We start from the raw sequence: 144,179 nt of genomic DNA, 5'->3' as shown, positions 1-144,179 counted from the left end.
TAAAAATTCAACTTCAACCATTCGCCATCTAAAACCTGCCGAATTGCTGTTTTAGCCCATGGGGGACCTCCTAGAACCAATTTGGGAGTCAATTGGTGGACTTTGAAAAATCAAAGTTTTTTTTAATCAAATGCGCTATTACTTTGATTCATAAGATTCAAATTTGAAAACGAACCTATTCGATCGAAAACGCGGCCAAAAAAACTTTGATTTTTAAATTAGAATTCCAAAGTTTTTCAAATTCGACCCTTGATAAATCTGCCCCTTGATATCTGTGTGTCAACCAACTGTGATTCAATCTCAGAGAGTAAAAGCTCCAAAGGGAGTTTGTGCATCCTAGCTCAGGTTTCAGAATTCAGTTCAGTATACATTATAGCTGTATTTCAAAATATGTTCTATATGCCCATGCTGGCTTGTCTGTATTGACTACACAGATGGTAAATCATGTATCTCCCAACATAAACATTCAATTAATATGGGAAATAAGGATTTGCTGGTAACGAATCCTTTATTGATGGCTTATAATGCAGACCAACTGAAATGTATCGTTTTAGAAGGAATCCCACCTTTTAAATCTGGAGGAGATTGAGAAGTAAAGCTACAAAAAACAAAGGGTTAAACTGAAATCACTTGTTCCAAACGCATTTAACAGGGATTATGTCCTATATTGGTCATTTGTACGAATTTCAATATACAATAAATATTTATGCTCTGATTTTTCTGCACATAAAATGATTATCACACAAACACAATGAGGAAAGGCTAGCAGAGAAGAGCCTAAAAGCTGGGTACAGGGGTGTAAATACAAAGGAAGCAGACCCTGTGGCTGCAGGGGGTCCCAGGAAGTATAGGGGCCCCATGAGGCCCTAAATCATGTACAATTTGAATAAGTATTTGTAAAACAGGTCAACCTCTAGACATTTTGCGGGCCTGAAATATGATTTGCTGTGGGGCCCAGTAGTATTTAGTTACGCCACTGGCTGTGTCCAAACACCATATTAAAGGGGATCTAAAGTTTAAAATGCATATAAAGTTTCCTATCACTAAATAATAAAATGTTGTACCTGCTTTGAGATCCATGTGATTGTTTCTGCGGCTTTCTCTTCTGACTTGTTTGTGATCTCCTTCAAAGTTCAGCAGCCACTGGCCGTCCTACTCGCTAGTGGTTGATGGACTGCCTCTCCTATGCTTAACTGCTAGATAAGGCTCAAGAGTGGTTTAACCCTTTTTTGACTGCAACTTCAGCATCAGCATCAGGGAGTAAGATGGCCAGTGGCCGCTGAACTTCAAAGGGGATTGCAAACAAGACTGAGAAGTGAAAGCTGCAGAAAAAATCTGAATCACATGTACCTCAAAACAGGTACAAGATTTTAACAGACATACATTACAAATTTGTTTTATTTAGTGATGGGAACCTATATATGCTTTTTAAAAAACATGACTTTAGATCCCCTTTAAAATGAATATGAAGTTTATTAAAATAAGTAAGGCACAAAACAGGACAAATATGTATTTAAAGGCAACTTTGAAAAGCAGCAAGCAGAGGCGGTGTTACAGGAACAGTAAAAACACCAAAAATTAAAAGTGTTTTAATGGAATGACAATATAACGTAGTGTTGCCCTGCCCTGGTAAAACTTGGGTGTTTGCTTCAGAAAGACTACGATAGTTTAAATAAACAAGCTGCTGTGTATTCATGGGGGCAGCCCTTCAAGCACAGGATACACATTAGATAACAGATACGTTCTGAAGTATCCAGTTGGATACAACAGAGTTTATCTGTTATCTGCTGTTTATCTTGTGCATTTTCTCCTTATTCAGCTTTGAATGGCTGGGCTCATGGCTACACAGCAGCTTGTTTATGTAAACTATAGTAAAGTATATAAAGCATATAGAGTATCTAAAGCAAATACACGGGTTGTTCCAGTGTTGTGCAACTTTACATTATGTTTTTTATACTTCAAAACACTTTCATTTTTTGGTGTTAATGTTCCTTTAAGTAACAGGCCAAAAGTCAGGGGCAGGCAGCAAACAACGTAAGTCCATTTATCAAGCCGAGGGCAGTACCAGGAGAGAGCAACATGAAGCAGGCAAGGAACAGGACAAGGGTTCAGGAGCAAGGCAAGGGTTCAGAAACATTGCAGAATTGAGAACAGTTAGAACCCCTTGGTAGGGGGAAATCAAAATGTTATTCTGCTTATGTACGTCTCTAACTCTTGCCTAATTAGTTATCTCCTTTCAGGTTATCCCACCCCTGTTGTATTCTTGGTTGCACATTCTTTTATCTTCAGGACTGCACAGCATGTGGAGATCCGGCCAGAGGGAAAAACCAAAATTTTTCCATCTGTACTGTATACACTGGAGAGTTATTGTTAAAACATACTGAAAGTTTTATTCTAGCAACATCAAAGCACCCTATAGCTGAAGCCATTTTGGTTCCCATTTCTTTTTCCACTGCTGAATATTTTGTGATCAAGCTTCTGAATGCTGCAGTTAGGAATAGTTCTTTGCTAACACATTTATAGATTTAATTCATCAAAGTCTGTTGATAGTATCAACTACTTTTTAAAATAGGTTGAAATTTCCCAGAAGGTGAGAATTCTCTCACGACTACCAGTGCTATTAAATAGCAGTGACGTAACAGGGGAATTTAATATCCACAAGAAATTATTGCCGAAATGAACATGCTCAAGGTGTGAAATTAAAGATTTTAGCATTTGTCAAGCTACTGAAATGGTTCCTGAAGGACTACATATGAGACTAACACCTTCAGCCTAACATGACAACCAACAAGTTTCTTAAAAAATGATATAAGGCATGATATTTTGACCAAATACCCAGTGGAGATATTGTTTTCCTTTTATTAATGCAGACATTAATAATGTTTTTTCCCACAAATCTCGAAACATTTCTTATAGCCTCTGCCTCAGCTCACCTTCTGATTCTGGCAGCACCACACCTCCTTCCAGCACATGAAGGTGTCCACAGGCTTCTTACCATACTTCAACACAAGGAGGTCTCCCATGAGCTCACACGCTCCTCCTCACACCCACCCTCCTCCTCACACCCTCCTCCAACACAAGGATTGCTTACTTGCTGCAGCAACATATATTTTCTCTGGAGTTTTCTATTTACCAAGTTCAACTCGATGAAATATACACATAACCAGGGTAATTTCAAACATATCTCTTACATGTTGGGGGGGGGCATAGTTTTCCATTAAGAACTGTTTCTCCTATCAATACGCACTAATGATTCTTCAAATCCTTATTTTACATGGTGTATAGATGCAGTCAAATGGTTCTTATTTGTTTTATACTGTTTCAGTTGCACTAGAAACTGACATATCTCCCATTCAGTGTTAGGAATAGTGCAGCCCATCAAAAGCCCCAATGTTGAAGATAATATAAGATATGTGGAAACTAGAAGATGCCATAAGTTGAGACAAAGGTTGGCAGTCTGTGCTGGAGAGAAGATCTGAATGGGTATGTAGGTCTAATGCTGACCCAACTTCATATTTAATCCTGGAGTCTGTCTGGCTATTTTATGGATATTTCTTAACTTTTTCTGGAAACCTGAGGGGAGTCAGTGGTTGAATTAAATGGGGGCTGGCTACCACTTTCAGTAATATGAAAAACAATACTAGATTTTGGTAGACATATTAATGAAGGTGGTTTAGAGACTGGGAATTTGGAGTACATTTATACATTAGTTAGGAAACAACATAATTTTTTCATGTGGAAAAGTTCTCATTTCTGAGATTGAAAGTGTTGCCTTTCACTAAAACAATTGTTTGAAATATTAGCCTTGACACTTTTGCACTAAAACATATGTATTTGCAGAGGAAAAGACATTTGGAAGTACTACAATTCCAGCTACACCCAATATTTTGAATGTGGAGTTGAAACAAATGTCTGAAATTATTTACAAATTCTGAAATCCTGTAAAATGATCCGGTTTTATGTTGGCCAAATCCTTCTGCTCATCTCACTTGTATATATGAAAATAAAAGGCAAATAGCGATGAGTGAATCACATTGAAGTCAATGGGAGTCAACAATTTTTTATGTGCATGACATTTTTCTCACTCCAAATGCATTAAATGGGCTTTTTTGTTGTGGTGAGTTTTGTCTCAGCAACTTTTTTGTCTTGGCGACTTTTTGGTCCAAATGCATTATAGTCAAAAAGATTTATCTTAAGGCAACTTTTTGTCTCTATGACAATTTTGTCTGTGCAACTTCTTCATCCGAAATTTTTGCCGCATTTTCTTAAAAAAATTAGCAGATGGCGAAAATGCAGAAATTCGCTGCAAATCCATGCCTGCCGAAAAATTCACTCATCACTAAAGGTGAATGTTTGTGGTACAAAATAACTTTGATTCACAGAGAACACAGTTCTGTGTTTGCCAATGCTTTCACTAGATGTGGTACATTTCTCAAACTATCAGTTATCTGAAAGTACTGTACATCAAATAGCATGTATCATATGAGAAATACATTCAGTAATCATTTGCTTATTAATGACTCCAGGATGAACCATAGGCACAGGCAGAATATAATTGAAGCTATTCATTTTCATTGTTGATAAATTGAAATTTCATCTAACCTCACTTGATAGGAAAGCCCTGGAGCTATAAACGCAGGGGCTGCATGACAAGGGATCCGAGTGACCAGCAGCCAAATTACAGTGGTTTTATGTTTAAAGAATGGCAGAAGCATATGTAGCTGTATTTGGGTGAGAAGGAATGAATTAAAGCAGGAGATGGCCAGGCCCAGGTGCGGATTAAGAGAGGGATGTGATGTCAGGGGAAGAAGCAGTTCACTTCCTTATTTTCTGAGCAGGTAGAAACATCATCACCATGTGTTGGCTTGAAACGTGTATGTGTCCAGATTCTAAAGCCATGAAGTAACAAATAAAGGCTTTTTAAACATTTCCTTGTATAGTGCTGTCTGCTACATTTTAGATATTTTAACACAGGTGAAGTGGACACCATTTGAAGTGCATCTGAATTATTTCTAAAAGCGAGAAAAAACTAGGTGAGTGCTGGCTGATTGTTTGCCTAAGAAACAACCCACCCGCCATCCTTTTTTGCATATTTTGTGAAATGCCAGGAGTTTCTCTTCTTTATATTATCAATTAATAACCGAATGTGGATGTTTTCTTGCATGCAGTGTTATATTGAGGTTTCCATACTGTTATACAGTATGTGAGAGTCTGCATGGTATTATTCATGTTAAATGAATGTCAAATGCTTGATCCAGGGAATATTTCCAATAGCCATTGGGGTCAGGAAGGAATTTTTTCCCTCTTGAGGCATAATTGGCACTGGCTTCAGGCTGGGTTTTGTACCTTCCTCTGGATATATAAACAGTGGATATATGATAAGGTATTTTAAGTTTTGTCGCAACAGTGGTAGGACCTTGCCAGAGTACTTCACAGGTAAATTTAGAAGAGGGAGAAAGGAGGTTCTCTCCTGTGACTGCACAGTGGATTTATTGATACAGAAACTACTACTGCTTGTGCTAGGTGACAGCTTGGATTTCCTTTCATCGACACACTGCAGATTCAGGACTGACAGCAGGGCTGCTGAACTTCTCTCGTGATGGTAGACGCAGCTTCTGCTGGTAGCAGGTTTGGGGGCCATCCTCTCTGTAGGTAGAGGCAGCCTAATACTCAGTGGTGGATATAAAGATATAGCACTGATCTCAAGTGAGGAATGGCAGAGCATAGTAGCAATTTCTTATGGAATTCTGGCTTTAGAATATTGCCTTGGGGTGAGGCTGGCAAGGTCCTATTTATTTGATAAAATGTCAATAAATACTGTGGCCATTTTACTCCATTTCAGGCTCCTGGTGTTTCATTAAGGTATGTAACAATGGATTTCAGTGGGATGGCTATAAGCGAAGAGTCAATTGAGGAGTCCTCTTTGTCATATAGTTACTGCTCTTACAAAATATTAAACCACTATTAAAAATAAAGCATCAGGAATAGGGAAGGCGCATTCCAAGCATCGCTGGATCATAATGCAGAGTAAGCTTGCACAGATAGTGCTAGTTAAAAATCCATATGTATTTGGTATACATTAAAAACATCAAGTATTACAAAAAATGGATGGACTTGGCAGAGGAGTGCATGGCTCAACGTGTTTCGAGACTGCATAGGTCACTTCATCAGAAGCCAAAAGCGCCCCCTGCTGGCATAATATTTATAAACACTAAAAAACACACACACCAAGTGATTATTAACAATCTGATTAAAAACACAGCAGTCAGTATAACGCCAGTCAATTAATGAAGAGATGTATGTATGTAAAATAATATAAATATGATTATAACCTAATATATTCAAGTTATGAATGTTATTTTTAATCAGATTGTTATTGTGTGTTTGCTATTAAATAAAATAATTTTATAAAAATAAAGGCAAGCTTTCTTGTCAAAGCTAAACCGAACTGATAGAACACATTGAAACAACCCCCTTTTCACCACGAAGTACAGTTTTTCAGGTGTAAAGTATATTCAGTTATGTAGGGTGACCTAGTACCTGCTAGTGTAATGTGCAATCAGGTGTCCTAAAGGAATAAACAATGCACAGGCTGTGCAATATTCTTTGGCATGCAATCAAAGAGTGGTAAAGAGTATTCAGTTAACTCAACATCCAAGGCAGACTCAGTGATTAAAATTTGCTATATATCACAGGGAAATGAATCTTTTCATTTTGATAAATACTTTATAAATGTGTTAATCGGTTTTTGTGTGCCTGCCATTTGAACATATCCCAATACAGCTTAATGGGATGCTTTCTATTCAGTTATATAACCCGATCACTGTTAGTGTACAGCTGCAACATTCTTTCAAAGAGATTTGTGTGAACATTAAACATTTATCATCTTTCCAGTTAATGTGACTGAAATTAAATGTAGGCGTAAAGGCCTATTGCTTATCAAACAATGACATCTCCCCTGCAGCAATAGTAACCACTCACAAACCAGGCAAACATAATCAAACATAATCATGCATTTTTCAAAATACCTCTAACAGTAAAAAAAACAGATAATGCCTCCTTTCAGGCTACATAAAGCTTGTTTTCTGCTGATTAAAGACCACTTATATAAAAAATAAAATTGAAGCAAGAAATATTTCACTGTTTACTTGTTTGCATTATAACTGTATTGATCTTACTTACCATAGTCCACTGATCATGTTCATTATCATTTATGAGATTCCATAGTCCCCTGATCACGTTCATTATCATGTATGAGGTTCTCTTTATGTACATTCTTTTCCCAATGACTGCCCTTTTCATATACATTTCTTCTGATTATATAACCATGTAGCTATTATTTTGAATAAATTGCTATACTGTAGCTAGTACTTTACACAGAACACATTATCATTATTTTTATAGATCTGACATGTTCTGCAGTGCTATACAAAGAGTATACAACAGTCCCTGCCCCAGTGGACCTTACAAACTATGGTCTCTTTCACATTCACTCACATTTTGTTTACTTTTATCAGGAACCATATAACCTACCAGTATGTTTATGGACAGGGGAGATCCTGAGGCTGCTGCCGCCTGAGGCAGCAACCCAGATTCTGCCCCCCCTCCCACTCCGCGCTTAAAAATCAGCATTGGAGTGGGTCAAAGGGGGGCAGCATTGCTAGTGCATTGAGTGCAATAGTGCTCCCATCTGGGACCCCTTGCTAGAGAAAACCATACAACACCAATTTCACTATTATACCTCAGTTTGAGGCATAGGCCCCAAACCTATGACAAGCATGCCACCAAGCTGTGATAATTAAAAGAGCCCAAAACAAACCTCCATTCAGTGCTGACCAATAAAATAATGTGGCCCCCTCTCTTCCTGCGCTAAGCAGTACCCTCTGCAAGCCCCAGTTGAACCCTGTACACCAGTTCCTCTACCTGCTTTGTAGTCTGCCCCCATTAGAACTTTCTTCTTTAACCAATTCCTTGCCTTCTTTCCCTTACCAACCCATATTTGCCTAATATTTGCCTTCATGTTGTCAATTTCAAGTTAACTTTAACATGATATACAATGGCTAATTTTAAGCAATTTTTCAATTTGGCATTATTATTTCTTTTTTTATAGTTTTATAATTATTTATCTTCTTCTTCTTCTGACTCTTTCCAGCTTTCACCCTGTCTAAAAACAAATGCTCTATAAGGCTACAAATGTATGGTTATTGCTACTTTTGGTTACTCATCTTTCTATCCAGCCCTTCTCCTATTCATATTCCAGTCTCGTATTTAAAGAAATGCATGGTTGCTAGGATAATTTGAACCCTAGCAACCAGATTGCTGAATTTGCAGACTGGAGAGCTGAAAAATAAAAAGCTAAATAACTCAAAAACACAAATAATAAAAAAAATTAAAGCTAACTGCAAATAGTCTTGGAATCTCTCATACTAAAAGTTAATTTAAAGGTGAACAACCCCTTTAAGGGATTTCATTCTTAACACCTCTAACTTACTCATTAAAATAATTATATTATTATGGTAAAGTATCTCTTCTTCTCATATGTTATTCAAATATATTTACATCTGGCAGAACATCTCTTAATTTTACTGCCGACACATTTTTCTTGTAATGCGCTACAAAGAACTGTTCTACTTTATGCTAAGCTGCTTTATGGCTACTCTGTCCTTCATCTTTAGAATCCAGATTCATGCACTGCTTTACTCTTGCACCTCATGCGCCCTCAGTTCTTCAAACCCCTATAAATAAATGTTTTAATAACAATATTGGATAAAGAGCGATGCAAATATAAGCTGCATTATTATACTTAATTTCCACTAAAATCCACTTTCGGTATCTAGAAATGAACACTACTTTGTGCTATTCTACTTTTTGTTAAGCTGCTTTATGGCTTCTCTGTTAGTCCTTCATCTTTAGAATACAGATTCACGCACTGCTTTACTCTTGCACCTCATATGTGCCCTCAGTTCCTCAATGGTTTAATAGCAATATCAAGTAAAAAACAATGCAAAAATAAGCTGCATTATTATACTTAATTTCCACTAAAATCTATTTTTGGTATCTAGAATTGAACGATATAGCCCCACATTTTAAAGTAATCAGGAAAGTTATTTTTTTCTTAAATACTCAGCACTTCTATGACCTGGAGAAAAGAAAGTCAAAGCAAAAATGCCTAGCCTCTCAAAGTAATAACTTATGTTTGACTGTCAAAATACATGAAGCTTTCACTCATATAATGTTTCTGTAGATTTAATATAGTTATGTAGCGGGTCAAAATATCTACTCCAGCATTTTAAACACGCTGGATCAATGTGAAAAACAGCACAATGAAATGAACCACAAATGCCTTGCAGTGAGGGAGATGTAGAATATATATTTCTTTACAAAATATATATCTGAAATCATAATGCTTATATTGATTTGTTTTTTATTACTGTTGTAGTTAAAAATATATAAAATACTGCACATATCAATATAGCTTTCAAAGCCCTTATGCCGCCTGTTGTTCCTGTTAGCACATTTCTCATTATGCCATACAACCCCAGAAAGAAACAAGCCTCAATGGAACGTGCCAAAAATTCAGATTCAGATGATGTTGCACTAAACCATGCTTATGCATACTACAGATACTGGGATCAATATGTATACTACAGAGACTGGGATCATTGGATATGGCGTATATGGCATTGTAATATATTCAGAACTTATTTAATCTCATACACTGAATTAGTTCTATACTGTATACACATGTGCCTATTATTATAACCTACCTGCTAGTGATGTCCTGGTTGACCTGAAACGCACAGTGACCGTGGGCTGACCACTGGTTGGGTTGGTTTGGGTTGAAATTTGGGTGACCATTGTGGATGAGGGTTGGGTGCAGGTCAGGCAAACAAAGGAGAGCACTAACCAACACCTCGCGGTATACTGACCTTGCCGTCTGTGTCCGGAAGACAAGCTAGGAAGCTGTATCCAATAGGTATCTAAATCATGGAGCACCAGGCCACAATGCTTTTCGTGGCCTCACACCACTTCCTCAGAAGCTTTTGAGGAAGTGGTGTGAGTCCACGAAACGTGTCGAGAGTGGGGCTAGATTTACTGTTGCTTAACATTGTTAAAATAAATTGGATTTTTTAAAAGGATCCTAATCCTGCCTGGTGCTCTGTGATTTAGATACCTATTGGGTGCAGGTCAGACTGGGGAAGCACACCCCTCCACTGCTAGGAACACAGATAAAACATAATTATGAAGATCTTCTAATATCTTTAAAACTAGATGTCAAATGAGAATGTAAAGTCTCCGATGTGGTGTTTAACACAAGCATCCGCCAGAAGGAGATCTTGCAGTGTTTAATCCCAATAATTTGGCCTTCTCCTTCAACTTAAAAGAGATTTTGGAAAAACATATTAATTGCCAGAACAGTATTTTAAATAAATGGCTCAGGACTGACTGAAACATGGAGGCTTATATATTAAAAATCGGATTTAAGTGGTTTTAGAGGTTTTTCAAACCACATCTAAATTTATACACTTTTAAACCATGAATGTCATTGAATTTATTAAAAGATCAAAATGTAAAAATTAAGAACAAAAATGTTGAACAATGTGCTTAAAAATGCAAATACCTCGGAAACCTCTAAAATTTTCTAGCAGAGAAAAAAATCCGAAAACCTCTAAAAGTCCGAATTGATTTAAAGCAGTTCAACAGGATCAGGGAGGTGCAAAAAGGCATGGAAAGTCAAGAAACCTGCTGAAATCTGTCAGTATTTAGAAAGCAATTCTGCCCCCCAATGAGTGCAAATTAATCAACTGTTTTAGTCCTAATTGATGGCCTATAAAAGTTCTCATTACCAAGGTGTCACATAAGAAGCATCTCATGATGGATAAAAGCAAAGAGCTCTCTCAAGACCTTCGCAAACTTGTTGTTGCAAAACATACTAATGGCATTGGTTACAGATGTATTTCTAAGCTTCTGAATGTTCCAGCGAGCACTGTTGGGGCCATAATCTGGAAGTGGAAAAAACTTAATTTCACCCTAGACTGGCCACAACCAGGTGCTCCACACAAGATTTCTGAGAGGCGTCAAAATAATAATCAGAAGAGTTGTCCAAGAGCCAAGGATCACTCGTGGAAAACTTCAGAAAGACTTAGCAGGTACAGTTGTTTCAAAGAAGCCATTAGGTAATACAGGCAACCAACATTTGCTGCACAACATTTGGACAAGCCAAATAAATTCTGGGAGAATATAGTCTGGTCAGATGAGACCAAAATTTAATTTGGATGTCATTGCACACACCATGTTTGGATTAGAAATGGCACATTGCACATCACCCAAAAAACATCATACTAACAGTGAAGTTTGGAGGTGGAACATCAGGGTGTGGGGCTGTTTTTCAGCATATGGTACTGGCAGATTTCATATAATTTAAGGAAGGATGAATGGATAAATATACCGGGACATTCTTGATAAGAATCTGCAGCCATCCACCAGGATGCTGAAAATGAAACGAGGGGAGACATTTCAGCAAGACAATAATCCCAAACACACAGCCAAGGAAACTCTCAGTTGGTTTCAGAGAAAGAAACTAAAGCTGCAACAATGGCCCAGTCAATCACCCAACTTGAATCCAATGGAAATCAATACAAAGAACTGAAGATCAGAGTTCATAGAAGAGGCCCCTGGAATCTTCAAGATTTGAAGACAATTTATGTGCAATAATGGGCCAAAATCACACCTGATTAATGCATTAGACTAGTTTCTACATAGAGGAGGTGTCTTGAAGCTGCCATTACCAACAAAGGCTTTTCTACTAAGTATTGAATAAATTTCAGTAATTGTGCTCAAAACTTTTTCCCTGTGTCATTCCACTTAATATTTGTTTGTTTTGAGTTCTTTGTATGTGTGGATTACTTGGGTTGTTAACAACATCAGTATCCCCATTAAATAAATATATTTATTGAGAAAAACATTAACAATGTCCTTATCCTATCTTCACAAAATATGTTATAACTTTTTAGTTATATATAACAGATATGACACATATTCAGCCATTATTCTACCACAAATGTTGTTTCTGTGCCACATTTATTATGAGTTTTTTTTTTTTCTAAACACATTGTATGAGAATCCTGTGTAGCTCTATGCTATACTTGCTGAAGTCTGCCTAGGCATCCTACTCTGCTCCATGCTGTTCTTTTATTATTTTGTGCCAGATATTTCTTCAATAATAAACGAATATACTCCATAAATGTTTAACAATCATCAGTGCAGTGAAGCCAGTGTTGGACTGGCCTGGTGGGACACCGGGGAAAAACCCAGTGGGCCCAGCCCTCATGGGCCCCCGCCGGGCCAGACCCCCCTCTTCCGATACTCAGTTTTGTAAAAAAAAATGTATTTTGGCTACGTGCACGCCGAGAGGGCTCCATTTGCATATGCGCAGGGGGGACGAGGGGGCCCTGGTCAGCAGTCCCAGTGGGCCCAGGGCCCCCCAGTCCAACGCTTGTTAACATTATGTCCCATTAATGGTAAATGCATTCTTTTATTTTTCTTAGGGGAAATAACCAACACTATAGTGAACAACATACAATATTACCCAGAAGGTTTCAACTTGAATAATAATTGATAAATGAGAAGCATTTTTCTCTTTCATTTATTAAATTATCAGGATTGTTGCAACAGGAATATTTTAAGTAGCCTGAAACTGTAGATTCAGAATACAGGGTGAATGTAGTTGAAGGAAACATTTCTAAATTGTGACTCATCCCTAATGCAGAGTAAAATATACCAGTAGGCAATGATTACTGTATTTTGAAAAGGGAGAATAGCTTTTTAAATTGACAGTACGGTATACTGTATAACAGGAGCAGAGGTGGTTCAAATAGACCATCAGGCACCTGTTGCAAATGTCATAGATTGGTAGAGAGTAGAGAAACTCCTGTGTTACCTCCTGTGCTGACAACACTGTCAAAAATTAGATTGCTTACATAGAATACAGTGTGAGTCACTTATAAAAGTCCATTATTTTGCATCAAAGATCAGAGCAGTAACCTCAGTAAGAGATTCAATGGTTGATAAATTCCTCAGAAATAATTGGATATATGACAGGGCCAAATTCATAAATTTTCACATATTCATATATTTTATCAGGGAGCAGTCTGGAAAAAATCACTACTTTTCTTTTTTAAGTGTATGCTTCACATATAGGAAGATTACTAATAGGAAAATGAAATAGCATTACTGTAGGAAAACAAGCAACTGTAAACCATCATTTCAGACCCATTCAAGATGGTCATTTAAACAGATTTTTACAGAAACGTTGCAAATATTTTCTATATAAATTGGGCACTAGAACGAACAGTATGCAATAATTTAAAAAACAAGATCTAATTAGCTATGAAATTTATACAGATGTTCCCCTAATGGTTTTAGTCCTTCCCTTATATCAAGGAGTTAACTAAAGTAATTGGACTAGGCTTAGAGCAGTGGCAGGTGTGGGCTTAGCGTGACTGGTAGTAAGGTAAGATTTGAAGAAAATACCTATTTTTATTCCAAGATACACCTGAAGAGTTTTGGTGAGATTTGGGGTGAAAACTTACTTTCCATCCTAGATATTCCCGAAATTATAACTGAATGACCGACAAACTTGTGTGCATATATTGGTTAGTGTTTTATAACTTGAAACAAAGACTGTGCATTTAAGAGGAACTTGAAGTAAAAAGTTTCATAAACCACTGTTCTAATCCATAAAAGGGAGAGAAACCCAAGGCTTATTGTCTTTTGGTACCACATGGCAGATAGTGCTAAAAAGCCTGAAGCAGGAAGTCTAAGTAGGAGGAAGACAGTAGGTAGAACTTGCTAGTGGCTGGGGTGCTAGTGTAATAGGGTAAAATATTAATGGTTATATATAAATGTTTAATTAATGCTTAATATATATTTTCAGGTTTGTCGCTTGGGGGAGCTAGGGGATAACACTTGTAACGGAAAGGCCCTAGTGGGTGGAGAATAATAAGTTATAAAAGGGAAGGTTTCAAGAAGTGATGTTTAGAGATGCATCATGGGAAGCAAGATGAGCAGAAGGCACTGCAGCAGTAGAGTCATCTCCTGGAAGAGGCACTGAACCTAGATATTGAGAGGGCTAGTAGTGTAAAAGTACACTATAGGAACTGTAAGAGAGGAAGGTAACTACCATGGGCAGCTATGGCCCCAACTAGGAGTCCCCAATGGTAATCCTGCCAGCCAGAATTTAAGAGGAAAGACTGGATCCAGATTGAGTCAGCCAGGGCCCAAGTTGGGTGCCTGTGATTGTGTCCCCACTGGCAGTGTGCTTTTACACCGTTCTTCAAAAGGCTGAGAGATTGAGCCCTGTGAATGTGCTGCTGTTCTACTGAGGGCCGTGACAAATAAAGAATTTGATTAAACTGCAGCTCTTTGCATTGTGTATTTTACTGGAGGTTATACCCCACATGGAAGGTCAGTTATCACTTTTACACTAGTAATAGCCTTTATGAGAAGGACTGTAATAATTTACTCTAGAAATGGAATGATAGAGAGGATTAGGTTAGTTAGTTAAGCAAAAAGGCTACTAAAGTACAAATAGCCCAAAGAGGAAGGCCTTGTACTTGCGGGTTATTCTCATGCTGAGAGGTACTACCCCCAGCTGTAGCTATTACTGAGCACAAGCTCATGTAATCGGGGAGGATAGTCTATGAAAGGAGTCTGGTTATATTGGATACAATCTTGAAGTAAGAGTTATGAAATCTTCTGAGATAACCCTGAGTCTGTTATAGAAAATAAAGCTGTTCACTGTGTCTGAGGAATAGGGATGAGCAATTATTTCGCTATGTTTTGCCCATGACACACATAGACTTCAATAGGAGAACAAAATGTTGCGGGACAAAAAAAATTCGATGTGCGTCATTGACTTTAATGCATTTCGGGGGACAAATTTTTGGCAAAGTGAAACGGGTTAAATTTGCCCATCCCTACTGAGGAATTAAAAATCTCTGAAGTTTATGTGTGAGAAATCAGTGTAGAAGCAAAGGTTAATAACCTATAAATAACCTAATAAATGTAGGCTGCCGCATGAGAAATTTAGACTGTATGGGAATTATTTAGGAGATTGGGCTAAATATGGTGAGCTCTATGTTTTATTAAGCACTGCCCTGTGCATTATTTTAAAATTTCATTTTGAACACTCCTTGAGATTTTGGATTTTAATGCATGTGAAATACTGGAAACCTAAACTAATGCTTTCCTTTAATATGATGGTTATTACCATTACCCTACTCTGGTATTGTGTGTTTGGTTTGTTTAAAGCAGTCGGTACAGTAAACCAATTCTTTTATGAAAGCTTTTTCCCTTTATACAGTAATTTAGCTACTGTCTGGTATATTGTGTAGGAGATTTCAATGTGGCCTAAGATCATTAGTACTATAGATTTGCCTTCCATATAGATTTGCCTTCCATTACTTGAAACAGATGCCATTTCATTTGCATATTGCATTTCTAATTTCATCGCTTTGTGAAAAATCTGACGTGATCTCAGTATAGCCTGAAATGCACTTGACCCGGCAGAGAATTGCGATTACAAATGTTTACAAATTACACCAATTTAAGTAGATTACATCAAAGTCGACTTATAAAGGTCAAATTCATGCAGCAGTTTCCGCTTCAAATGAAAGGGCAGACCAGGCTAGAAGAAAAGTCTCAGCTTTTTATTTACAGTATTTGGACACTGTAATCACAGTCAATGCTGATACATGTACTGTCAGGTGATTAATACAATGTTTTAGAGGTTATTAAAAAACATTTAAAAAATGAACAATGAACCATGAAGGCTGCTTTGTAGGCTGTTATATTATCTGATGTTTTTTTTGTTCTGCTAATTTTTATATGTTTTCAGATTAGCATTATTTTTTAAAAGTATGTATCTGCCATATTTCACATATTTGACATTTTATTACATAGATTTACCAAACTGATGCTACTGGCATACTACACCATGGCAGCATAAAGCTGTTGATAATATGTAAGGTAAGGCATCTGTTATCTGGAAACCCGTTATTCAGAAAGATCCAAATTATAGGAAGACCTTCTCACATAGACACCCTTTTTATCAAATAAATCTTATTTTTAAAAATGATTTATTTTCTCTCTAATAAAACAGTACCTTGTACTTGATACCAACCAAGATATAATTAATTCTTATTGGAGGCAAAATAATCCTATTGGGTTTATTTAGGGGCCTATTTATTAAAACTCAAATTTTTCTAGTCAATTTTAAAAGGGGAAAAAACTTCATTTTTTTAGAAAGAAAACTATTTAATATATTTATTATAACCAGAAGCTGATAACAATTCGAATCTGAAAATACTCCAGCTAAAACCTGTCAAAATAATGTAAAAGTCCATGGCAGATGGTCCCTATAACCTTTAGAACATGTTTTTTGCCTTCATGATTCTCAAAAGTTTCGGGCTTTTAGTGAAGGTTTTCTATCAATAATAATTTGAGTTTTTCGGGCAACAACTTGAAAAAGTTGTACAATTTGAGCATCGAATCGAAAAAGTTGCACAATTCAAATTCAAGATTCAAGCCATTTTTTTCGAGATTCGAGTTTGTGAACTCACAAATTCGAGTTTTTTTATTTCAATGTTTTTTATTGGGCAATTTTTAAATTTTACAACACAGACTTTGCATAAAAGTCAATATATATATAATGTACATAGCCTTGTTTACTTAAATGCTTAATAACATATACGGCATTTTAACATAACATAGTTAAAGATACAGTATTTCTTGTATAAAGAAAGAAACTAGGCCTAGGTTTATATAAAGCAAATTGTCTCCTTGCAGGCCTTTTCGAACCATAAAAACTAAGAAGTCCAAGTAGAATATAATAATCAAAAATAAAACATTGTAATAGTCTTTAAGCTAAAGTATCATCTCAGAATACATTTTACTCTATTTCCGGTATCACCTTCTTTGTATCAATCCTTATATAAAGTATTCCAGAGAAATAAATTTAAGTTTTAAGTGAACCAGAGCTTTTTCTTATACTTATTTTGTGAATTACCCAAAGTGACATACAATACAAAAAAAAAAAAAAAAAAGGACTACATCTACAACTAAACTACACTAAAACTACACTTAATTTGCTGTAAACCATATTTGTTGCATTAGTAACTTATAACACAACCATTGTGAGAAAGTATCTTCTTCTTTCTAGCAGTATCATCCAGAGTCGGCGAATATACATGCATACATATGTAAGAGGATAGTAGATAGAACAACTAACCAATTAAATCTATGAATAATTTTGTTTCAGGATAAACCAATGACCACATTCTAATTTTAGCCATAAATGAATCTAGAGATCCAATTTTTGTTGCCCACGCCTTTTCTGCAGAAAGATTAAATTCTACCCTTTTTATTATCTCCTCAATTTTTGGGATATAATTCAGTTTCCAATTTTCTGCTAATAGGATTCTAGTGGAGACATAAACATGGTTATGAATAAATCTTTCTCTTGGTGGTAAGTCAATGACTTTCAGGTGTAACAAAGCCATGTGAGGAGGAATATGAGATAGGTTAACTGGAAGTCTTTTTAGTATGTTCTCCACTTCCTTCCACATGTCCTGAATCTTAGGACACTCCCAAAACACATGTTCCAGTGTTCCTTCCATACCACAGTCTCTCCAGCATAGTGGGGAAGCACTGGGGTCAAACCTGGTGATCTTGTCTGGGGTCATATACCACCTCCATAACATTTTAAGCAGATTCTCATGGTGAGAGACACAGTTTTTAAGCCTATAAACTCAAAAATATATAAATAATAAGCAAACATTCAAGTTTTTTAAATTGTGAGTTTATTTGAAGTAGAAAAAAACCTCACAAATTTGAGTGGTAGGAGTTATACATTAAAATATGAGAAAAAAACACTTTACCTTTAAGGGGCAGATTTATCAAAGGTCAAGGTGAATTTTCAAATGAAAAAAATTTGAATTGCGAGCTATTTTTTGTGTACTTCGACTAGGGAATAGTCCAATATTGAATTGTATCTCTGGAGAGTGTGCTGGCTGATGCACTAAATACTGTGTAAAAGAGTGATTGAATTAGTTGTTGGATAAGCAGGAATTCACCTTAGACACGCTCTCTCAGCTTTAGTTTGTTGTTTATTGCAACAGTACTGATATGCTCTGATGTGGATTCTGTTGGGCATTATCCAGGATGTTATCCAGCCTAGTTGTTCTATCAATAGTGTTATCCGGAAACCAATTATCCAGAAAGCTCCGAATTACAGAAAGTCCATTTCCTATAGACTCCATTTTATCCAAATAATCGAAATTTTAAAAAATGATTTCCTTTTTCTCTGTAATAATAAAACAGCACCTTGTACTTGATCCAAATTGAAATATACTTATTCCTTTTTGGAAGCAAAAGCAGTCTGTTGGGTTTATTTAATGTTTTACATATTTTTTTAGTAGACTTAAAGTATTAAGAGCCTAATTCCGGAAAGAACGGTTATCCGGAAAACCCCAGGTCCTGGGCATTCTGGATAACAGGTCCCATACCTGTACACTATTTGTATCAGACACTACCCCAATGGAGAATACAGTCTAATCTCACAACTGTCCACTTACAATAGTGGTCAGTTTCATCAGAAGCTAGTTAAACTCCCTGTATGTTTTGGGGGTACTGGGGAGCACAGGAGAATATAGAGGAAACCCACACAAACATGCCTCGTTGAAATAAAACAAGACAGCAATTCTGACAACTGCACACTTTCTTGTCCATATATTAATTCCATACTATACAAATGAGTCTTTGAACTCTTCATATTGTCAGGTGATTTCAACAATATAAGGGACTCCAAAGTACCAGAATACTTCTTTACACAGTATCATAAATTGTGGAACCGACAGTGGAACTGATACCTGATAATCAGGCCTTCAGAATTCTGATATCACATTATTTTTAGATTATAGATGATTTACAGACTCCCAGATATTAAAAAGCACATACAATAGATAATATGAAGCATTATATCCTTTATTTTAATGTAATAAACTTGCCGTGGTTCTATGAAAACCATGTTTGAACTCCTAAATAAAGGAAGTCCCTAGCAGTGATATATTACATTCAAAAATGGAAAGAAATATTGATAGTCTACCTTAAAGGTCAGAGAGAAATATTGTAGGCAGTGTTTGGTGGAAAATAAATCACTGTGAGCTGTAGATAACAGTACAAACATCATTTAGGGACCGATTCACTAACTTCGAGTGAAGGATTCGAAGTAAAAAAATTCTAATTTCGAAGTGTTTTTTGGGCTACTTCGACCATCGAATGGGCTACTACGACCTTCGACTACGACTACGACTTTGAATCGAAGGATTCCTACTAAAAATCGTTCGACTATTCGACCATTCGAAGGTCCCCATAGGCTTTCCTAAGTTTTTTTGATTGAAGGATATTCCCTCGATCGTTGGATTTAAATCCTTCGAATCGTTCGATTCGAAGGATTTAATCGTTAGATCGAAGGAATAATCCTTTGATCGTTCGATCGCACTATTTGCGCTAGTCGATATTCGAAGTCGAAGGATTTTAATTCCCAGTCGAATATCGAGGGTTAATTAACCCTCGATATTCGACCCTTTGTGAATCGGCCCCTAAATATTGGACTTAAATCACTTGCTTTAAATTTTATTCACCGCATTTTATCATATAAAACATTAACGTTTCGGCTCATGTCAAAATGCATTAATCCGCAATTAGTACAGCGTTTCGTGATGGTAGTACGAATAAACCTGTGGCAAATCATTTTCTTCAAGTTGGGCACAGGTTACCTACTTTACGCTATATTGCCATTGACCATGTTCCTCCCCCTAGAAGAGGGGGAGATAGATCCAAAATGCTTCTCCAGAGAGAAGTGTTTTGGATTAAAAAGCTCGATACTATGGTACCGACAGGGTTAAATGAGCACTGCTCCTTCTTGTGCTTTCTGAAACAAAGATAACACAAAATAAGATGTACATTAATATTTGATAAGGTAACTGTGTTTATTTTGCAACATTCCTGTTTGCACAATATTTGTTACATTTGTTGCAACTATGTAAATACTAATGAAAGTGTCTCCTCATGTTCTCTTCCTCATGGTTCAGGTGTTGTTTGGTTTAACCCCCGGCTGGGGTGGAGCCTGCATCACATGTCCCATTTGGCTGCACAGGATTGGGTGAGTGTTAATTGGTTTTACTTATTTATGGATACAATGTTTTTAAGTGTGTTATTGGTCTTGATAAAGGTCTTAGGAACAGACCGAAATATATATATATATAGCAAGTCCAATATTTAATGATGTTTGTACTGTTATCTACAGCTCACAGTGATTTCAGTCTGCATGTGCAGACTGAAAGGTTAAGGTATATATATATATATATATATATATATATATATATATATATATATATATATATATATATATATATATATACCTGTATATATATACATATATACACTTTTTTTGTACTTCAAAAGATTACAGCCTTTCCACTATATACCTTAAAAAACATAAACAAGGAGCATTTAATTCGTAGAGTAACACTTGATACACTCATGGTCCTATCTACCATTTATAAAGTATATAAAACATGAAAAACTCTTAATACAAAAATTCAACAGGAAAAGGTTGTTGAGGTCCTTTAGAAGTCAATGGTTGCTGATACTATTATACATTCTTTAATCAATTTGAGGAGAGATGATTAAAAGGGGAAATTAATTAAAATTTCTTGTTTTTGCAAGTGTCATACATGGAAAAAGCTAACTATCCTATAAGATTGTGTCATTCACAGATAAGTCATTCATCTATTTTATTATAACTCCTATAAAAGGATTACTCAGTGCTAAAATTGCCTGGCGGGATGCAGAGATTGAGAATACTGGAGCTTTTTTTTGAGAATTCTGGAGCTTTTTTTTTCATTTGGAGTGGCAGATCTGAGGGAGGAATAAACATAATAAAACAAGCCCTAACCTTGCCACTGGTGCCATAAATCTCTTTACATAGCCAGCAACAATATGATCTTCTCATGCCTTAGTCCCCTGAAACAGTTAATGATAGCTGGAGCTGGTAAGAGTGCGCAGCTTGTGGGAGGATTGGACTGCATGAGCGATGTGGTTCTTGTTATGTGTGCGCTGTAATTGAGAGAATTGCACACTCTTATCGGCTGCTGTTTAAAAGAAGTAAACTGTGACAGGAGATGATGGTATTGTTGCTGGAATGTGAAAAGTTTTATGGTGCCAGAGGCAAGGTTAGGGCTTGCTTTTGCAGTCATTATTTATTTTTTGGATCTCAAAATAAATGTGAAAAGAAAATTTTCAAATGATTGAAAAAGGGCAAGCGGAGTCACATTCCAAAGAAAAAATAGGAGATAAAAAGAAAAGGGGGTGCTAGCAGAAAACTGGATGAGGCAAAGTTCTATATAAAAAAGTAGAAATAAAGAAATGCTAGAAGAAAGAAAGAAGACAAAAGTGGAAAGCAAGTCAGAGATTTATAAGAAAATAAAAGGGAAAGGCAAGCAGAACAGATACCGTATTTATACATTGCCACTGTGTCATCCTGCTATGAGTTCTGGGGTATGTATACATAAAATTGCCACTGTGACATTCTTCTATGAGTTCTAGTGTATTTGTACATGAAATTGTCACTGTGTCATCCTGCTATGAGTTCTGGGGGTATTTATACATAAATCAATATAGAGAGCAGTAGGAGCCAGATTCAATTGAGAACGAGTTGGAGTACTAAGCATAGAGCAAAAAGAAAGAAAATGTTGTCATGTGGGGTGTTGCAGTTCCACAGTGGTCGGACAGCAATACCCCACCCACCAGCAAACCAGTTCAGGCTCCAACTCACTAGTACAGACGTGGGGGTAAATTTATCAAAGAGCGAAGTTCCGCCACTAGAGTGAAATTCCGCAGCTCACAATTCATTTCTATGGGATTTTGAAAGGCATATTTATCAATGGGTGAAAGTGAAAGTACGCCCTTTGATAAATACACCTTTAAAAATCCCATAGAAATGAATGGAAAGTGGCGGAATTTCACTCTAGTAGCGGAACTTCACTATTAACTTCACTCTTTGATAAATATACCCCTATGAGTCAATTGCAAATAAATATTAAAAAATAACTTTTAATAGGACCATTAAAAAGACTAGAATCAAAAAATACACTGGGCAAGTGCCCACACAGCACACCAACAAACTCACTCCTCCTTACATCAGGAGGATGTGTGGGACCAATGTCCCTAAAAAACATATAATAAAATAGAATAAAAAGCCAAAGCATAGGTGGACCAATGGTAGTTTTTTAAAGCAGTTACTCTATGCAGTTAGAGGGTCACCACCTAACCACACATAGTTAAGGTTAGAGACGGACCCCAGAGCCCTCCCTTCCAAGTAATGCCCCACAAAACACAAGTTTCTACCTGTCTACGTGGGGAGCAAATGGGAGCTAGTCCCCCACTGTCCACCTATGCCACCTGCCCTACGCGTTTTGCCAAAACGATGGCTTCCTCAGGGGCATAAGTGCAATTGTATTAATTGTATAATTAATTTGTAAGGATGTGCGTCTATTCCAGGATTCATTTTGGTATTCGGCAAAGATTCAGCCTTTTTCAGCAGGACTCGGATTCGGTTCCAAAAAAATTGACTTTTCTTCACTAAAACAAGTAAAACGTTTTTTGTAACCGAGTGCGGAGCTTTTTCTCCCTTGCTTTCAGATTTAGTAGAATAACATTAACTCCACCCACTGTGATTAAAGAAACATCATAATAACTAATGACATGCAACATACCCATAATACAAATAGTGTACATGTTCATTCAAAGTAATACAATCCATCATTCTTAAAGGATACGTAATACTTAAGTATTACGTATTAGTGTAAGTCCATTAGAATAGTGCTGTGAAAGTTGGAGGGTGGAGTTAAGGTTAGCCTCCCCTTTAAATAAGCTTAAGCTTTACACACTTTGTAAGAGTACTTGATGAAGGGGTATGGTCCCCAAAATGTTGCTTTCACCTAAGTGAATAAAAAGATGTGACGTTTTTGTGCAAGAAGCATAACGTGGAGAGTTTCTATTTTTCTATTTATTAGGTAATTATGCTAATTTTTTTCATCTGAGCTAACACTTTGCACCTCTGATGTAAAAGAAAGGCTGGCAATCTTCAAATTTGCTCTGGAAGGAATCAGACAACTCCTTAGTCTTGAATGTCACTGGCAGTTTTTACATTTTACCTTCACCATATAGAAATAAACAATAGCATTATTGACATAATGGTAAATTACTCATGCTGCTCTTCAAGCAGAGCCTGCTAAATGCAGTTCTCTCTCTCCTTGATTAAAACTAAAATGTCCTGATTGAATAGGGTCAAAAATACAGTTTGCATTTATGAGGTTCTGATGATGGATTAAGTATGTTTTTTTCTTGCGCAGTTGACAAGAAACGAAAACTGAAATAGTTATGTAGTGATTCTGGAAATTATATCAGAGTATCCAGCAGTTACTAGGGTGTGCTTGAATTACTACATTAGTAAATAAATACAATTTGTAATGATCCACTCATTATGCAATAGTTACTACTACTACTACTACTGCAAAAAAATGTTAATAAAATTAGGCAGAACATTGGGAAAAAGAAATAAAAAGAAAATGATAATAATGTAAATAACAAGCTCACATTTCTGAAACTGTATATCATCTATATTTAAGCCCATGTTAAGCAATCCTTTAAAAAGTAAATTATGTAATATCAATAGTCTCTATAAAGTAAAATAACTTTAAAAAACATCTTGCATAGTCATTCTCATATTATTAGAATAAATAGCAAGAACATGCTTTTTTGTTTTTGCTTCGTCCTTTATTCTTTGCTATGGTGTGCTCCGTTACCTGGCATAACTTGTAGCTATTACCATCAACATCAACACTGACACACTATGACATATTATTCCATGCAACATATAAACAGATGAAACAGAGATTTCCATTCTGTTCCAGTTCATTCTTTTTCATATCAAATTTTGTATTTGTATGTTTATGTCTCCAAATCTCTAGATTAAATTATTCATAGCATTGAAAATTGAACTAAATATTTATGGCTCATGGAAAGAAAAACTTAAAATCATTTGGGATAGCCAGGGCTCCATCTGAATTTCAGATTTTATGTCTCTAAACCAATGTTTAATGCAAGGATTAAACTTTTGTCTGGTCGGTGAATTAGGGTATGCCATGTCTATCACATTCATATGTTACCTGATTCTTTCTTTAAGAGGAGACAGGGTACATACATCCTATATACAGTTTTAATTTCCAAATATTCTTTATTATTTTCCAAGAAGAAAAGTAAAGCAGGTTGGGTATACAGCATATTTTCATTCAGCATACATATTTCTCTAGGCATTACCGGGTATACCGTTGGGGAAGGGAAAGGGAGGATTGTTAGTGAGGATAAGGGTATGGGTAGAGGGGTATAGAGAAAAAAAAAAAAGGTGGTGAAATAGGCACTTCCTGCATTTAAACCAAAATCATAGTGCTATATACAGTTTTAAGCAGGTCTTATGTTGCTGTGCAATTTCAGTAAAATGTATTTTTATATCGTTTGCTTATACCATTGGATTGTAAATTAGAACTAACACTACTTACACTCAATATCGTATATAAATTAACACCACACTTGTATGTACCTCAACTGAAAGCCATTTATAAGCAAAATCTGGTTTGGTGGATGACAACAAACTAGAGGCCAGCTGTTTTTTTTTTATGGTTAGAGCTATTGGGATCATTATGCAATACAGGAAGCAACTTCTGGATTATGTTGCATAGTTCCTAAGTACTATATCATTAACAAAAGATTGGGCTGAATGCTGAAGTCAATCCGAATTTCCTATTTAAATTTAAGAAATATTAAAATATGTATAATCTGTGAGCTGCATCCAGTTATTCAGAGTTAAAAGAACCTGCAAATCCCAATCTTAGATTTGGTGCATGCCTGCATCTAGCCTGCATCTAGCCTATTCCTAAAATGTGCTTCACAGCTTGTATTGCAATAAAGACAACCACCTGATATTAAAAGAACAATCATAAAAAAAAGGAAAACAATACAGTATATAATACTTGTTATCTTTGTTTTAATAGACAATAACTGAGCTTAATTTGCACAAAAATTGTTTCAGAAGATCAAAAACTGTAATAAAATACAGGCATGTTGTCATGTCGGCTTATTAGACATCCAGTTCAGAGTTGTCATTTGTTTGTTAAATATCATTTGCACCTATACCAAAGAATTTGATTCTCTGAGCTAGTATACAAATTCCAACATTCTTTTCAATGTGAAGAGATTCCAGCTTATTAAATTTAAGAGGAACATGGAGAGACAGAAACAAGCACTTTATACAGAACAGATGGCACTTGACGTTTTTTTATCCCCTTTTCATTTAGCTTATCAAAGGAATTTAGAATCCAGGTTTGCTACAGAATAATATACTTTCATCATGGGCTTTCTACAGATTTACTGTACATATGCATCAAACAAAAAAAAAATTCCAAGTGGCATTAAGATGTTTAAGATGAAACTAAAGAACAGCTGCATTTCATATTATCCTTTTTATAAAGAATGCATCAGATATTGGCCACAAAATTCTGCCATTGTAATGTAGAAATGTGGAGTGAGTACAGGTGGTTAACATTCATACAGTAGTCACTAATATGTATTTATTCAGCTATTCTATAAAGCAATGGAATATGTTAGCTGACATTTAATAGAACTTTTGTCCCCAGGAATATCATGTTATTATATAACATTATTATGTTCTTGGCATTTTAACTCTTTAGTGTGGACAGAAAGGCAGTTTGAAAAGATAATTATTTATGTTTCCTTGATAGTGGAGGTATTGTTAGAGTGACTTCACCAGTTATTTATTAATATGAGTTTATTGGAAAATCTCTTAAAAACATGTGGGGCCCATGGGTTGCAGATGCCTCTTCAGGTGCTTCTATGACCCCAGGCTTCTCGAGGATACCATTGCCTTATTAAGATGCCAGTATTCGTTTTATAATCCATCTAAAGAACATGTGATATGTGAAATTGTTGTGGCAATAGATATTAAAGTTGAATGGAGCTACCTTAATAGGACAATCATATTAAAACAAAAGCTGCTGATTTATGAAAACCTCTGTGATGTATATTTAGGGACCCATATGGTTAAGTCCCCTATGGTCTGAAAATCCCACATGGTTGGAAATCCCCTGCTGTGGCCAGCTAAGTGTTGCACATAAATTGGATAAGGGAGGGGGATGAGCCCTTTGTCCTTGTGTAGTGTGCAGTGGCAGATACTGGATTTGGCCAGAAGGTGTCACTGTTGTGCAAGGAGTATAAAAAGCTGAGCTGCCATGCGATTAGTCTCTTTTCCTATCTGAATGAATTGAGAAAAGATGTTAAGGGGTCTAAGGAATCTGAGAGGCCCTGGAGGGCTTGGGGTACGGATACCAAAGTCTGATGAACTCAGCTATGGAGGGTTTAGAGCTTGGAGGTAGTGGAGAGATCATTCATGTGCCTGCTACAGTATGTGGGAGCAACTACCTCTGTTCAACAGGAAAGGTATTTGGGCAAGTAGCGCTACCAGGGGAAAGTTAAGAGCTCTTGGGGGAAAAGGGACTGTGACTCTCTTTATCCACCAGGAGTGGAGTGTGGGACTTTGCCTGGTGAGTATTATGCCAGGATTGGACTACCACACAGGGTCCCTGTGGAAGGTATATTATTGATGTTTAACCTTTTATATAAAGTTATATTTGTTGCAGCACATGTGTGGTTAAATACTTTGTTTCCTAGTGGGGCCACCAGTAGGTTTATCCCTGGATACAACTAGGTGGAGGAACTGCCATGGTTATAAATTCCCAGTATCCTTTCATTTAGGAAAGGGGATACAGGACCTGTATATGGTAAGATATTGGAAATGTACATCCTATATTGAATGAAGGGGTTAAAATAGGGTTACATATACATAAACGAGAAGACCACTGCTATTGTCCCCTGAAACTGATCTCACATATGGAGTTTAAAACTGCATGTCTGTATTAGATTTGTATGGAGAGTTAGGGAGAAATGAACATTCCTGTCTTATTGATATGCTTTAAGACAGGAAAAACTTCCCATATAATTAAGTAAATAGATTTTGGTTCTGTTCCCCACTGGTCTGTTTCTCAAGCCTAATGCATGTTTGCATTCTAGCTAAATATAGAAAGACTATATATAAAAAATAAAACAGGTTAAGGGCAAAATTAATACATGTAATTATTATTAGTAATTATATTATTCATATTTAAATATATTGGTTGTTGATCACAGAAATTATCCACTATAAAGAGCTAATGGATGTACAGCATTTATAAAGGTAAGCATTTGCACCAAACTAACACCTAAAATAAAGTCATTATTTTACTCCCCTTAAGAACAGTCTTATAAATATATGTGATTTTACACTACATACTGTGTTGTTAAAATTACAATGTAAGTTGTTTTTCTATCCCAGAGGATGATGTGAGTATAAAGCCCCAATGGAATATATCAAAGACTTATATAAATGTCAGACTTACTGAACTGGGGGAAACCACTGAAGTTGAGGAGGACAACCCTTACAGCCCCCCCACAAGTACACCCTCAATTAGGTACAGAGGGAGGCTAGTGAAGGCGAATTATGGGAGCGTGGCTGCAAATGAGTACAGGGAAATGCAAAATTTGAAGTGGAAACAGCTGAGAGAAGGGAAACTGGAGTCACAGAATGAAGGTTAGCATCAGCACTGGTAGTAAGGGTTGGCCACGTATCTCTGCAACACAGAAAGGTCAGGCAGGTGTCCAAGTTGAGAACGGAAAATTACGGAAGCAGGATACCAAGGATTAATCCGGGGCGTAGAAAATTAGGCAAGTGGAGTCGGCAATAGTAAATCAAAGTTAATGCAAGGTACCAGAGGTTAATGCGAAAGAGTAGTCAGTGGCTAGCAGAGTCAGCAACAATGAATCAAGTGCAAGCAAAGTTCCAAGGGTTAATGCAAGAGAGTAGTCAAATAACAAGCAGGATTGGAAACAGTGAATCAAGTCCAAGCAAGGTTCCAAGGGTAAATGCAAGAGAGTAGTGAAATGACAATAGCAGAGTCAAAACCAGGTTTAAATAGAATCAGAATGTCACTTACTCAAAGTGTAGCCAGGAAAACTATATCCGAGCACTGGGAGAACCTCTGCACCAAATTAAGTAGTGTTGCCTGTGTCATCACGCTGTGCCACCCGAATCCTTGGAACTGGCGTCATGACGCATACGTCGTGACATCACTGGAACGCACTGTGCCATCGCCCTGTGCTGAACCCACTGATGGACACCGGATCACCGGTAAGCTCCTGACACAGGCACAGTAGGAAAAAAATCACAGCTCAACTTGGTCAACTTTTTATCCCCTTGTTCATTAGCATATGGGCAATTTTGCAGGTCGTAGAGCCTTCTTCACATATATTTGTAAAGAAGCCTACATTAGTTTGCGGTTTTACCCTTTAGATCATCAGATAATGTATTGTGAATTTTAATATGTTGCCCTTTATTGTATGTATATGTATGCATATATGTTTAATTACATGCATAATAGATGATTCACAATAAGATTTACAATATAAATTAGGTTCTGTAACTTTTACAGTTTTTTATTGTGCTTTTATGGTTATGCTCATATTCTGTACTCATGCAGCTATATCTATTATCTTATCAGTAGTCAAGGCTTTTTATTAGTCTCACAAGACAATGATCAAGGATGGTTCAACTACTCTTTATCTAAAATATTAATTGCATTTAAGGTGGCCATACACAGGCCAGTATATACTGCCTGTGGTTTATTGGCCTGCGCATGTGTCCTTTATTTTAGAGGAATATGAATCTGAATATCTTGGTCAACTGATATCTGTCTGATTATCAGAACAGGTAAAAAAATCCAGTCAGATTAGGACCAAATCAGTGGATGTGCAGGTCAGAAAAAACTCAACCAGCACCCAACCCTAACCCACAAAATGTTGCCATTGTAAAAACTGTGTCCAACCTTGCGTCTTCTAGAACTTTATGCTACTTCTGTGCACAACTCTGTTTCCAAGACAGGTAATCTTCACAAGCAATTGAAGAGTGTACTTTCCCAGTCTGACCTGCACCCAACCCTAACCCACAATTGTTGGCCAATTTTCATCCCCAACTCATCCAAAAGGCAATCAAATATGCAGGTTACCACAGGTCAATCCACACATTACTATTCTCCATATACTTGTAGCATGATTTGAACATTTATTGGATCAGTCCACTTTGGCCCAGCATACAGGTGGAAAATTCTGTTTGCTCATTTGGTGGTCATGCCATGTCTTGGGAGGGCCTTTAATAAATTAATTCATAAAGGAAGAGGCAGCAAGAGTTGTGCTTAAGGCAGAACCCTCCCCAAAATATTACTTTTAAGGAACATAAATATATAAATTCTGAACCAAGAATGTTACAGAAAAAGCACATTTTATGCAACAAATATATTTATGCAAATAAATTGATCTTTAGAAAAACCGTCAGTTTCCCTTTGTATATTATTATGGTCCTATATTTCAGTGCTGTCCAACTTCTGTGGTACCAAGGTGCCGGAATTTTTCTGGCCTATGTGGTGGAGAAGCGATAATGAAGGCCAGTGTTGACCACTCCCTGTTTTTAAACCATGTCCACATTAATGGTAGTAGCACACCCAAAAAAATGAATGCTTGGTGCTCACTGCAGGGATATAACTGATATGTGAAAAATGTAAGTCATATTAAATCCATATGCCTTATCCTACCCTTTAGATAACACAGCAACCCCCAACACATGATTAAACACTGCAAATTGCAAATGCTAACAAACCCCTAGAACAAACCCTACCAGGCTCACATCTCACTAGTATCATAGGACATGCAGAGTAGGGCACACACAAGGAGCATAGGGCAGGCAGAGTATGTCACACACAGGGGGCATAGGGTAGGCAGAGTATGGCACACACAGGGAGAATAAGGCAGACAGGGAATATAGGACAGGCAGAGTATGGCACACACGGTAAGCATAGGGCAGGTAGAGTATGGCACACACAGGGAGCATAGGGAAGGTATTGTATGGCTCACACAGGGAGCATAGGGAAGGTATTGTATGGCTCACACAGGGAGCATAGAGATGACAGAGTATGGACTCTAAAATGAACAGGTCACACTGTGCAATATACAGTGGCACAATGCTTTTGCCCCTCCAGCAGTTTATCTGAGGTGCGAAATGGTGAACAATGTAGGGTGCTTTCAGTCTGGATCTGAGATGTGAACAGCGCAGGGCTTTAGGGTTGTGAACAATAGAGGTGTTACAAGTGTGAACAATGTGGGGGGTTGATTATTATGTACAATGTACTAAGAAATGTATTAGTAGGTACAGTACCTTGCTCTCTACTGAATAACAAATCCTATCTGAAATGTGATATTGTTTTGATGAATGGTAGCATCATGCTAAGGGTGCTGTAATACAGCAGAAGGAACAACGAACAAGCCCATTACCTACATAATATTCACCATGATAAGTTTAATGGCTATCATTTTTTTTATATTTTTCATATTTTGGTAGGATCCTTGTGCACCCATTCAGTAGTAAGTAATTGCAGGTGTGCTGTGGCTAAAAGAATAACATAAAACTCATTGGTTCTTGTGGGGTACAAGACCTGGAGCAAAAATTGCTCTATTGTTTCATGCCCAATTATGTTTGATTTGAGCCCACTACATTGGAATTCAGAAGCATCAAAACCTGATGATTCTGCATGTATTGGGGGGGGGGGGGTTGTCCTATTTTCCAAGGTAAAAGTGGTGCCACCTGCCTAACAGGCAATAAATGAAATGAAGAATTTATCATCATTCTGGGAAATGTATTGGATATAGGCGTCCTTTATTAGAGAGCAGAACTTGCTTGAGGTGCATGTATATTCAATTTGTTTTCACGCCACAGCTCTTGTATTTGCCTGTTAAAATATGTAACTATTTTCTTATGTTAAATAATGAAAGTCAGGGGCCCATGACCAAGTTATTTATTCCAAGGAAAATGACACTCAGGAGGCAGGTGACTGCAGATTAAAATATGAGCAAGAAACAATTTTGACCTTTTCCCGGGAAATTGCTCTCAAGCCTCAGAAATGACGTTTTTGTGATATGACTTTGAAAAGCCAGGGTTTCAAATGATAACTGTTGTTCATTAATTTATATATTTCTTTCAAATGAAAAATACCCCCTGTGATTCTTTTCAAAACGGTCTCTGTGACATTTCATGGGCAGGAAAGCAGACTTTGCAGCGCTCTTTGGTCTTCTTATCCCCTGTGGTTAGCCGTACATTTTCTCACTGTCACAAGTTTTCATTTGTTTGCTGTGGATTTGTTTCTATACTATAAATGCCTAAACTGACTTTTTTTTAGCCGTCATGGAATTTGTCTATGGTTCAGCTAACAACATATGGAGGGAAAATATCTTGCAGTAAAGTATCTGAGTGTACGTGCAGTGCTTTCAGAACATATATGCTGCTAATAACCAGTGATGAGCACATTTTTTCACCAGGCATGGATTCTCAGCAAAATTCAGCATTTCACCATCTGCAAAGTTTTTCACAAAACTGCAGCAACAATTTGCCACAAAAAAATTTGCCTCAACAAAAAAGTCGCCAAGACAATAAAGTAACCATAAGGAAAAACTCCAGTTGACTTTAATGCGTTTGTAGTGAGAAAAGCTGTCACGTATCGTGCATAAAAAAAATTGTTGCCTATTAACTTTAATGTTTTGATAAACTTTGCAAATTTCTTAACAGTTTAGCAAATTTTTTGGTGAAGCAAAGCGGGACAGATTTGCTTAGCGCTACTAGATTTGCCACCTTTTCTGGAAAAAAATACCGGCCTTCCTATTTATTTATCTTTTTTTCCCTATTAATAACATTGGGCTCAACCATCATTTTTACCGGCCAGGTAAAATACCGGGCAGGTGGCAACCCTAATCGCTACTAATAACTCATTACAGGTTGCTATTCATTACCACTCCCCATTCTGTTTAATAGCACAATAAAAACAATGTATCTGGGTTTCAGTCAGCAGTTATTCATAAGTATGCAAATGCAGAAAGCCACAAATCACTGTTACAATATGTTCTTCTAAACAGAAACGCCTTAAGAAATCTAGTGCCCCATAGAAATTAATGGTCAGACTCTAGGTACCAGACCAAAAGGTTGCTGTCTAGGGCCCCATTAAAGGTACTGTATGTCCAAATATGCTCTTTGCACTTCCACCAGTACCTCTGTACCTGCCTCCTCCACTAAATTGTGTGTAAGTGTACCTATCAATGCCAGGGGATCCCCGGACCTACCACAATCCTGAATGTAGTGATAATTACAGGGTTAACACAGCAGTTTGAGTCATTATAGCTGGCTCCCATTAATGGCCACATCTACACTAGAATTCTGGAAATCAACAATGCATTTTGGATAAAACACATTTCATTTTGGGTCCAAAAATTTAACTTTGTACTGTGTTTGTAAATGAGCCTTATAATATCTTGTATAATTGGATTTACATTATTGCCGGTTTATTATTCAGATCATATCTGATTACAAAAATACAATTTATAATACTATTTCCACACATTGTTTTGCATTTGTGACAATCTGTGTATAGACCCTGACCCTGCATTGCTGGAAGCACTTGATTTTAACATGTCATATCTAGTCATTGAAAATGCAGTTGGACAAGGATCACTTTGGCATGTATGATTCCATTGTTCATCTTGGGACAACCTTGCCAAACATGCAGATCTTACAGTGCATAACCAGGTTAAGCCTTGTAGACTATGGGCCAGATTTTATTCAGTGAGGAAAAGGGTTATTCATGTGAAAAGTCAATAATCAAGAACCAATTTGAGATTCAAAAAATCTAATCTCACAATTTATCATGTGAAAACTCTGTTGAAGTTTATAGGGGGAAAAAACCTGAAGTGAATTTGGAGAAAGGTAATTTCTCCTCAAATTGAATCTCCTCCATGACTTTTCACTTGATTCAATTCAGTGAGAAAATGTTATCGCATGGTTTATCAAGTGAAAACTCATGTGCGAGATTCAATTTGAGGAGAAAAAACTTTTCTCCAAATTCAGTTCCAGTTTTTTCCCATGGACTTCAACAGAGTATTCACGTATCTCACTGTTTATCACACAAAAACTCTATTGAATTTGGAGAAACTTTTTTTTGAATCTCATAGATGAGTTTTCACTTGATCAACCATGAAATAACTTTTCCCACTGAATTGAATCTGGCCTAATATCTGCAAAAGGTCTGTCCTCCAGTTTGAAATCTGTATTAGTAATTGTAACAGTTAGGGGGGTTGTCTACTAAAACTCTTTATTCCAACTTTGTTAAAAATAATTTTGACCAAACTCCCAAACCCGAAATCCTCTTAATTTATCAATAACACTTCTTAAAAAAAACAGTGTGACAAAAAGTCAAAATTGCGTATCAATTCGTATCGTGTGACTATATGAATTGTCGCTGAAAACTCATATTTATTGGATTATTGAACAAAACACAGCGCAAACAACCTGAAACTACTGAGAATCCCATAGATAAAAAACTTCTTCCAATTGTTTAAGAGACCATCTGCCATTCTACATGATTTTGACAGGTTTTAGCTGGAGAATTAGACTTTTTAGCAGCTTCACAGCATAATAAATCTCAATAAATTCAAGGATTCTTTCCTTCTAAATCTTTTTTTTTAATTTTTCCCCTTTAAAAACTCCCTCAGAAAAATGTGAGGTTCAATAAATAGGCCCCTTAATGTTAAAGCATAATGTTAGCGACATGATTGTTACAGTAGTACTGAGTTAAAGCAATTAATAACTAATATCAATGAATTCTGATGCTTCCAAATATACCTTGCATTTATTGCGCTGGCATTATGCTTGCTGCATAACAGCTCCTGGTGCATAGTTAATAGTAAAGTGGTGGGTCAATGCCCACATTTCTTTAGCTGATGTTTATTGTCTCATTTTATTCTTTATAGACAATGCAATTTATATAGCATATAAACCATATAACGTTTTTTGCTGCATTCTATTTATAGTTGAGCGCTTTTTACTTCCTTTGAGCCAACATTACTATAACCTTTTGGTTTATTTACACTCCAAGTCCTACACTAGAGAAGGCTTGTTCCACTACTTTTCACTGACATCTAGTATACTCTGGTTTTGTGGCTACATCAGTGCTATTAAACCAGTAGTTCTGGATGTGTAGTTTTTAGTCAGGACAGAAATCCATTTTTTATATTGCTACACTTATTCTTTTTTCCCCTTTTTTTAGGCAATGCTACATGTTTAACAGAGGGTACATAAATACCTTTTGGATTTTCCATTATTTTACAGTAAAGGGCTTTCAACAGTTTTTAAACATCTCACCATAACATTACACATAATACAGGTATGGGATCTGTTGTACAGAATGCTTGTGTCCTGGGGTTAAACAGATACTGTAAGAGATATTTTTGTAACATGGATCACGTAAGTCTACTTTTAAAACATTAATAAAACTTGATAAGATTGTTTTGCCTCCAATAAGGATTAATTAAAGCTTAGATGGGATAGTTGGATAAATGAAAGGATTTTTTATCATACTAATATACTCATTTAGCCAAAAATGTAATCTATAAATGCTGGAGTGAGCAGATGTCGAACATAATATTCAGAACACTTTCTGCTTTTCAGCTCTCTAGTCAGCGACTTGAAGGGAGACCACATGGGACATAACTGTTCAGTCAGTTTGCAATTGATCCTTAGCATGCAGCTCAGATTTAAAAGCAACAGTTATGACCAATGTGCCTCCCTCTCAAGTCACTGATTGGTTACTGCCTGGTAACCAATTATTGGAAACCAAGAGAGCTGCAAAGCAGGAAGAAGTGTTCTAGCTATTATGTTAAACATCCAGTCACTCCAGCCTTTATACATTACATGTTTGGCTAACTAACTATAGTTATTTCGCAAATCCTATCTATTTACCCAGTTTTTATTTTTAAACTGAACAATTCCTTTAAGACATGAATACAGTGCTTCAGCAATGTATATTTAGTGCCAGATCTCTGCAGTGAGGCAATGAAGGAAGGAAGGCAGTGTGCCAAGTGTAAAGAAAGGGAACTGTTTAAATAATGTTCAAGTTAGGTGACTGGTTGAAGCCCGGGGGTGGCTTTGTGCCTCTCTTCCCCTACCCCTTACAAATACAGTGTTGCCTAACTCAGGCAGCATTGAAATCATGGGGAAACCCAAAGGTTTCTGCATTTCCAAACAGAGACCTTTGCACCAATTATACATGAATGGAAGGCAGTGTGTTTGTCGCATTGTGTTTTTTTGCACTTTGCAAACTGTCTCTCTTAGAGTAAATGACCCCTTTCATGACCCCTTTTATTTTGCATTGTCCAGAGTATTTGTTTGTTAACATTATCTGATATGTATTTCATTTTAATTTCACCTGTAACTAGTGATGGGCGAATCTGCCCCGAAATATTCACAAATTTAACGAGTGAATGGGCGTCAAAATAATTTTCACGCACGTAAATTTCGATGCCCACGACAGTTTTTATACACGTGCCTATTTTGTCCAAATGCATTGAAGTCAATAGGCATCCGAATAATTTGATGCGTGACAATTTTTATGCAAGTGACTATTCTGATGCACGTCAAAATTTTGCACGTCATCGGATTTTTTGCTGGCAAATTTTCATTGCAGTTTCACGCATTTATTTGTTGGTGGCGAAATGCGGAAATTCGCGCCTGCCAAATTTATTCAGCAATCACTACCTGTAACATGTGCATTTTCATGAATGGAAATTAAAGATTAACAAGTAAATGATTCTATATTCTGAGGCATACTTATGCTAGAACTGAGATCCATCTGTAAATTTAATACTATGCATCCTTTTTTTCTTAAGCAGTATTAACCCATAGGGGGTGCATCTTATCAGGAAGGAGCTGAATTAGATCTGTGCTTTTCCTCAGCCCACCGAGGCCATATGGCAAGCAGCAAGCACCTCTGCAGTCCAACTGTCTATAGCTGTCTATATTAATGCGATAGCTACTAAACCTCTGCCCATGATGAAAAGGCAAAGGAGGTACAAGGGCTTGGCACATTATAAAAATGATTGCAAGCATAAGTGACTTAAACACATTAAATATGCTGAAAGCAATTAAACACATACAATCTCCTTTTAAATGACATGCTCTTTTTTCACTGAAAACCCTACAATTGAGTAAGGTACAATATTTAACCTATTTTTCTTTAGTGTGTGTTCAGCTTTTATTTTTATCCGTACTTCCCCTCTAGCAGATTTGAGCAGAAAACGAGGGATCTAGCTTTTCATGTGACTTTCACAAAAGATAAACTATTTGATTTATCAAATCCTGGGCTGCAGATTTGGTTTATTGCTCTGCACAGCACAGTAGGAAAGACATTATTTTTTCTGGGGCTGGAAGGTCACATAATGTGTCATGTTTGCTGGTTTTATGAAATTTTCTTGTCACAGCACATGACCGCTGTTCCCTAGCCAGAATACATCAGTAATGTCAAAAAAAGAACAGATAAACATAAATTTTCCCAATAAGAACATTATTTTATACATCACAATGAAAACAGACCTTTTTAACACATATCATTTCCAGTAAGTAAAAATAAAACAGTAAATAATGTAGGTAGATGTGAAAAATAAACTAAAACATAAAAGCATAAAAAAGATTTTATCACATAAAAACTCACGGACCAGATTAAATTTGTGATTAGTGATGGGCGAATTTATTCGCCAGGCGTGAATTTGCGGCAAATTCGCGCGATTCGCCGCCAGCGAATAAACTCTCGAAACGCCCACGAAAATTCGCTGCAAAAACGGGCGCCGGCGGCGAAAAAATGGGTGCCGGCGTCAAAAACGGCCGTTTCGCGAATTTCGCGCGAAATTCGCAAATTTTTCGGCGAAATGAAACAGCGCAAATTCGCCCATCACTATTTGAGATGCAATTCAATTCAGAAAAGCTCATATCATGGTTTGTCACGTAAAAAGTGTATGGAAAAAACAGAATTTGGTGAAAAGTTTTTTTCTTCCACTTGAATCTCAAACATGACGATAAACCATGAGATAACTTTATTTAACTGAATTAAATCTGGCACTATGTTAAGGGGTTTTAAGGCTTACCAGTATTTTGATTACCATGGCAAGGAGAAAAGACATGTGATGGTTTGATTGCAAGATTAAATGGAAAACTTTGATGAGATTTCCTAAAAAGCAAAGAATTATGAAATTAGCCAGGACAAACAATATCCATTAGGGCTGGGGTGTAAGACCTTTTAATTTTAAGCCCCACTTGCAAGTTTCGGTCACAGCCCCTTTTAGCTAAAAACAAGATTATAGTCATAGAAAATGTTGATGTATAGTGTAAGTGATTCAGAGAAAGATATAGGATACTTCTAAAGTGCAGAAATAAAGTATGGGAGGCTTGGCTCCTTTACCAGAACTTTGCTCTATTATCTCAACAGCGGATACACCCTTTGGGGCTCCACTCTGTCTATTGCTCAGGCAGTTTTTCTTGTAACCTGTTCTGACCCTGCTCCAGAGTAGTTTCTTTTACTGATTCTAACACTGCCAGAATGGCTGCCTCTCCCCTATCACTTCCTTCTACCACCTAACTTTATTAACAACTCAAAGATTTAATTTAAACAAAATGCATTATAAAACCTTACATACTGAATACATTTTCACCCATAATGGGAATCTTCACCCAGTTATCCTAATTGTGTTGTTATTCTAAGACAAAAAATCCTCATTAACCGTGTAGGAGTCTTATGAATGGTTTAGGGATACCAATATAAGCAGCTTTTGGCTCCACCAAGGAGTATTAAAAGGATTAGATGGCCCATGGGAATCCAATCAGCTTGCAGGTCAAAGGGATTAGATAGATTCCCATATGGGTTGCACTTATAGGACCAGTAACAAGAAAGAAAATTGAGCGCAGCACGATGGATCATCGCCCTGACGATGTTTCTGAAAAGGAGTGCATGCAGAGAATCGGTAAGTAATTTCTTAATAAAAGCTTTGCGAATTAAAAGTTTAAACTGTGTTGGTGGTTTTTTTTCATTAAAAAGAAACTAATTTTTTTTTTTTAAAAATTATGTTACTGGTCCTTTAAGAGATGTCCCCCGAGGAAGAAGAGATGATCTGGTTGACTGTATGATACCCCTCTATCGAGCTCTATTGGAGGGATTTTGCAGCTAATGGTCTTGATTGTGAGTATGTGCTGATTACTCAATAGATTTGTTCTTATAAATCAGTTCTGGTTAATGTTCCAAGAACCACTGGTGCCCATTCTTTGAATATATCACTGCTTACAGTTATATTGTACCCTGCCTCCACACACACATTACAGAGCTTTAATGTAACATATTCTTATAACTGTTTATTATACATAAGTATATGCTGGTGCCATTTTCTATATTTATATGTAGAGAGCAAAAAGACAGTTGCTGATTGGATAGGAAAAAACCATGCTAAACTAACCCAGGTACCACAAAGTTATGCTTTTTCTGTGAATAAAAGATTTTTGGGGGGAAGGGGGTTAGAGTCTTCATATAATACAGTGGTAAGAGAACAAAATCCCATGATGTTTTATAAATCAGGCTCCTCTTGAATGAACTTTACCTGAAAAACATAGGTGACCTCTAAATGGTCCCAACTGGGATTTAGTGGCATTAATATAAAATAAAGGAAATATAACTGTATGGATGATGGTTCCTAATGTTTTGCTATTGTTCTTCTATTTTCCCCATCATTTTATTTGTAGCATATTTGGAGAAACAACAATGACCTACATTTAATGCAATGCTCATAGTAAATTTAAGAGGACAAATTAAATGTGTTAGCTTCACTTTAAAGTATTGTCTCTTAAGTCCTTCATTCCTTATTCTTTTTGATAAGTCTCAGTAGACTGTTATTGCCTGTGGCTTAAGCATCTTGAGAGAAGCAGGAGAGAGTTGAAGGAGACAGAGAAAGATATTGATAAACAGTCAGCCCTCAAAGTTTAATAGCTGACAGACGCAGGGAATGAATTTGTTACTTCAGGGTAAAAAGATGATTCATTTCTTCTATGAACCTGGATGTATGCTCAGTATATTACATTTCACCTTTTTGAAAAGATATATGACCCAATTTACCTAAAAGTCTTAGAATTGCAAAGTAACGTTTTTATAGTTTTAAAGAGAGTCCCTATTATACATTAAATTCAATATACTGTAGGTATACTTTAAGTACAAACCTAATAAAATATATTTTTTAGCAGTGCATTTTATTTTTAGGAAGTTTTCATGTAATATGTTTTTATGAATTGGAAAATTGTTTTATTTCCCCTGATGATTCTGATTTGTTAAATAACAAATTTTCCAATTAAATGACAGTTATCGTCAATAAAACCATATTGTAGGGACGCTGATAGTGATGACAACTGAAGCAATGTATGGGATAATAATGACCTGGTATTTCCCTACATTATTGACATATACACACATTTAAGAACATAATAGTTCAATATTTTAAGCCCCTAGTTGAAGGACTCAGTTCTACAGTTTTCCAGTCTTCATCAGACAAGTGCAATTTCAGCAACATTGCCTTGCATTGCATTGCTAGATAAACTGGCCCTACAAAGACCAGGATTGTTGGCTAAAATGGTTTTTTCTATGAGACCAAATGGCAACCAACATAACTAGGTACACAATGTTGTACTTAAAGGGGCAAATTCACTAAGATTCGTAGTTGAGCCAGGCGTAACTTCGTCGCACTTCGCCGCACTTCGCCAGGCGCAGTTTCGCCAGTGCTCCGCAAATTCACTAAAATCCGAAGTTGCGCACAGGGGTAGCGTAAGGTTGCGAAGTTGCGCTAGCGTTGATTCGCTAAGTGAAGCGAAGTTACGCTAGCGATGGTTAATTTGCATACGGCGCCAAATTCAAATTTCAATAGAGGAATACGTAGAATCACTACAAATGCCTGGGAAACCTTCAAAACATCAAATAAAATTTTTTTTTTGCCCTACACATGTGCCCACTGTATAGTTAAGTTGCCATGAGTTAGGAAATGTAGGGGGAAGGAGGGGAGCCCCAAAAATTTTTTCGATCTTTTTCAGCCTATCACCCATAATATAGAAAAAACGCCAGCGTTTTCCCTATCTACTCTATTGCGCTTCGCCTGGTCTGAGGTGGCGAAGGAAGTCTAGCGTAAAAGGTAGCGTTCAGTAGAATGCGCACGTTAGTGAATTTGCGTAGTTACGTCCGTAGCGAAAATTCGCCAGGCGTAAGGGTGCGAAGTAACACTAGCAAATTTACACCAGCGTTCGTTAGTGAATTTGCGAAGTAACGAAAATGCCCAACGCTAGCGAATTGACGCTAGCATTAGGCGCTTCGGCGCTTAGTGAATTTGCCCCAAAGAGTATCAGAATTACCATACAGTAAGAGGTATATATATATTAACATTGGAGACAAACATCACTGGTGATGTTGCCCATAGCAACCAATCAGATTTTTGCTTTGGTTTCCTTGCTTGCAGATTGACAAAGAGTTTACAGTAGCTATAGTCACTGGGAGGGTCTACAGTATAATAAAAGTGTGTTTTTTTCCCGGCAACGTTTCTACACAGAATACATTGGATTCTATTGCTGTTTTTCTGTTTTTTTTCTCTTAAAATACAGTGGGGTCTATGAGCATTTTGTCGCAGTGTCTTTTCTCAGTTAATTTTTCAGCAGTTTCGCTAAAATGTTCACCAATTTTTTTTCCAGTCTGCATTGCTGTATTTATGTTATTATGTATAACTGTACTGTACAGTGGTAAAGTATTCAATTGATGTGTGAATTTCTTTCACCCTGTATACGCTCTGTCTTGCTTTTTTTTTTTTTTGTCTGTTTCCTAAAAGAATATCATTTATGGGAGGGACACGCCACTGTTTTCAGAAACTAATTTGATCATTCTTCTATCTACTCTTTCCATCAGTATTCTTACACTTTGAGGCTTTGTAGTTGTTTAGCTAATGCAATGTCACTTTACAAAACATATGACAGACAGCGAAATCAATACTAGAAAAAAGTGTAGTTCATTCATTCCTAAGGGAACGGAGAGACCTTGGCAATATGCATGAGATTGGTGTGAGTGTGAAAATACAGGACACTTTGCATACAGCAGTTAATAACAAATTTGCTACAACAAATTGTGATGTGGAAACTCAATATTGCATTCTCTGTATACCAAACAATTCCCAGAATTTGTTCTCATTTTGTAGAGATTTCTGCGTGAATAGATTTTCTCTTTCACCTTCATTTCTCCCCCAGCTTTTGTGTTTGTCTGGCTATCTATCATTTTAATGCTTGCCTGGACTGCAGGGTATCCATGTTCAGCCTACAAACAGCATTATTACAGATGTTGCTACAAAGTGCAATTCAGCCAAATACAGTTGCTTCTTTTATTTATTTATTTGTTTGTTTGTTTATTTATTTTCCATTTTCCTTGGATGGTTCTTGTAATATACATTACATTCAGTACTTAGCTTCAATAAATGGTGAGAATAACTTTAAATAAAAACAGTGCAACGTTCTGATACTCTTCAAGTCCAGAAAGGCTAAGCTTTTGTCACTTTCTACAACAGGCCTGCTAAAAGCAACAAAATGCTTTCACTGACTTGGCTGCTAATGGATAGTGATGGGTGAATTTATTCGGCAGGCATGGATTCACGTCAAATATCTAGCGCAAAAATTTGCAGTGGCAAGATTCTCTCCTGCAAAAAAATTGTTGCTTGTCAAAATTGTCGCATGTCGGAATTATTCAGACGCCCATTGACTTTAATGCATTTTGACAAAAGAGCCGCTCGTGTAAAAATTGTCACTAGCTTCAAAATTGTTGCACATCAAAATAATTTTGATTCCCATTGACTTCAATGCGTTTCAGCAATTTTTCACCATTTTTTCAGAGTTTCGTAAATTTTTCGGTGAAGTAAAATGGGACAGATTCGCCCATCACTAATTATGACCAAACCTTACACTATATGCCAGCTGCTGAAAGAAATCATCAGGCACAAAGTGACAACACGATAAACAGGAGTCTCCTGCCACCAAAGGGGGGCAAGCTGTAGGCTACTGCCCTCCTTGTGGCTTAACTCACCAGAGCCGGGCCAACCCGGCCAGGCGCCCTAGGCAGCCTGGCGGGCCAAGGCGCCGGCTCTGCGCACGCGCGACTGCGCATGCGCGAAAGTGCAATCCAGTGCGCATGCGCTCCAGTGCACATGCACGAAATGTGCGCGCAGAAGCGCATTTACGCCAGCGCCAGTCGAGGAGAGACGGGACCGGACACGGGGTAGGCGACAGAGCAGGTACGTGCCTGGCGCCCCCTCAGCTTTGCACCCTAGGCACGTGCCTACTCTGCCTACCCCTAGTTCTGGCCCTGTAACTCACAAAATTTGAATTCAGAAATATCCGTTGGCAGTGCAAAGCCCCTAAAGCTGTGACACAAGAGAATAGTAAAACACAATAACAAATGAAAATGGTACATTGCGTTAAACTAAAGGGTGGGTGGGATCTGCCTTCACTAGGCTCTTCTGTGCCCAAGTGATTTGGCAGATATAGTGAAAAGGGACTTACCGGCTGCCTGCCAAAAGCCAACCAATGGGGTTAGCCCGTACGCCCCCAGCAGCCATGACCCACCCCCAATCACGTTGTTATGGGTGTTGGGCAAGCTTTCCATGGATTTATGAAACACACACACATATTTTTTTTATTTATTATATTAAATTAAATTATAATTGTACTTAATTTTGTAAATATGGAGACAGACAGAGAAATCAATACTAGAAAAAAGTGTAGTTCATTCATTCCTAAGGGAACGGAGAGACCTTGGCAATATGCATGAGATTGGTGTTAAAAGTTAAAACCTTGAGACATTGGTCAGGTAATTTAGATTATGTTCCAATAAATTATAACTTTTTAGCTTGCCGTGTATATATTTTGCATATTTTCCAACATTTTAAGGAGTAATGCCCAGCTTCATGCCCAAAAGACCTTTATAAAGACCTTGGCTTTCAGGGTTATGTAGGAAAAGCAAATAGGCATTATTCAAGAATTAATTCCAACTGCTTATAGTTGGCAGTATAGTCTATTCCAACGAACTGGAATAATGGAAGAAATAAAAACATGCTTTGTAAAATGTAATCATGGAGTCATTTAATACAATGATATATATAATGCAGTTTTGGCAGAGCTTGCAGATCTCTTTTTTTCTTGAAAGTACTATAACTTAATGATTTATTAGAATTCTAATGTCACATTAGTTAATAGTCACAGCCATCATACCACTTGCTGGCATTTAGGCTGCCTGTTTATCTTCTTTTGAAATTGAATGTATTTATGAAAAACAGAAAAAAAATGACAATTAGAGGACTTTGTTTTCATAAGAGATGTGGAATGCACAAACTTTTACTGTGAAATATTCACAACACTATTCACTTATTTTAAGTATGATGTAAACATCTCTAGACATCTCTAAGACAAGAGATATTCTGAGACAATTTGCTATTTTTTATTAATAACTGAGAAACTGGAAGATGAATAGAAGAGAGCATGAACAGAAAAATATGTAGGCAATAGAATTTTTTCATAGAAGAGGAAGGCAAATAATTTAAAAATTATAAAAAGTCCAAGTGAAACATTGCTGAGAGAAGGGCATTTTATAACATACAAAAGTAAACTAATACATAGTTAAAAGCTATTATTTGCATTTATAAACCATGCATGCCAATTCATTACCAAAGATTCCCTTTTCCTTTTTTATTGTCTGTAAAATATAGCTTCTCAGTAGGTCCAGGAGAGTTGAAAATAGACTGGTGTCCTGCCACTATTCTAGCTTCCCTTATCTCCAGGCTAGGTAATGAGGGGCATACAAACATCAGAAAAGGTTCTAGTTCAACCCTTAATAGAATTCAGAACTGATAATAACTTTCACTATAGATTCACATGGTACCTTCTGCAAGCCATCTTACATCAAACTTACATTTGACTGTCAGCGCCTACACACAACCATAGTGACACTTTCCTATTAAATCAGCTGCAAAAAGTAGCGCAATACTTGTCAAATTATTCCATCCATCCGTCTTGCTATAAGAGTATATGAGAGAGAGAAAATGTATGACCATTCATATTAGTATGAATGCCAAAGGCTATAAACAATAAGACAAATGGGGATACAGTATACAGTACCTGCAGAAATATCAAATAATAGCAGCTTTATTCACAACACATATTAAAAGAGCGAATTTCCACTGATTATTATTTTATAATAAAGTGCAATTTTACACACAAGGCCAAACAAAGATTATAATAACATTTTAAACATATATATAAATAAATATTGCCTGGGTAAACACCCTTCATGCTAGCTGTTCACCAAGTACGAACACGATCATGTAAATGTACAGTATTATATAGTTACACAGTTAAGTTGGGATGAAAATGTCCAAGCTCAAACGCTCCTGATGAATCCAATTGAACATTAGAATCAGACACACTCATACCAAACTTTCTATACACTCTATACACACATATATTAGAGTATATATTATTATATGTATGGGACCTGTTATCCAGAATTCTTGGGACCTGGGGTTTTCCAGATAACAGATCTTGCTGTAATTTGGATCTTCATACCTTAAGTCTACTAGAAAATCATGTAAACATTAAGGGGCCGATGCATCAAGGGTCGAATATCGAGGGTTAATTAACCCTCGATATTCGACTGGGGAATGAAAATCCTTCGACTTCGAATATATCGAAGTCGAAGGATTTTGCGCAAAAAGTTCGATCGAACGATCGAAGGAATAATCCATCGATCGAACAATTAAATCCTTCGAATCGAACGATTCGAAGGATTTTAATCCAACAATCGAAGGATTATCCTTCAACCAAAAAAATTTAGCCAAGCCTATGGGGACCTTCCCCATAGGCTAACATTGGGTTCGGTAGCTTTTAAGTGGCGAACTAGGGGGTCGAAGTTTATTCTTAACTTCGACTATCGAATGGTCGAATAGTCGAACAATTTTTAGTTCGAATCCTTCGATTCGAAGTCGATGTCGTAGTCGAACTAGCCCATTCAATGGTCGAAGTAGCCCAAAAAACACTTCGAAATTCAAAGTTTTTTTACTTCGAATCCTTCACTTGAGCTTGGTGAATTGGCCCCTAAATAAACCTAATAAGCTGGTTTTGTTTCCAATAAGTATTAATTATATCTTAGTTGGGATCAAGTACAAAATACAGAGAAAAGGGAAGTTGTTTATTCAAAATTTGGATTATTTTGGTAAAATAGAGCCTATGAGAGACGGCCTTTCTGTAATTTGTAGCTTTTTGGACAAGCGGTTCTGGATAACGGATTCCATACTTATTATTACTATTATTAGAACTGGATGTATTAGAAATGAAGCCTCATTAGCTGATCTTTCAGTTGTGTAGATAGATGAGAAATAATAATTTTGAATTTCTGCTATTTCCCTACTCTCCATTATAGCAGCCATTCAATCATGTGGCAGCCGCTCATGCTCTGAACATTAGATATTTGGTAATAATAAATCTGGTTGTATGTGTTTGGGAAGGCTTCTTTCTTTACTTTTCTGTTGAGGAAAAAATAAATTTCAGACTGTCATAACTGTTTTTAAAAGAGTTATCTGGATGTGAAATTACCTTAAATCACAAGGCTTATAATTGCAACCCCAGCATTCCAATGAGGCATATCTCTTTTTTTTTTTCTTTTTTTTTTAAATAAATAAAACTAAAATAGGATTAGGATTAGAATAATAAAATCTGTATATACATTTATGGATTTGAAATTCAATCATATATTATTTGTTGTTTTAAAAGTTTTTTCTAATTGCAGGGAAGAAACAGTACTGTGTGTGGGGAGCGGGGGGGGGGGTAAAAGGTATCAAAGCTAACATTTGTAGGCAGTGAAAGCAAGGCAATCAAAAAAAAAATATGATATCTTAAATTATGGACCACAGATCAGCTGTAACAAGGCCCAGAGTTGCACAAGAGCTGCGCAAGCTTTTTGACTGTATCAGAACTGACAACTCCTTAAGAAAACCCCACAGGCAAGTTCACCTAAATGATGGGAAGGGACAGGGAGCTTGACAACATCTTTCTTAATATAGTTGTATTTGCTAAGTATGGATTTTGATGCAATGCATTTTTGTGTCTAGAGCCGCTGGGACCAAACAGGAAAAGCACATCTGTATTCCTTGTGATTAAACTGCAAGTCAGAAAAAAATGTCCAGACATATCTAATGTTAGTTGGCATCAAACCATTTCATAAACTAAAAGGTAAATCAGTTTTACACTAGTCTACAGTATTTCAAGCAGCCGTTGTAGATGGAAATATTAAACAAGGAAAGGAAACAAGTCCCTATTGACTCTCACCTGGGGCATCCTTAATAAAAGGGAAGTTAACCTTCAAGTAAAATTTACTTTCATCCATACAAATTATTATTCACAAATTTAAGAAAAATGTTGGCTTTGTTTTTTAAACAATTGAAAAAAAAATGTCTCCCCTTATAAGTTTGGCCACATTTGCATTCCATTGTATAGCTTACTCTGGATGCTGTGCACAGTTTTCATTGAAACATATTCTTGCAAGTGTATTTGTTTACTTTAGCTACACATCAATCCAGTAACTGCTCTCATTCAACAGGATTTAATTGAATTGATCTCCCTGTTCATTTTTGAAACACTTGGCACAAGAGCCCAGTTTAGTGTCCGTCATTTAATTAACATTTCAAAGGATTTACAGCCTTTGTGCATCACTGATTCCTGAAAGGTAAGTCAGCAACTCTGCATAAAATTGCCTTCCTTATAGCTCTTAGCTCACATTTCCATCTGACACTTATAAATGTTATGGTATGTTTAATTTCCATGAGCAAACAAAGCAATTGATGTCTAATTAATTTCCACATAAAGGGTGCTAAAAAACGATTTGAAACCAAAAAAGGAGGTGCATTTGGCAACAGAGCAATAATTCTGTAGTCCCAATTTACAATATATGAAAAGTATTCTCACTTCAAGCAAGTGTGTACATCTGCTTTGGCAACAGTTCAAACTGGGCATGTCTGGTTTTAATGTGATCAATTTATAGATGAAAAGACGATAGAAAATTGAGTGAGTGGAGACGAGTGGATAGGGGAAAATTCTATGCTGACAATCAACAATAAAAGAGTAGTGATGGGCAAATGTGGGGCGTTTCGTTTCGCCCCCATAAATTCTTGAATTTCCCACGAAATTCGCGAAAATGTGAAAAATTCACAAAACGTCGATGGCGTCTAGTCTTGCCAGCGAATTTTCGCCCATCACTATAAAAGAGATGAAAGCTTAGAAAATAAATATTCACTCATATCATAAAAAAACAGATAGTATCGAAAATCACAGCAGGAAAGAAGATGAAATGCAATAACCTTTGGGCAATTAAAACAACTTCACAAAAAACCCTAAAAGTTTCACCACAATTGAAAGAGTTTGTAACCAGAGAAAGGAAGGTTCAGTTACAGCGACACTGTTATTGAGATATGAATGCCTCCTACTTTTTATATCGAAAGCTTTATTTTCTTAAACCCTGACAAATTAAAATTCAGCTGCAAAAAAAAAGACTGATTTTTAATTAGAAGTGGTGTAAAAAGCATAAAACACAGGCTCAGGCTTTTCTGGTGTACCTACTTATATTCCAGAAAATTATAGGGAATTTAAATGAAGTATAATTTGTCTGGGGTTTACTGCAGATTGTCTCTAAAAGAGAAATAACATGCTATTATTACTACTGCTGCTAAATGAGAAACTAGAGGCATTTGTTACCAGTATACCACAATAATGTTTATACAATGTATATAATGTAATGTATTTTAATACATATAAATTCTCAGTTTAAAATCTGTGCTTTATAATTTATGCAGGTTTATTTCATATCGGGTCAATTTGCACAAAAAAGAATAAAAATTCACATTTCACAATGTAATATTCTTCCTTAGACTGTTATTGCATTGCAAATTTGAATTGCACTTTGCACACTTTTAAGAAGTGCTTGAAGGTGTCATAATTATTTGGAGCAAACGTAACTGTTTCAGTAAGAAGTTTTATTACATACACTGCACACTGGAGCAAACTATAAAATTCACAATCGTTCTTTCACTGTCGGAAATGGTGACTAAACAGTTTCCAAGTTAGCAAAAAGCTATATTCAATTTTCGTAAAGGAAAATGTGTTCACGCAAAAGCATAAATTTCCACATTGCAAATAGATTTTCCATTACCAACATTTATTATATTCCCCCATAACGCTTAGTTAGTTGCCAACTTGAGGGAGCGCAACATGAGACGTAACTGTTCAGTAAATTTTAGATTTCCATGCAGCTCTGATTTAAAAGCAAACAGTTACAACTTATATGTCCGCCCCTTAAGTCACTTATTGGTTATTGCTTAATAATAAAAAGGAGAGCTGGAAGTAGTGTTCTGGCTATTATGTTAGACATCCAATGTAAGATTAAAAAATGGTATCAGCTAAATCATATTGGGAACTGAGTCTCCCAGAATAACTGGGTGTTTTTATCTCATATCGCACATTCTCCTGACATAGACATAGCTCATTGACATGGACTTCTGTAACTTGATTCCATTGTCACTCAGGACTCACTGCATTGTTAAACTTAACATTTACATAGTCTCTATCATTCACAAATGTACAAAGTTGGCCAGGAGCAGTAACCCAATGTAACCAATAAGATGTTTGTATTTAAACAGGCGATGTAACCAGTAGATACTATCTGATGATTGGTTGTATAGGTGACTAGAACTCTAGCAAACTTTACATCTTTTATTATCTGACCTAAAAAGTAGTTTCACACTCTATATTTATCTAACTTTCTATATTTTTATTTTGGGCTCCAAAGTGCAACCCTCTAGCTGTTTCCCCTGTACCATAATGAGCACAGTCATATTTTATACAATTTCTATACTAAATTGCAGGGGAACCTATTGTTTTATTTTACAGTGCCATATACTTTTCTGTTGTGTTCTCAGTGTAAAGATTGCATCAATTCCACCCTGCCAATTCTTGTGGTATTAATAATGGCATTAGCATGTGATTTGCTTGGAACAAGTAAATAGCATCTATTGATGCTAGAGGAAATTTGGATTGTCATTTACTACCACAAGTACAAGTGTAGAAGTGCTAAAAAAGGATGCAAATGTTGCACATATTGTCAGCATTCATTAAAGGTACTTGTGTCCAGTGGGTTTAGTTCTTACACAGATAAATAAGCAGAAGTCAGATGCCATTTTTGACTGTCTACAGAACTATAGAATAACCCTATCTTATATAAAGTAGTTTGTTTGTAGCCAAGAAATAGTTTATTACCTACACACGCAATTGACAGAATAAATAACAGGTAAAGGAGTACTAAACCCAAAAATGTAATATGGCTAGAAATGCCATATTTTATATAATAAACTAATTGACCCAGCCTAAAGGTTCAGCAACTCTATAATAGTAATGAGCCAGGCCTTCAAAGTTGTCACTGGAGCTTCCCATCTTGGATTTCTTTTTAGGACTGTCTGTGACACGCACATGCTCAGTGGCAGCTGTTGAGAATTTAAGTTTAAGGGGTGGTCATAAATTATCAAGCAGAAAATTAGGTTATTTGTCAAATAAGCTGATCATTAATTGTACTCGTTTTGAGCTGCCATGTACAAAGAGCATGTGCAGTGAATCAGCAGAAAAGAAGATGGGGAACAATTGGGGGAATCGTTGAAGGCCCGTGGCTTTACTGCTAATGGTCTGTGATTGCCTTGGGCTGGAACAGAAGCTCAAAACATAATGTACAACATTTTTGCTCTATTTCTTTAGTTAAGCTCTAGTTCTCTTTAATGACAAGCTGATTTTATCTCTGTGCATTCGGAAAAAATGCTTGATATTGCCCTGTTCAATCCACACTAATCAAAACTCCCATTTTCAGTAGGTCACACCCACTCTCTGCCATGACTAAATTTGAGATTGGAGACAAGAATCAGTTGGTGATTTTGTTGCAATCTGTTTATCTGCTGTGCCCTTTAACTGTTTCTCTCTTGAATCAGGAGCTCCAGTGCATTATATCATATAATGCGACTTCCCCAGACATCCAAAACTTGTGAAACTCTTCTAGTGAATGATTATAATTTCTGCAAAACCAGTGGCTATGAGAAAGATAACATGAGTTATGGCTGTTCTTGTGTTACTTACTATTCCAAAACTTCTTCAGAAACATAAGGAGCGGTATGAAGACACCATCTATAATGCAGTGTTGTGCTGTTTAGCCTATTGTGCCATTATTGATTTCTATTACCAGCGTTACTGTATTCTTGCACAGCCATCTCATTATCTTTCCCTGGAAATCAATTGTTCAAGTACAGGTAAAAGCTTTTATTGTGTTCTATATAACAAACCGAACTTAGTCAAACAAGAACATCTTTGAAATGTGGAATAAACCGTTTTTTCTGTCTATGCTTTCTGATAATGGGTTAGTGGTGATCTTAGAACATACGCTATTGTAAAAGCTGAGAGTATGAAAAACTCTTCTGAAGTGCTTTCATCAAAGTATGCATACTTTTTGCACTAAAGACTGGCAGAAGTATTAACTGATAGTAGTCCATTAGCACTACTTTGCTCACACAAAAAAATAAAGATATTCACCTTCTTCTCCTTTATCCTATTTTTGTGACATAGGGCAAGACTTTTCTGAAATACTTTTTACACAGCAGCTTGAAATGGGTTTCGATGAGCACAAGTTCTATAATGAGAGCAATGCTACTGTAGCAGTTCTACCAACTGATTTACACAACTCTAAAATATTTTTATTGTGACAAAGCAATACTGTCAGAAGCACTCCATTGAAGAGCACTATGTTACGCGATCAAGATGGTGGCGCCCAGAACACCACATTGACATCATTGAGCAAAAAATCAAATAAATGGAAAGCCAAGATGCAGGTTTCATTCCCAAAATTAGCTTACACTTCATGGAGGCAAATTGACTAAAGAGAAAATTGTAACCAGCAAAGGCTCCGTCACATTTTGCGCCACTTTGCCAGGCATAAATTTGGTAACACTACGCTAATTCACTAAAATGCGAAGTTGCGTCTCTGTAGCCAAACGTTGGTGAAGTGTCGCTAGCATTATTTTGTCAGCGCAAGCCTTTCATAGCGAACTTTCACTATCGTTCATTTCTGCCTAGCGAAACTTTGTTAGTACTCTTACGCTTAGGTCAATTTGAGTGGGTACATACATGTCATATTTACATCTTTATTAGAGATGTTGGTGCAAATGCTTGAAGTGGGCACTTGTTATTATAAATGTCAAAGGAAGCAAAATAAAGACAAAAGAGATCCTCTAATGCCCTAGACATGAGCCCACCGTAAAACAAATGTGGCATGTCCCTTAAATTGGAAAAAAATTAACACAAAAATTTTTAAGGCAATCCCGCTTTAAAATATGAAAAAACACCTTTTTTTTTTTTTTAGCATTTTATGACTTTCTGGTATACATAGTTACATAGTTAAATTGGATTAAAAAAAGACAAAGTCCATCAAGTTCAACCCCTCTAAATGAAAACCCAGAATTCATACCCACACCTCTCCCTACTTTCATATAAATTATATATACCCATATCTATACTAACTTTAGAATTTAGTATCACTATAGCCTTTGATATTATGTCTAACCAAGAAATCATCCAAGCCACTCTTAAAGGCATCCAAGCCACTCAAGTTTAAGACAGGATATGATGTCACTGACAGAAGATTGAGGAGGATGTAGTTTCATCTTATCAGATTGCCAGGTCTAAGGTGGCGGAGGAAACTCTGGTGAGAGGCAATTTGTGGAGTAATGATTATTTGCCTGAGCAGAAATTTGCTTTGTGATAGGGCACGAAACTGCTATTATAATCATATCCTTAGTTCTCAATCAATTTGGCACCAACATACAATTAATGGTATTTCAATCGATTGTGTTATATATAGATAATTAAAATGATTAAAGTGCTCAAGTGCTACAAATCAGGTGATGTGACCCGCAATAAATTCTATCTACACACAATTGATGAATATTCTAAAAGTTCATGGTTCTTATATGAATTAAATAAGGTGCTAGTGCTGTAGTTATAATTTTAAAGTGAGTTCATGGTATCAAACAATTAAAAAATAAAGCATCAGCAATTCATGCATAAAAGTTAGAAATTAGAAAATAGTATAGTGGTAGAGTTGTCCTGAAGACACTAGCTGCGTTGTTCTAAGCCCTGGGACACCACACGTGGGAGAAAGGCAGAACACTGAGGACTGTGGTCTTGTAAGGAGAGCTAACATTGCTATAAAACCAACAAATCCTCAGTGCCTTAGAGATAAAAGAGAATAAAAGGAATGAATGCTGCGCTAGTAGCGCTACAATTCCATTAAATTTCTCTAGATCCAAGATTCAATTAAAGTTTAAAAAAGTAAGATTTCAATAATAAGCTTTTTTTTTAAAGCACTAAGCACTTATATAATTAGATCTCAATTAATTTTAGTAAGGTAGTGTGGGGTTTTACTACAAGTGAGTTAACATTAATTACAAGTGAACTATATTTTTGTTTGAGGGCACGAAACTGCACAAGCGATTGTCTCTTTCGCTAGCGAATTGTCCTCTACGCCTGTTAGTTACGCTGTTAGGCCCTTACAAATATTTACATTTATTGAGTCCACACTTGCATCTTTGGCTCCAATTACAGCTACAAGACTTTCAAGGTAGGTTTACAATATTTTGTACACTGTTCAGCAGTGATTTTTTGCCTGTTCTTCCAAGCAGATTTTTTTGTTATTCAGGTTAGTTGGGTGAGACAAGTTCATCTCATTTTTAAAATAGGTTCTTAGTTGGATTAAGATCAGGGCTTGGGCTGGTTTATTGTAGGACCTTCACATTTTTGTTCCGTATCTTACTCCAGTATTACTCTAGCCTTCAGTATTGTAGCAAACCAAAATAGGACCTTTGGCAGATATTTTTACCTGTGTTTTGCACCATCCATTGTTACTTCTGTTTAGCAACATACCTAACCCCTGCTTATTGAAAGCAGCCCCACAGCAAGATGCTATCACCACCTTACTTCACTGTAGGTATGATATGCGGGCAGTGCTAGATATGCACCATATACAGAATATTGCTTTGACAAAAAGATCTTTGACTTTTTTGATCATAAAATATTTTTTAACATTGCAGCGTAGTTGATTTGATGATTTTCATAATCCCTTAGATTGTTCTTGCTATCTTCAGTCACTCAAGTTTCGCACTGTATTCTGTCTGAGAACCACTGTCCATTTTCTGTTTGTATATCTCTTAGTCAAATTTTTATATACTGTTCATGTCATAGTAAGAGTCTGAATGAGCCAAAGATTTGATTGATATGGATATATATTTGTTATGCCATGTGACTCTTGGTGCACTGTTTATTCAATCTGCATGGGAAGTGCATTGTGTTGGTTGAATATTTGTATGTATTCTGTATGTGCAGTGTAGACACCCATTTATTCAACAGTGCTGCGGAACATAGAGCCTATGACTAAGGGGCAGATTCACTAACTTCGAGTGAAGGATTCGAATGAAAAAAATTCGAATTTCGAAGTATTTTTTGGGTACTTCGACCATCGAATTGGTTAAATTCGTTCGAATTCGAACGAAATCGAACGATTCGAAGTAAAAATCGTTCAACTATTCGACCATTCGATAGTCGAAGTACTTTCCCTTTAAAAAAAACTTCGACCCCCTACTTCGGCAGATAAAACCTACCGAAGTCAATGTTAGCCTATGGGGAAGGTCCCCATAGGTTTGCTAACCTTTTTTTGATCGATGGATTTTCCTTCGATCGTTGGATTAAAATCGTTCGAATCGTTCGATTCGAAGGATTTAATCGTTCGATCGAACGAAAAATTGTTCGATCGATCGATCGCAGGATTAGCGCTAAATCCTTCGACTTCGATATTCGAAGTCGAAGGATTTCAATTCGAGGGTCGAATTTCGAAGTATTTTTAACTTCGAAATTCGACCCTTAGTGAATCTGCCCCCAAGTGTTGTGAGAACACAAAACACGTAAGGCTGTTTTTGCTTTCTGTACTTCAATAAACACCTGTTTTATACAAGTCTGCCTCGAGGATTGCTCTTTGAGTGCCTGCTCTACAAACAAATACAGTAATTTCCGCTCCCTCAAGCTGAAGGCACATGTGGTGAGCCTCTGGAAACAAAAAATATCTTAGTGATTATAGTGCTGCTGAAGCCTGCCCGCCAACTTACACTTCCAGCTTCCGACTTCCGAAATCTTGAAAATTGATGCCCACGTCCAAGCTGATGCTGGCGTTAAAGTTGATGGGTGTCCGAATCGTGTTGATGCGCGACAATTTTGATGCGAGTGACTTTTCGGACGCGCGTCTAAATTTTCACGGGAGATTCGCGCATTTATTCGCCGGGAGTGAACCGCGGAAATTTGCCGTGAATTTGTGCCAGGCAAATTTATTCGCCCATCACTATTTATTGGTCACCTGTTTAAAAGCATGCATCTTATTCGTTGCTATGAGTTACTGCTCCTGAGCAAACTAAGTGCCTTTTATTACATAAGGAGGTTAGCTTTTTATTCAGCAGCTCTCCAGTTTGCAATTTTAGCAAATTATTTCAAATGGAGAGGCATTTTTGGGACATTTGTCGTCCCGTCTGCCACTGCCCTTATTCAGCTTGAATTGCTATATATACATAATTTTAAACTGTAAAATTGTAGGTACAGTAAGATATATATATTATATATGTATAAGTGCGTAATTATTGTAATAAAATTTGCGCCTTTAAGCTGATTCACTACATGCCACTAATGATGTCAGTAAAGTGACCTTAATTTTCCCCCTATAGGCAGGCGTTCTCCACTCATGCCTTCAACTAAGCATAAGCATCCACAAAGACTGTGATTTAAAGGTTGAATAAAACTACTGATTGTTTTGTCACAGGTCTCTGCTATTTGCTCTCAGAAGAACATGTTTGGCTCTGATTACTTGAGCCCCATGCATTACAGCTTGTTTACACTGACGTTTAAATCTGTCTGATTCAGTAGGATGAACTACTCCTAATATAGCTGTAATGATGATTTATCAGTAAGTACATTATATAGCGTTCTTCTTTTACATGTTAATAATGAATGCGTTTTAATGCAACAAATATGATGAAATAACACTGCCGTCAGGATAGTATAGTACAGTTGCTGAAGCAAACAAACCAGTTTTACCAGTGCAGGCCAACAGTGCATTATATTTTAATTCATTTAATAAACTTTCATTTGTTGGTCTTACTGTTCCTTTAAGGACAGCCAACAATTCTCCAGCAGGCGGTCCTACCCAAGAAGGGCCCTTTTAGCTTGTATAATCCATGGATTGAATGTAACCTTTCCAGGGAAAACGATAATGAATAATTGTGAACCAAGTAGTTACAGTATACACTGTTAACTTTTAATTGGTTTTGTTTGATTGTTTTATTTTGTTTTTATTATACTTCAACATGTTACAATTCTCTGTAACGTTTGACAATGTCAAAACATATTATGCTGTTTCACAATTTGATTGTTTAAACACAATTCTTGTGACATTTGTAATGCATAAACAAAAATGACAATAAAAAATATTGAAAATAAATCTTGTGTGGTTTTACTTGCACTCAACTAATAAAAGATATAGTGTCCTGGCACACCAATCACTTTTTGGGCTGTAGTAGTGCCAGTGCTTCATGGTAAATATTACAGTGTTCAGAGTATTTTAAAGCAAGTGGTATTACTTAACAAAAGAGTTAAGTAATAATAATTTAAATTTTAAATTCAGCTTCTACAGTTCTTAAAACACAAAAAAACTATTGGCACAATATGCACAGCAGTGCTGCTTGTTACTATCCAGCTTAATTTATTCAGCAGTTAATATATATTCCTCATTACTGAAGCAAGGCAAAATTAACTTTCCTTAAACAGAGTGGCCTTATTTGCCCTAGTTCTTTTAACATAGGCCTCCAAGTCATCAACATCCTGCCAGCCATGGCTCCATGCTGAGCTCAAAAGAAGCAGTGAGAATTCAGAGAGTTTCAAATCTAATTATAAAAGAAAGAAAAGTGGTAAAAAAACAGAGTAGGTAATAGAAAATGAATGTGCCTGATCAAAAGCATTATCAAGGTGAAATAAAACCACCAAAAATCAATTCATTTGAAAGTGATAGTGACATGTTTCCTGTGCCAGAAGCATTTTCAAAAGCTGACATTCAACACACCAGACCTCCTGTTACTTATCTGTGTTGACTAGACACAACTCTAAAACCATGAGTTGTGCAGCTTTGATTCTAAGCTTGCGGTGGGGCAAAGACCTAATGTAAACTGTGCCCCAGTGCATCAGGTCTTTGGTTTTTCCACCTAATTCCACATTACTGATGCAGTAGTCGAGATGGCATCTCTGGACGACTTCTGCGCTGTTGTGTTGATCAGCTGTCTGGAGTTTTGACTGTTATATTTAACGAGTCTCTGGCGCATTCTGTGGTCCCTACATGCTTCAAAAAATCCACAATTGTTCACAAAAAGCAAAAAGGCCTCAGGCCTTAATGACGACGGACCTGTCGCATTGACATCATTAGTCATGAAAGTGTTTGAGAGGCTTCTTAAGCATATCATCTTCTCCTTCATCCCCAGTTTCATGGATCCACTTCAGTTTGCCTACTGTCCCAACAGAGGATGCCATTTCCCACGTGCTGCATACCACCCTCAGCCACGTGGATAAGAAACAGGGGAACTATGTGCAGATGTTGTTTATTGATTACAGTTCAGCATTCAATACAATACTACCCTGCAGACTGTTCACTAAACTGAAGAATTTAGGACTTAACAGCTGATTGTGTTCCTGGGTGTTGGACTTTCTCACAGGCAGAACACAGGTAGTGAGAGTTGGTAACTGTGTCTCTAACAGTATCACTATTAATACCGGAGCTCCACAAAGGTGTGTTGTTAGCCCCCTGCTGTACTCTCTCTACACCCACAACTGTGTGGCCACACATCACTCAAACACTATTGTGAAGTTTGCTGATGACACGGTAGTGTTGGGCCTCATCACAAACAACGATGAGACGGCCTACATGGAAGAAGTGCATAACCTGACATTGTGGTGTCAGGAAAACTGCCTGACACCCTTAACATCAATGGGACCCTAGTGGAGAGGGGGAGCAGTTTTAAATACCTCATCTCAGAGTCAACATCTCTGAGAACCTGACATGGTCTAAACATATATCTATTGAAAGATCGGGAATCCATATAACTATTCAGCATGGCCGAAGGGACCAGTCCCAGTTCCAAGGCAGTCAAAGTCCAAAAAGTTTATATCAAAAAAGATATATGTCCCAAGGCCTCTTAGAGTAAAAATAAGAATAATTTATTGATAATCACATTTAAAAAGTATTCAGTACACATATGTGGGGTGGTATGTACTGAATACTTTTTAAATGTGATAATCAATAAATTATTCTTATTTTTACTCTAAGAGGCCTTGGGACATATATCTTTTTTGATAAAACTTTATGGTCTAAACATATCCAAGTTCAAACTAAAAAGGACAAAGCAGCATTTTTACCATCTCCAACAGTTGAGAAAGTTTGGGGTCTCTTCGAAGATCCTAAAGACTTTCTACTTCGGTGCTGTGGAAAGTGTCCTAACACAGAACATTACATCCTGGTTTGGAAACAGCTGTGTCCAGGACCGCAAAGCCCTTAAGAGAGTGATACGTGCAGCAGAACGCCGCTGCAGGTCAGCTCTTCCATCCTTGCTGAACATTTAAACCAACAGATGCAGGACCAAAGCCCTCAGGATTCTCAAGGTCTCATCACATCCCAGTAATGGACTGTTTCACCTACTTAAATCAGGGAAAAGGTTTTGCAGTATCCTGGCCAGAACTGAGAGACAGGACATGCCACCTTACCCATAATTTTCCATATCCTTTCCCCTTTCTTCTTTTTCTCCCTTGCACCTATTTGACCTATGTGACACTCTACATCACTGCAATACACTATTGCACTGCTGTTTTTTTATATTTTTATACGTTTTATTCAATTTTCACTCACTGTCACTATATAAATAATATGGTTTATGTCACCTTGCCCATATCTCCTACCCCCTCTCCCTTTTTTCACTTGCACCTACTTGATCTACGTGACACATTACGTCACCACAATACAGTACTATACAATTCACATATATTGCACTTTAATACTGTGTACTGTTACTGCACTGCGTTTTATTTCACCATCACCATAATATGGTTATTTGGTGTACTGTATTGCACTGCTATTTTTATATTATATATTTTTTTGTACTTAGCTCTTAGCTGTAGTATTTAACTAGTCTGTTTTAACTTTGCACTTTGTCTAAAAAAGTGGATCAGGATGCATTTCACTGCATGTTGTACTTTTATTACTATGCATGTGACAAATAAAGAATCTTATCTTATCTATCTTATCATTGCTAAAGAGGTGTCACTGCCTGACCAAGGAAATTAATTGGGGGGCTGCGGAAAGCAAACTGTCAGCTTTAACACAATAAATTATTGCCATGATGGCTTTTAGTTATATTGATGGTGACAAAATCCTCTAAAAACCTGGAATGACAAATGAGAATTCTATTTTATTGAAAGTTACCTTTGGTTCTTTTACAAGGTCACTACATTTAAAACGATTGGTCCATTGTAATTCTCCTTAAATACAAATACATTTATAAGTATTGTTTTTAAACCAGCATATAATTTGAAAGTGAATGATTGTAATGATTAATGTGAAACCTAAGAACTACTGTGCTTGCTATACTCAGAGAGACTGGAAGAATCTTAATTCCCACTGAGTGTGCATCATTGCTAATCACCTTCAGACCTTGCCCTGGTTTCCATGTCCTTGAATTTGATGTACTACTGAAGAGAGTTGTATTCATTTAGCTTCTTTTTTTCACCATAGAACATTTCTGCAGAGCTAAGACAATCTTGAAGTCTATAGATCTACAATAATTCGTTATGATAACATAAAAATCTTTACTGGGTTTCTTTGTAATTCAAAAATCAAGATTTTCTTTCTGCTATTCCCACAGCTTTTTTTTTAAAGCCTCTTACTAAATGTGAAAGGTTAGTTATTAATCAAACAATGACATTATTTGAATTCATTTTGTATGAGAATACTGAAAAGTCAGGTAAATATATAACCAGATTGCTGAAGCTTGGATGTATGCTTGTCTAGTTTGACAGAGAAGACAAAATGAAATATTTTGGAGTTTATATGTTTTTTTGGAGTTTTGGATTTCATATATTTTTGCATAAGTGTATCCTTACGTTAGAATGCAGAGTATTTTAAAATATGCTTTGGAGACATATGCAACTAAGTATGATTATCTGGCTCATCCACTCATTTTAGGCAAATAATTTGTGACTTCACAATATGTGAATCTCATTGAATATTTAAAGAATTTCAGAATTTGGCTAAATACTTTGCTCATCTCAGTAATACATTTAGGGACACATTTACTATGGGTCGAATATCGAGGGTTAATTAACCCTCGATAATCGACCATTGAAGTTAAATCCTTCGACTTTGAATATCGAAGTCGAAGGATTTACCGCAATTCGTTCGATCGATGGATTTTAATCCATCAATCGAACGATTTTCCTTCAATCACAAATTGCTAGGAAAGCCTATGGGGACCTTCCCCATAGGCTAACATTGGTGCTCGGTAGGTTTTAGGTGGCGAAGTAGGTAGTCGAAGTTTTTTTTAAAGAAACAGTACTTCGACTATCGAATGGTCGAATAGACGAACAATTTTTAGTTCGAATCGTTCAATTCAAAGTCATAGTTGAAGGTCGAAGTAGCCAATTCGATGGTCGAAGTAGCCAAAAAAATACTTCGAAATTCAAAGCGCCCCTTAATGTTTCAGAGTTATTTTTGAGTTATTTTTGAACTTGTTAATATTTTTATGCCTTGTTTATGGAGATATTTCAGAAAGATCACAAGTACTATGTATAGATAAACTCTTGTAATAAACCTTCTCAGTTTGATCAGTATGCTACTGACTATGGTTCAGCTAAGGCTTAATAACGAGTATGTCCTGGCTTTTCACTAGAGGTTTTCAGACATTTTCTTTCAGCGTGGCAATGACTTTTGCAAAGCTTAACTAAAAGAAGTAGGGCAAAAAAAGTTGTACATTATGTTTTGGTCACCTATACCAGCCCAAAGCAACCACAGCCCTTTAGCCTCCAAAGATGCCCCAGTAGCTCCCCATGTTCTTTTCTGCACATGCTCTGTGCTACTGTCTGTTACCTGAACTGAGGGATGCACAATATACTGAGTACATATCAAATAAATGTCATGATTTAAGGCTGATTAGTAAATAATTCATATTATTGGTACATGGCAGCTCAGAAAGCAGTACAGCATCAGAATTTACTAACCAGCCCTGTTGCCCTGATCTACCTATGATGCCCATTGATGCCCATAAAGCCTCTTCTGCTTTTCTGAATTACATGATAATAAGTCATCAACAGTAATTTAGGAGGCTGAGAACTAAAATTTAAAGGGGAAGTAAAGTCTAAACTAGAATAAGGCTAGAAATGCTGTATTTTATACATAAACATGAACTTACTGCACCACAAGTCTAATCAAACAAATGATTTATGCTTTCAAAGTTGGCCACAGGGAGTCACCATCTTGTAACGTTGTTAAACATCTTTGCAAGATCAAGACTGTGCACATGCTCAGTGTAGTCTGGACTTCTTAGGGATAATCATAAATTATCAAAACAGCACAAGTCAAATAATATCTGCCAGAGACTCATTAATAATCAGAATATACAGACTGCACTGGGTTATGTGTCATGCAATCTATAGTTTTTTATATTGTTTATAGTTTTTGTATTGTTTAATACAAACTTTCTCCCTCTCTGCAGAACCAGTGGCTGTAGCAAAATAATCCTCCAAATAGAATCCCAGTTTATCTGTTTAAATCTGGCTCCATGATCTTTGTCCCAGCAGCTGGAGTTGGAAACAGTAAAGGGGATGTAAAGGCAAAAATAAAATCCAATACAAATCTCTACACCAGGGATCCCCAACCTTTTGAACCCATGGGCAACATTCAGAAGTAAAAGGAGTTGGGGAGCAACACAAGCATGAAAAATGTTCTTGGGGTGCCAAATAAGTGCTGTGATTGGCCATTTGGTAGCCCCTATGTGGATTGTCAACCTATATTGAGGCTCTGTTTGGCAGTACATCTGTTTTTTATACAACCAAAACTTGCCTCCAAGCCTGAAATTCAAAAATAAGCTCCTGCTTTGAGGCCACTGGGAGCAACATCCAAGGGGTTGGAGAGCAACATGTTGCTCACGAGCTACTGGTTGGGGATCACTGCTCTACACAGTCGCCGACTGTTTTACAGGTATGACTGTTTCCAGGGACACCATCAGAAATGATGGGGCCCGTATGGCAACATTTTCTGGGCCCACTGGTCCCAGCCCACCCCAGATCCTGCCCTCAAGCCCCACCTCCCAAAAAAAACATTTGTGGTCAGGGCCCCCCCCTATAAGTTAAAAAAATGAATTAGTGGTCAGGCCCCCCCCATAAGTTAAAACAATTAATTAGTTGTCAGGGCCCCCGCATAAGTTAAAAAAATTAATTAGTGGTCAGGGCCCCCCTATAAATTAAAAAAAAAACAGTGATGACAGGGCCCCCATAAAAGTTTGGTGGTCAGGGCCCCATAGAATATAATAACAAAAATCATTTGTGGCCAGGGGTTCAATAAACTAAAAAAACAAAAACATTGCTGCTCAGTGGAACTTACCTTAGTTTCTTCTTCAGCTTCTTGTTTTCCATTCAAAGTTCCCCCCACTGCTCTCAGTGAGCTGCAGAATCGGGTAGGGTGGGCGGAGCTATAGTGCTTGCATGTCCCTCCCCAGCTTCTATACTACTGGTTTGCTCTTAAGTCCCGGCAGATCTACACAGGGATTGGATAGGCTTATACAATCACCATGCGGCTCTACGAAACTACCAATAGTTTAGAAGCTGCAGAGAGGAAAGACATGTAGAAGGAGCTCGGCCCTCCCCACCTAATTCTACATCTTCCTGACAGTAGTGGGGGGCCCGGCTACAAAGTGAGTACAGCGGCCAGGCCCCCCTAAAACCCAAAAATCACCGGGCCCGGGACAACTCTCCCCCTAGCCCCCCCCGATGGTGGCCCTGATTGTTTCCCTGCAAAGCAGTAAGGGACAGTCTGACAATTCCTATCCACAGCAGTAAATGAAAGGAGAATTTTACTGCATACAGTCAGGTTTCTTATAAAAATGGTACACATTTTTTAATTAAAATATATTGGAGATAGGTTTCTTTTTTCATTTAAGAAAGTAAAAATGGGGTTTTATTTTTGTGCTTTTACGAGGGCCTAGTATGTAAAGGATAACTCCTAAGTAAGCTCATCTGTATTGGGTCCAGGGAAAATAATCAGAGTACAGTGACAATATATGAGACTAGACTTTTGTTGTACATATTTACTCAATAAAGGGTCAATGAGCTGGAATGTCCCTAGCTTGCACTTCATTTAGAACATGCAATTTGGGATATGCTAGGGGAAAGGAGATGTACTTACCATATGGCCAGGGCTCCTTTGCATCTGAAAGTGACATTCTCTGCACCCTTACAGGGCTATGTATAACATATGTTGGGTCTGGGCCTCGGTGAGTGTCTTTTCCAAGGATACAGTCCAAAGCCCTTTCAAAGTTTCAATCAGAGAAGGAAATTTATTCAAGCACAGAATACAAAAGCATCAAGTAGCTCGGGAGAATTCTCTATCAAACTGACTGTTACATATATCTTTATAATATCACATAAACATAGAAAATATTAGCCATACATAATAGGTTACATTCAGCATAAAGGCGCGATAACCTTTTTTTAAAAATAATTTTAGTTCTTATTCTAAGTAACCTCGAAGCTCAAGGCTGTACCGTAACATAACATATTGTTTATAAAACCATCTTCCACCTAACAGTTAGCCTTGAGACTCATTACGTGCCTGTGCAAACATTTTTCTGTCTGCATACATAAGCAAAATATCCAAGCTGAAGCAAAAGAAAAAAATATTTTCATCTTGACCTGACTTATATGCTTTAGAAAATGGTATCAAAATGAACCAGAGTTCAGAGGTTACATAGGCCTCAGAGACCTCAGGCTAATTTGGATTCAACACATCCCAAATGCTTGGGCCAATAAGAACCATGATTTTACAGCCATTTGCACCCATGCAATTCATTATAGCTCTTACTAAATGAAACTTACATGTTTAAGGGTTCAAGAACAGGAAAATAAATATCTTGTGTTATTTGTCTTTATATTCCTTAAGGCTTTTTGTATTTCTAATTTGCTTAAGCCCCAGCTATCCCATTCTATTATAGATTACTACTTTGATGCCATGAATTTAAAGAATGCTACTAAATTTGGTAAGGAGTTTCCTATTTAACCTTAGTACAATATATATTATTATTCGAATATCGAAGTCGAAGGATTTACCGCAATTCGAATGATTCGAAGGATTTTAATCCAATGATCGAACGAAATTCCTTCAATTAAAAAAAAGCTTAGAAAGCCTATGGGGACCTTCCCCATAGGCTAACATTGAAGTTCGGTAGGTTTTAGGTGGCGAAGTAGGGGGTCGAAGTTTTTTTTAAAGAGACAGTACTTCGACTATCGAATGGTCGAATAGTCGAACGATTTTTAGTTCCAATCGTTCGATTCGAAGTCGAAGTCGTAGTCGAAGGTCGAAGTAGCTCATTCGATGGTCGATGTAGCCAAAAAAAACATTTGAAATTCAAAGTTTTTTTATAGTGCTTCTCTGTTTTTTTTTTTTGCCTCAGCTTTCTCTTTTATGTTGCACCTCTCCATAGCTTTCCAAATCTCTGTACAGGTACTGTGTTCTATTTTAGATCCATTTAAAGAAAGAAAGAAAGAAAGAATTAAATGTTTGTTTTTTTCTAAATGTAGGTTTGATTTATGCATGGTCTTTGGCATATGCACCTGGACCATTTACAGCACTTAGCAAGCAGTAACTGAGTGTTCTGAGAGTATCATATGAACATAATGATAAATGAATGTAACTACATTTGATTGGGAATAAACTTTGGTGTCGGGCAGAGGGTACAAAATGTAATAACACCTGCTCAGAGATTAAATTTGATGTTGAGTTTTGGGTTAGATTAGCAAATGTTTAATGTGACTACATGTTAGAAATGTCTTTGAAGGAATATATTTATAAATGTATTTATCAATGGTGTTCATTGATTTGTTGACTAGGTGTAGGTATTATTCATTTTGAGACATTTGAGGTTCAGGAAGAAATAGATGTTTTGTTTTCAGTGTTTTTATTTATTAAAAAAATAAGTTCAGAAGTAAATACCTTTTGTTGTAATAATAGTTTTCTGCTCAAAGTACAGGTATGGGACCTGTTATCCAGAATGCTTAGGACCTGGGGTTTAATGGATTCTTTCCGTAATTTAGGTCTTCATGCCTTATGTCTACTAGAAATTCATTTAAACACTAAATTAACCCAATCGGCTGGTTTTGCTTCCAATAAGGATTAATTATATCTTAGTTGGGATCAAGTACAAGCTACTGTTTTATTATTACAGAGAAAAAGGTAACCCTAAAAATTTGGATTATTTGGATAAAATGGAGTCTATGGGAGACAGCCATTCCGTAATTCGGAGCTTTCTGGATATCGGGTTTCCGGATATGGGATCCTATACCTGTATAATGTTCTTAGGCAATATAGCTACTATGTTTACCCAAATACTGTATGTGTTTCCATTAATCTATAGTTGAGCGATCTTGGTCTGGGGTTTCCACCTCACCCCTATAAAACCAAACACATATGGAATCCACAGCCTGCATGGCTAATTAGCAATTCATTTAGATGCATGATGCATAGCTGCACAAAAATCAGTTCAGTCTGCAGCATGCATCTAAATGAATTGATAATTAGCCATGCAGGCTGTGGATTCCATATTTGTTTGGTTTTAAAGGGGATGAGATGGCAACCCTATCTTGGTCTTATTTTTACTGACCTCTAACATATTTATAACCCTTTCGACACCACTTCTGTCAGTGTTACAGTGTTAAACTTGAGCCACTCCGCATCGGAATTGGGAAAGACTGGGTACTTGGTACTTAGAGCAGTGCCTCCACCTATTGGGCTCCGGGATGGCCCCACTAGGAAAACAGTAATAATTCACACACAGTAGTTGGTAATCTTATTTAGTTTTTATCTAAAAGTAAATGTAAATAAAAGGAAACTAATACATATAACACTCCTGATAAGTGGCAATGGGGTCTCACTAACTAACTTAGGCCAGCGCAAACTATCTCTCTAACTAAAGAAATAAAGTCCTTTCCTCTGTCCCAAAACACAGTCTCTTAAATCTTCAAGCACTCCTTTAATAGAATTGATGACAATACTTACTTCCCAGTCTCTTAGGATACTTTGCAAGAAATCTTCAGTTGAATCAAACACTTATGGACATGCAGTGCAACTCTAGTCCCTTTGGATAATCAGATGGGAATCCCCCTGCAGATGCTGATTCCTCCAATCTGGACGCTCTTGTCTCTCCAGGCACAGTATCTGGCTTTCCTGTGCCAGCCTGATCCAAATGACAGCTTTTGGTGGGGCCTTCCAGCTCTCCAGCCCACCAGCAATGTAATGTATCACCGACTCATGGTTCTTTCTGCCAGGCTGTTCTCTGCCAGGCTCTGCTGCTTCTTCCTGCTTCCTACTGTGGCGCTCCATAGGGCCTGGAACAAAGCAATGTTCTAAAATAGGTGAAATAAGTGCAAGGGCAGTTCTGTCTAGGACTGAAAGACAGCATCAGGAGTTATTTAGGGAGCAATCACAAGCTCCAGCGAGGAGACCAGGAGAGTTAGTACCCTGCAGTAACAAGGCCGCCAGCTTAGGGAATCAAGTGGTTAGGCTCAGAGATAGAGAGATCCTTGGAGCATGGGACTCCTGTGAAATTTGTCTTCAGTGGGAATTGTGTACCAAAGGCAGGCAATATTACCTCTGAGGTGTTGTGAGCACTCATCGTTGCTCATGATTATTTGTTGGAAGCACTTACTGATCATTTATGTGACTATACACAGCACCCACCTAAGAGAGACTGTGTTTGCATGTTATTTAAATTTACAGTGTTCTACAAATAAACCTTTCAACCATATCCCTGTGTGCGATTGTGGATCAGAGAAGTTCCCAGGGAGGGGTATTACAGGCCAGTCCTGACCCTGGTTGGAGGCATGCCATTTTATAGTGTATCTGCTCTCCCCTGTAGCAGAGACACCGGAATTGGTGCTAGATTTCTTGCAGTAGCAGAAAAGGGCTACATGAGTTTGAGAAGAAAACATAGTAAAGGTGGTATAAAGGTGATAACTTTATAGGTTTAGTAAAAAATGATAATCATAGCAAGTTTTCAGAAGTTTTCAGTTCCTTTTCCAGGAACAGAACCTCAAAGTCACAGGTTCACTCCTTGAAAAATGTTGCCACCAAAAGGGCTCAGCTATATCCATACATTCTGTAAAAATAAAAGACAATGGACACACTCACACAAGTCAACAAGTCAACACTTAGGGGGCTATTTAAGACTGAGCAAGCTTTTGGGCTCAAGCTATTTTAAGGAAAATCTGAGTTAATGACTTCACACTGGGTTTCAGGCCTGATAACCTCATCAATCTTTGTTTTTTTCTTGAGCCAAAAGTTTGCCAGCCGAAAACTAAGATTATCGTAATGGTAAGCTTAGGTTATTGGGTCCCAAAACCAGCGAGAGTTCATTAGCTCTGGCAAAGTTTCCTTGAAGATTGCGCCAGCCCAAAAGAATAAGTATAAATATGTCTCCCAGCATTTACTCACATTAGGTGCAAGATGTATGTCATACACTAATTGCTTATACACTGTGTTCTGGCTCATGGGTTCCCTATATCTAATAGCTGCCAAAAAAGCACTCTGACACTCTATATGGCACTCTATTTAAATTAATGCAAAATAAAGTGTTGCCAAGAAACTTGTGGTGCTGATTGATGGTGTTAAAAGTGTTAAAAAGACTTGGTAAGGCCCACCCTTGGGGTATATATTGGGGTAAATTAGTAATGAGACCTCTTAACATTCCTTCACTGACATCTATTTATAAGGCTTCTAAAAGAATAATTTCATTTTCCAGTGAATGCAAACACACCACTGCACATTTGCAGGAAATTACTTCAAAAGTCACCAGACTCCTTTTATTTATTAAAGTGCGTTTGCCCATAAATAGTTGAACAGGCTTTATATTTTAGATTGTACCGTCCAAGCTGGAGAACCCTTTGATGTCATTTCTGCAGCTCTGAGGTGCTGAATCCTCACAGAGCGCAGAGAGAATGGGCAAGAAGGCATCCCTCCAATACTGATGAGAAAAGCAGAGGAGATATAACTAGCAGTCCTTACCTACCAAAATACAAAACTTTTAAGTCAATCTACCATAAAGGAAAAGCAAAGCTAAGCAGTTAAGCCACCCAAGTGGTTTTAGCTGTAGCTTACCTGCTAGCCTAGACTAGACCCTTCTCATAAAAAATGCATTTGCCTAGGGTTCTGCAAAGTGCCACACCATCATTTCTTCTCAATTCTTCATCCTCCCAATGTCCCCTTTTATTTAGCTAAATTTCTAAACCAAGTGTAAGTCAATTAACATACATATATCATTCAAGATAACTGTGCATGGAACCTGGAGGTGAATGTAGCATTTACTATAATTTAATAGCCCCACAGCCAATCACATGCAAATCATCCCTGTTATCTGTGTTCTCTTTGTTTTCTTGACTGAACAAAAAGATTATGGCTTTTGTAGAGAGAAGAGAGACTCCTAAGAAGAAATAACAGAGGGGAGAACAATATTATTGTCACAAAAAAACTGAATAAGAGTAGGAAGAGTAGGGAAAAAAGTTATAGGTTTTCTTATATATAGAGCACAGCCGTGAGAATAGTGTAAGATATGTTACTTGCTGACAGTGTACCCCAGATAACCTTAGGCTGTGGGCAACTCCCAGCAGAGTGTAGTGGCCCCTTTAAGTACCTTAACCTAAGGTGCATCCTGGGTGTCTCATGGTGCACAGATCAATCAGGCTAAAAGTAACAGCAGTCCAGGGAGGTTGCTTCAAACCAAATAACTTCTTTAATGAACAAGGCAGTAAATCTTAATCACAGCTTTTAGGCAGTATTAATCTTCAAGTACATTCAAGGCAAATCATGGAGAACCTTCACACTTTGAGATACATTCAGTACAATCCCTCTGAGTACTGCAACCTGTCTTGGTGATTTTCCCCACACAAGGGATCTCATGAGGTATTCTGCACAGTGTCGGACTGGCCCACCAGGATACCAGGAAAACTCCCGGTGGGCCCAGGTGTAAGTGGGCCTCTTGCTTCTAAACATTTAGCCTTTTTCGTGGTCATTCCCTATTTCTTTATGGGAAATAATGTGTAATAATGGAAGAATATAGTATAGTAAGTACATATAAAAGACTAGGAGAATAAAGAGGTTGAGTGAGGGGAGGAGGAATAGTAATTTGGAAAGTGGGCCCACGGTCTAAGTTTTTATGTTGGGCCAACAGTCTAAGGTTTTCTGGTGGGCCCCTGGCATCCCAGTCCGACACTCATTCTGCACCTCAGCTCACCCACTTGTGTCCCTGTCTGGCGGCATGATCACCACAATGGTGCTAACCCCACTACTCTCCTTGTTGTAGCCAGAAAACTGCTCACTAGCTGAACTGTCGTTACCTTTCACTCCTAGAGCAACTATGACTAACTGCTAAGACTAAATAAACTTTCCCTGACCCAGTCCTGTACCCACCTTTCCGCAAGAAGACCCCTGTTTGCTTTCCCTTTTAAACACTGCCACCTACTGGGCAAACCTTGAACTACAATGGACCCAGGAAAAGGCACATATCTGCCTGGTTGAATCAAAGGACCACTTAGGTGTAAATACAGGGGAAACTGCCTGTATAAAAGGTCTAACCCTTAGGGTCTCTACATATAGAAACCCATTATACAGAAAGTTACAATTTACAGGATGGCTATCTCCCATATATTCCATGTTAAGCAAATTATTCAGTTTTTTCATTTATTCACTTTTTCTCTGCAATAATAAAGCAGTACCAGTAAACCAGATAAACCAGTACTATAAGCACAATAATCCAATGCTATTTTGGCATCAAATCCATTATAAAAATATGCCTCCTCAATTTATCTTTGCACAAGTTTGTGGCTGTTGTGCTGCAGAACATTCAAAAGCAATTGTTACTTGTTATTCTGTTGCTAGCCTAGCTCTTGCTATTCATCTACTGCCTATGATACTAGCTGCTTGTCCCACACCTGTATATCAGTACTGAAACATGTAAAAAAACAAACTAAAATTGAAAATTAGATTTGTTTCATAGGTGCTTGTTACTAATGCATAATTCTTTATTTATATTTCAGCATAATACAGAGGTCAAGCCTTCTGATTAAAAGATTGTATGCTCAAGTAACATGAAGAACACGTCATTGTAGCAATTTGATGTATATGCATAATTATATTAGTTGTCTTGTATAATGTATTATGGTTTCCCACTTCGTTTGATATCTCTTCGTTGTATAAAAAATGTGATGTTAACTCAGCAAGCAGTTCCAAGGGCTCAACTTTAAATGAACACCATAGTACAAAAAGTTATATTTACTCAAAATGTAAATATTTTTCTAGAATTCCAAAAAGAATCTCTTTGGCACATACTGGAAGAACAAAGATTTGCGTCCAGACACAGCTTGGGCTACAAAAGAATCATAATTGTGAACCTACAAACTTTTTAATTGGTGTGATCAGTCGTGTAACTAGATGTTATGGGGCCCTGCAGCAAATTAATTTTATGACCCCCAAATGTCTAGAGGTAACCTGTTTTACCAATATATATTGAAATTGCTAATTAAGCAATGGCTTATAGGGCCCCCTATTACTCCTGCCCCCCCCCTCAAAACTGAGCATCCCCATGCACACGCGCTTGTTCAGGTGTGTGCATAAGCCTGCCTAGGGTGCCCGGGTCCTCTGGCTAACTGCAGTGCATCTTGTGCATCATGCAACATATATGTGCAATCAACAAATTGGCACACAATACTATGGGGCAAATTCACTAAGATTCGTAGTTGCGCCAGCGTCCGCTTCACCGAACTTCACCAGGCGTATTTTCACCAGCGCTATGCAAATTCACTAAAATCCAAAGTTGCGCTCAGGGGAAGCGCAAGGTTGCGAAGTTGCGCTAGTATTAATTCGCCAAGCAAAGCGAAGTTACGCTAGCGATGCTTAATTTGCATACGGCGCCAAATTGAAGTTACAATGGAGGTATATGTAGCATCACTACACAAGCCTGGGAAACCTTCAAAACAGCAAATAAAATTTTTATTTTGCCCTATACATGTGCCCCCTGTATAGTTAAGGTGCCATGAGTTAGGAAATGTAGGGGGGAAGGAGGGTAGCGCCAGCGTTTTTTGAGACTTAAAATTTTTTTTAACTTTTTTGGAAGCAATCCCTATCTACTCTATTGCACTTTGCCTGGTATGAGGTGGCGAAGGAAGTCTGGCATAAAAGGTAGCGTTCAGAAAAATGCGCACGTTAGTGAATTTGCGTAGTTACGTCCATTGCGCAAATTTGCCAGGCGTAAGGGTGCGAAGTAACACTAGCAAATTTACACCAGCGTCCGTTAGTGAATCGGCAAATTAACGAAAATGCGCTACACTAGCGAATTAACGCTAGCGTTAGGCGCTTCGTCCTTTAGTGAATTCGGGCCAATTTGAGATGACAGCAAGTAGTTATGGTAAATTTGTGTATAATTTAACACCTAGAACTGTGATAAAACAGAGTTTTTCTCTTGCGTCTAGTTAACTTGTAATCTCATACTGCCCTACTATACTGTCACAACACCTAAAAAGAAATTGGAAACATGTCTTAGTTTGACATCACTTGGAGCAAAGCCAGCCAAAAATTACTGGATTCATTTTTTAAAAGATATTGCTGAAGTAGGATCTACTCCTCTAAAATGTTGTGCTGGTACTGGGAATGTGTAAATGAAACAGATCCGCACACACCACGATTAATGCAGTCGGGGATTATCCCCTTTTATTCAGCCACCAAACATCAACGTTTCGGGGGGGAAACACCCACCCTTCATCAGGTGTTTCCCCCCCGAAACGTTGATGTTTGGTGGCTGAATAAAAGGGGATAATCCCCGACTGCATTAATCGTGGTGTGTGCGGATCCGTTTCATTTACACATTGGTTGCTAAGGGACCCGGCCAGGTCAACGGAAGGAACGCACCACCAGCTTGCAGGATTGGTGAACTACAGGTGTGCAGTAGGAGAATTACATGGTACTGGGAAGGTGCCATCCTGTGCTGGAGGTTACTGGGAATCACAATGCCATTTTATGCTATGGTTAGCTGGGAATCCCACATGTTTTAATTTAGTTTTTTTATGATCCACTTTCATATATCACATTAGCTGACTACATAAAAATGTATTTTAATAAAATGAAAATAAAAGGGAGCTTCTCAAAACCTGTCCAGTAACTTTTTGATCACTGCTAAATAATGCAATTCAATTCAACTACAGTAAATTTATTGTGCTTACTTTATTGTTTTACAATTCCCTTTATTGGTTGAATGCCGACATTCAATGAGTGATAACAGCTGGAATGTAGCTGGAAATGTGAAAGCCAATATAAATCATTCTCCACGTGCTGCTTCATGGTACATGATAGGAACCATGGTGTTGGTTCATATTTTATAGCAATGCTGTTGGGTTCATTAAAAATGTAAGCACTGCCATTTATTTCAGAAAAAAATGGCATAATAGTTGTTCCACTTCAAAAATATGATGTACATTAATGCTGCTTATATGGTCACTAGGATAAGGTGGGTAAATACAATGAAACTGACAGCACAAATCAGAATTTAGGAAAATAAATGATCTGTTTTTTGCCCACATTACTGGATAACAGATTTGTAACACAGTACTGATTTTTATCCATTACAGATTTCTCAAACTATCTGTAAGTGTTGGGTAGTACATTGGATGTAGCTCCGTACACAAGGAACAGAGCTAAGGGCATTGACATGAAATTGGTTTGGATTGTTATGCAGTGTTCAAAACCTTGAGCCACTTTCCATTATTTTGTAGGTCTCATTGTGCATTTGAATGATTAGATAATACAGATGCCACTATAACTGATGTACAGTATAGACTGGCGTAACTATAGAGGAAGCAGACCCCACAGTCACAGGGGATGACCCTTGGGACAGGGGGGCCCAGACCGCTGGGTCTGCTTCCTCTATAGTAAAGAATATAGTAATAGTAATGCCACATTCTAACAGTCAGGCAGGGACCTGGAGGGCACCAGTGGACAGGAAGAGGAGGACATGGAGTGGGTGGGGAACTGGGTAAGAGTGGCCACGTGCTGGGCCCCTCTGAAGATTTATTTTGCCACTGGATGTACAGTGAGTCCATCCTTCAAAAGCAGCTAGACATGAAAGTAATACATCACTGTAATTATACATAGTGCCATAGCACATATCATATAGAAACATTTTGTGTATTGTTCTAACCACAAAAATGCACTATGGAAAATGTAACACGTTGAAGGTTTTAACCAGTGTTAAGTGTACCATTCAAATGTCTCTTTAGCATTTTTTTAAACAATTCCTGGACATCGTTGCATTTGATGTAGCATCCTACTTTCTTAATCACTAATCTCATATAAGATTAATTACTTTTAGGATTCAATAAAGATATTTAAAAAAAAAAAAGCCCATGCTTAAAGGTGCTGTCATGCTAAACTAAGATAAATGAATACATGACAGAACAGAACATGTCAATTATCATGTTGAAAAGTATATAAAAAACCTTCTGAGTGATAGTTGCATTTTGCTACTATTTAACATGTAGGATTTATTTCATATCAAGTAACATAACAAATCATGTTGACAACCAAGACACATCTAGCAAGTTCAGCCCTTTGTTTAAATAATTGTTGTTTGGATTCTAGACAACTGCACAAAGTTTAATGAAAAATCTGTATTGGCTGCAGTTTGGCAAAACAAGGAAAAATTCCTTCCTCATTATAAAATAGCAATTAGGCCATATAATCTTTTAATAAGGATATATTTTACAATGGGTGAAAAAAGAGTTTGTCATAGTTCTGAACTCCATAGTTTTTTGTTCACTTGTATAGGACTTTTTGGAGTATATGTTTTGAAAAGTAAAAATGGACATCAAGTCAAGTAGGTATTGAATGTCATTTGTACAACTGTTCATGGGAATTACTGGCTACCTAATTAGGATACAGTTAGACCAATGTTTGCAAGTAATACATAATGAATAAAATGTGTAACACCATAATAATATCATATCCTAGAATTATGTGTAGGGACCCAAGGGTTAATGGCCCTATGACTTTAATTCCCTACACTTCCTGATCTCCCTAGTTGCTGGGCAGATGTCCATGTAGCTAGATGTAATTAGCACAATTGTGCTATTGGCAGTAAGGCAGAGAAGTAAGAGAGAAAGAGCAGCTTTGTGCTCCATCAAGGAGGTGTAGCAGGGAGTAGCTTCCCAGGTCATAAGATTGCCTACAGTGAAGGGACCACAGTGGATAGGGTGTCAGGCTTTAGTTTTCTACCTGACCACTCCACTGGATGGGATCCAGACTATGTGTGACGTATTTCTGCCTGCACTGCCTTGACTACAGCCTCAGGGAATGCACCTGCATGTGCCTCTGAAGCTCTGTGTGAGCTGTGTGTGCCTACTTATATTCTGCAAATGCCTCTGTACTGATGTAAGTACCCTGTGAATCAGTACAGAGGCATCACTAGCAAATAACACAAAGCAGTAAGACTGTCTTTCTAAATCATCTGATGAATTTCCCCTCTTTGACTATATACAGTCAAAGTCTCAGACAAATAAAACTTTATTCTGTTTGATTGCCAGAACCTCCTGGCACCCATTCTTTTCCTTTTTTATTGCACAGTAGCCTGTGGGAGTTGTAGTTTAACTGCACCACACCTGTATTCTTCCATTTAGCGAAGGCCCTAGCCTGAGGTGTTAGAGTCACGTGTAACACATGGAACATAACTGTGCTAAGTACAAAGATGTGTCAGACAGTGCTACTGTATATAGTCAAAGAGGGGAAATTCATCAGATGATTTAGAAAGACAGTCTTACTGCTTTGTGTTATTTGCTAGTGCACAATAGTGAGTTCAGGGGATTGGGTGGTAGGATAGGATTATAGAAGGGCTACCTGGTCTTCTTTCATGTAACCTGCTGAAATGGGTGATGGGGAACATTAGCAAAGGTACCTAATAAATGCCCTCTTAAAGGATAAGCAAACCTTAAAATTGCTGAGGGCAATTTTTAATGCACTTTAGCAATTTACAGTACATATATTATTTCTTTGTTCAGCTTCCGTTTCAGAGCTGTTTAAGTTTGTATTAACTGCTAATGTAATGACCTGCTGGTCAGTTCCTGTAAGTGCACATTGAAAGACAGTGAATGAGATATACCTTTAGAAGCAGAGACTTGTTCTGATGTTGCTCTGCTCATGAAAGAGATCAGAAGCCTGAAGCCATGAACAGAGCAACATCAGAACACTTCTCTATTTTCCTTGTTAAGGTCTATCTCTGTCACTGGCTTTGATTGTACACTTACAGGTGGTGCTGTTGTTATAAAATGCACTATATTGGCTGTTGATAAAAACTTAAGTAGCTATGAAACTGAAAAATAAATACATTAATAATGTCGATTTCAAAAGTGCTTAGACAAGCACCCTGTGCAATTTTACTTTTAATTTTACTTATCCTACCAAAGAGCACACTGGTTAATTTTGGGTGCTAACTCCATTGTGAGAGAACACTTCTCAACAGAACAAATATACATAGCAGAAACAAAACTCCATGACATAGCTCCCCCAGCAAAACAAATTTTGGGGTACACGCTACCCAGTGTGTATGCTTAGAGACAAATTGGTGCATTTGCAGTACCCACAAACTACCCCCTCTGCAGGTCCTTAATGGGCCCTCTCTCCCCTGCGCTCCTCACTACCTAATCAAACTGATATGCCCATCTGATCTGTGGGCCTTTCATGCTAAATGGCATGTTCAGAAGAATGCAGTTAAGGTCCAGTTGACCCCATACATGCATCATCTATGGAACATCAACAGGCTAGGTGTTCTGTTTTAGCTGATCAATATTAATGGTCTACCACCTGGGTTATTGGGTGACACATTGGTTCATTCCTCAACATAAGTGCAATTTGCAAGGGCTAAATGTTCACAAATCATCAAGTTCTATACGCAAAAATCAGTATTTTCTCTAAAATGCCAGTATCATTTTGGGTTCCTGCTAAATAGCTTGCTTACAAAACTGGAATTTCATTTAACAACATGGACACAAAGTATTGTCCATTGAGTAAACTGCAGGTAAGTTATGATGCAAGAATACTGGTTTATGGTGCACTAATGACTTTTCTTGGCAGAAATCCATTTATTATTAATCACCTAATACTATAAAAGCCATTTATGTATTTATGATAATCATGCATATCCAATGTAAATGAATCTTAGTAATTGTGTGTAATTGTAAAAACAAAAAGCATGTTAATAAAGAAACATTGAAAAGTAATGTTAATCCATCAAGTTTTTAAATGGTTTAGTGCCCTTATTTTGAGCAGAAATCTTTTTGTATGCCGCCATCTAGTGGTCAGTGAAATGAACTGCAGCTAATATTCAGAACTGTTTTCTTTTATCAGATGAGTTCTAAAACACTGGGTGTGTAAATACACTGCAGCATGGAGCTTGCAGACTGGATTTGTACAATTTAATAGAGGAGCACATTTAGCCATTGGTTTTGATCAGTGGTGTAACTAGAGTTTGTGGGGCCCCCTGCAGCAGAAGATGCTGCATAAACTATAACACATAAAGTCACTTGGAGGATTTACTTCTGCAATAAATGCCACAGACTGCCTGATTCTGCTGTATATTTATTGGTTGCACTTGGATAATGGATAAAATGATATATGCAAAAGGATAAAATTGTACAGCTGAAGGGGTAGAATGTTAAAGGATAATGCAGATAATTATGCAGCTTGATGGATAGAATGGTACTGGATAATGGATAAATTATACTATTGTAGTGATAGAATGGTACGGGTAAAAAAAATAGAATAGTACAAAAGACTGGATATGTTAACATAAGTCAATACTTTGTTGGTTGTGTTTTTGCTCTTTTGTATACTAGCAAGGATTCTAATGATAATCATCATTCATTAATAATAAATAGGAGTTTTACAATGCTTTTGCAAACAAGGGCTATAGAATGTAAATAGGATCAAAAGGGTCTGCCCACAAGAGCTTACAGTCTAAAGGTTGCCAGGACATGCCCCCTAGTAAGAGGGTCGTTCTTCAAGATAGTTTATTGCATGAGGATCATGACACATGACTATGCGTAAAGGCCTCCATACACGGGCCAATAAAAACTGTGTGTGGGGCCATCTGACGGGCATCCTCAATCAATATCTGTCTGAAAGTCGGCCAGATGTCGATCGGGCAGGGTAAAAAATCCCGTCAGATTGCAGCCGCATCTGTTCGTTGATGCGGTTCCGTGATCCGACTGCCTGTATCACCTCCATTCTGATCCTAGGGCCCAATGATCGAATCAGCCCGATATCGCCCGCCTGAATGTGGGCATATTGGGGAGAGATCCGCTCGTTTGGCGACATCCCCAGACAAGTGGATCTCCCTGTGTATGGCCACCTTAACAGGAGAGCTGTAGGATGGAAAAAGCAGTATGACTGGTGAATGAGAAGGACAGGACAGGGTGTGGCACAGACAGACGCGAAAACAGGGTGCACCTCATTGTGAGTTAAAAGGAAGATGGCAGTTCCCACCCAACGCATCCAGTCCTCTGTTCCTTTGTAGCAGCAGCGAAGCAGATCCATGTCGCCATCAGTGGGGCTCTACCCAATTAGCCACAGAGGGCAGGTGGCTGTGTGCCTGGGTCCTTTCAGGTAGGCTAGTGACTAGTCGACAGTGTTGTGCCACATTCATGGGGCAGACACGTAGCCACAGGGTGTGACTTACACACTGGTGACAACTGAGGCATTCAATGGCACTGACAGCAAACCATCAGCACACTGGGACACGTGCTTTAAAAGTGAGAAATAACTTAAAGGAAAACTCAACCTTTTAGACCATTTTGATTTCAGTTTAATTTCTGGCCCTGCTACTGTGGTTTTGGCTGAAAATACTGTCACTGTTTCTCCATGTTGATGTCCATTCCGCCTATAAATGGAACCTTATCAGACGAGGAGTTTTACGGCTTGTACTAAAGTCAAGCACGAGCATTGCATACAAGGTCCCTGCCCCATGTTGCCCGTCACACTTCCTGCTCTCAAGCCGCAAGACACTGAAGGACATGACCGCTCAGGTCACAAAGTCTCTCAGCTCCCTCCTCTCTAGTTGGACAGACATGCATTCTTCCACACTGACGTTCCTGATCCAGAATAGATTTCTAGTCCAATTCAGATGCCGAACACTAGAGGGGCCATCTTTACTAATGGACCGTGCGTTCCACAGCGGAACGCACAGGCTTTCAGCAGCAGAGGGAGCAGCAATGGGACCCTTCAAGACTCAGGGCCCCCCGGATTGCAGGGTCTGTGGAGGCTTTATTTATGCCACTGGTTCTGATGTGAAAGTTGTTTGATTGTTAGGGCTCATGCAGATGAGCGGTTTTGCCTGCGTTCAGCCGCAGGGGGGCGCAGAAGGAACTTATTTATTTAAAGAGGGCCCGTACTCAAACAGCCTCATGCTGTTCCACCAGCGTTCAGTGCTTACTTGCATCCGAGTACAGCCCAGTTTAAATCAATTGACTGTGTTTCATCCTGAACAGGCAAAACAATGTCTGACTGGCCTACCGGGATACCCTGAAAACTCCTGGTGGGCCCTTCTGCTTCTAAACATTTGGCCTATTTCATGGTCAATTCTTATTTCTACGAGAACAAAGAGGCTAAATAAATGAAATAATAACTTATAGTATATAAAGAAAAGAGACTAGGAGAATAGAGGCTGAGCGAGGAGAGGAATAATAGTAGTACCAAGATTGGGTCCCTTGTCTAAGTTTTGTTGGTGGGCCCCTGGTATCTCAGTCTGACACTGAGGCAAAATCTATACAAGTTCTTAAAGTGTTTGAGAATGTATTAACCTTATTAATACATTCTGTCCTGGTCATTACTCCCTCTGCTGATGATTTCCAGCACATTCTGCACTGAGTCTATGAGCTCTTTTATAATGTCAGAGTTTAAAGTTCTGCAGCAAAACTGCCTCCTCTAAAATGAGGTGTTTTCATTACAAATGTACACTTTCTTCTAAAGAACAGGTAAAGGGAATACCTTCCCCAATTTTGTCAGGGTGTAAACAAATTTGATTCTATGTTTACATTTAAGTTTACATAAATTGCAAAAAATTATAATAAATAAACAAATAATGTCATTTTCAAGGCAATAGTTTTCACAATAAAGTTATTACAGTGTGAATTATAATTCACAATATAACATTTTTTTAAGCAAAAAGAAGGATATTAGCTTTTAAGGACAATTACATTTACCTATACTCTCTTTCAATCCCCAGTGTTTTTAATGTATACTATTTATATTACAATATATGTATTATGTACTAACTTTATATGTTTCGCTCTAAATTGTAGTAAAAACATGTTAAAAACATGGTTATGTATGCACTATGCGCACTGCACTGCAATCATAAAAGATCCTTTATTTCTCCAGGCTATGGTGGGCTTTTAACTAACAAGAGAAGGAACAAAAACAATTTGTCCAAATTGTTACATTTTAGGTCCATAATACACCTAAAATATGCACCACTAGCACCTGCCATAAAAATAACCTCTAAGTGTGTATCAATGGTCATCTAAATACACACACCAGGCATGCTCCATATTTGCACATAATCCATGACGTGCAAGTAAGAACATCTGTTGATGCAAAATGCATCCATTAAAGAGATAGTTCACCTGTAAATTAAACTTTAGTATAATGTAGACAGTAATTTTTGCATTTGGTCTTCATTTTTTAGTTTTTGTATTTTTTTTTTCAATAATTTAGCTTTTTGTTCAGCAGATCTCCAGCTTGGAATTTTAACAGCTGGGCCAGTGGGACTCCGGAAAAAAATTCAGTTGGCCCCAGCCTTCATGACCCAGACCTGATCCGTACCTGCTTTGCTGTTGCATCACCCCTCCTGTGACGTTGCCCTCCGCAGCCCTAAAGGCTCTTACTCACAAGCGTTTTTACCTGCGCTCCCCTGCGTCCGTTTTTCGGCATTCAGCCGCAGGGGAGCGCAGGAATAGACGCATTTCATTTTTTCAAATGGGGCTGTACTCACACAGGCGCATATAGGCGCCGAACGCAGGAAAAGTGCAGCATGTTGCGTCTCAACCTGCGTTCGGCGCCTACATGCGCTTGTGTGAGTACAGCCCCATTTGAAAAAATGAAATGCGTCTATTCCAACAGGAGGGAATAGACTTACTCTATAAGAAAGCATTTTGAATTAGGAAATTAAGAACACTGAATTCATTAGGACTGAACAGAGTGTTGGATCTTTGTCCAATTTCTAGATAACTTCATCATCCTTTATTGATTATGTATGCTTTTATTTCTTTTTAGATTTTCATAAAATGGATCTCCATGGTGCACATATGTTTGGATATATTCTAAAAATAAAATAGCATTTTTTTGTACACTGTTTTTTGTACAGCACCTCTAAATGGCATATAAGTGTATATCTTGGGTTGTTAATGAGTGTCGGATTAGCTTCATAAAGAGCCAGACGTTCCCTAAAACATTGCTGTAATGGCCTAAGTGTACCATAAAGGCATTTTAATTGATACATATTTGTTGTGCTTTTCCAGTTTGATCCTACATACAAATTCAAATAAAGTTATAAGGGATTTGAAATAAACGAGAACAAAAAAACTTCATTTAATGCTTTTTCAGATAATGCATAAACAACAAAACATTTAATTAATGTTAGAAATGTTCTGATTTTGTTGTTATGCCCCCCTGAGACAAATTGTAAATGTAAATGAAAAAAAACAGTTAAATCATTAATTATTAATCAATTTTAATCATAAAAACGAATCCATTATTTATGTATTATCAGTAAAATCAATTTAATATTAACTATGTTTTATCTTATGTAAAAGAATGCCAGGGTCTACGTTTGTCATGTATAGCACTACCCCAACATGCCCAGTAGAGGGTAATATAAGCCTGCATTTCAATTGTATGAAACACAACAAAAGACAACAATTTACATGTAAAATGTAAAAATGTTATTCATTTCAGCGAAAAGAGCTTCAGTTCGACTTATTGATGGTTTAGCCTGCAATTAATTTGCATATATATCTGAGTTTATTCTCTATATCAGGGATCCCCAACCTTTTTCACCCATGAGCCACATGTAAAAAGAGTTGGGGAGCAACACCAGCACGTAAAAAGTCCTTGGGTTGCCAAATAAGGGCTGAGATTGGCTATATGGTAGCAGGTAGCCCATTCATTCTCGGCCTTTTGGCTAAGATCAAGTGTAGTACCTTTGGAACCACTTGGTCCTCTGGCTGGCAAGACCAAAGAGGAGTATCTGTTCTAATGATCCTATCTGAAGAACGGAGAAACCATTGGTCCTCTGGACTAGGCCGACAAGCAGAAGCTTGATGAAAGCTGGGTCGCTGTGCTCCCATGAGGGTGGCCCCTGACTTGCATTTTGAGTCAGGGGAGATGCACATGCACCCATGCTTAATCAAAGCTTCGCTTCCTTTGCCCTTGCCATTAGGTGGGCGGGAAGTCTTTTCTTTTTCTGGCTGCCAACCAGAGCCTTGCAAAAGGCAACCAATGGCCTTGCACCGCCCACTCCAGCACCTTTTTTGTGTCTGGTTTGAGCACCCTGGATTGGGTCACGGTCTTTTGGCTGGACTCGCAGGCCATGACACGCCCTGGGGGAAGCTTCGGCAGAACCCAGGGTAGACGGGACTCCCCCTAGCTTCGGCGAAGGGGAGTCCAAACGTCCCCAAACCCCTTCGGGGGGCGGGGTGGTGGGCCCTCCCTAGCTTCGGCGAAGGGGGACCCACCCGTTCGAGCTGTTCGCTGGCGGTAGCTGGGAACAGCTTGGGCAACGGAGCCCATGCCTTCGGGTAGGACTCGGAAGGATGATTCAATATCATATGTAGTCTGGGAAACATTGCACCTGATAATTCAGGTACCAAATGTTGTCCTAAGTAGTAAATCACTTGCAATTTCCCACAATGAAGTCAGTCTCACTTAGGACCTCTGTGCATTTATACAATCTTTAATTCCAGACACAGCAAAAATGCAGCATACACAGGTACAGTGCACATAAAAGGCCCTTTGTTTTATACCTGGGCAGTTGCAATAGTAAATTATAGAATTTCCTTGTACTGCCGCATACTGTGCCTTGCACCGCAATCCCATTATTATGCAAAAGGGGTACATTGCCACAGGGTAAAAGAAAACACGGACACAACTTTTTAGTATATGGTGTTTTAGCCAAAGCAAACATGTGGGTGTTTTTATACCTAAAACTTGCACTGTGATTAATGAGAATCAGTGTCTTAATCCAATCCAATCCAACATGCAACATAAAGCTTTCTGAAAACAGATGTTTCCTCTTTAGTTATGCTAATGTCAGCCCAAATTTAGCCTAATTTGTTGAAACTTCACAACAGCCTCCACTCACTTGAGTTTTACCCTCTTTTAGTCTGCATGCAAGAGGCTCATTAACTAAGCAGCACTCAAAGTTGACGACATATGAGATATGTCCCTCAAGCTTTGATACTGTCTTTCAACTGGATAATTGGTCAAATTTAAATAAACGGGACATTACATAATAAAATATTTTTTATTAAATGTATGGGATCTCTCATTCAGAATGTTCCAGAAGGCCATCTTCTTTAGACATTTTAAGCAAATAATTCCAGTTTTTAAAAATGATGTCCTGTGTCTCTGTAATGATAAAACAGTAGCTTGTAGTTGATGGTTACTAAGCTGCATGAATCCATATTGGTGGCAAAACAATCCTGTTGGGATTATTTAATGTTTAAATTAAATAAAAATTTTTTTAGCAGATTTAAACTATGGAGATGCAAATTACAGCAACATCCCTTATCTGGAAAACCCCAAGTTCCATTCTGGATAATAAATCCTGTACCTATAATACAAATATACAGTATTTTTTTTTTATCATTGGCAGTACTTTATGTTGCAAACTGCTGGCAAGTAGAAGCTCCAGATACCAGCATGAAGCAGATGTACGTCAACAAAAAACACTTAATTAACCCAACAGCAAATTTAATTCACATTGGTTCTGGCAAGAAGAATACGCAGAAGAAAACACTCTGCTTTTACAAAAAGACATATGTTAGGTGCGCCCATTATTATGAAATTTGTACCAGAAAGAAAGGAACTGCAAAGAAGAGCTAACGAGGTCACACAGCCTTGTTGATAAAAATAATAAGATTGTGTGTGTAACTTGGAATCCATAAAAGGAATGGTTGATGCCTTAAAAAAATTTTGATAAGTGCAAATAAATTCATTTAAAATAAATTCATGGTGTCCACACTTTGATATGTTGTCATTATTGTATCTTGTGATAAACAAGACACTAGTCTGTAGAAGAAGGAATCACCCAATAAAACATAACATTTAATAGTTCATTTAAAATCAAAAGAGGGAATTAATGAAATATAAAAACACTTAAAATTATGATGTATCACGATCTGGTTTCACTGTTGTGAGGACTGCAGTATATCTGAGTGATGAAAATACTGGTATGTGTGGCTTATTCCCTTTCGCTAGTGCAAATGCAACACCAAAAATTGGAAGTGGGCAAAGCCCAAAAATTAAGTCTGTGCAAGTGCTGGTAACAACATCACCAGTCTGTCCAACGCTACCTCCGTTATTAGAAGGAAACCGCTGCCACCATTCAGCCCACCCTCCTGAGTGCCTCCTCCCCACCTTAGAACGTTCGATAGAGCAAACGCCTGACATACATTTCGCCTGTATAGGCTTTCTCAAAGGTCCATTAATAACCACAGGCCCATCTATACTTTATGCTGCTGTAAATTGTGAGTTTGTTTTTCCTAAAATGTATAGGCAACATCCATATTATTATATTATTGGGCAACGGAGCCCATGCCTTCGGGTAGGACTCGGAAGGATGATTCAATATCATATGTAGTCTGGGAAACATTGCACCTGATAATTCAGGTACCAAATGTTGTCCTAAGTAGTAAATCACTTGCAATTTCCCACAATGAAGTCAGTCTCACTTAGGACCTCTGTGCATTTATACAATCTTTAATTCCAGACACAGCAAAAATGCAGCATACACAGGTACAGTGCACATAAAAGGCCCTTTGTTTTATACCTGGGCAGTTGCAATAGTAAATTATAGAATTTCCTTGTACTGCCGCATACTGTGCCTTGCACCGCAATCCCATTATTATGCAAAAGGGGTACATTGCCACAGGGTAAAAGAAAACACGGACACAACTTTTTAGTATATGGTGTTTTAGCCAAAGCAAACATGTGGGTGTTTTTATACCTAAAACTTGCACTGTGATTAATGAGAATCAGTGTCTTAATCCAATCCAATCCAACATGCAACATAAAGCTTTCTGAAAACAGATGTTTCCTCTTTAGTTATGCTAATGTCAGCCCAAATTTAGCCTAATTTGTTGAAACTTCACAACAGCCTCCACTCACTTGAGTTTTACCCTCTTTTAGTCTGCATGCAAGAGGCTCATTAACTAAGCAGCACTCAAAGTTGACGACATATGAGATATGTCCCTCAAGCTTTGATACTGTCTTTCAACTGGATAATTGGTCAAATTTAAATAAACGGGACATTACATAATAAAATATTTTTTATTAAATGTATGGGATCTCTCATTCAGAATGTTCCAGAAGGCCATCTTCTTTAGACATTTTAAGCAAATAATTCCAGTTTTTAAAAATGATGTCCTGTGTCTCTGTAATGATAAAACAGTAGCTTGTAGTTGATGGTTACTAAGCTGCATGAATCCATATTGGTGGCAAAACAATCCTGTTGGGATTATTTAATGTTTAAATTAAATAAAAATTTTTTTAGCAGATTTAAACTATGGAGATGCAAATTACAGCAACATCCCTTATCTGGAAAACCCCAAGTTCCATTCTGGATAATAAATCCTGTACCTATAATACAAATATACAGTATTTTTTTTTTATCATTGGCAGTACTTTATGTTGCAAACTGCTGGCAAGTAGAAGCTCCAGATACCAGCATGAAGCAGATGTACGTCAACAAAAAACACTTAATTAACCCAACAGCAAATTTAATTCACATTGGTTCTGGCAAGAAGAATACGCAGAAGAAAACACTCTGCTTTTACAAAAAGACATATGTTAGGTGCGCCCATTATTATGAAATTTGTACCAGAAAGAAAGGAACTGCAAAGAAGAGCTAACGAGGTCACACAGCCTTGTTGATAAAAATAATAAGATTGTGTGTGTAACTTGGAATCCATAAAAGGAATGGTTGATGCCTTAAAAAAATTTTGATAAGTGCAAATAAATTCATTTAAAATAAATTCATGGTGTCCACACTTTGATATGTTGTCATTATTGTATCTTGTGATAAACAAGACACTAGTCTGTAGAAGAAGGAATCACCCAATAAAACATAACATTTAATAGTTCATTTAAAATCAAAAGAGGGAATTAATGAAATATAAAAACACTTAAAATTATGATGTATCACGATCTGGTTTCACTGTTGTGAGGACTGCAGTATATCTGAGTGATGAAAATACTGGTATGTGTGGCTTATTCCCTTTCGCTAGTGCAAATGCAACACCAAAAATTGGAAGTGGGCAAAGCCCAAAAATTAAGTCTGTGCAAGTGCTGGTAACAACATCACCAGTCTGTCCAACGCTACCTCCGTTATTAGAAGGAAACCGCTGCCACCATTCAGCCCACCCTCCTGAGTGCCTCCTCCCCACCTTAGAACGTTCGATAGAGCAAACGCCTGACATACATTTCGCCTGTATAGGCTTTCTCAAAGGTCCATTAATAACCACAGGCCCATCTATACTTTATGCTGCTGTAAATTGTGAGTTTGTTTTTCCTAAAATGTATAGGCAACATCCATATTATTATGGTTTTAATAAATAATGCATATTGGATTAAAGACTCAAAGTGTACCTTTTTGAACACAGAGAAACTAAAAAACTTTAAAGCTAAGTGTTTCCACACAAATACAGTTCCCATTAACACTGTGATATATAACACCTTGTAAATGAATGACTAGTTACAGCTGGCATCCAGCTCTGATTTTAGGGATTGAGAAAGCTTTGTCTGTACCATATCAACATAATCAATCATTGAAAGCTCTCTTCTTGCAATAAAATATACTGCTACAAAAAGAACTGTCTAAAAAAGAACACAACCAAACCATCAATTTTGTTTTGCTTGATTGTGCTTAGATGTGGAGAGTACATATACTAAGCCAGGTACCTGGCTGTCCAACTTCTGTGGTACTGAAGGACAGAATTTTTCTGGCCTACGTGGTGGAGGGCCGATAATGGAAGGCAGTGTTGACCACTCCCTGTTTTTAAACCACACCCACGTTACCACAAGAACTTTTACAACCATGTCCACATTAATGGTGGTAGCACACCAAAATAAATAAATTGTTGATGCTCACTGCAGGGATATCACTCATATGTGAAAAATTTAAGTCATATTAAATTTTCATGCCTCCTCCTACCATGCAGATAACACAGCAACGCTCAGCACATGAGTAAACACTTTAGGGACCCCTACAACAATTTCTAAATGCAAATTTTTAAAAACAAACCCCGAGAACAAACCCTACCAGGCTCATGTCCCAAGGGTAGCACAGGGCAGGCAGAGTATGGCACACACAGGGAGCATAGGGCAGGCAGAGTATGGAACACATGGGGAGCATAGGTCAGGTAGAATATGGCACACACATGGAGCATAGGGCAGTCAGAGTATGGAACACATGGGGAGCATAGGTCAGGCAGAATATGGGACACACGGGGAGCATAGGGCAGGCATAATACAGCAGCAGACAGGGAAACCTATCAGGACTCTGTGCTACATACAGTGATACAATACTAGTGCCACTCCAGAAATTTGTCTAAGGTGGAACAGCTGAACAGTACACCCCTCAGTCTGAGTCTAAGGGCCGAACAGTACATGGCTTTAGGGGTGTGAACAATGGAGGTGTTACAGGTGTGAACAATGCAGGGGGATCACAGGTGTGAAACATACAGGGGATTACAGTCTGAATTTGAGGTTTAAACAATGCAAGGGCCAGTTAATCTCAGTACTGATACCTTTTAATATAATCAGTCAACAGGCAGACTTTCTTGTGAGGGACTGCACAAGGGGGAGTAGCACAGGCCTCCAGTTAGACAGCACTGTCTTAGTGGATGCTGGAAGCAAATGTATAGGACTGTTTCTGCATGATTGCCCCTTAAAGGAGAAGGAAAGGTCCAACTGATGGGGGTGCCAAATGTTAATACACCCCCCAAGGATTGTAATCACTACCTGATTGTCACGAACGGCACCCTTACTCCAGAACCAGTGCTAGGCTCCCTGGTCTTGGCTCTGCTTCTGCCTTTAACAGCTGCCTTTCACTTTGGGTGGGGCCCTCAGCTAATTGGATGCCGCCAGGTCTTAAAAGAGAGGAGCCAAGTAAAGGTTCTGGATGAGCAAAGGGGCACGATCGCTCACAAAGTCTTTGGACGAAGGTACAGTACTAGGAGTAGGCAAAGCGTAATCAGACAGGCCAGGGTCGATGTGGGAAGAGTTCAAGCAAGGTCAGACAAGCCGGGTCAGTGCAGGTGGATTTCAAGCAAGGTCAGACAGAGACAGAGTCATTCAACCCCTCCCTCACTTACTGAGAATTGAGGTCCTTCTGTTTTCCAGAGCATCCATGCATCACCCACTATGGAAAGCAGAGGCACTTTAAATCCCAGCATCCATCACTTCACAATGGAACAAGGGGAGGGAGGGGTTGAATGACTCTAATGAGTCTAAGGGGTTTGGGAAATGGTTCAGAGACAAACTATCATGGTTTCCTTTAATCCCATAGAATCAGGTATGTCAGTGTAAAAAATGAATTTTTAGAAGGTTTGATGAGAGAAATTAGAGAAATTAGAGAAACATGTTAGTGGAAAGTGCAAAATAAAATGTTTAGTTATCCTGCAGCAGTCTAAATGCAGACAGGAAACTATATTGCTACCAACTTGTACATGCAAGATCTTAGTTGCTCTGTATCGTTAACATTTCTTTAATTGAGTTGTATGTCTGCCAGCAAAGAACTGGGCTGTCGGTGCTAGAGAAATATTATGGCTATAAATGTATTTGACTGGTAAACATATTTCAGCTTTTGACAGCCTATTTCCAAATGTTGAAAGAACAAAAAAATGCTATAAGTCAGATACATTCATCTGATCAGAATATCAAGTGAACTGCCTTAACCTTATACTGTCAAGCAGAACAGTTAGTTCCTCCCTAGCACATTTGTAAATTTCATACACTCTCATCATCTCTGCATTCCTTGATCCTACTGTGGCTGTACATTTGGTACACTGGTTGTAGGAATATATAGGAACAATATGCCTCTGTGTGTAATATAAGGATATTAGAAGATCCCAAGCTTGTTTTGTCCAGGGATTTATAGATATTTATATCTATTATTGTCCTAACCTTAGAGATTTATACCAAACCATCCAAAATAACTACTACTCAAATCCCAGAGAAGGCTACCCAATGTTTACATGCCATTTTCTTGTGAAACAATGTTGAGAAAGGAAAGGCTGAATCACCAGGGTTTAGGCACCCCCAGTATTATATCGCTTACTCTTCTGTGCATATGAATAGCCCTGGGCCAGTCATAAATCCATACACAGGTGTTAGAGATGGCAGGCAACCAGGTATCTCCTACAATGTGACTAGGGACATGACCAGTACACAAACCTCTAAGAAAGTTCTATACTGCACATGCACATGGGATACATGGCTGCTGGAACAAGAGTGCACTCCACACAATAGTATCCAATGCCTACATTTTTAAAAGAAAAAGGGTATGGGGTAGGAGGTTAATTAGTTATTGGAGGGCACTTAACAAATTGGAACACCCCCATATAATTTTACATTTCATTTCCTTTTGAACTTACTTGCCATATGTAATTTTTTTTATAAAGGAAACTGGTTCATCTAAAAGGCATAGTCCACAATTAAATTAACTTCTATTATAAAATTGCCTATTCTTAGCAACTTTTCAAATGGTCTTAATGATTAGGGCTTAATGATAAGGCTTCCTCTTTAGTTTCTTTCTAGATTTCGAATAGGGGCCATTGATCCTGGCAGCCAAAAACCTTTGTTCTGTGGGCCTTCAGTTTAATTGTTATTGTTCTGTCCTCTCTACGTATTACCCTGAGGCAGTGTGTAGTTCGACATGCAGCTAAACCTCCCCACAATCCAATAAAGAGACTGAGCTTGGAGTCTGTAGATTTTACTGGATAGTCAAGTGGAACAGATAAAGAGCTGAGTGGAGAGAGATGAAACTGTAACAAATACAGAAAGCACAATAAGTATGTTTGCAACGAACAATAATATAACACTGTGCATCCTAAATGATCTTGACCACTGTCATGGGTGAGATTATAATCAGAAATATTTAGGGGTGTGTATACCAGGTTGGTGCTGTAATGTTTTTCCTTTATTAAAAACTGGTTGAGCATGGTGGAAAAATGGAAGGGCATCCATTTTCTAGTGTATTTGTGAGCATGCTGTTTACGCAGGCTGGTTTGTGTACACTTCCAAGGCAAGCATCACCTATTATGACCCATCCAAGGTCTAGCTTCTGGGCATAAGGTGCATTGTGGGGGCCATTTATCTGGTCCCTTGCTTTGAGGACCCGTGAGATATCCCTCCCAAGGAGAAGCATTATCTGAGCCTTAGGGTCGAGTTCTGGGATTATGCGTTTCAAGTGTACATGATGCATAGCTATATCCAGTATAGAGATTTCAGATCTATTCTCTGGGATCTGGTTGCATTCAATTATAGTTGGCAAGGGTAGACATACCTTTCCATCTATGGACTCTACTCGGTAGCCGGATGCTTTTCTTCCTGCTGTCTCAGCAACTCCTGCACATGTTTTTAGAGAGTAAGGAATGCTTGGGCCCTTGGCATTAAATGCATCAAAGAAAGCTGGGCAGGCTAAAGATCTGTTGCTCTGGTCCTCCAGGATTGCATAGAGCTTAATGCCTTTATCTGTTTGGCATGTTGAGTATACTCTGACCAGGCAAATTTTGGAGCAGGATCTGCCGCCGATGGCACCATTGCAGATTTCTGTGCATTGAGAACTGACCTCTAGTATGTTTGTAGTAGTGTCATCTTCCTCCCCGCCATGCTTGCTGTAAGGTACAGTCCATGGGGCTGGCCCAGGATGTAAAGCTGGTGTTGCGATGTGTGCTTTCACATTCTGTGCATTTTACATTGACCTTACAGTCCTTGGTTGATGAAAAGCACTTGTAGCAGATGTTATTTTCCTTTAGGTAGGCTTTACGGTCCTCTATGGACTTCTCTCTGAAGGCTCTGCATTTCAGAAGAGAGTGAGGCTTTTGGTGTAAAGGACACTGCTTACCAGGGTCTTTGTTTGTTGTCTGTTGAACTGTGAAAAGAATCTAAAGAGGAAACATGAGTTTTGTGTACTGTTACTGCTGCTTTGCGAGTATTAGGTACTGAAGGGGTGGCATGTGGCAAAGTGAAATCAAAACTGGGGTAATTTCTCATCTTAGCTTGTTGGTATACAAAGTCCATAAATATGGTGAAAGGAGGAAATGGGACATTGTGCTCTTCTTTGAATTTTGACCCATGTGCCATCCGCCACACTTGTAAGTTGTAGGGCAATTTTTGCACTATGGGGTTAAAAGCTCTGGCTGTGTCGAGGAATGCGAGTCCAAGTAAGTCCCCTTCGGCTTTGGCTACTTGTAGTTCCATTAACAGGTCACTTAGTTCCCTAAGTTTTTGGTAACCTTTATTAGATATTTTAGTGAAGTCATCAATTCATTTGAAAAGTGCATTCTCTACTACCTCTGCTGAGCCATAGCACTCGTTAAGTATGTGCCAGATCATTCTGAGACCAGTCTCTGGGTGGTTTATGTTGATCACCCTGATTCTTTTGGCATGCTCTGCAGACTCAGTACCTAGGTATTTTATTAGGAGGTCTATTTCCTCGCTGTATGAAAGGTCTAAGCCTTTGATATTGTTTTGAAAGGAGGATCGCCAGGCTCTAAAGCCTTCTCAAGTCCTTTTGTGATTAGCTTGTGCCGTGCAAAGAACTTGGCAAAGTCCATTGTGACATTGTGACCTGGTTAGTACCAGGAAAGGTAGGTGGATGAGTGTAATATTGAGAAGGTGTAGTGTAGTCATACCTGTCTGGAGGTTCTCTTTTAGGCTGGTCTGTGACATACCGCTTTAACATAGCAGAGGAAGCTGGTGCAGGGTTAACCCTAGGCTTGGGTACCTGGATGAAGTGGGTGTTGTAAGCAGGATCACTTTGCTTAGCGTGGTCTCTTTGATGCAATTGCAGTTTGCTGACAGCTTTTGGAAGTATATGGCATCCTTGGTCTGGCTCCGGGGCAGCATGTTGGCCTAGTTGTTTTGCTGAAAGAGAATCTGTGTCCTGCTTGGAGTGCTGGTGGACATACTCCCTAGTGTGCTGTAGTGGGTCCTAGGGTTCAGTCTCAAGATTGGGTGCCTTGCTGTGTCTCTCACTGTCAGTATACACAATCATCTCTAGAGCTTCTGCTTCTGCTATGGATGCTGCAGCTTCCTTTTCTATTGCCAGTTTTTCTAGGTGTGCTCTCTCTGCTTTCCTTTCTGCTTCTAAGCGTGCACTCTTTATCTTTGTCTCCATTTCCCTCTCTGCAGAGGCGGCACGGGCCTTCCCTGCTTCTGCTTTTGCGCAGGCAATGGCAACTGCATTAGTAACAGATGATCGTTGAGAGGAGCCCGACAACTGGGATCTGGTCACTAACGAGGGTGTCCATTTCTGGGACATTATGACTGCTGGGTAATTTACTTAATAGCAGTGTCTGTATCCAGATCACTATAATATGCTGTTGTCTGCACTTGAAGCATAGCTGGTTTAATCATTTGTGTGGCAATGCTGTTTTACTGTGCATGCAGTGAGTTATAGTTCAATCCACCTCTGAGGCAGCCATTGTTTCACTGCTTGCAGTGAGTTATAGTTTGATCTACCTGCTTGGTAGCCACTATGTAACTGCTTGCAGTGAGTTGCAGTTTATCCCGCCGATATGGCAGCCGTTGTTTCACTGTTCTGTCCTCTCTACGTATTACCCTGGGGCAGGGTGTAGTTCGACATGCAGCTAAACCTCCCCACAATCCAATAAAGAGACTGAGCTTGGAGTCTGTAGATTTTACTGGATAGTCAAATGGAATAGATAAAGAGCTGAGAGGAGAGAGGTGAAACTGTAACAAATACAGAAAGCACAATAAGTATGTTTGCAATGAACAGTGCAATATAAAACATGTTGCATATAAATGCAACATCAAACACTAGCTAGCATGAAATGTCTATGCAGCAAAGTCTCTGGGGGATGCTGGCATCTGTGGAGGTGATTTGGTGCAACTATTTTGCTTGAGGAGAGAATAAACTGTATGCTTCTTCCACACCATGAGCTGTAAAATGGAGTCCTAGCTCCCACAAGCACAGTTTTAGGTGATGATGTGATGGCTGATTCAGTTAATGCCTTTAAGAATGGCTTGGATGATTTTTTGGACAGACATAATATCAAAGGCTATTGTGATACTAAACTCTATAGTTAGTATAGGTATGGGTATATAGAATTTTAATTAAAAGTAGGGAGGGGTGTGTGTATGGATGCTGAGTTTTCTTTTGGGGTTGAACTTGATGGACTTTGTCTTTTTTCAACCCAATTTAACTACTATGTAACTATGTAAAATGTTGGGAGTATGGTAGCCTGATTAGTTCAAATGCAGTTCTGCCATAAGCCATGTGGAGGTGCAGAACCAATACAGGAAGTGATCTTGTGCATTTACAGCAAGTGTCCAGCTGAGGGAGCTCCGAGCAAATGAATTGTGAAATATGATAGCATGGTAGAAGCTATGCTGGAGAGTGGAGACATGACAGTTATGGTTACTTTGCATTACTTATCTTTTTGTTTGAATCCTCTCCTATTCATATTCCAGCCTCTTATTCAAACCACTGCCTGGTTTCTAGTAAATTGGACCTAGCAGTCAGATTGCTGCTGAGAACAGGAGAGCTGCTAAACAAAATGCTACATACTGTAATTCAAATACCAAAAAAATGAAAATAGTAGGACCAAATGCAAATTGCCTCAGAATATCACAGTCCATGCTAACAGTTAAACTACTGTACATAGAGTTAAATTATTATTAAAACATTTGAATTTCAGCTTCCTTTGCTACAAAATGATATCAAAAGTGGTTTGGTAAACAGCCAAGTCCATTAACTGTTGAGTTTTCTAATAGGCTTCTTTCCCAGTTTATCATTACTGTATTACCTGTGGTTAAACAAGAGATGTTCTATTAGAAACTCTTACTGGAGATTTTTACATTATTTATTTTGTTAGAATGCATAGTATTTTTCCTTATATTTTAATCAGATACAACTGTTTTATTATGTAATGCACATAGTAACAACTAAGTTTGGTATCATGTGAAAAAAACTCCTACTGAATTTGAAATAAATTAGTATTTTTGTTTGGTGATATTTTGCCCTTCTCAAATGTAATACATGCATTGAGACCCTTTTTAAAGGGATACTGTCACAGGAAATCATGTTTTTTCAAAACACGTCAGCTAATAGTGCTGTTGCAACAGAATTCTGCACTGAAATCAACAAACAAATTTTTTTTTAATTAAATTTTGAAATTTGGCATGGGACTATCCACTCTCCACTAAATTATGGAGGACACTACAGTCTTCTACAGAGTTTGCACATGACAATCTGTGCTTTGTTACCCATGCCTGGAGAAAATCTATATAATTTTTCCCTGCATTTTTAAATACAAACACAGATTTTGTAAAATACATGTTACGATGAGACTAGAATAGATTTCTCTAAATGTGCCGACCCTATCTTTCCAACAGAAATTATTATTAGGCATGAAGTATAATTTAAACACATACTGAGGTACTTAGGTACCCCACTTGAAGATGGCAGAAGCATAAGGTGATAACATTAACACAATAATGTTATCCATATTTAATACCCAGAAGCCATGAATATCCTTGAAATTATATCCTTATTAGCTGTGCTTAGTGATGTCATCAGTTATAATCAGTGCTTAGTAATTTTTATATTATTCACTGAAACTTGTGTATTATAATAAATTGTGCACCTCCTGTTGTAAAATATGATGATAGAAGAAGTCACCTTGGAGTTCCCTATATTTTACAATAGAGCGTACATTATTTACCATATATATTTTCAGAACAAAATTACGATATAGAACAACAGAGTTTCAGATGTGTATACCAGTGTACAGTAGCATTGTTAAAATCTGGTCTATTCATGGCTTAAATAGTGTGTTTTCCATGATAAAAAAAGTCTACTTACTTTAAACAAAGTTAAGCCAGTTGACTAATTTACTCAAAAGGTTCCTTCAAATAAATAATTTTTATATTTAAAAATTCAAATGTATAATCATAAATTCCAAAATAAAATAGATATTCAGCACAGGATGGAAAATTTGATTAAAACTAAATTATGGCATGATTTGTTTTTTCGGAAAGCAGTAACTTGGCCATATTAATCTCACCTATGGCAGGTCATGTCTTTCACTAAACAATAGCATATAGCACTAGACAGGGCCGGACTGGGAGTAAAAAGCAGCCCCGGCAAAAAAAATCAAAGCAGCCCACACATAAATGCGTGCTCGTGTTTAACTTATACAAAAGCATATTTTAAATTATATATATGTATATATACATAGATATCCTTATCATTTACAGTAGAGGGTACATTATGTCTTATAATACGAGTGATACTCAGAGTTCCCTGAATAACTCAGCCTGCAGCCTTGTGTCTTTATATGGTCACAGAACAACCCCTCAGTGACTTCTAATATCCTTATCATTTACAGTAGGGGGTACATTATCCCTTATAATACATGAGTGATACTCAGAGTTCCCTGAATAACTCAGCCTGCAGCCTTGTGCCTTTATATGGTCACAGAACAACCCCCTCAGTGACTTCTAATATCCTTATCATTTACAGTAGGGGGTACATTATCCCTTATAATACATAAGTGATACTCAGAGTTCCCTGAATAACTCAGCCTGCAGCCTTGTGCCTTTATATGGTCACAGAACCCCCTCAGTGACATCTAATATCCTTATCATTTCTCACCTATTTGTTCAGGATCAATCATAATAAGGTTATAGACATAAAAACAGAGCTGTTATATTATCCATAAGACTGGTCTACACATGAGAGCAAATAGCATACTTCCCAAATATTACAGCTGCATAGCCTGGGGACCGCTGTGCTTATTGTCAGCTAAATACATTTTATTACTACCTTTACCAACATTCCATAGTTCTCTTGGTAACAGAAGAAATGTGGGTTTTTATAATATAGAACGTGCAATGGGCTTGTGCTACACAGTTAAGCATATTCTAGCTAAAGGTTGCAATGGGGTGTGACAAGGCCTGCCAATAGTGGGGCCTGGTTCAGTTTGCATTTTTCTGCAAGCAAGGCATGTTTTTCCTTTCTGATCAAAATTGGAAAAATCTATAAAACAGTTTTTTTTTTGTTTTTTTTTGCTTTCTTCAGGGCCTGTATCTTACTAATAATTTACTACTCAATATGATTTATTTGGCAATGTGCACAGCACTGGTGACCAAATACATTTAGCCATAAATATTTAGATATTATTTTGACTTTGGTTCCTGCACCGCTTACTCATTCCATTGTATTGGTCACTTAAGATACTCTTGCTCAGTTGTGATGCATGCAATTTAATATTTTTGGGTGACTTTGTGAGAAGGAAGGCAGCGGACCTAAACTGACATATGTGAGGCTTTTTCAGGTCTCCCCCATTTTTAGAAGCCCCTTCATTTGCATATGCTCGCCATACCATTGCTGATGGTTCCGGAAATCACAGTTTGGGTCCCACTTGTTTGGAGAGCTCCCTTTCTCCTCTCTGTTCGGGGTATGATTGATTTTCAGCCTGCCTTCTCCCTCTGCGTTCCTGCCGCATTTAGGTTTGGGAAGAGGGTGTGTGTTTATATCCTCCGCTTCATTTATTTTTCTAAGAGCTGCGAGCAATGAAGGCAGCAGACAGGTCACCCATAAAACTGTCAGGACCAAAAAAAACCCGGACATAGTCAGTCCCTTCATTCACTCGCTCCTTTACTGCTCGCAGCTGTTAGGGAAATAAATTGAGAGAATACAGGCTGAAAATCACTCCTACGGCACAGCAAGTAACTTCCGATTTAAAAAAAAAAAGCTGGCACCGTATCTTATTAGGCAGGGGGCGGCCCACTTTAAAGCAGGGTAGAGCGGCCCCTCGGGCAAATGCCCGAGTTGACAGGTCATCAGTCCGGGCCTGGCACTAGACTAGTATATTACAATTTATATATATATATATATACACACACACACACACACACAAATACAAGAGTCCTCTGCACTCAACCCATTATCAATATATTTAAGATAGAGACATTTTGTGCATACTGCTACTGAAAAATGCCTTACCCTTTAAACAAAACATGGATTGTTTGTCCATATATTGCAATATATTTAAGCTGGCCAACTACATCAAAGTCATCCCATATCTGCCCAGTCCTATGCTCAGTTTTCATCTGATTCATTAAGAATTCTATTGCTTGATTATACATTTTACAAAGGGACTAAGTTTTACCTGCAACTTACTAGCTGCTACTGGTGAGCACAATTTTCCCTTGTTTTTTATATATAGATATATATATATATATATATATATATATATATATATATATATATATATATATATATATATAATATCAAGAGACACGCATTTGTATAGCTACTGTAAACACAGCTTTGCTCAAATGTTCTATGTAAACAAGTCATTGCTACCCCAAAGTAACCTTTTGGAGTTGGTTTAGCTGTAAAAGCTCTGCAAATGTGAATGCTTAGCTAAGAATCATCAAGTTACCTCATTTTGATAAACTATTTTTTATTACAATTGTGTTAACATTTTTTTAAATGGTAAATAGAAATGCAGAATGCAGTGTGTTTTTAACTCTGGCTTTCATATGCTTGAAGCATCTATTCGTTTGTCAGAATGATTAATTTACTGGGTGAATGTTACACTTTCCTTTCTATTCATCAATCATATAAATATTATATCCATTTTGCTAACAACCATGAATCACCCTTAATTAAATGATTAGTCTGATGTTTTTTAAGAACAATATGTCAGATATCAAAATTATAAATATCTTTTAAAAGGCTACATTAATGAATAGATGGATATGGATGTACATACATCACTCATTCACACAAATGTGAAAAACTTGTCTTCAGCAAGCAAAAAAAAATCAATGAACTTCCTGAACTATAAATGGTTTGACCACTCATATTGATCATTTGTTTCTGTTCCGGCTTAATCAAGGCTGGCAATAATTAAGGTTTTGTTGTTTTCAAACCCCACCTCCAACTGAAAAGATTACATGGTGAAATATTACTTTTGAGAAAAGAAAATGAATAGAATGGTATATATTATTATTTCCAAGTGCATGGCCCTACATATATATAGTCATAGTGCTAACATCGGCAATCCATGAACAGACACTTGTGCATAAAATCACTCATTACTCACTGGGATTAAGGGAGATAAGGATACCCAGGGACGCTGTAAATATTCCAGAGAACTTCCACCTTTGAGTGACAATAGTAGAGTGTAACAATTCATATTCACCCTGGTGGTCTAGTGGTGCAGCGGGGACGCCCGCCACGCCGCTCCTCTTCTGCCTCCACGCCGGTTCCTTAGGGCGTGCGTGCGTCTCGTTTCATTTATTGACGCAGACGAGGTAGCATGATGCCGCTGGCATGCAATGGCGCAAAAATCAAATACTATAAAAGGCTCAATTGGGCTTCAGGTCCTTGCCCGTTATAGGTTTATTCCTGGTGCTTTTGAGCTTTGAGCTAAATCTGTATTCTGACCTTGATTCCTGTTTTGACTCCTGCCTGGCTTTTTGACAATTCTGAACTCCTGTATTCTGAACCTTGCCCAAATCCGCTTCTGCTTAATCCCTCTGATTGACCTCCCGGTTTTGACCCCTGCCTGACTACGTTTATACTCTGCCTGCCTCGACCCGGCCTGATCTGACTACTCTGTTGCCAAACGCCTTGTACTTCGACCTTCTGCCCAAAAGACTTTGCTTTACAGTGGTGCCCCTTTACCTGTTCAGAACCCTTCGCTTGGCACCTCTCTTATTAAGACCTGGCGGCATCCGATCAGCCGAGGGCTCCTCCCGAGGTGAAAAGCGGCTGCTAAAGGCTGAAGAAAGAGCAGAGACCAGGGTTCTGGATTAGTGTGCCGACGTGACATTATAACGGGCCAAGATGGACGAAGAAGGTCACGCCGCTGCTGCCGCTCCTTCCACTACTGACGCACTCCTTACCACTCTGCTACAGCGCTTGGAAGATCATGAGTAGAAGCAAGATTACTTGATGCAAGGCTTCCATAATCTAACTCGCCGAGACCAGGGTTGTTAGCATCAGTTCTGGATTAGGGTGCCGACCGTGACATTGAGTTTGCATTCAAAGTTCCAAATCTTGGGAAGTGCCCGCCAATGTGATTCACAGACTGAGCCCAATGCCATATGTGGTTCGTACAAAAGATCCCCACCATTCTTTAATAGGCTTAATAACATGAGAAATTACATTTAAGGGCTAGTCCACACGAGGAGATTCGGGGAGATTTTGTCGCCTGGCGACTAATCGCCTCGTCTTTTGCGCGACTATCTCCCCGAACTGCCTCAGCGTTTTTCCCCATAGGCTGCAACGCAAAGTCGCCTGTGCTAATGTACACGCGGCGATGCGTTTTCAATAGTCGCCCAAAGTTGCCTCAGTGAGGCAACTTCGGGCGATTATAGAAAACGCATCGCCGTGTGTGCATTAGCGCAGGCGACTTTGCGTTGCAGCCTATGGGGAAAAACGCAGAGGCAGTTCGGGGAGATAATCGCTCAAAAGACGAGGCGATTAGTCGCCAGGCGACTAATCTCCCCGAATCTCCTCGTGTGGCCTTACCCTAATTAAATGAGTGGAATAAATAAATGCAGTTATAAATTCTGGAAGTGGAGATAATCACTTTACAAAATTACACAGACGCTGTGCCAATGAGGCGAGTTGAATGCAGTGCCAAATGAGTCACAAGGGGCAGCAAAAAGATGCTCCTAGTAACTGAAGGAGCTGAATTTCCAGGTTTTAAACCAGAAATGTGGCTATTCTAGTGCAAGAAAGAACAATCACGCTCTCTGCACTTGTGTGGGGGCATTTCAGAAGCTGCCTCAGACAAAGGCTTTCAGTTGGAGTAATGTATATATTATCCAATCATATGCAGCATGCTCCAATAAGCAACAGCCAAGGGCTTATTTAAATGTCACAATAATTCACCCTTTCTGGCCTCAGTCTATAGTTACAGAAAAGGATACATTTCAAAATTTTAGTCGAAGTTGATATTCTTATCATCTTGTGTATCTACCAGCTGCAAAGTTAAAAAAAATATGTAATGTTTAGTTTAAAAATCTGTTTTAATTTTAAATTTTAGGATAGAGGCACACAATGCTATTTGGAGGAAATTAGTCTCCCAGCGACTAATAGCATCTTCTTTGGTGACTAATCTTCCCGCAATGCCTTCCCGCCGGCTAGAATCTAAATTGCCGGCAGGATGGCACTCGGAGCGCTTCATTTTCTGATGTCGCCTGAAGTTTCCTAGTGAGGCAACTTTGGGCTACTTCTAAAAACGAATCGCTTCGAATGCCATCCCACCAGTGACTTACATTCTAGCTGGTGGGAAGTCATTGCGGGCAGATTAGTCACCTGAAGAAGACGCGATTTGTCTCTGGGCGACTAATCTCCCCCAAATAGCATTGTGTGCCTCTACCCTTAAAGAGTGCTACCAGGATTGTGACTACTACTGCTAAACCAATTTCTATTGTTGTGTGCCTAAACTGGGCTATGATTATCTAGTTTGTTACTGTGAATTAGGAGTATGACCTTACATTGATCCACAGTGAAATTCATTTGCAATTTATTTGTCTGTTTTGCAGTGTCCAAGCCTTTCTGTAGCCAGCACAAATATTATGATTTAGCATATTTACAAAGCACAATGACATCTTCTAATATGGATTAATTACATTTTAAAATATATACTATGTAATAAATAACAATACATTTACGGTAAAATATGCTATCTACATGGGAAGTTACCTCACATGTGGACAAGGGTCCCCAAAAGTGTCAAGCAAAACAACAACTTGAACAAAGCAATGTGAATCACAAAGCTTGCATATAAGTTCCAGTGAATTAGGGAAAGGTGCAACAAAACCACATGTTAATGAAGCATTGGAAATATATAGATGGTTACTTAAATATACTACAGTAGTGATATAAATGCTGCTCTCCATCATGAATGGCATATTATGATCATGATATGTGTTGAGTCATGCTGACTTGCAGGGTTGGAGTCTTGGGTTTGATTCCAAGCAGGGAACTCTCTACATAACGGATATCATTTGCCAAATGTTTGTGGTTCTGGTGAATGTGGCTCTTTCACTCCAACTCTGGCTCTGGATACAAGCAACTAGTGTGTACAGGCATGAAAGGGGGAGGGATTTTTATGATAGAGAAACTATGTTTGTAAAGTGCTGTGTAATATAGCTCTGCTATTTAAATCAAAGATAATAATAACTACTCTGCAAAAATGGTCACATAATTATGTGGGGTAGATATAGGGCAATGTTAAGGGCTTAAAAAGATGCATTTTTCACTTTAGAGCTAATATTAATCATTCATTCCGTCATTACATAGAGTGTTCTATGAGAAAAACTCACTGTTAAATACCTTACAGAACAGCATTGCTGAAAGGGCACCATGAATTACTGATACTTATATATAAGCCATCATGCTTAAAATGCACGCAAAGTGGTCATTTGAATTATCTTTATCATATTATGCATATTAAAAAAACAATCCATAATAAATCTTGGTCAAAATTAGTTTAGAAGGAAAAATCAAGGTGTTGGATATATAATTACTGTATATATTAATTTTAACATATAGTGCAAATTTGCTATATTCTCCCAGGTTTAGCTTTCTTCAACGTCTGAGAACAGCTTGTAGTTTACATATGGGAGGTCTCACACCAGCAGCCCTTTTATGAGAAAACACCAGTTTTTTTCAAGATAAATGTTAACAGCTATAGATTATCAGATCTATTATGTCCATTAGATTATTGGTATCAATTGTGCAAGGAGGAAAAAGGCTAGAAAAATGCCCTTTGTATTCCCTTTCCCTCCCACCCATCTGTTTTACCAGTGTAACCATCACTCAATCCAATTTAGAAGCTAATCTGAAAAGTGCAACCAAAGAAGAACCATTCAGAAAAAAAGAAAAAAAAAGCCACATTGTCTATCAGTCAGTTAAGTGACAGAAGGAGTGTGCTGCAGTACACGCGTCATGAATAGCAGATTCATTAAAAGTCATAGAACAGTAGATGTACAGGACCTGAGAGTAGATTGTGCTATTTTAAGCATCTAATGCCCCACCCTTTTCAACCCCCATTTTTTTCCTTCTTTCATGCCTATTCATGCCTATTACCCCAATAGTTCTCTACAGGAATGAATCATTCATCACTACCACCTTCTTACGTTCCAGCATCTGAGATCGGACGAACTACCACCATCCTTTATAAGGAATTATGTCTGCCCAGTGAGTTAACATCATAAAGAAAGATTACTTTTTTAATTGAATTCATTAAACCAAAGGCAGCTCCTAGAATCTGGGAGAAGGACAACTGCTTTAGGAAGAAAGGAGGGATCTCTGTACAGCAGCAAACCCTGAAACCCTGACAAGGACTTAACAAGTAAGGGAATGGGGGAGCACATTCTTGGGGATGAATTCAAGACTGCTGAACTGATTTCTAAGCAGACTCCTTGGACCATAAAAGGGTGCAGGATGAGTGGCATGTATGTTTAGAAGAGGGATATATAAACATATATAAAGTATATTCAGCTTTATACTAATTATTTTTACAAGCAAAAGTAATTATTGTGCATGGAACTGCAATCCTTGTCACATACATTTCTTCCAGAAATGCCCAAGAAAAAGAAAAACATTATTTTGCAGTAACACTTAATTTTACCCATAATCATTTAAACAGCTAGCAATCCTGTGCATGTTGTGTACTATGCACATGCGTTGTTTTGCATATTCTATGTATACTGCCTTTAATGAAATCAAAGTGCCTTAGGAGGTATTTACCTATGCCTTTTGACTGCCTGTGCCTAGCTTCTTTACCCTTTCAAGAGAAGTAAGCAGATTGCAGGTTCTCTGTGGGTGGATTCTTTTCTACTTCAATGAGATGTGTAAAGGGGAGAGCTGAGAAACAGCAGGGGAAGTGTATGCCTGCCTAGAAGGAAGGGAGTGTGCACATTATAGGCAGAGCAGGAGACCGAGCATGGATCTGGATGCAGCTGAAGCAAGTGGATAGTGCAAGACTATATTCATTTCTAATGTGTGATATGTGAGTACCGTACATGTGTCTGTGCTGGATGAAAATGCAGATTTGCTGCACAAGAAAAGTGTCTGCTTGGATCTGCTTGTGAAAACTTTCACAGCAATTATATTCCTTTAGAAAGTTAATGTGCAAGGTAATTGATTCTCTAAGGCTCCGTAGATATAGTGTACAGTTAATTAGTTACTGTATTGGTGATGTTTAACCCTTCCGTTAAATATCAGAGAAGTTTATTGAATGGGGACACACCCTATCAAGGAAAATCACAGTCTTGTGAGCAGTGACAGCAGTTATATATCATGTTGTAGGGACACCAGAGACTGTCAGACTTCCTAGAAGTAAATATAATGATTACAGATCTACCTGTTGTAAGAAAAACAGCAGCAAAGCAGTGATGTGTACTGTGCTCACAGATGAGTTGGTTCATCCCAGACAGAAGATGCATTGAAGGCATTGTAGATCTTTACAGGAATTTTGAATTGTTAGTATTGTGGTTAAATTCTATACTGGCTGTGATCATTACCTTCTGTTCAGCATAGCATTGCCGACCACATTGGGTGCAGGTATGTTTAATTAAAACTGCAGGTATGTTAAATTAAAACTGCAGGTATGTTTAATTTTTTATCATTTAATTTTTGAAAACAGTTCTATAATTTACCTCCACAGAGACACAGATGAAATAGCAAGGCTATACCAGTGAAGATGGCTTTCCACGTGGAGGGGCTAGTGGCTATCATCATTTTTTACTTAGCTATCCTTTTCGTGGGCCTCTGGGCTGCCTGGAGAACAAAAAACTTGCGTGGTGATGGAGATCCTAGAGAAGGAATTATTGTGGGAGGCAGAGATATTGGGCTACTTGTGGGGGCATTCACTATGACAGGTATGTGCCTACCATAACTGGAGGGTATACTCTCCTTTTATATAAAAAAAATGTGCTGTGTGCACTGCTTTTTGCATCCTCTACTTTTCAGAATTCCAGAGAGACTTAACTATTGTATTTAAAATCCATATAATGTCAGGCACCACTGCTCATGATAAAGAATAAAAGGATTTATTAGGAAAAATAATCAGAAAAGCTTGATCAAACTATTCAGCATATGAGACTAAATAAATAAATATCCTGCAAAAGTTTATATGATTACAAAGCTGCCACATTCTTAGATATATATTTATAAAAAATATTTTTGTTCTTGTTGTATTGTCTCGATACTATATATATATAGATATATTTTTTCTTTACATGCTGAAACTGAGCTGCTCAGGCTTATTTTTGTTTCTAATAGAATATTAAGAGAAACAGCTAAGAGAATGTCTGTCTGTAGCTTTGTTTGCTGTTACATTTCTGGTTACACATTTGATTTGTCAGTAGACCATTAACCAGTTGCTGATCCATACAATACTTTAAGATGCATGGTTAGGTTAGGACAGTTAGTGTTTTTGGTATTGTTTCTTTAAAAAAAGTAAATTTGTCTATTTTTATTAAAAATTGCTTATAAATTGATCACATACAGTAATATATATATATATATATATATATATATATATATATTTTTTTTTTTTTTTTTTTTTTTTTTTTTTTGGGAATAGTGCAATTTGAATGTTTTCTTATTTCATTTAGCGACATGGGTTGGTGGAGGATACATCAATGGGACAGCAGAAGCCGTTTATGTGTCAGATTATGGCTTGGCGTGGGCGCAGGCACCTATAGGCTACTCCCTCAGTCTGATTGTTGGTAAGCCAAAATCAAATCATGGGTATCAATATTTTTCTCAGTGAAAACTAATTGTGGATATGATTAAATCAGCTAGGAGTGTAGGAATACAAAGATAAGGGAGATGGGCATACTAATGTACAGCTAATTTAATAGCTAAATATACTCCAGACCAGGCTCATTTGAGATGCAGCACTTAAGTAACCTTTGAAATATTCAAGATTGCTGCCCAGCTTTATTACAGTCCTGAGACAACATGAAAATGAATATAAAGGAAACAGCTGTTACAGTTAGCAAGTTGAACTTATTAATTTTCACTAATTCAATTGGTGTTTTAATTATTTTAAAAATATATAGAATTTCCACACTTATAAATACCATATTAATAAATTGAATCTATCTTATTTATTTTTCCCTAAAAGCATGCAGCTTACTGTGTGGACTGAATATTCTTTACTTGTATATACTGCATTTTAAACTTAGGGCACTCCCATATTTGTTTCCTTTGTCAGGGTATTTTGCATAGGAAGCTTATTTAAAAACACCATACAGATATGACCAAGAGAGTTGCATTAGTGTCAGTGGAGAATGTACTACAGAGGTCAATAGTGTGGCGATTCCTATTCATATGTATAAATGCAATACAAATAGCAGACATGATTTGTGTTCAGAAGCAATGCACTTACTCGTGTCTTGCGGTTTATTCAAGGGAAAAAATAACAGACAATGCCTTGGTTTCATCAGTTCCAACCACACCCGTTCAATATAAACTTGCCATGCTTTAGGATTTCTTTAAGACTAGTGTATTGAAAAAGGATGATTCAATTAAAGTTACTTCACACAAGGAAGAAGCTTCAAGCAGAATTAAAAATAGCGTTGCAGATGTTAGGTGTTTACATGCAATAAAAATATAATTGTATTGTAAATTCACTTTGTGATATTTTCATTTGAATTTCCTAATCAATAAATTTATTATAAAAAAACACATATCACAAAAGCATGTGCTTGACCTGGTGTTTTTGTCAACCAGTGTGCATTTTACTGGAAGTGCTCTTACGGTAAATACTTTTTCCAATAGCTACCTCTCTAGTTTTGCCTTAAACCCTGTACAGGTGTTATTAGCTTCCCTTCCCATTTTTTGAGCCATTAAAATGTATTTTGTTCAATATGTCAAAAAGTATTCCATGAAGAATATCACTGCCATAATACTTTCCTGTCAAGTTGCCCAGACGCTCTTTTTGTGAATTGTTGACATCCCTGTTTTCAAATGCTTTAGTAGGCTTCAGTTCATGAGGGTTATCATTAAAGTGGACCTGTCACCCAGACATAAAAAGCTGTATAATAAAAATCATTTTCAAATGAAACATGAAATACAAATTCTATTCTTTATTAAAGCATTGATAGTGTTGTAAACTCGTTTAAAAATCTCAGCTGTCAATCAAATATTGCCTGCCCCTCCTCTATGCCTTAGGCATAGAGGTGGGCGGGCAGTTACTTTCACTTTCCATTCAGCACTTCCTAGATGTCGCTGCACTCCCCCCATTCCCCTCGTTCTCTTCACCATTTAATTGTGTAGCCAGTGCATGGAGATGGACATCAGGTCCCCCATTCTGGTGCACAAACAAGATTCTGATATGATGCATGGCTTGCCTTAATAACAGTGTCCACAAAATGGCTCCTGCCTGTTTGCTATAATTATGAATTCCCAGACCGAAGGAAATAAGATTAAAATAATTCATACATTGTAATTTGGAATTGTTTTTTTTGGTGACGGGTCCCCTTTAAGTGGATATGCATGAAAGTAGCTGGAGGAGCTTTCACATTTCTAACATCCCAGTCAAGATGTAAAAAAAAAAATGTGCCCTCCTTCCCTCACATCAGGTCCTGAGAAACACAAGTGCCAGAGAGCCGTGTAGCAGGAGGTGAAGGCATGGCTTTCATGGTATCTGTATAAACGGGGGCATAAGACTTGGAGATTCTAATTTGTTTTCTTAAAAAGGGGAAAAAACTGGGATAACTTCTGTATTGCAGCTCAGAGTACTGCATTACCAGCAGAAATGGCTACAATCATAGCTAAACTTAGCATTAACATGAGGTGCCAGGCCACAATTGAGATATCAGTTAATAACTTGTATCCAGGTGACACCAATACCTTCTAATCAATCATTGTAACCTGGGCATATATAAGAGCCTATTGACTTCATGCAATGGATGAGTTTAAATGTCTATCAGTTTACACGTAGTGGCCAGTTTGCTCCTTTTACAGTCAGTCTGTTCATCAATGATCATCTCCATGGGGTTCATGCATAATAATGCTGAACAATCAAGATCCGATCAGATCATTGTTAATAATTAAAAAAAAGCCATTAGCCAGTGACCTCAGTCCACACTGGAGGTCATTATGTAATATAGTAATGGAAGGCATCATCCTACCAAAGCATGGGACTGTATACAATATAGCCATCCATACACCTAGATTGTGGATTTGTTCAAGAAGCTTTCAGCCTTTTTCAGTGTATTGTCTGGAACAGTGGGTTTTAAGAATCACAAAAAATCAATGAATTCCTTTCTGCCCCATAATCCCTTTAGAAGGGGGAGCTCAAAAAGGAATTGCAACTTAGTTCAGTTCACTGTGTTTCTATTACCTAAATGACAGCACTTTGTAAAGGAGTTAAGTCAACATTTGAAACACTAAAAGACCATGCTTTTTATCAGTTCAGCTCAGTACAAGAAAATCTCTAACTATGCCCTTTTCACCACAATTTACACAATTAGGGCTTTAGCACACGGGCAGATTCAGGGAGATTTAATCACCTGGCGACTAATCGACTCTTCTTCGTGGCGATAATCTCACCAAACTGCATTCTCCCTGCCTTCTGTCTGCTACAATGAAAAATCGCCTGTGGCAATGTACTTCGATTTCCGATGTTGCTCGAAGTTTCCTCATGTGGCAACTTTGGAAATCAAAGAGGCGACTAAATCTCCCCGAATCTGCCCGTGTGCTAAAGCCCTTAAAGGAATTGTGCAGGTTCAGGGGACTACTGACCCTCCTGCCTTCAAATTATATATTGTGGAGGGACTGTATATCATTGGCATCTATAGGTGCCATTTTTTCTTTGGTGCTGATTGTGTGCTTAAATTGAATGTGCATAAAGTACACGAAGCTATTTTTTAATTGCTTAAGGACACTGTGATCACTGACCTGGGGCAAATCAAAACCATAATGTAGTTTCTAATTTAGATAACCCCATCAGCCTGTGAATGGCAACCATAAAGGTTTTCTAAAAATGGTATATGATTTTGCTTTTTTGTGGATGCTGATTTGGATGCTTTTGAATTTTTAGAAAAATGTAATTACCTGGGACAAGACTGAACTTGCTGTCAACATTTTGTTTTAGGTGGCCTGTTTTTTGCCAAACCCATGCGATCAAGAGGCTATGTAACAATGCTGGATCCATTTCAGCAGATCTATGGGAAGCGCATGGGTGGGTTACTTTTCATACCTGCTCTAATGGGAGAAATGTTTTGGGCTGCAGCAATACTTTCAGCATTAGGTAAGGTTCTATATTTATGTAATCTGACACATATATGATATGCCTTTTTTTGTTCATTTAACAAGTTATTTCTACATATATACTGTATTATGATTATTTATCATGAATAAGTGGTTGGACACATCCTATCAAATAAAAGGAAGTGGGGCATATGTAATAATGATAAACAATCAATGTTAATTGATTGAGAAAGTAATCCAATTGCTCTTTTGGGGTCAGAAATAATTAAATTTTTATCCTTCAAGGTTGAATTACTATCTTTATACTCCTTTGGATCAATTTCATGTGTTTTTGGAAAAGAAAGCTGATCAACTAATGTATTCTTTATCCTATTACTAATAGTAATAATAATCAGCACCTTTTACATTTTTAGTGCAACCCCTAAATAATATCATGTGAAACAAATGATCGAGCCACATGTTGTTCAATTATTTGCTAGCTAGATATAGCTGTAGCCTGCATTTTAATTATATTTAACCCTGAACTGAGCAATTTACCTTCTTTCAGTATCTTTTTCCCCAACTAAGTTAGCACTTACGGGGTAAATTAAAAGTGTTTCAGCAAAATAGTAAATTAAAAGCGAATCACCAGAAGCCAATTCCTCACTCTTATTCAAAATGAACAGAGCCTAGACACTGAAATGAAGCCAAGCTTTTAGTGTAAAAAGAGGTGAATATCATGATTCATCTGTATTCTGCCTGCAGGTTGAAAAATGAGAACCAAACATGACTGCCATTCACGTCATATCATTTATAGTTCAGTTTAAAGAGAAACTGTCATGGGAAAAATGTTTTTTTTTCCAAAACTCATCAGTTAATAGTGCTCCAGCAGAATTCTGCACTGAAATCCATTTATCAAAAGAGCAAACACATTTTTTTATATTTAATTCTGAAATCTGACATGGGGCTAGACATTTTGTCAGTTTCCCAGCTGCCCCAAGTCATGTGACTTGTGCTCTGATAAACTTCAGTCTCTTTACTGCTGTACTGTAAGTTGGAGCGATATTACCCCTCCATTTCCCCCCAGCAGCCCATCAGCAGAACAATGGGAAGGTAACTAGATAACAGCTCCTTAACACAAGATAACAGCTCCCTGGTAGATCTAAGCACTCAATAGTAAAAGCCAGGTCCCACAGCGACACATTCATTTACATTGAGTAGGAGAAACAAGATCTTTATTGCTCTTGGTTTGTCCTTGAAGAGCATCATTTGAAATTGTATCTTTGTGCTTTTGCTCAATTTTTGAAATGTTGTTTATGTACTGCTCCAGTATTTCCTTGTGTATGAATAATAATAATGAACACGTTGTAAAAATGAAAATTGAGTGCCAGAAAGCAATTCCATCAAGTGCTAGTGCTGACTCTTTCTGAAAGCACATGACCAGGCAAAATGACCTGAGATGGCTGCCTACACACCAATATTACAATTAGAAAAATACACTTGCTGGTTCAGGAATTAAATGTTATATTGTAAAGTGAATTATTTGCAGTGTAAACAGTGCAATTTAGAAATAAAAAAATATATCATAAAAATCATGACAGAATCGCTTTAATTAAATTGGCCTTATAAATTTGAAACAATACAAAGTACCTCTTCATTCTATTATATTTGAGTTTCTTGAACATAGTATTTCTCTTAAACACAACATATACTATAAATGAATACCTATATTGGTGTAAGATAGGTCTTAACCAGCCTAATTTATTATACGTTGCAACAATGTTATAAACATAACTGAGTTCCTTTTTTATTTCGACTTTGATATGTATTAAAACATGTTGACAATCCATAAACTGAAAATAGAATAGATCCAACTCTGATTTCCTGCCTTTATTTTAAAACTATAGAAATAGAAGTTTGTGGATACCTATGCCCCTGTATCTAGAATATTGGAGGATTTCTCCATACAGACTCCTCTCTACTGTAAATCTGAGGGTATCTTTTTCTTAGTGATATAATTTGGTAATTTTAAAAAAATGGTATTGTAAAGTTGTGAACAAAAGAGTATATTTTTGATCATTCCTGCACTGTAACAGCAAGGTTTGATTCCCTAACCCCTAATACTTGAGGAGAATGAATGGCAATTATTATTTCACAATATTAGAATCTGGCCAGGCTCCTCTGCAAAACAGCTGCACTCTGTTTCTTTGTGTTGGTTACACCTTCGAAATTCAGGCATAAACACAGAGCACAAAAAAGTCCTGTAGAAGGTAGCCCCGCATTTAACTTTTGCCTTAAGCAGGCTATAAGGCCAGGGCTCCTGCTGCACCTTGCATCCATAGAAAAACCTTCTAGTGCATAATGAATGCTGCTATAGTAAAAGGTGTGGATGTGGATGCTCATGAGCTGTCATCAAGTATAAGAGGAAAAAGGTACATGATGGTATTTCAGGAGAACACAGTTATATAGTTTCATTCTTAAGTTTTGATGAAAACAGACCAAAGTCCATCAAGATCAACCCCTCCAAATGAAATCCAGTGCAAAAATATATATATAGTATTTTACATACCTATTTATACACACCAATATATACATTATTTTTATACAGTATATGTACCAATGCCTCTACTAACTAACTGTAGATCTGTAGATCGATAACTATAGCCTTGGATATTATGCTTGTTCAAGAAATCATACAAGCCACTCCAAGACATTTATAGAATCTGCCATCACAAAATCTGCAGGGCATTTCACAACCTCACCATGAAGAACCACCTTTGCTACTTCAAATAAAAATTATGAAGAATTATAAAGAGTAATCATGGTGCCTAACAAGTGCCCTTTCTCCATAGAAAACCACCCCAACCTTGACAGTCTTCCATCCCTTTTATAAGTTTAGTTACATGTCTTTGCATTCTCTCCAGCTCATTAATATCATTCTTAAAGACTTGAGCCCATAACTGCACTGTATAATCAAGGTGAGGTCTTACTAGGGACCTGTAAAGAGGTGAAATTATTGCCCTTTATAATTGAAGACAGGACTAATATGCTTTAGTAGCCACAGAATGACATTGCCTAGAATTCAGCTTGTTATGCACAGAAATCCTCAGATCCTTCTCAATAAAGGATACCCCCAACACACCATCATTTAGTGTTGTATTTGAGTTATTTCTAGTGCATAACATTGCACTTATCAACACTGAACCTCGTTTGCCAGTTTGCAGCCCATGAGGTTTAGCAATGACAGAACTAAGCTTGTTTAGTACCCTGGAAAAAATACCATCCAGTCCTGCATCTTTGTTCTAGTCTATTTTGAATTTCCTCTATTCCTCTATTGACTAATGTTTCTTTCATTAAACAATAGTTATATTATTTGAATTGGGACTATACAATTCAGTTGAACAGGTGAAGGCAGGGGTCATTTTGGTCCTTGGTTTTACACTTGCTGGGGGGGGGTAGATATGCCCTGTGTCCCATCAGCCAATATTTGTGACACTTGCATTATACAGAAATGACTTCCCTACTCAGCATTAGTAAGAGGATTCTTGCTAATGTGAAGTTCTCACATTTATATAAATTAACCTGGATTTTAGGTTAGGTGAGTTCTATAAAGCTTTTTGCTTTCATACTAACACTTGACATGTTTGTTAATGCATACAAGCTGTACATGTATTTGTTTGTCATTACATGATACTGTACGTGCTATAAAATACTGCGACATAGGAATGCCCCAGAGGGTACAGTGGTCCTTTAAATTGAAAAGGTGACCAGATAAGAGAGGCATAAAATATAACAAATAACAATTCTGTTTTATTCCAATGTTGTTTATATGTGTATCCCACAATTTAAATCCCATTGTGCAATGTCAATTAAAGACATGTAAATTAGTTTTGTACTAATTTGCCCCTCTTAGGAATCCACTTTGAATTGATTCAAGTGATCTTGCCCTGGGTAGTCTGATCAGCTGCTAAGCACTGCTCCTACTTCTGGCCAGTCTTTATTAGTTCTTATGTAATTTACTCTAATTTCCAACAGGGCACTGATTAGATGTGACACAGTAGGTGGGTTGTTTACTTTACTGTTTCTGTTTATGATTAGCCCTATCAAAGAAACAAAGCAGCAAATCACACTATGGTTTTTTTTTAATTTTTTATGATTTGACTGGAAAAAAAAGTAAAATGCATTATATGGTACATGTAAGCAAACTATTATCAGATTAGGGGCTGTGCACAGCTAATTTACTGTATCCTGATTCAGGTTTTGCAATACTTTATCTCCAGAACATAGAGTAAAAAACTGTTCATATTCTGTAACATGATTCATGTGCCTGTTCACAGTGCTATACCAGCCAGGACCCCTTAACCAATATTTGTGAGACCTGTTATGCATGTAGTTTGCTATATGCTAAATTAATGCTTGTTTCCAGTATTCCATACAGAATTACAACATTTGCTTTGTAATTTTTGCCATTTATTCTTTAGGTGCCACCATTAGTGTCATTGTGGATATAAACATCAACATTTCCGTAGTAGTCTCTGCTTTGATTGCCATATTTTATACACTTGTCGGTGGACTCTACTCTGTTGCATACACGGACGTTGTGCAATTATTCTGCATCTTCATTGGGCTGGTAAGTTCAGAATTTTTTTAATATTTGTAAACACTGGATCAAAGATTCTTGTTAGAAACTATAGCCTAGAAATAGAGTTGTTGCCACAGAGCAATATAGCTCAAAAACCTTTGCATAACTCTGAAGATTGCGTGACACCATTAAAATTCAGAATAACCCTGCAATGAGAATCCCACCTGATTTGTGTGAATCTGGTCTCATCTTTTTGATTCCAGCAACTAGAAGTTCTACTGTCTCTAGACTTCTCTATCACAGAGAAAGTAAACAGCAAGATGTTCTCCCTCCAGATATTTGACTACAGTGTAATATCATGAAGCAAAATTGTAGAATAATCTCCATGTGTAAAATAACAGCAAGATAACTGATACAGTACTGGAAAACATCATTCTCATTAGTCAATTCTATTCCATCTGCAATTAGGTTTTTAGTTATTATGCTCCTTTGCTTTTGTAAGTCAGCTAGAGGGTACAGGAGTTTTATGGAAGGTTTACATCACATTTAAAACAATATAGTGGGGATATTGAGATGTGGTTACATTTTAAAAAAAGGTTCGTATCTATCTACTTTATATTCTGAACTACGTAGAGAGTTATTATTTGAATTGTGAAATTAGGAATTTCTAACAGCTACTGTAATTTTATTTTAAATCTAAAGATAAAATAATTTATAGTGGTGACAAATGGGGTGTTTTTAAGTTAGACCAATTGTGTAAGTTTCATTGGAAGTATTCCCCAATCTTAATTGTCCATTTTCATGTAAATTAAAAAAAAAATGCAGAATGAATTGGCTTGTATACAGTAGCATACAACTAGATTAATGGTAGGGACCAATACTGTGGTAGGTACAATACTGTAATGAGCTAAAAACAAGAATCAGGCATGTCAAATCATTCTTCTGAAAAGATTGGTAAGGCAGTATGTATTTGAGGGTAAAAAAACGATAATTTGCATAATAAATACTGCTCATTAAATTTCTTTTTTGCTATTTTAAGATTTTTTGAATCAATTTTGAGTATGTTTTGGGAAATCAGTTCTCTCTGATTTACTGTTTAAAACTGAAAACATTGTACAATGTTTATATTATCATGTAGTGGATCAGCGTTCCCTTTGCGATGACTCATCCAGCCGTTACAGACATTACAGTGACAGCGGTGAAGGAAGTCTACCAGCAGCCATGGCTTGGCAGCATAAAGGCCGCTGATGTCTGGTCTTGGCTTGACAGCTTCTTGTTATTGGTAAACAATACTTACTTCATGGGGGTTATTAGTATAACTGAATTTGAAGAAGACTCATATATCTCATATCATATATATCATATCATATATGTATAGTTACAATAAGATGAAATACAAAAAGCAAGTCCAATTTTTCATGTGTGTTTATTCAGACTACATATCAAAGGGATAGTGTTATTAAAGGATACTTATCATAACATAATTCTTATAAATCTTGCAGTAAATAGGCACCCCTATTTTGCATGAAAACTGATTGCATTATCTGATAATGATGAGATATAGTATGGCAATATGCTATATTGCAAATAATTTATTATCTAGATGTGGGGAGTCATAGCCGAGCAACAGCAGCGAGCAGCAGTTTAAGCTTATTGGCCTTTTAATGAAGTAAAAGTAATACAGTGTACCAAAATGTGGCCACCCTTAAATATACAGTATAGTAAATATACAGTATAATAAAATAACAAGTATAATATAAAAATAATTTTGACGCGCAACGACTATATGGTCCAAATGCATTAAAGTCAATGGGTGGCCAAATAATTTTGACGCGCGACAATTTTTATGTGCGCAACAATTTTGACCCACTTTGGATTTTTCACCAGCAAAACGTGCAAATTCGCTGCAAATTCGTGTCTGGCGAATTTATTCGCACATCACTATTTATGTTTTAAGAATGTTATAAGTCTGACCTTAAAATATCATTAGCATTTCTTTAATGAACTGTCACTCATATGTAGAATCCACTGTATTTTTTATTTGCAGATGCTGGGAGGTATCCCTTGGCAAGCTTATTTCCAGAGGGTTCTTTCTGCCTCTTCTGCTACATATGCTCAAGTTCTCTCATTTTTAGCTGCATTTGGATGCTTAATCATGGCTATTCCTTCAGTGCTAATTGGAGCGATAGGAGCATCTACAGGTATGTAATATGTAGACCTGTTATCCATATCGGTCCCAATTAGATATATAACGGGGGGGGGATGATGCAGTAAATCTTTCATGAGATGTCCCTGCAGCTCTGAAAACTGGAATTGGAAATGGGATATTAGGTACAGCAGTCATTTCCATAGATTGTTTACCCTAGTCTAACTGGCATATTGGGTATACCTGTTTAATAAAGTTATGTTGTGATATTGAGTATGAAAATCTTTATGTGTAAAATGTCAATGCATCCCATAACATTTTATTTCATCTATTGATTTATATATTTATTTATTTCCTATGCATTTTAACTAATTCATATAATGAGTTTTTGGAAATGATGGGCCATTTTATAATAGTAACTGCTTTGTCATTTTGTACGCAAACAGATTGGGGTTGTAGGTGATAAATAAGGTGGATTTAATCAGTTACAGCGTTCTCAGTATTTATTTTGAGAAGATATTGCTAATGGAATCAAAAATCTATCTATTCCAATTGACTCTAAATTGACTCTATATTTAAAATAATCAAAATTTAATACAATATAAATATTTCTTTAACATCAAACTGTAAAGCCTTATACTTTTTTGAGCAACACTAGATGCACAATTGCATAAGGTCTAAATAAAAACCTGACGCAGATCTCCCCATTAATGGAAAAATGTGTGACAGAACATTTTTGAGTGCTTGCTTGGTTGGTAGAATCAGCTCAAAAAACTTCAAATGAGTGGGTTCTGGTGCAAGTACCCTGAATGGCCACCTTCCACTCCTCTTGCATCAATTGATTGAAGTACAGCACCACAATTATTTTCTTGAATAAAAATGCCTTTTTTATGAACACTGGCAGGATCTGGATAAGCAACGTTTCAGGCTACACAGAGCCTTTTTAGAAAAAAGGCTCTGTGTAGCCTGAAACGTTGCTTCTCCAGGTCCTGCCAATGTTCCTAATAAAGAACATTGAGTGCATCATACTAAAAGCACCTTCACATAAGATAAATACATATACTGGTATTAAAATCAAATACAAGGAAAATGTGCTCTACTCACTGTCCAGGTATCAAGAAACCATATGTATTTTTGTGACATTGCAAGAGGGCTTGAGACCAGGAAACAGGCATTTGAAGTGACAACCAACCTCATCAGCATGTTTGAGGTTATCAATAATGGGATAAATATGATTACCTTGCTTAGATATGCAAGCAGTTCACTTTATCTTTGTGGCTTAATTAGCCTGTGTTTAATGTTTTTATTTATTTAGTTATTTTTGTAGTTGTTACTTGACCTTCCTCTAGATATATAAATCGTATCCGTGCAATGCTGAGCTTGATGGACAATCTATTACTGATTGACAGATGAAAGTTAACTTAGAAAGTGGTTTTTACGTTTATTCGTTTCTCAAGTCCAAAATTTATTTTAAGTAAAATATTTTGAGGAGCCAGGACATTAAATATAAAAAATATAATAGGTATAATAAGGTCAACTCAGGGGAAATTTGGAAAGATATTTTATACATTCTATAGACCATAAATATTATTTGACCCTGCAAACATGGGGCTTTTTACCTAAAAGTTAATTGGTTTTTACCTAAAAGTTAATTGGTGCATTATACATTATGGTATGCTGGTATCAGAATTCTCAAAAAGAACATCACTGAATTGACCAAAAATGAATTGGGCTGTTTCTGATTGAGATTACGAGAGTTTTCAATCTTGTTTTATATTTTTAGATTGGAATCAGACTTTATATGAGCATGATGATCCACAGAGCCATGAAGAAGCAGATATGATACTTCCCATCGTACTACAGTATTTGTGTCCTCCATATATCTCCTTCTTTGGTCTTGGTGCTGTATCTGCTGCTGTGATGTCATCAGCTGACTCATCCATCTTATCTGCTAGTTCCATGTTTGCTCGGAATATATATCAGCTCTCATTTAGGCAAAACGTAAGTCCCTCGAGATACAAATCTACTTAAAATAAATTGCAAAAAGTTGAGAAGCATATCAGCTTTTTGATTATTCATATTTTTTTCACTTGGTCGGAATAAGGTAAAAGAAAGCATAATTTTAGCCTGTTAGCAGAGTAGAAAATATTAAGGGTCATAAACTGCCTCTGCTGCAAGTGCATGAACATTAAGTGGCACAAAAGCTCCCCCTACTAAAATCAGGCAGTGTTGTATTCATTGAGGGAACCCATGAACCCATTTTGGAGTACTGAGAGCTGCAGCAGTTCATTAAATTATTTTGCACTTTTCACCCTGCCTTGCACTTAATAAATGACCCCTAGTGTATTCTATACAAAGGCATTTAGATAATGGGTGGCACATATGGGCTGAAGGCCTGAACTTAAATAGAAAAGGCAGAATGCATATAAAACATAATATATTAATTAGTTGCACCTCACCCAAATACTAGAACACACCCTCATGCAAGACTAAGAAGTTAAATAGGACAAAAGGGTTGAATTTTTCAGCCTTACTTATTATGTTGTTATGTTTTTGAAATACCATTATATTTTTCAGGCATCAGAGAAGGAAATTGTCTGGGTCATGAGGATAACTGTGTTTATATTTGGAGCAGCAGCTACTGCCATGGCACTTCTGGCTAAATCAGTGTATGGACTTTGGTACCTCAGCTCTGATCTTGTCTACATTATCATCTTCCCACAGTTGCTTTGTGTATTATTCATCAAAGGGACCAACACATATGGCTCTATCGCAGGATATGTTTTTGGTGTTTTATTAAGGATAAGCGGAGGTGAACCATATCTACACTTACAGGCTTTCATATGCTATCCTGGCTGCTATCCAGATAAGAATAACATATATTTGCAACGATTCCCATTTAAAACTCTTTCCATGGTGGCTTCTTTTCTATCCAACATAGCTTTCTCTTACTTAGCAAAATATATATTTGAAAAGGGGATATTATCACCAAAGTTTGACTTTCTCAATGCTGTTGTGGCCAAACACAGTGAAGAAAACATGGACAAGACAACTCTTGTAAAAAGTGATAACATAGTTTTGTCTGAGTTGGCACCTGTCAAACCAAGACAAAGTCTAAGTCTACCTTCTACATTCACCAACAGAGAAGCAATCAGTGACTTAGACTCAAGCCCAGAATCTCCTGACTCTGAAAACAAGGAACTGTGATATAGCCACGACAAAACGATTGCAATGAAAAATGTGTACAATGATAAACGAGGGGTAAGCAGTATTTTATCCCAAATATGTGTTGTCACAATACTATTTCCATTGCACAATTCAGAACAGGCTTCTCTGAAGTCAGCCTCTGATACTGTAACATCTTGTTCTGCACTGTTTGGTCCCTGGCACAGATGGTCTACCTAATGGTTTGATGTTTTATATTGTAGTTTGTTTGATTTTGCTAAGTGGTGTAGCAATAAATCTTGAGAGTAGGTTAGTAAAGAAGTCTACATCCAGTCAGAATTTAATAACATCACAATTCAAACCAGGTATATTACCTCGTGTGTATGTATGTATATATTAGTATACAGTATATGAATATTATATGGGCAAAATAATCAAATAGTTTTATTTTCTAAGTGGAAGTGCAAAACAAATGCCATTTTAAATTTATTTTTATATAATTTAATAACACCAGCGTTTTTGCACTATTTTTCAAATGTTAAGGTTTCTTGGTAACTACAGTCATACATAATCATGTTGGTTCATAATAGTCATTGAGTTGTAGATCAACAAAAGCTGGAAGGTCACAGCATAGATTTCAGTGGTTTCAACCACAATAAAATGAAACTTTTTCAGTGTCTATAAACTTCTTGACAACACAGAATCACAAAGGACAAGAGTTATATATAGTACTATATAATATTATATTGAAACAGAACCAAAGTTACTGGGTGGGTTCAGTATAAGGAACTTGCACGTCCCAGCTACTCAATGTGTACCCTAAATTGCAATGTGTTGCCTCTCATTGCTAATTTCCAATAGGGTTTATATTTGTAAACTTCCAACTATAAGTATTTGTTCTCAGCATATTTTAGAAAAGGTTTTTAATTACACACTAACTATTCCTGGAATATTTTAAACTGTTAACTGTTACTGTTACTGTTGCTGTTGTTACTGCTGAGCAAATAATGTTAAAACTTAGGCTATATGGAAACCTACCCAGTGTTGGACTGGGAGCCAGGGGTTCACCAGAAAACCTTAGACCATGGACCCACTCTCCAAACTCTTCCTCCTCTTTTCTCTTTATTCAAACTCTTTATTCTCCACTCTTTTTTCAGCGTACTTTACTCTTTTCTTCCATCTATTAATCATCTATGTTCCCATGATGAAATAGAAAAAGATCACGAATAGGCCAAATGTATAGAAGCTTTGGAAGTTTTCCTGGAATCTAGGTTGGCCAGAATGACATGGAGTGTATCCATACCGTGCTCTTCTCCAGACACCTGGCTAAATGTTTCATTGTCTGAGTGCCTCTGTAACACCATAAAATGAAAGTTTTTAAGTAATGAAAATAAAATGTAGTGTTGTGCTGCACTGGTAAAAACTGTGTGTTTGATTCAGAAACATGGAGACAGCCATTTAAGCTGGCAAAAAGAGGAAAGGCACAGGATACCCAGCAGATAACAGATTAGCTCTGTAGTATATAATGGGAATTTTTTAACTTTTCAATTATCTACTATGTATCCTGCGCTTGAATGGCTGCCCCATTGCTACACAGCAGCTTGATTATATAAACTATAGTTGTGTATCTACCGGTTTTACCAGTGCAGGGCACTGGTGTTATTGTTTCTTTAATTATAAGGGTTTTAGGGTTTGTTGGCTACAAAAATGCATCCTAATGACTAATTACAAAATGTGATATCACTCTAGGGGAGATGAACCTACATCTACATAAAATGAAGCACCACTATTAAACATACATTAGGAACATCTAAAACATGGGGTTTTATAACATTAAACAATTGCTATTACAATACAGACTGAATGCTAATCTCTTTTGAATGGGCATACTTGGTTGGCAATAGGGATGTAGCGAACAGTTCGCCTGCGAACTTGTTCGCGCGAACTTCGACCGTTCGCGTCCGCCTAATGTTCGCGAACGTTTGGGAACGTTCGCAATTTGAGTTCGCGACCATTCGACCGCTAAAATCGAACGATTTCCATTCGTTCGAACGATTTCCATTCGTTCGAACGATTAAAATCCCTCGACCGTTCGATTCGAATGAAAATCCTTCGATCGAACGATGAAAATCCTTCAAACGTTCGAATCGAACGAAAAATCCTTCGAACGTTCGAATCGAACGATTTTGCGGGTGTTCGAAGCTCGCGAACGGTTCGCGAACCGTTCGCATTTTTTGCCGGTGTTCGCGAACGGCGTTCGCGAACACCAAAACGGCGGTTCGCTACATCCCTAGTTGGCAATGCACAGTTCTTCTCTTGTGTGGAATTCATGACGTGATATAGTCTTAAAGGGACAGTCAATCCCCTTTTTTAACATTAGTTCAATGAATAGGCTTGTGCTAAACATATGTTTAGCCTACTGTTTCAATTATAAAATATAAAATATGGTTATTGTTATTTCTTTATTAACAGGGCAAAATGTCACATATACTTCCTGTTTCTATGAAAACAATGACAAGATGTTCCTATGAACAGTAGGACGTGACTTTCAGTTTCAGATTTATTCCCGTTAATGCAATAAAAATTATAATAAAAAACACAGATTACTTAATAAAAAATAATAAGCAAAATGTATGTTTAGTAATATCTCTAATGAACTTATGTTAAAAAATAGGCTATACTGTCAGTATATAATTATAACTTTATTTTTTTCTTGCGTATATTTTTGTTTATATATCTTTTTGCCTTTATACCTTGCTTTACGTTTTACATTTGTTATGAATGGATGACCTAGTGTATCTATTTTTGTTGAGTTGAGTACTACATTCTTACAATAGGATGCATATGCATTTTTAATTTCTATACACAGCAGTTGATGTTTCTCTTTCCAGTGAGTGTTCTTGAGACTGCACTGTGGTGTGTAAATGGCAATAAATGCCTACTTATTATTTGGGGTAATTACTACCTAAGGGACTTAAAAGTATCTTTAAAAAAAAACTACAGTGTCTGTTAGTATATAGGGATGTAGCGAACTGCCGATTTGGTGTGCGAACAGTTCGCGAACTTCGAACACCCGCTAAAATCGTTCGATTCGAACGATCGAAGGATTTTAATCGTTCGATCGAACGATTTTCATTCGAATCGAACGATCGAAGCATTCGATCAAATGCTTTTCATTCGATCGAATGCTTACAATCGTTCGAACGAATGGAAATCGTTCGATTTTTAGCGGTCAAAGGAATTCGAATGGTCGGATGGTCGAACGATTTGTATTCGAATCGAACGCGAACGCAAAATGCGAACGTCGCGCGACGTTCGCGAACATTCGGCGGACGCGAACGGTCGAAGTTCGCGCGAACAAGTTCGCCGGCGAACAGTTCGCTACATCCCTATTAGTATATACCCTATATTAAATGTTTAGGGTTTTCAGCTATGAAATGAAAGCTTCAGTTACTCTCCACAGTGCAACTTAAACAGATCTTATGGCTACAATGCCTTAAGCAAATATCATTACTTTTAATGGCCTCTGTTATTAAGTCCTTCTTCATATTCAAAATTTTTAAGAATATCCTTCAAAGAAATGAATAAATATAAGCAGTTAATCACTTGCTCTTACTGTCCTTTCTTTTCTTATCTTGTACATTACACATCAGTACACTGTCACATTTGACAATCATGGCATTTCTGAAGGATATTTGCTTTACAAATACATAAATGTATTTGTATGATGTATATGTATAAACAGTGTCGGACCGGCCCACCGGTATACTAGGAAAACTCTTGGTGTCAGAGGGCCCTCTTGCTTCTAAACATTTGGCCTATTTCATGGCCATTCCTTATTTCCATAACAAAGAGGCTAAATAGATGGAATAAAAGATTATAGTATGTAAAGAAAAGAAACTAGGAGAATAGAGGTTGAGTGAGGAGAGGAAGAAAATAGTACTGAGAGTGGGCCCCTGATCTAAAGTTTTTTGGTGGGCCCTTGGTGTCCCAGTCCGACATTGTGTATAAATGTCTGGTGGTTTCACTCTTTCCCAAGACTCTCCAAAATGCAATCTTTAGTATTAGCAAACTGTGTGTTTGGAAAGGGGATAGAGTACAGAGGGTGCTCTGAGACAAACTACCTAAGGGGACTACATTTGCACAAAAATCACAATGCACCACAAAAGAAAACAATGTGAAGTGAAGAAACCACAGTCCCATGTACAAGATGTAAAGAATGTGAGTAAGATGATCAAACTTCAATGGACTGGGGCATTAGTGTTAGGGGATAACTAGATGGGAGGATTTCTATAACTAAATATCTATCAAATTAATAGTTATTTACATCCTGCTAGAAATTAATAAAGTGAAATATTGTTTCACATTTAATTTCAATAAACTGTTATCCTCTATCTAACAAGTTCTTTTGTCAGATTTTAAAGTAGACCAAACACCAGATAATTACTATACTTCTTTATTTATATATTGCTATAATGTTCTGCAGACCTTTATGTTATACATCATTCACATCAGTCCCTGCCCCACAAGAGATTATAGTCTTGGAATGTAATGAAAGTAGGTAATGTAAAAAATATTCACAATGAGAAAATTGGTTAATGCAACCAATTGCGACAGTGGAGGAAAGATTTTAGAGTTTGCACCAGTGTACAGTGTATGTAATAAAACTTCTAACTGAAAGTTTTGCTTCAAAAGATTCCAACACCTTCAAGCACTTCTTAAAAGTGCACAATGAGCAATTAAAATTCACAATGCAATGTCTAATGAAGAATAATACATTCCAAAATGCAGATTTTTATTCTTGTTTGGGTGAAGTTTTTCTTTTTTCCAACTTTCATAACATTTCCCCCTAAAGGTTCTATCACATTGAAACCCATGTTGGTTTATTTGTTTGTTTGTTTGTTTGATTGATTGATATTGTTTTATCAAATTTCAATTGAAATTGTCTGCAATGTTTGGCAGATTCTATTAGTGTTGTATTAAGTCATGAGGGCTAAATATAGAAACATTAAGAATGAAAAATAACATCTCATATTCATTAATACAAATGCTTTCTCCTTAAGAAATATACAATGTGCCCTAAGGCAAACCACAAAAAGTTGTACAGGTATGGACCTGTTATCCAGAATGCCAGAACCTGGGGTTATCTGCATAAGTGGTCTTTTCATCATTTGAGTCGACATACCTTAAGTCTACTAAAAAAAATAATTTAAACATTAAATAAACCCATTAGAATCGTATTTACTCCAATGTGAGTTAATTTTACCTTAGCTGGGATCAAGTACAAGGTACTGATTAATTACTACAGAGAAAAGGAATTCATTTTTAGAAATTAGAATTATTTGGTTAAAATGAAATCTATGGGAGATTGCCTTTTCTAGACAATGGGTTTCCAGATAATGGATACCATACTGTGCAGCTCCTAATTTTGCTACCACAATATGCTAAGCATGTGTGGCACACAATACTGGATTACTGCCAGTGCAGTCAGTGGCGTAACTAGTTGTTACTGGGCCCCATAGCAAATTCAATTTAGGGCCCCAAAATATTTATAAGTTGGCCTATTTTACCAAGATATATTAAAATTGCTAATTAATTAGGGTCTCACTGGGCCCCCTACACTCCTGGGCCCCACTGCAACCGCAGGGTCTGCTTCCTCTATAGTTACGCCCCTGAGTGCAGTACCATCGGTCAACCCAAAATCACCACTGTGTGTAGTTCATTTTTACTATTTATGAACCTAGTGCCAAATTTGAATTGAATTAGATGATCATAGGTCTATGTATGGGCCCCATGATCAACTGTTTTAGATGATCACATTCCTGCCATCACCATAGATGACTAAACTGGACTATATGAGCATTATTAGCACACAACCTCATTTTCATTGCTGCATAAGATCAATACAAACCTAAAAGAAATTTAAATACCCTAATTAATTGCACCGTATGGGTGCATTAAATTCCTACACTATCAGTTTGGTTATTGTGTTCATTATATTCTATTTTAGTGCTGTCAATCTTTTTCAATGAAGTGTATCAATTAGCTGAAATATTAGGACTCATTTACAAATACAAAGTGCAATATTAAGAGCACATATTTACACACAGTGCCTAATTCCCCCCCCCCCCCATAATTCTAGCACCATCGCCGTTATGAGGTGGCAATGGAACTGACACAATAGCAGGATATTGTCACTTTCAGCCCTTGGTGTCAAATGATGTGTGCACTGTGGGAAACCTGGAGCTACTGCCATCATTAAGATGGCATTACTGGTTCCCTGGCATCAATACATGCACATACTTTCAATTTAGAACAGGAGCGGGGATAAACACTGCAGTACCAAGAGCAACTATGACAGTGTCAGGAGCATTCAGCTAGTACATTTGCTGCGGATTTATACAACAATTTCTGCAAAAGTTACACACGTGCAACTACAGTTTCACTAGTAAATGGGCTCTTATATGTTTGAGGGCCAGATTATAGCACAATTATGATGTCATACATAGCAGTATATGGAGTCCATTTAGGATCACTAGAAATAAGGCTTTTCTTTTGGCCATTGTAGAATATCACTGAAAATGTTCCCTGCACCATCAGCTTATCTGAACATTAACATTTTGTCTTTTTAATATAGCTAAATTTAGTTTTTCTGTCCAGGCTTCTCTTTTTTTATAAAGAGATTCTTAGGCTCTTGCTATAAACAAATATTACTTGATCTAAAAGTCTTCCAAATACTTAGAAAAAACTGGGCTAAATATTATTTAAATAGTGAAGAAAGTTTGAAATGCACCTAGCACCTATAATATTGCAAATAACAGATAAGCTATACAGTAAAGGAGAAGGAAAGCTAGGAGGTATTTCATTACCAATAGATTAGCTGCAATAGTGCAAGCTAGAATGCTATATTTATTCTGTAGAATGTTTTACCATACATGACTAAAAAGCTCCAGAAGTTTGTTATAGCAGCTGCAGTATTAGCTTCGTGTGACATCACTTCCTGCCTGAGTCTCTCCCTGCTCACTTATAGCTTTGGGCTCAGATTACAGTAGAGAAGGGAGGGGGGGAAGAGGCGCAAACTGAGCATGCTCATGCCTGGGGCAAGGAGGTTTAAGCTGAAGGCAGGAAGTCTGATACAGAAGCCCATGTGTACACAATAGAAGGAAAGAAATGCAGTGTTTCTTTTGACAAAGGACTCAGAGCAGCATTACTTTGAGGGTTCACCGGTGTATTTATATAGACATTTCTGATAAGGCTTACTTCATTTTAGCCTTTCCTTCTCCTTTAAGAACAGTATGCATTACATGGTCTAATAATGAAAAAAAATTAATAAAACTAGTAGACACTCCTCCTTGAGTGTCGTTATTTTTCATAGTTATTTCTTCCTTGGGAGTCCATTTGGCAAAAAAAGAGTTCTTTACTACATGTGGTATAATGAACATCTGACAGCTCTCCAGCGATAACACTGTTTAATGTCAATTTAACAGAAGAAACTGCCAGCTCTGTTTTTAACCTTCATACAGAGAGAAAACCAGAGAGCTCCCAGAAAACACTGACTTTTCAAAAGCAGTGTAATTGGCCGATTTTCCCAATTTGCATATTTTATTGTATTACTGCATACTAGTATACTAGAGCATAAGCTTATGGCTTTATCTACCATTTACTGTAAATGTCAATTAAGCATCTTGGCCACGTTTATCCAGTTTTAGAACAGTAAATTTGTTTCTAGCCATTATGAATTTATATATAAATGAATTCCAATCAATATGTGCAAAAATGCGATTTTTTTTGTAAAAAATCAGAAATGAATTCAACAGCTTTGTTCAGTCAGTATTTGGTGCAAAACATGAAATAAAAAGCAGACTGATATATAGTTGGCAAGGTCATAGCCAGATCATAATAATCTAAACAGACATTACTGTATTCAAGTTCATTAAAATAAACAAAAATATCAGTTCAAGCAGAGAAAAAAATACAATGCCCAAACATATGTTTGGGCATTGTATTTTTTTCTCTGCTTGAACTGATATTTTTGTTTATTTTAATGAACTTGAATACAGTAATGTCTGTCTCTCCTTGATCAATAAGATGCTGTCAGTCTGAATGTGTTACACAGCATTGCATTATAAGGGAAATCAGCAACAGACATCACCTAGTAATGCCATACCACAAAGAGGGCCCTCCTCATTTCAGTTTACAGTGGGATTGTAGTATAAAAGTGCTTTATAGTGCTTGAAGCAATTTGAGCAACATAGTCCATAAGCCAATGATCAATAAAAAGGGGGATATGTACAGAGTGCTACAAATCATGTAGTCCTAAACGGATGGGGTCTAAACCTGGGAAAGCCCAAATGAGATACTGAACATTGTAATCCTATTCAAGTAAGGTTGAACTTGCATTATATGTGTAGCATTGTATTAATACCTATAGACTCTAAGATAAACTTGGAAACCCAGAATTTGTGTGCATGAGGGCTATACAACACTATATACTATATATTTAACATATGGTATACATACATTTTTCATGGTAGAACTGCACTAAAAATGTCCTGTGTAGATATGTACTGAAAGCATAAACCTAAAGGTTCTAAATAATATACCTATTTTCTTTTATGGAAAAATTCAGGCTTAAAGTTATTTAAGTTGGTTTAGTAAATCTATTCAGTCAAAACATAAAGCCTTGCCCTAGAAACTTTTTCTAAGGCCATCTTTGCATTCAAGAAAATTCAACTCACAACTAATGTTGTTGTGGATGGAATCAGACCTTTTTCACAGAGTGAGACCTCCTCCCCCTCCGCTCCTGACCTCCGCTCCTGACCTCCGCCTGGTTGCCCAGCTCCCCCTCTTGCTCCACCTCTTGCTCTGCCTCTTGCTCCGCCTCTTGCTCCACCTCTTGTCCGCTCCGCCCCACTTGCCCTGCCCACAAACAAGTGCGCCATAGGTATGCGCTGCCAGGGGGCGGGAGAGGGCAGAGGTGAGTTTGCTGGGGAGGGGGCCTGTGACTGAGGAGGGGGTGCTGTGACTGAGAAGAGGGCCCTTGTGGGGGTTTTGGGGGCCCTGATGTGGCAGCCCTGGTGGGCCCTGACCCCCCCAGTCCAATCCTATTATTACATATAGGGATGCACCGAATCCAGGATTCGGTTCGGGATTGGGCCTTTTTCAGCAGGATTCGGCCGAATCCTTCTGCCAGGCTGAACCGAATCTGACCCCTAATTTGCATATGCAAATTAGGAGCGGGGAGGGAAATCACGGTTTTCCCCTTCCCACCCCTAATTTGCATATGCAAATTAGGGTAAGGATTCGTTTCGGTATTCAGCCGAATCTTTCACGAAGGATTCGGGGGTTCGGCCGAATCCAAAATAGTGGATTCGGTGCATCCCTAATTACATAGCATCAGAATGACTAATTGTTAACTTCCAAAATAGGCAACATATTAATATTGACCAGCTATCACTGTATGTAACTGTCTCTTTGCGGTAGGATTGTCTTTTATGGATGAAATGTTTATTGTTGTGTCAAAGTTTGTGCTATCAATGTAGGCTCAATGTACAGCTAGATTCTGTCAGCATTTCTCCCACCATTAAGTGGTAGGCTATATTTTTTGTTTGCTGTTAATAGAGAAAAGCAGCCATGGAATCTCATTTGTGGTTCATATTTGATATTATATTTTGTGAAAAAATGTATCGTAAAGCAAATATTTTTATTAGTTAACACATATGATATGATAAACGTATATACCAAAATGATAAGTTACTGGAAAAAACAACATATCTGATATACTGTAATAGTTCTGATATACTATACTAGTGCCAATGAAATTCAGGAAAATTGTCTATCTGCTTAAATGTATTTATCTATAAACATGTATTTTATTAGAAACCTGATTATTGTGTCAGCGTATATACTGTGTATATATATATATATATATATATATATATATATATATATATATATATATATATATATATATATATATATATATTCTTTAATAAAGGTTTTCTTTTTATTTATTTCAAACTGTAGTCATTATTTAATGTCTTGTTTTATTCTGAAAATATGCTTCACAATTGCATATAAAAATTAAATCCCTTTTTGGTGTTTGGGTTACATTACAGATACATTATCATTGTTTGTAAATACCTTTGTATGAAATGGTACCTGTTTTGTATATAAAGTCTTTGCATGGTTATAGCCCCTCTGTGTATGATGGGGCATAGCTTGGAATATTACCTTTAGTCGTTCTGGACAGCATGCAGAATTTGTTGCAGGTATGGCAGGGGACAACTGTTCCAAAAAATGTCAGTTAAATGAGTAGCAAAATGGGAAATGTCTGCTTTACACTCCTTTTATAATGGGCAGCTATTCAAAGGAGAAAAGGCTCAGGTTACACAGCAGATAGCAGATAAGCTCTGTAGAACATAATGTTATCTGTTATCCATTATTTATCCTGTGCCATATAGCATTTTTTCAATTTCCACCATTAGTATTCAGCAATTGTTTATATGAACTATAGTAGTGTTTCTGAAGCAAACCGATAAGTTTTATCAGTGCAGGGAAACAGTACATGATATTTTCATTACTTTAAAACACTTTCATTTTTTGGTGTTACTGTTCCTTTAAACATGATAGTCATGGCAGGACCCTCTAAAAATGTCAGGGCTCACTTACAACTACCAGTGCAATGTGTTAAGTGCACTTTAGGGCAGGATTTTTTTTTTACTCATAAGGTCTTATATACATAGGAGATTTTGATCAGATTTTGTGGGGTGTGTTTTGTTTATGCATCTACATCCAACAGTCAATGTATTTTGATGGGAGAAAAAAGTATTTCAGACACGATTAGATTTTATCTTGTTGGATGCAGACCCAGCATGCTGTGTTTCCTTCCTTCAGATGTGTTGTGTTGAATGGAAAATATTTCATGTAGTTTAAACATCAGATTTTTCTGTCCTGTTATATTTTGACCCATGTAAGTACATTCAACTTGTAATGTGTTCTAATGAGCCAATACCATCCTGCAAAATCTCCGGTCTAGTTTAGCTCTAATACAGTGTTTTTCAAATATTCCAGTAAAACTGTAACTGTGCAGGGAATTTCCACCAGTGCAATTGAGCCACATGTAAGAAAAACAAACGCAGTTGTAAGTGGATGTGATAGCAAATTGGATGCAAGTTGTCGCTAACAATTTTCATTGGGCCACTTCAGGTGATCGTGATTTTTTTTCACAAGTCTTCTGTGCTATTGATACAACCCATAATAGAAAACCTGGAATTACCACCATGTTCAGGATTGCACACCATCAGTAGGCGCACTATTCTGCAGGAGGAAAACAATGGCACTTAGCACAACTATGCACAAGGAGTGCGTTTTGGACGCAAGTACCTTTAATGAATCAACATCAATAAGGGAAATATTTCCATCTATTTAGCACAACCGCACTTACTAAATGAGGCCTGTGGCTTTTCAATCAAGACACAGGTATGGGACCTGTTATCCAGAATGATTGGGACTTGGGGTTTTCTGGATAAGGGATCTTTCCGTAATTTGGATCTTCATACCTTAAGTCTACTAGAAAATCATGTAAACATTAAATAAACCCATTAGGATTGTTTTGCCACCAATAAGACTTAATAGTATTTTAATTCGGATAAAGTACAAGGTACTGTTATTATCACAGAGAAAAAAAAATCATTTTTAAACATTTGGATTATTTGTATAAAATGGAGCCTATGGGAGACAGCCTTTCGGTAATTTCTAACTTTCCGAAGGTCTCTTTTTCTATTTTTTTTTTCAATTTTCTATTCTTTAAATCCCTGTACTTTAAGCAACAGTAACACCAAAAAATGAAACCAGTTTAAAGTAATTAACATATAAACTATATTACACTTTTTGACGCAAACACACCCGTTTTACTAGTACAGGGCAACAATACATTATATTTTAATTACTTTGATGCACTTTCAGTATTTGGTGTTACTGTTGTTTTAATTAGAATTCATACCGTATATAAATATATTTCCACTGAGGAATGAATGCTCTTTACCTTTTAGATGATCAGCCTTACAATCTTATTTTAAAAAAAATAACATGTCTAGTCAGTTAGATGTGTTAAGGGAATATAATAATTAGAAATCTCTGATAAATAAAAATTCTGCTTTAGCAGTGTAATTTCCAGTTTCTCTGGGGAGCAAGAAACAGAAGGATGCATTTGCTGCAACTACAGATTGAAATTAATGGCAATTCCAAAGTGAGGACAAATGTTTGAGATGTACATGATACAAAAAGGATAGAACAAATGTTTTTTATTGATTGGCAGCATTCTGCCCAGGTCAAGCAGACACCAAGGAACAGTTTGGAACCACTCTAAGTATATTGCTGTGATCATGATGCATCTGGGGGAGAGATCAGGCAAATTGAACAGATGGTACAGTGGTGGTGAGGAAACATATAACATATCATTTTGATTGGTCCATGAGGAAAAGCAATTTATTTCACTTGTTCTGGGTTTTTAACCCTTTCACTGTCTAGCTCATATATATTACACTGTTGCCAACAGCATAGAATCTTTGTTTGCATGTTCCTTTTACCAATACAGGAAACAAGCTGTTCCCAGGTAAAGGGTTAATTTTACCCATACTGCCATCAATCTGATATGTTGCACTGATATACTTCTCTAAATACAACAGCCTTACAACACAGACTTTATTTCAAAATTAGGCTTTTTCCATAATTATGTAGCGCTATAGTAAACTGACTTGTGCTAGGGCAGTTTTAGCTACTTTCCTTTGTGGGCTGAGACCACCGATGAGCTCTCTTTCTCAGGGGTAAGCCCTCGCAACGGTGTGGAGGCAAGGGTGTAGTGTAACTGTAACCTGGTGCGATAGCACAATGATGGGCGCCAGTAGTTCTTTAACAGTTGAACAAAGAACAGTATTTATTGAACAATAGCACATAGATCATTTAGCACATTGATCCACAATGGAGTATAGAACATACACAGCAGCATAAAGGAAGCATATACTCACAGCACGTATAGGCTGAATCCCCACAGGCTAGGGAATATACAGCAGAGAGTAAGTTGATGTGATGGGTATTGCCCAGTTTTCAGGATATCTTCCAGTGGCAGACTAGGGGAACTCCTGACATCCCTATCTCAACACCTGGTTCCTTACTCCGGGTCAGTAATACCCTGGGATCTTAATCCCTCTAATCTCCTCGGTGGAGCCTTGAGCTGCTCAACTAAATAACCTCTCTATCACTCCTAGAGTGATCTATAATTGAGTATAGCTGTCTAATTACTAGGGCCAAGGCGCCTAGGGTCGACACTACCCATTCCCTTCCATCCTGCTTGGTTGGGCTAAAGCAATGGACCCAGAGCACATGGTTCCTAAACCTTTTATACTCTGGCACAGTGCCATCTGGTGTACACTGTGTGAACTGCAGGGGTTACATAAGCACAAGGTCCCCATAAGGACCCACTGAGGTGTCCATATTACTAGGGATGTGCCCGTCTGTAAAGTGTAAGGGTGTCTAAGATTTTCACATCCCTACAATTATATTGTTAAGTTTTGTTAAGTATATATTTTATTTACATCAGCCACAAATAACTACACACAGCAATGTGAAAAACATTCTTTCAGATAGAGGGTAACTGATCATTTGTAACATGGGACAGTTACTTCAGTATATATCTAGAATAATTGCCATCAAGCAAGAATGTTTTGTTGCTACATGAGCATCAAGAAATGGATTCCCCCAGGCAAATATAAAAAGCGACCTGAACTTTTCTAGTAGAAAATTAAAACATTCTTTTCCAAGACAATTTTCCTGTGGTGGACAGTTCCCATAGAATAAAAGGCAATCCTAACAATGAATTAAACCCAAGTTAAAACAATGGTGATATAATTCATTTTACTTAATTAATATGGTAGATTCAAGGAATTAGAACATATTTATATTATACCCCCAGAACATGCAAAAGATAAAAGTGCCATATTCATCTTTTATACTCATACTCATTTCATACTTATAGAAAGCAAACAATTTAAATTCTGTAGGGATATTCTTCACTAACAGAATATAAGGAAGATTTAAAAAGCAATTGGTTAATAACACTCCAAAACACATGCAGATTAAAGGCCCAGGTTCAAATTTATATAATTCAAAGTCATAACCATCTAGTTTTTGCAACCATTTGGTTAATTTGCAACCATTTGGTTAATATAACAGAGAATTCCAGCTGCTGTTTGTCATGCAAAAAAACCATTAAAATGTAAACAGTCTCAGAGGAGACAAAAGGCCCTCCACGGTGAATGAGATACAGTCAAAGCTTTCTTATAACAGATACAATCACTTGACTCATGCTACTTACACAGCACTGCCTTAAATCCAAATATGAGAGGCTTTTGTAGGTATTTTGTATACCAAGACCTCGTTTGTAAGTCAAAACTCAGAAAATTCCTTAGTAATAAGTGAGGTAGTTTATTAGCCCAACAAGACAATATGAAAGTTGTGTCTGGGTAAGCTGTCACAGTAACACCGCAGTGTGGCACCTAGATGAAACACGAGGGCTTACCAAAAACACACCTCTTGACACAAGCTTTTTATACCTTTTACAGGGCATTTACCATAAATAAGAAAAAGGGGTACACGGATATACCATACATGGTCAAGGCCTCCTTCTATATTGGAAGGCACGAAATATGGAATACATATTGCAAGACTTATCGCACCAGATAACGGTTTCGCCATACCAACATTCACAAACCTTGTGACCTATGTCTGCTAATTTGAGAAAGGATGAGCATCCACAGTTCTGAAGCAACACTTCTGTATCATTTACCTAACTGATGTTAACCCTTTGACTTCTGTCTGCAGGGTCTTGACCCTCTGGTCAGCATGCCTTTGTATATTACTTTGGACCACCATCTGCCTCCCTTCACCTATCTGTCTTAGGTTAAGCCTCTAGGTATCAGGATGGGGCTCTTAAGATTGATATTTGATTTATATTATTAGACCCTGTATACCGGCCATTACTCGTCGTGGATAGGGTGTTCTCATTATTTTATCATCACTTTGCCTACCCTTATGTAAGGAATATCGTTGGAGATATGCGAATTACAACTTTAAGGCTCCATGCTTCCAGAATCACTTGTTTAATTGCTTCCCACAGGACATTTATTCTTAGGCAGCGACAGGTTGCATTTACAGATGTTCATGTATATCAATGGAGATCTGAAAGCCAACTCCTTTCATTAATGCATGTTTTATACATATCTTAGATATTGTCCTTTTTGTGTTTTTTTCCCGTTTTTATAAGCATTTATTTTAAATAACACTGTCTTTTTCCTCCCGCTGACTCATGCTATTAGTTAGGGATTAACAGAAGAGGCCACTGAATTGACACAGACAAATTACATGTTGAGTAATCCACAGTACTAACTGTCTTTTTCCTCCCGCTGACTCATGCTATTAGTTAGGGATTAACAGAAGAGGCCACTGAATTGACACAGACAAATTACATGTTGAGTAATCCACAGTACTAAAACTTAAAATATTGAGTATAAAAACATACCATTCACGAAAGTTGTCCTTGATGCTTTTCTTTATATGTGTGAAATTCCAAAATAGGAAAAAATGAAGACATTTATTCAAGAGAATAAAAATCACAAAATCAGATTATGAAATATACAAGGGGACATGTGGGCACAATCCCAGGCCATACAAAGTATAAGTACAGGTATAGGATCCCTTATCCAGAAACCCAATATTCAGAAAGCTCCGAATCACGGAATGGATGTCTCCCATAGACTCTATTTTATCCAAATAATCCAAATTTTTGAAAATAATTTCCTTTTTCTCTGTAATAATAAAACAGTAGCTTGAACTTGATCCCAACTAATTAATCCTTATTGGAGGCAAAACAGCCTATTGGGTATATTTAATGTTTAAATGAATTTCTAGTAGACTTAAGGCATGAAGACCCAAATTACGGAAAGATCCGTTATCCGGAAAACCCCAGGTCCCAAGCATTCTGGATAACAGGTTCCGTACCTGTATAGTGTTACTCATCTTGCCACATGCACATTCTATGTTCCCATATTTTGCTAGTAATTCGTTCTTTGAAATGCCAGACAATTGAAGCCCCTGGTTTAAATATAAATATTATTATGTATTCTCTATAGGTGGGGTCACAAAAAAGTATAAAAGATGGTTATCTTGAAATCAGGGAATGTAGAATTGAGGTTTCATTGTATCCAGTATCATCACAATATAAAGGAATTCCCATTTTCCCAAACTCTAGATTTCTTAAGAGTAAACACCACAAATGTTTTTAATGCAAAACTTCGCCAAGTAAAGGTTGTCCAGGTGCTGTAGACCATTGGACCATTTTTAAACCAAAATGTTGGGGGGGGTTTGCTACAAATCGTTAGAAAAACCTAAATTTGTAAATGTTTTCAAGGTATTTGGGTTTTTTTTATCTCAACTTTTAATAAATTCAATGATAATCTGGTTTTAAAAAAAGCTGACCTTCAATAAAAAAGCCTCTACATCTATTAATTTGCAAATAAATTATTTGACCTTTTTATTATTTACTTTTTTATTTTCTGGGAACTATCATTTGTTTTAAAATGTTGCTTAAATTGCAAATGCCAAGTGTTAAAAGCCAAGTGTTCTGTTTTAATAACAGAATACAAACTGCTGTTAGTTGACAAGCAATTAAAAGGGTAAAATGTAAATGGTTTCCTTTCTACAATAGCACAAAATTATTTTGATTTAGGGTTTTCTTAAAAGATGAACTTTATTGGCCAAAAATCAGACTGAAAAGACTAAAATGCTACAAATGGAAAGGAAGTTACAAAATAGTAACTAAATAATTACAGTAAATGGGCAAAAGACATTTATTAAAAATGTTTGTTTGTTCATCTTTGCCTTTTAGTAAATTGGCAAATTTGCTGCGAATTGACATTTTGGTGAATTTTTCCAATTCATTAATATATGATTTAATATTAAAATAATATATAGATACATTTTAATTAAAAGATACAAAATGAAGATTTGTGAAGGATGAACACGATTTTTTCATCTTTCTATCTTTTAACCAAGAAAATTCAAATTCAAAATTCAAAGTTCAAAGAAAGAGGGAAGCCCATTACAAGAAGGCTATACACATTTTGGGTACATTCTCCAAAACTTTGTTTCATACCATACTATTGGTGCATGTATAGCAGGCATCAGGTCACCAGATTATCTAAAAGATCTAAGAACACAACTGGGTGAATGTGATATACAGTAGGTCGCTAAAAGAACAAATGTTCATAATTTATCCACATTGTGAATAAATGTGAACAATTTTGCCTTTGCAAATATTTTGTGAACCCTTTTCCCCTCACACAACAGTAGAATAGCATTTGCAAATTTTATAGTTGTGATTTTGTAGTTCTGACTCTTCTAGAACTTTCATGTTTCTGGGAGGGGGGTTTAGATAATCTGTAACCCTACTCTCTCCTGATATATTAAGGGTTAGGCACATATTGATCAAGGGTCGAATTTTGAATTGAAAAAGAGATTTTTAAAGAGACAGTACATTATACATTTCGATATTCAAATTTTTGAATTTTTTTCAAATTCAAATCTAATTTGGACTATTCCCTAGTCAAAGTACACAAAAAATAGCTCGAAATTCGAATTTTTTTCATTTGAAAATTCACCTTGACCTATAATAAATCTGCCACTGAATAAACCCACTACAAAAATGTTGCCCCCAATAAGGATTAATTTTGTCTTAGTTCGGATGAAATACAAGGTACTGTTTTATTATTACAGAGGAAATCATTTTAAAACTTTTGAATTACTTCATTAAAATTCACCTCCACCTTTGATGAATCTGCCCCTTAGAGTTCAATTTGCAAGCTGACAGTTGAAAGACCAAGGGGCACATTTACTTAAGGGTGAATTGTTTTTCTTTTTTTGGCAAAAAAAAAACAAAATTACAATTTGCAGCAAATTCCTCAATTTACTTAAAGGCAAAGATGAAAAACCTCAGTGCTCGAGAACTTTCGCACCATTTTTCGAAAATTTTTGAAATTTGCAAAAATGTATTTATCAAAGTGCAAATGTTACCCTTTTCACCAAAATGTGCTTTACAAGGTGCAGGCTAGCCAACTCCCATTATAAAGATAGAGCAGCCACTTTTAAATCACAATCAACATTGCCCTCTCCATGTTACTTTTCTCCATGGCAAAAATTTACTACTAGTGAAAATGCTTTAGCATATATTCTCTAGAGAATTGTCCCCACTACTATTGTATGGGGATATATACTGGCAAATTTTCACGGAGAGTTTTCGCCAGGAGAAAATTCATCACATTTTTCTTGAAAAAGAGAAATTACGGTTTTTAGTAAATATGGAGATGTGTTGTGAAAATACACTTGGCGAAGTGAGGCAAACTTTGGTAAAGTAAGGTGAAGATAAAATTCACTCATAAGTAAATGTGCCCCTATAGGGTCATATTTATCAAAGTGTGAAATTGGAGATAACCACAGTCCACTCTCCATTCATTTCAGTGAGATTTTTAAAAGAGTATTTATCAATGGGTGAAAGTGGAAATTCACCTTTTGATAAATATGCCCCATAGTCCAGGAAACTTACTATACAGAATCAAGATGTTTTTGGTTCAACAATGACATAACAATGTATTTTACACAATCAGATACCACCAGGCCAACTAGGTCGCTTCCACCCTCACACGTGTGAATTAGTGTGCTCGCAAGTGTGCATGCTTGTAAGAGCACGTGTATGCTCTGTTGATTATAAAGGATACAAGAAGAGCTGCCAATGTGGGAGACAAAAGAGTCTGAACTAAGGGAAGGTAGCAGAAGAGGTTTATGCCTGGCACCCATCCACCTTACTGCCTTACTGCATGTTCTGTCTACCCCTAGTTCTGGCCATGAATATGTATGATAGATAGATGATAGATAGATAGATAGATAGATAGATAGATAGATAGATAGATAGATAGATAGATAGATTATAGATTATAGATTAGATAGATAGATAGATAGATAGATAGATAGATAGATAGATAGATGATAGATAGTTAGATAGATGATAGATAGATAGATAGATAGATAGATAGATAGATAGATAGATAGATAGTAGATTAGATAGATAGATAGATAGATAGATAGATAGATGATAGATAGATAGAAGAAATGCTGCCTGAATAATCAAATTGTGGTAGAAATAATTCAAATATCATCACTGAAATATTTTATGTGACCCAGATACACCTTCTGAGTAAACATGGTTGCTCTACTTAATGAGGACTTTATATGAAACTATCATTATGCTCCATTCTCCAAAACATTTATAATCTGTCAACCATGTGTCTACTAGAACTATAGAAATCAATAACCTTCTCACACATATACTGACACTGTGCATCAATCAGGAAACCAGGCCTTCTATATGCTTGTCCCGATCAGCTTTGGATCTGCTGTATCTCCGTGTATACCACTATGCATACAGTACAGAAGATCAGTCAGAGGTTTATTTCTTTATGTTAAATGATTTTATTTTCCAAGAAGTTTGACTACAACCTCACTGCACAACCTTGACTACAACTTCATTTTAAAGCATATATAGAATTTTTCTAGTAGTTTTTTAGCTAACATAAATATACAGTATGCAGTATCATACATCAAAATAATCAATATGTTTTCATTACAGCATCAGTAATAAAAGATTGCTATGGTGTAAATCAATAGTCATGGGTTGATTAAAGTCTACACTTCATTTTCTGTTAAAAACCCTCTCTCCTTAAAATATTCATGGGTAGCTGTGTTCCCTAAAATGTACCTTCTTATGCTTACTTATTTGAAAATGTGTATAGTGAACAGATAAATCTGTCTGTAGAGAAAATGATTATTGCAGTCATCCAACTCTTTTAGAACTCATTTCACTATTATATCACTATATACTGTATGTATATCTACAGACTGAAAATGACTGTGTTTATTTGTGTATGTGCTTGCAACTGTCAAGTGTCATTCAGCTTGTGTGACAATCTTATAAAGGTATGGGACCTGTTACGTATAACACTTGGGACCTGGGGCTTTCTGTAGAAGGGGAACTTTCCATAATTTAGATTTCCATACCTTAAATATACTAAAAAATCATCAAAGATAAAATAAACTCAACAGGATTGTTTTATCTCTAATATGCATGAATTATACCTTTGTTAGACATACAAAGTACAAGGTACTGTTTTAATATTAAAAGCAAGAGACTTGTTATACAGAATGCTTGAGACCTCAGATAAGGGGTCTTTCCATAATTTGGATCTCCATGCCTTAAGTCTACTATAAAACCATTTACATATTAATTAAACCTAATAAGACGATTTTGATTCCAAAAAGGATTAATTATATCTTGCTTGGGATCAAGTACATGGTACTGTTTAAGTATTACAGTGTACAGATAAAAAAGAAATCATGTTTAAAATTTGGATGATTTGATTAAGATTGAGTCTTTATGAGAGATGGCCTTCCCATAATTCTGAGCTTTCTGCATAATGGGTTTCCGGATGTCGGATCGCATACCTGTACTTGCTTTTGTACTCAAGCTTTCAAACTAGGACAGCCGAATGCTACTTGTTAAACCCTAGCAAATTAATACATAGGCAGTCACTATAGAATTTATTTTCTTTGTTTTGCTGAAAAAAACTAATGACTGAGCAGCCCCCCCAACCACGGGGTCTGATTTCTTTATAGTTATACCACTGGAATTCTGCTTTAGCTTTTGGAATCTTCTTTCCATTAACAGGCCTGTGTAAACCCTGTTTTTTAAAAGACCACATGATCCAAACCCCTCTCTATAATTACTTTCCTATCCCCTTTCTACCACTAGACTTTATATTCTGGAATGCATGTTAGGCACCCCCAGAAAACTGCACCTGCCCGGGATTATTCCAGTGAGCAGCACGGAGCGATCCTCTTCCAGCATCTTCTTGCTTCTCGCTGCTGCCCATGCGCATTAGATTGAAAAGCTGAACTAAAAAGTCGGCTTTTTCATTCTACTGTGTATGCGTCTGCCCTGGGAAATTTGAAGAAAGAAAAAGACGGAAGAGAATCGTTCCGTGGTGCTCGCTGGAATAACCCAGGGCCGGTGCACTTTTCTACTGATAGGAGCACCGGCCTGGGGGTTCAGGTAAGTAAATACATTCACTTGGAGGTGCCTAACATTTGGCACCCCCAAGTGTGAAGTGACTTTCCTTCTCCTTTAAAATTCAATTCAGATATCTGTCTACTATATATCCTTCTTGCATGTCTGCCCAGGTTCTGGCTGTGCTCTGCACAATGCGCCAGATTAAAAATTAGAGCAATTTGAGCTGATGGGAGTAGGCTAGCTGTGTCTTTATCACCTGCCATAAAGACCAATGCCAATTCAACCAGCGTGGAAGGCAGAGTGTAAAGTGCAGACAATAGCAGATTGTGCCAATTTTTAACTTTTTAAATGACCACTATTACCATCTTGCCAAACCATTTAGGTAGAATTTTTTTGGACTCATTTTATTCATGTGTGCTATTATTACAAATACATATTTTTTAATAATTATAGTATTGTAATATTATTTGTTACTACAATATTATCAAGTAAATTGTCCCTCCACAGTGGTGTTATTGTCTAACAGTGGAAAAGTTTGTTTACTGACTCACAGCAGCCAATCCGATGTTTTGCAAAATGCTACCTGCACATTGGTTGCTATTATTTTCTAAAGCAGGAGCAAAATCTACAACAGTTTAATATATAAGAAAAAAACAGAGCCCTTTGAAATACATAACAAAATTATTATTTTTTTTATCTGAATCATATCATTCGAGCTTGGGCTTTCCTTTGCATGTATTGGTAACATGTTCATTAGCAAACATAATAAACAGCATTTTGTTTTGAACGTGGGAGTCTCTACAATAAATTCTGCCCCAAGCCTGAGTGCTCTCTGATACTATATGTGACACTGATGCATAAGTGTAATTAGCACAAGCTGAAAATGCACTATTAGTTAATACCTAATTCATATGTATAATAACTAATTACATGGGATACCAAAATGGAAACCAAAGAGAAAGGAAAATAAGTATGGAAATTAAAAACAGTGAGAGTTAACTAAAAACTAGAAACATTTATATGATTAACTCTATGGGTTTCTAGAGTTTTTTTAAACTTATCTTGGATTTTAGAAAAATCACCCTATTAGTTTAGCTCCACAGTTCCACGCCCTTCTCCTGTGCATTAAGCATCTAGCTTGATATGCTCTCAGGAAAGTCAAAAGGCTTATCATACATGATGTGTCTTTATGGGAAGATCTTTTAAGGGCTTATACATTATTTAATAGCAATTAGTAGTGAGCAATTGCCATTCCTTGTATTAGCCCTGGCAATCAGGTGCCTTTACCCTAATGTTTTCTAAGCATCAGGTAATAGAATAAATATAGATAATGTAACACAAGTAGAGATAATCATTCCCAAACTGTATGCTTTAGCTCCATTAATATAATAAGATACATAACAGAAGAACAAAAATCTGGCATTGAAATAAACTCCAGAGTATAAATGATATTTCAAGGCTCAGAAGAATTTATAGTGAGTGGAATATTTGTATCTGAAATCAAATATAAAATACCAAGCTTACAGCTCCGAGCAGTGATTACTGAGTTTCCTGTTATGAGCTTTAAATACACTTTGGAAAACAGCCAGATTAATGTCTCCTTAGGGAGCTTTTAAAAGGCAAGAGCCTTGATAAGTCCATCACTTGCAAAGGCTGCATGTCTGCCCTGGGACCAATAAAGAGAAGCAAGGACACCATATGCCTGCTTCTGGCTTCATGTAGAAAGCCTCTAGTTCTGTAGATGAAGTGGTTCTGTTATTGTAATAGAACAAAAGACATTGGATAGATGAGAGCTACTGTATGTGGTGAATAAGCCTAAAGTGGCATCTTATTGTTCAATGAATAACAACAGAGACAAAGTGCATTTGACTTGTAGGGTGCCTTTGGAAAAAGCAAAATGTAATGTTTTAAGCTTTCCTCTTGATAGCAGGTATATGCTGTATGAAAGTGTTTACTGCTTCTCTTTCAAATATATAAATGATATACTTATTTCAAGATCTTCTATAATTATTGAGAGTAAGTGCCTTATATTATATATACTTGCCCATTAAAAGTCTATATATGAATGGTGTGCTTGACATTGAGGGAGCCATTTGCTAACATGGAGCAGCTAAACATCATTTGGATACTGCGTAGCATGCTGACATCATTGCAGACACATAGTTGTAGTGAATTCATACCAAGAAGATAGCTTTACAAATATCTTAATATGGTTCCTATTATGTATATATAAGGGTGGGTTCAAATAAATTGTTAAGATAAAATAGCCATAGATATTCTTAAGCAAGTAGCAATCACTTTGCTTTTTATTTTGTGTTGGTTTTAAATAGTAGACCTTATTGTCTGTGTCTTTCTGCCAGTTGCTGGGGTTAGTGACAAGAGTTACCCATTAAACAGATTCATTATGAGGCTGGATTTTTTGTATGACTCATATTGTTCACAGTTTGCCGGGTTAGCACACACAGAGAATGGAGTGATTGGTTAACATTTTGACCCACTCATTTTAATCAAACATTATTCTTCTATTTAAATCTTACAATAAGTGACATCTATGTATTTACTACAATAGGAGCAGTATGTTTTTCCTGTTTCCATGTTCTGTCTTCCACCTCTGAGCAAGCAGCAGTTAAGAAAACATTCAAAAGGAAAATACGATATTATATTAAACAAAAAGAATATTCGTGAAGGTGGCAAATGGTAGATCACAGGTTGCAATATAACTCCAAATATCCAGTAAGAGCACTTTTATATATATGTTCCTGATAGTATAATAGATGGCTCTGATTTATGGGAAGCCATACTCCCATAGACTCTATTTTAATCAAGTAATTCTTCAACCTCTGTGCAAGTAGCAGGTAAGAAAACACTCAAAAGGCAAATACGATATTGTATTAAACAAAAACAGCATATCTGAAGTGGTTGCTCCCAGTCTCATATCAGGCTGGCAAACGGTAGATCACAGGTTACAATAAAACTCAAAATATCCAGTGAGAGCATTTTTATATATATGTTCACTTATAGTATAATAGAATATGTGGTGTATTAATATTCATCCTGTTTTCTACAGGTATGGGATCTGTTATCCATCGTCTCCATTTTAATGAAGTAATTCTAAAGTTTTAAAATGATTTCTTCTTTCTCTATAATAATAATATAACAGAACCTTGTATTTCATCCAAACTAAGATATAATGAATCCTTATTGGAGGCAACATTTTTGTAGTGGGTTTATTTAGGAGCAGATTTATCAAAAGTCAAGGTGAATTTTCGAATGAAAAAAAATAAAAAATTTGAATATCGAAATTTATCATATACTGTCTCTTTAAAAATTTGACTTCGGCCATTCGCAGGGGCGTAACTATAGAGGAAGCAGACCCAGCGGCTGCAGGGGGGCCCAGGAGGTATAGGGGCCCCATGAGACCCTAATTCATATAAAATTCCAATAAATACTGGTAAAACAGGTCAACCTCTAGACATTTTTGGGGCTTGAAAAATAATTTGCTGTGGGGCCCAGTAATATCTAGTTATGCCACTGGCCATTCGCCATCTAATACCTGCCTGAATTGCTGTTTTAGCCTATGGGGGACCTCCTAGAACCAATTTGAAGTCAATTGGTGACTTTGAAAAATCAAAGTTTTTTTTGGGAAAAACTTTGAATCAAATTCGATCGAATGCGCTATTCCTGTGATTCATACGATTCAGCCGAATACGGACCTATTTGATCAAAACGACCCTATTCGACTAAACAAAACTTTGATTTAATTTGGACTTAATTTCAGTTGGTCTTTTTGAATTCGAATTTCAAAGTTTTTTCAATTCAAAATTCGACCCTTGACAAATATGCCCCTTAATGTTTAAATTACTGTTTGTACTTTTTAAAGGGGAAAAGGGCATTTTTTTGTGAAAAAAAAACCTAAAAATGTTAGTGATTTATTAAACCCCGATGGTTTTAAAAGTCAGAATAAAAAAGTACTCCAACTCAGACCTGCCGAGGTTCATGTAAAAGTTAATGGCAGATGTCCAAAAGATTTCCTGATTTGCGCTGGGTTTCCAAAAAAAGTAGCGGTATTCGGGCGTCAAATCCGAAAAAGCCACCGCTTTTGGACATCAAGTCCGAAAAAGTTGCGGATTTCAATTTTTTTACGATCTTATCAAGACTTTTCCCACACAAGACTTTTTCAGGCAAATTTTATGATAAATAGGGGGGAAAAGTCCAGGCAAATTTGGTCGGAGTGGCTTTTCAAAAATAGTGAGATAAATTCGGATTTCAATAAATACCCCCCTAAATGTATGGAGATCCAAATTACAGAAAGACCCCTTATCCAGAAAACCCTGGGTCCCGAGCATTCTGGATAACAGGTCCCATACATGTATTATATTTCTGCAAGATATCATTGTATTTATTAAACAACCAAGCAAGAGGAGACTTACTCCAGTGCATTTCACTATGAATACCAGAACAATTAACAAGCTGACACATAACAAAAGCTTATTCTCTGAGGTCAGTTCTGAATAAGCTTTAGAATTATATACTTGGGGGCCTGTATTGCGGGTTTGCCTAAGCTCACCCAGAAATTCATCAACTTACACATTTGTAAAAAATGAAAAAAAAAAAAAACAACATAATCAAGGGGTCACATGTAAATGATACGTTTGAGAAAAACAAAGTGTATCAGTGTATTGTCTGGGGTTCTGAGAGATGATATACATTTATTTTTTTTTATTTCAGGGTCTATTACAGAAGTCATATACTGTATTGATATAGAACAGGAACTCTGTTTAAACCTCAGTGCCGTGATCTAAATGAATGATGGACAGTCAGAACTTAAACTCTGCACAGACCGAGTTATTTGTTTGTATCCTTAGAGAAAGAAGGTAACGTTGACAAAGTAATAAATATCATTCTCCTTCAAAAATAAATTTCTCTGCAGTCTAAGGCCAAATACTACTCTCTAGAGCTTTTTCACCAACACACTTGTCAAAAGGAATTCAAGAGATAACAGATTGCTGAAATGTGGCTTGTTCAGTCAATCCCTCTTTAAAATTGTCACATGTGTCTCTTAACATAGGAACATCTAAAATGTATTAATAAATGTGACATGTATTTCCTGTTTTTACTTAGCATTCTAAATACCAATCATTCTTGTAGAAATAATTATCTGAAGGATACTTTAAAAATACTAGATATTAAACATGTTGAGCTTCATCATAGAAACACATTGCCATATTGCCACATTGCCATATTTGTAGCTAATACTCCAGCTAAAGCCTGTCAAAATCATGTAAATGTCAATGGCAGATGGTCCCTTTATTCATATGAAGATTTTTTTTGCCTTTACAATTTTCGGGTGTTGTGGGATGTTTGACGCTGTTTTTCGCACTACAACTTGAATAATTTGAGTTGTTCTGAGACTAACTCGACAAATTCAAGCTTGTTGCACAACAATTTAAAAAAGTTGCAACAATCTGAATAGTTGCAATTTTTTTTCCCAACCCTCATTTTTTAAGTTAAATTTGTGAATGGGAGTTAAATCAAGTTAGTTTTTGGTAAAAAATTGGAAAAAGTCTAGTTTTAAATAAATAACCTAGTAAATAACCTGTAAGAGGGTTATTTATCAAAGTCCGACTTAATCTCAACATTTTCTGCTA

The 144,179-nt window shown here is 37.2% G+C and overlaps 1 protein-coding gene across 2 annotated transcripts; it reads left to right on the top strand.

The window, feature by feature from the left end:
• The first annotated feature begins 101,240 nt into the window (after positions 1-101,240).
• Positions 101,241-119,323, top strand: slc5a7.S (solute carrier family 5 (sodium/choline cotransporter), member 7 S homeolog). 2 transcript variants are annotated; one of them, XM_041584198.1, is made up of 9 exons: positions 101,241-101,611; positions 102,929-103,142; positions 103,881-103,994; positions 107,372-107,527; positions 111,948-112,096; positions 113,187-113,330; positions 114,096-114,249; positions 115,978-116,195; positions 116,772-119,323. In XM_041584198.1, the coding sequence occupies exons 2-9, from the start codon at positions 102,965-102,967 to the stop codon at positions 117,399-117,401; spliced, it is 1,743 nt and encodes a 580-aa protein (XP_041440132.1). In that variant the 5' UTR covers positions 101,241-101,611; positions 102,929-102,964; the 3' UTR covers positions 117,402-119,323. The 2 variants fall into 2 exon arrangements, with proteins under 2 accessions (XP_041440132.1, XP_041440131.1); XM_041584197.1 differs by lacking the exon at positions 101,241-101,611 and adding an exon at positions 102,092-102,271.
• Positions 119,324-144,179: the final 24,856 nt, after the last annotated feature.

Source organism: Xenopus laevis, chromosome 2S (assembly GCF_017654675.1).
Source record: "Xenopus laevis strain J_2021 chromosome 2S, Xenopus_laevis_v10.1, whole genome shotgun sequence".
Classification (NCBI taxonomy): Eukaryota; Metazoa; Chordata; class Amphibia; order Anura; family Pipidae; genus Xenopus; species Xenopus laevis.
The sequence above is the reverse complement of the archived record's forward strand: the minus strand, read 5'-3'. Positions and strand labels throughout refer to the sequence as shown.

Coding starts and splice junctions, on each gene's coding strand:
- slc5a7.S (XM_041584198.1), top strand. CDS start 102,965: ATGGCTTTCCACGTGGAGGGGCTAGTGGCTATCATCATTTTTTACTTA. Junction 103,995..107,371: donor CTCCCTCAGTCTGATTGTTG/GTAAGCCAAAAT, acceptor ATTTTGTTTTAG/GTGGCCTGTTTTTTGCCAAA. Junction 107,528..111,947: donor AGCAATACTTTCAGCATTAG/GTAAGGTTCTAT, acceptor TTTATTCTTTAG/GTGCCACCATTAGTGTCATT.